Genomic DNA, 144,179 nt, shown 5'->3' with positions numbered 1-144,179 from the left:
CTTTGCTAATGGCACCCCACTCCAGCACTCTTGCCTGGAAAATCCCATGGACAGAGGAGCCTGGTGGGCTGCAGTCCACAGGGTCGCTAAGAGTCAGACACGACTGAGCGACTTCACTTTCACTTTTCACTTTCATGCATTGGAGAAGGAAATGGCAACCCACTCCAGTGTTCTTGCCTGGAGAATCCCAGGGACGCGGGAGCCTGGTGGGCTGCCGTCTATGGGGTCGCACAGAGTCAGACACAACTGAAGTGACTTAGCAGCAGCAGCAGCACACCAGGCTTCCCTGTTCCTTCACTATCTCCTAGAGTTTGGTCAAACTCATGTCCATTGAGTCAGTGATGTCATCCAACAATCTCATTCTCTGTTGCCCCGTTCTCCTCTTGCCCTCAATCTTTCTCAGCATGAGGATCTTTTCCAAAGAGTTGGCTCTTTGCATCCAAGTGGCCAAAGTATTGGAGCTTCAGACTCAGTCCTTCCAATGAATATTCAGGGTTGATTTCCTTTAGGATTGACTGGTTTGATCTTCTTGCTATCCAAGGGACTCTCAACAGTCTATTCCAGCACCACAATTCAAAAGCATCAATTCTTCAGTGCTCAGCCTTCTTTATGGTCCAACTCTCACATCCACACAGGACTATCGGAAAGACCATAGCTTTGACTATATGGACCTTTGTTGGCAAAGTGTTGTCTCTGCTTTTTAATATGCTATCTAGTGTGTTTGTCATAGTTTTCCTTCCAAGAAGCAGGTATCTTTTAATTTCATGTCTGCAGTCACTGTCTGCAGTGATTTTGGAGCCCGAGAAAAGAAAATCTGTCACCGCTTCCACTTTTCCCCCTTCTATCTGCCATGAAGCAACAGGACAGGGATCTGTAGGACTCTACTTTCCAATATATCCTGGCTCATCCTTTCTTTTCCAATGACTACTTTGAGACAATAGAATATCAGTGGTTTATCTCCCTAGTGCCTGAATGATGTCTCCTTTGAGATCAAGGACTATGATATATCAGAGTGCCTCTTACATTAATCAGCACTGTTTTGGCTCTGAGCCTTCCTTCAAGTCGCCTCCTCCCCATCAATAAAACAAAACAACCGACTAATACCACCACTAACACAGCAAAACCCCCTAACCATCCCGATCGGTAACTTGTCCTCAGGGTATTTTTCTTTGTTCCTAAACTAATGTATGCTGAAGTACCGATAGCTGCTAAGGCTTATTACTGACCCACTCCTTGTCACTGCTCCAAATATGTATTTGCATCTTAACAGGAATATTGGATTCAATTTGGCAGAAACACTCCCATTAAAGGAACAAACTTGTTTTCAGGGTCCAAAATCAGTCCTATGATGGGAAATATTTTTGTCCTTAAGGAAGGGCCATTTTGGTCCCTCCAGTTACGGAAAGGAGGCTGGGTCCTGTGAGGTCAGAGCTGTTGGAGGGCAGCCTGGCCAACCAGGACTTGCCCAGAGACAGCAGAATCTGTCCTATGAATCATCCTATTCATAATCAGACCTGCAATTTTAATACCCAGAACAAGATCTGCCACATTGCATTTGTCAGCCTCTCTGTATTTCACAAAGTTATTCTGTTGTTTCTGGGATCTTTTGTCTTTCTCCTTAAATCCTGGCCCAGCCTCAGATGCCCCTGGCTCTATATGGGCTGTACAACTTAATACTGGGATGTGGAACATTGGCATCCCCTGGGAACCCCTCAGATTTGTCTGCCCTGTGCCCCTCCACACACCAATCCTACGCCTATTACAGATTCTCCCCCTTCCCTAATCCCAGGACACCATGGCCTGACCTTAAAACAGGACCAGAGAAAGGGATCATAATTCCATTAAGTAAAACCAAATTTGAATTAATCGCAGGAGACCAGCTGAGTTGCCAGAGCTTCCAGTTCTTCATTACAAAGGAGCAACCGTCTATCCCAGTTGCTTGTGGATTCTTGAGTTTGGGTTCTAGGCCAGTACCCTCTGCCACTCTCCTTGTCCCACCCACTCCCCACAAGGCTGAGAATGTCCCTGTGGACAGGAGATGGCCAGATCCCTCCACTTGGAAGTCAGCTTGATTCTTTGAGGGGAAGGTTTAGAAGAATCAGACCCAACTAGGGGACAACCTTAAGTGATCAGATGCTCTGAGTTTTGTTGGCCTATATTGGTGTTAATACACAAACATAGGCAAACTATGAAGGTGTTTGCACTGACATATAAAATATGGTGGCCAAGAGAAGTAATAAAGCAAATAAACAAATATAAGGAAGGTTAAAAGCTAAAAGTGTCTTGTAAGTTTGGAATTCTAAACTAGCCCAGAGATCCAAGGGAAAACCAATACCACTCCGTCCACTGTCCTTTCTTACTTCCACAGCCTGGATGGTGAGTCCAGGAGCTAAAGAAATGGGAAAGAGCCAGCACTCTTCCAATTGCTGATTCATCCTGCTTGGAGCTGCGAGGTCCATGCCTAAACACGCTGATTATAACTGTGGTCACTTCAGGCCTCTCCTGTCCACTCATCTTGTCCTCTGCATTTCCTGCTGACAATTTGATGGACAACGCAGTAAAATCCATGGTGAGCCCTCTGGAGAGGAGCAGCACCACAGAAATTTGTTGGGTTACAATGTAGAGATCAGTGATTAGCCTTACTAATGATTAGTGGCAAGGAAACTTATGGGGTCCATACAAAAAGAGATATGACTGGAAAGAAGGAGAAAGAGGGAAGACTAGGGCTGAGGCTGAAGGAAATCTATCAGCCAACTGCAGTCCAAGGTAATCTCTGCAGCCGTGTCTGTGGTTGAGTGGACTCTTGCACCTGGGTGGGTCCATGCAGACCTTGCCCAGCAATAAAACTGGAACAGCCAAACCCCACTTATTTTATATGAAAGAAGCTTTATCATCATCTCTAGGCTTCTAAAACCTCACCACTTTCCCCTAGTTTATTATCCCAGAACCAGTCTTGAGATAATACAGACTATGGAAAAGATTCTTCTTTCAGTTCTCTGACTCACATACTAGCCAGCAACAGTCATGACCGCGAGCACTGAAAGAGCAGAGTGACTCTGGGTTAGCTTTGCTTCATGCAAAAATAAAATATAGAAATCTGGATTTTTTTCCCTGAAATGATTAATTTGGGAGGTGACTATGTATCGATGTTATATTTTATTGAAGTATAGTTGACTTACAATGTTATGTTAATTTCTTCTGTACAGCAAAGTTATACATATATATGTTATTTTTCATATTCTTTTCCATTATGATTTATCACAAGATATTGAATATAGTTCCCTGTGTGGTTCTATTTTTTTTTTAAAGATCATCTTTGGTATAAAATAGTATAATCATTTTATAAAAGACTTGGGAAAAACAACCAAAGAAAGGAAATACTCCTACATGACTCCATCCTCTTAATGCATCTATCACATGCTGGTATTTAGAGATTTTCTTTCCCATCTTTTCTCCTATACATATTTTCCCCTTCTAAGCATTAGAGGATTGTTTTATATTAAATCTGAAAAGAAAAGTAATTGAAGTACATGATAAAAGTGTGAAATAAAAGGTAACAGTCTCTCTCCTCTAGCTTTATCCCCAGTGACCACTGTCAACTCTTATACATCTTTTCAGGAAATAGCTTTTGATATAGGGTGCATGGCTGGGTTGGCATGTGTTGTGAGAGATTGGGCAAGTGGTAGATTTGATGCTGTTTGGGGTATGGATGCCTAAAATATGAGCAGCACCTCCTTAGTGTTAGAACAGCAAGTGCAAAATTTGGGAGCTGCCAGGGATGGTGTATCTGGATATGTTACTAAAATAAATGACAAAAGAGCTGTAGAGAGAGCCCTGGTGCTATTAGAAATTCTGGATCTAGCTCATTCTGAGGTTGATCCATGACCCTAGCCATTCTATAATTTAATTGTTTGACCTTTCTTAAAGTTCACGATCAATGAATTTCCTGTCTGCTGAAATGTATTTGAATTGGGTAGATGTCTTATGTAAAAAAAAATTAGCACATTCATCCTAAGCATGTTTTTCTCTGTACAATCTTCCTGTCTGTAATTTTCTTCCATTTTCATTGAGATATAACTGACATACAGCACTGTATAAGGTGCACAACACAATAATTTGCCTTACATAATCATGAAATGATGATCAAAGCAGGTTTAATAAATACCCATCATCTCATATAAATACAAGATTAAAGAAACAGGAAAAATATGTTTTCCTTGTGATGAGAACTCTTAGGATTTACTCTGTTAACAATTTTCATATATAACATTATAATTAACATTAACAGCAGTGTTAATTATATTTAATATCATATTGTACATTACATTCCTGGTCCTTATTTATTTTATAACTACTACTGTGGGCAAGAATCCCTTAGAAGAAATGGAGTAACCATTGTAGTCAACAAAAGAGTCCAAAATGCAGTACTTGGATGCAATCTCAAAAACTACAGAATGATCTCTATTGGTTTCCAGGGCAAACCATTCAATATCACAGTAATCCAAGTCTATGCCCCAACCAGTAATGCTGAAGAAGCTGAAGTTGAATGGTTCTATGAAGACCTACAAGACCTTCTAGAACTAACACACCAAAAAGATGTCCTTTTCATTATAAGGGACTGGAATGGAAAAGTAGGAAGTCAAGAAATACCTGGAGGAACAGACAAATTTGACCTTGGAGTACGGAATGAAGCAGGGCAAGGCTAACAGAGTTTTGCCAAAAGAACGCACTGGTCATAGCAAACACCCTCTTCCAACAACACAAGAGAAGACTCTACACATGGACATCACCAGATGGTCAACACCAAAATCAGACTGATTATATTCTTTGCAGCCAAAGATGAAGAAGCACTATACAGCCAGCAAAAACAAGACCAGGAGCTGACTGTGGCTCAGATTGTAAACTCCTTATTGCCAAACTCAGACTTAAAGAAAGTAGGGAAAACCACTAGACCATTTACGTATGACTTAAATCCCTTATGATTATACAGTGGAAGTGATAAATAGATTCAAGGGATTAGATCTGATAGACAGAGTGCCTGATGAACTATGGATGGAGGTTCATGACATTGTACAGGAGACAGGGATCAAGACCATCCCCAAGAAAAAGAAATGCAAAAAGGCAAAATAGTTGTCTGAGGAGGCCTTACAAATAGCTGTGAAAAGAAGAGAAGTGAAAGGCAAAGGAGAAAAGGAAAGTTATACCCATTTGAATGTAGAGTTCCAAAGAATAGCAAGGAGAGGTAAGAAAGTGCAAAGAAATAGAGGAAAACAATAGAATAGGAAAGACTAGAGATCTCTTCAAGAAAATTAGAGATACCAAGGGAACATTTCATGCAAAGATGGGCTCAATAAAGGACAAAAAAATGGTATAGAACTAACAGATGCAGAAGATATTAAGAAGAGGTGGCAAGAATACACAGAAGAACTGTACAAAAAAGTTCATGACCCAGATAACCACAGTGGTGTGATCACTGACCTAGAGCCAGACATCCTGAAATGTGAAGTCAAGTGGGCCTTAGGAAGCATCACTACGAACAAAGCCAGTGGAGGTGATGGAATTCCAGTTGAGCTATTTCAAATCCTGAAAGATGATGCTGTGAAAGTGCTGCACTCAATATGCCAGCAAATTTGAAAAACTCAGCAGCGGCCATAGGACTGGAAAAGGTGAATTTTCATTCCAATCCCAAAGAAAGGCAATGCCAAAGAATGTTCAAACTACCACACAATTTCGCTCATCTCACAATGGCAACCCACTCCAGTGTTCTTGCCTGGAGAATCCCAGGGATGGGGGAGCCTGGTGGGCTGCCGTCTATGGGGTCGCACAGAGTCGGACACGACTGAAGTGATTTAGCAGCAGCAGCAGCAGCACATCGTAGTAAAGGAATGCTGAAAAGTCTCCAAGCCAGGCTTCAACAGTACGTGAACCGTGAACTTCCAGATGTTCAAGCTGGATTTAGAAAAGACAGAGAAACCAAAGATCAAATTGTCAGCCTCCATTGGATCATGGAAAAAGCAAGAGAGTTCCAGAAAAACATCTACTTCTGCTTTATTGACTATGCCAAAGCCTTTGACTGTGTGGCTCACAACAAACTGGAAAATTCTTCAAGAGATGGGAATACCAGACCAGCTGACCTGCCTCTTGAGAAATCTGTATGCAGGTCAGGAAGCAATAGTTAGAACTGGACATGGAACAACAGACTGGTACCGAACTTGAAAAGGAGTATGCCAAGGCTGTATATTGTCACCCTGCTTATTTAACTTTTATGCAGACTACATCATGCAAAATGCCAGGCTGGATGAAGCACAAGCTGGTATCAAGATTGCCGGGAAAAATATCAGTAACCTCAGGTATGCAGATGACATCACCCCGTGGCAGAAAGCGAAGACGAACTAAAGAGGCTCTTGATGAAAGTGAAAGAGGAGAGTGAAAAATTTGGCTTAAAACTCAACATTCAGAAAACTAAGATCATGGCATCTGGTCCCATCACTTCATGGCAAATAGATGGGGAGACAGTGACAGACTTTATTTTGGGGGGCTTCAAAACACTGCAGATGGTGACTGCAGCCATGAAATTAAAATACACTTCCTCCTCGGAAGAAAAGTTATAACCAACCTAGACAGCATATTAAAAAGCAGAAACATTACTTTGCCAACAAAGTTCCATCTAGTTAAAGCTATGGTTTTTCCAGTAGTCATGTATGGGTGTGAGAGTTGGTCTATAAAGAAAGCTGAGCGCCGAAGAATTGATGCTTTTGAACTGTGGTGCTGGAGAAGATTCTTGAGAGTCCCTTGGACAGCAAGGAGATCCAACTAGTCCATCCTAAAGGAAATCAGTCCTTAATATTCATTGGAAGGACTGATGCTGAAGCTGAAACTCCAATACTTTGGCCCCCTAAAGTGAAGAACTGACTCATTGGGAAAAACCCTGATGCTGGGAAAGATCGAAGGTGGGAGGAGAAGGGGATGACAGAGGATGAGATGGTTGGATGGCATCACCAACTTGATGGACATGAGTTTGAGTAAACTCCTGGAGTTGGGTATGGTTAGGGAGGCTTGGCGTGCTGCAGTCCGTGGGGTTGCAAAGACTTGGACACAACTGTACAGCGAGCTGACTGTACCTTTTGACTGCCTTCATCCAGTTCCCCCCTCCCCTTCCACTCCCCACCTCTGTTAACTACAAATCTGATCTCTTTTCTATGAGTTTTTCTTTGAAGTAAAATTGACCTGTAACACTATGTTAGTTCCTATTACATAACATGGGGCTTCCCTGGTGGCTCAGAAGTTAAAGCGTCTGCCTGCAAGGCGGGAGACCCGGGTTCAATCTCTGGGTCAGGAAGATCCCCTGGAGAAGGAAATGGCAACCCACTCCAGTGTTCTTGCCTGGAGAACCCCATGGACGGAGGAGCCTGGTAAGTTACAGTCCACGGGGTCACAAAGAGTTGGACACAACTGAGTGATTTCACTTTCTTTTACATAACATAGTGATTCCATATTTCTATACATTTCAACAAGATCACTATGATAAGTCTAGTTACAATATGTCACCATACAAAGATATTACATAGTTAATGACTATATTCCACACACAGTATTTTCATACCCAATTATTTTTACAAAATAAATAAATATTTCCTACTCATTTATTTTGCACCTGTAGTTTGTACCTCTTAATCTCTCTCATCTATTTATTTTCTACCACCGCTTCCCTCCCCTCTGGCAACCACTTTTTCTTTTAATTTATTAATTTTATTTTTGGTTGCACTAGGTCTTCATTGCTGTGCGAGCTTTTTCTCTAGTTGCAGTGCGTGGGGTCTACTCTTCTTTGCATTGCATGGGCTTCTCATCGCAATGGCTTCTCTTGTTGCACAGCACAGGCTCTAGGATGTGTAGGCTCAGCAGCTGTGGTGCAGGAGCTTAGTTGCTCTGCAACATGTGGGACTCATGTCCCCTGCATTGGCAGGTGGGTTCTTAACCACTGGGCCACCAGGGAAGTCCAGCAACCACATTTTGTTCTCTGTATCTATAACCTCGTTTCTGTTTTATTATGTTTGTTTTGTTTATTAGATTCCACACAAGAGTGAACTCATACAGGGTTTGTCTTTCTCTGACTTATTTGAGTTAATTTAAGATCCTCTAAGTCAATCCATGTTTTTGTAAAGGGCATGATTTAATTCATTTTTATGGCTGAATAATATTCCAATGTGTATATGAATATATTAATATATATGTGTATACACACACACACAATCTTCTTTATCCTTTCATGGGCACTTAAGTTGCTTTCATACTTGATTATTGTAAATAGTGCTTCAACAGACATAGAAGTGCATATATCTTTTCATAACTAGTGTTTTCATTTTCTTTGAATAAATACCCAGAAGTGCAATTGCTGGATTTATTGCACTAAATGGTAATTCTATTTTTGATTTTTTGAGGAATAGCCATAATGTTTTCTGTCATGGTTGCACCAATTTACATTCCCACCAACAGTGCACAAGGGTTCTTTTTTCTCCACATCATCACTGTGTTATTTGCTGTCTTTTGATACCAGTGATTCTGACAGGTATAAAGTGATACCTCATTGTGGTTTTGATTTGCATTAATCATTCTCTGTTTAGTAATGTTAAGCATCTTTTCATGTACCTGTTGGCTATCTGTAGGTCTTCTTTGAAAAAATGTCTATTTAGATCTGCTCATTTTTTTAATCAGATGGTTTAATTTTTTGATGTGGATTTGTATGAGTTCTTTGTCAGTTTTGGATATTAACCCCTTATTGGGTATGTTGTTTGCAAATATCTTCTCCTATTCAGTAGCTGGCCTTTTAATTTGTTGATAGTTTCCTTCACTGTGAAAAAACTTTTTAGTTTGTTGTATTCTGTTTATTTATTTTTGCTTCTGTTTCCCTTGCCTGAGTAGAGACATATGAAAAAATATTAAATTGTGTCCACAATTTTTAAGGATAAACAATAACAGCAAGCAACAAAAAGAAAAAAGAGGTAAATTAGATACTATTAAAATTAATAACTTTTGTGTTTCAAAGGACATCATCAAGAAAGTGAAAAGATAATCCACAGAATGAGAGAGACATTTTTTGCAAATCACATATGTGATAAGGGATTTGTATCTAGGATTAACTTAAAACTCTCACAAATAATAATAAAAAAGACAAACCACTCAATTTAAAATGAGCAGAAGATTTGAATAGACATTTTTCCAAAAGAGGCATACAAATGGCCAATAAGCACATGAAAGGATGCTCAACAGGGCAATGCAAATCAAAACCACAAGACACCAGTTCACGCTCACTAGGATGGCTGTATCAAAAAGACAATAATGAGAAGCCTGGTATACTGCTGGTGGGAAAAGTGGTACAAGTTGCTTGGGAAAACCATATGGCAGTTCCCCAAAAGTTTGAACATGGAGTTACATATGACCCAGCAATTCCATTCCTCAGTATATACCCAAGAAAAATGAGAACATGTCCACACACTTGCACATGCACACAAGCAGCACAGTTCATAATAGCTAAAAGACAGAAACAACTCAAATGTCCATCAGCTGATGAACGAATAAACAAAATATGGTATATCAATACAGTGAAGTAGTACAAACTACTGCTTATAGGAATAAAAAGAAACAAAGTACCGAAACACTACAAACTGGATGAACCCTGACTACACTGAGTGAAAGAAGCCAGAAAAGAAGGGTCACATACGGTGCTTCTGTTTGCATGAAGAGTCTAGACTAGGCGAACCCGTGGAGAGAGTGGATTTGCCCAAGGGTGGGAGATTGAAGGGAAATGGGGAATGCCTGCTAGTGAGAGTAATGAACATGTTCTAAAACTGCGCTGATGGTTGTGAAACTCTGTGAATATACTAAAAACCATTAACTTGGACACTTTAAATGGTTGAATTATATGATGTAAGAATTATAATAAAACCATTATTTAAAAAAAATAGCCTACTGAATGGACGTGTCAATGGGATTACTTACATTGTTGTCAGGTACAAACTGTTCCTCTATAATTTATACTACTCTGTGTTTCATATCACTTAACAAATGTTTACTGAGCATCAGATGTGTCGGGAATATAAAAATGCAGAACATCTCATGCTCCAGCCAAGGAGGCAGCACTCATCCACAGAAGGTAAGTAATTGGGCAAAACAGAACATAATAAATGCTACTGGGTTCAGAGGCTTCCCCAGTGGCTCAGTGGTAAAGAATCTGCCTGCAATGCAGGAGCCACAAGAGACACAAATTCGATCCCTGAGTCAGGAAGATCTCCTGGAGGTGGGCATGGCAACCCGCACCAGTGTTCTTGCCTGGAGAATCCCATGGACAGAGAAGCATGGACAGGCTGCAGTCCACAGGGTCACAAAGGGTCAGACACGACTGAAGCCCCTTAGCACACATGCACACACTGGGTTCAGAGGCAGGCTTTCTGTCACAGGCTTTGCACTCAAAGAAAGGCTTCACTAAAGATGGAAAACACTGTATCTTGAAGGATAAATGGCAAGAAACAAAATATTTCAGTTACCATTTGTCAAGCACTTCCTCTGATGCAGTTCAGTTCAGTTCAGTCGCTCAGTCGTGTCCGACTCTTTGCGACCCCATGAATCGCAGCACGCCAGGCCTCCCTGTCCATCACCAACTCCCGGAGTTCACTCAGACTCACGTCCATCGAGTCAGTGATGCCATCCAGCCATCTCATCCTCCGTTGTCCCCTTCTCCTCCTACCCCCAATCCCTCCCAGCATCAGAGTCTTTTCCAATGAGTCAACTCTTCGCATGAGGTGGCCAAAGTACTGGAGTTTCAGCTTTAGCATCATTCCTTCCAAAGAAATCCCAGGGCTGATCTCCTTCAGAATGGACTGGTTGGATCTCCTTGCAGTCCATGAGACTCTCAAGAGTCTTCTCCAACACCACAGTTCAAAAGCATCAATTCTTCGGTCCTCAGCCTTCTTCACAGTCCAACTCTCACATCCATACATGACCACAGGAAAAACTACAGCCTTGACTAGATGAACCTTTGTTGGCAAAGTAATGTCTCTGCTTTTGAATATGCTGTCTAGGTTGGTCATAACTTTCCTTCCAAGGAGTAAGCGTCTTTTAATTTCATGGCTGCAATCACCATCTACACTGTTCTAAATACAATACATGGAGAGTGAAATTTTTAGATGGCAGAGGAAGGAGTTAGGCGGATCCTCTCCCCAGCAAAACAACAACTTAACTGGTAAAAACTGTAAAACAAAGCACACACTATCATTAAAAATCACTCAAAATTGCTCCAAGAGCATAGAGCAAACAGAAGAATATACACTAAATCCCTTCATTTGAACCTTTAAGTTGCGAACTTTCAAAGGTGTGAATGTGCATTCAGGCGTTGAGTGAGATTGCAGCTTGCCCTCCCTCTCCTGTTGCTGACGATCCTTCAGCTCTACCATCTCCCACCTCCCCTCCCTCCTTCAGTCAGCAGCTCTTCTTGCCTGTTCACTTGATGCCAGCCCCTGTATGCCAGCTGTTGTACTGTACTACTGTACTTTTCAAGGAACTGTATGTTTGATTAAAAATGTTTTCTTTATTTTTGTGTTTGTTTTTTTTTATGTATTATTTGTATGAAAAGTATTATAAACCTATGACAGTACAGTACTCTATAGCCAATTGTGTTAGTGGGTACCTAGGCTAACTTTTTTGGACTTATGAACATGCTCTTGGACTGGAACTTTTTCGTATGTAGGGGACTTACTGTACAAGAAACCCACATTTTAGGAAGAATGATGAGAGTCTACAGCATTTGAGCCATGACCCATTATTCTCTTAGCCTTCCTTTTCCAGCTTTTTGTTATAGAAACTCTCCCAGAGAGCTCTCCTTTTAACAAGAAAATTCATCCCAGCTCCCAGTCTGTGGCTAATTTCACCCTGTGAGAAGTAGACTGTCAGAATTTCCATCCCCTAGTTCTCTGTTATAGGCATGGCAGGCTGAGAATACTGGGGCCCCCAGTCTTACGCCCCTCTCCCAATCCCATCGTAGAGTGGGGGTTCTACACCAGAAGGAGCAGGCAGAGAAGATCAGTAGCTTCCACCCCCACCCCCACCCACTGGAAAAGCAGGATGTTGCTTCAGGAAAAAAGGGGCCCCACCCCCAGCTCTGATGCTGTGGGTTCTGCCAAGGAGGAAGGCAACCCTTGAGGACAAAGAGCTTCAGAAGTCTGCTTAAGACGGTGTTGGAACAGAGCCTGGAGAATTCTGCCTAATGGTGTTGTGGAAAACAACAGAGTCTTGACGTAGAACAATTAAGAGGAGCTGGTAGCTCCATGATATAAGCAAAATAGCATTGTGGCTAGAAATTTAATAGAGAACCAGGGAAAGAGAAAGAAGCCAAGGGGCGCCCTCATGGAAGCCTGTTTAACTCTAGGGATCAGACAGGCTGAGCACACATGCCTGGCTGTTCCCACTCAGGGGCACTCGGGACAGGGCATGGAGCAGACTTGAAAACTTCCCCAAGACACACACTGGCTGTTAACACAGGGCTCCTTATGACACAAGGGGCGCAAATACAACTTCTGACCAGACACTGACAGAACAATAAGCTGCTCTGACCAGGGACAGCGCCTGGGAAAGTAGTCTTAAAAATAAAATCAGGGCTTTCCTGGTGGTCCAGTGGTTAAGAATCTCCCCGCCCATGCAGAGGACACGGGTTCAATCCCTGGTCTGGGAAGATCCCACATGCCTCTGGGATGGCTAAGCCTGTGCGCCACAACCCCTGAGGCTCCGAGCCTAGAGCCGGTGCTCCATAACAAGAGAAGCCACCTCAATGAGTAGCCTGTGCACCGCAATGAAGAGCAGTCCCAGTTCACCACAACTAGAGAAAGCCCTCGAGCAGCAACGAACACCCAGTGCAGCCACAAATGTGTAAATAATTTTTTTAAGAAAAGTCAAATCACACTCACACCTGGCAGTCGGGATGACTGTGGGCATGCCCAAGGCTGCACCATATCAGGAGTGATCAGAGTGATATATCTAAGCTATATCTGGACAAACATGGGGCAAAAAAGTAAACTCCCTTAATGTGACAGTAGCCTCCAAGCCAAACACACATCCAATGATAAAGGGTAAACATATAACTGGCTAAGGAGCTTCAAGTGCAACCTGCGGCCAGTAAGTAGCTGAGGCCAATCCAGGGTGACCTCAGTTAGCCAGGCTAAAAGATAAAAACAAGGGGAAACTGAGCAGGAACATCAGAGGCTGCACATCAGAGGGGTAGTAAACTTTGCAACATTAAACAATGCATCAGTCAAGCCATTAAACAAGCAAATGATGATGAAGCAAACAACAAGAGCTACAACTCTCTGGGATGGGAAATCAGCATCCATTGTTCCTACAATCTATTATCCAAAATGTCCACTTTTCAATAAAAAATTATGAGACATACAAAGAAACAGAAAAGTGTGACCCATCTACAGGCGAAAAAATCAGAAAGTGGAAACTGCCCTGAAGGACCTGGATGGTGCACTTAGCAGATGAGGACTCCAAAGCATTATTTGTTGTTTCTGTTCAGTCACTTGTTGTGTCTGACTCTCTGCGACCCCATGGACTTTAGCACACCAGGCTTCAATGTCCTTTATCATCTCCTGGAGCTTGCTCAAACTAATGTCCATTGAGTAAGTGATGCCACCCAATCATCTCATCTTCTGTTGTTCCCTTCTCCTCCTGCCTTCAATCTTTCCCAGCACTGGGGTCTTTTCTAATGAGCAGGCTCTTCACATTACATGGCCAAAGTATTGGAGCTTCAGCTTCAGCATCAATCCTTCTAATGAATATGCAGGATTGGTTTCCTTGAAGATTGACTGGTTTGATCTCCTTGCAGTCCAAGGGACTCTCAAGTCTTCTCTAACATCTCACTTCAAAAGCATCAATTTTTCAGCATTCAGCCTTCTTTATTGTCCAGCTCTCACATCCATACATGACTGCTAGAAAAACCATGTGCTGTACTCTGCTTAGTCACTCAGTCATGTCCGACTCTTTGCGACCCCATGGACTCTAACCTGCCAGGCTCCTCTGTCCATGGGGAACCTCCAGGCAAGAATACTTGAGTGGGTTGCCATGTCCTCCTCCAGGGGATCTTCCAACCCAGGGATCAAACCCAGGTCTCCTGCATTGCAGGCAGATTCTTTACTGTCTGAGCCACCAGGGAAACCACAGCTTTGACTATACGGATCTTGGTTGGCAAAGTAATGTCTCTGCCTTTTAAAATGCTATCTAGGTTTGTCACAGCCTTTTTTTCAGGGAGCAAGCCTCTTTTAATTTTATGGCTTCAGTGACCATCTGCAGTGATTTTGGAGCCCAAGAAAATAAAGGCTGTCACTGTTTCCATAGTTTTCCCATCTACATGCCGTGAAGTGATAGGACCAGATGCCATGATCTTAGTTTTTTGAATGTTGGCGTTTTAAGCCAACTTTTTCACTCTCTTCGTTCACTTTCATGAAGAGGCTCTTTAATTCCTCTTTACTTTCTGCCATAAGGATGGGTGTCATCTGCCTATCTGAGGTTATTGATATTTCTCCCAGCAATCTTGGTTTCAGCTGTGTTTATCCAACTCACATTTCACATGATATACTCTGCATTTAAGTTAAATAAGCAGGATGGCAATATACAGCCTTGACGTACTCCTTTCCCAAATTGGAACCAGTCCATTGTTCCATGCCCAGTTCTAACTGTGGCTTCCTGACCTGCATACAGATTTCTCAGGAGACAGGTCAGGTGGTCTGGTATTCCCACCTCTTTAAGAATTTCCACAGTTTGTTGTGAGCCACACAAAGGTTTTAGCATAGTCAATGAGGCAGAAGTAGATGAAATTCTCTTGCTTTTTCCATAATCCAACAGATATTGGCAATTTGATCTCTGGTCCTCTGCCTTTTCTAAATCCAATTTGAGCATTTGGAAATTCTTGGTTAACATAATGTTGAAGCCTGGCTTGGAGAATTTTGAGCATTACTTTGCTAGCATGTGCTGCTGCTGCTAAGTCGCTTCAGTCATGTCCGTCTCTGTGCGACCCCATAGACAGCAGCCCACCAGGCTCCTCTGTCCACAGGATTCTGCAGACAAGAATACTGGAGTGGGTTGCCATTTCCTTCTCCTGCAAGCATGTGAAATGAATGCAATTGTGAGGTAGTTTGAACATTCTTTGGCATTGCCCTTCTTTGGGATTGGAATGAAAACTGATTTTTCTAGTCCTGTGGCCACTGCTGAGTTTTCCAAATTTGCTGACATACTGAGTGCAGCACTTTAATAGCATCATCTTTTAGGATTTAACATAGCTCAGCTGGAATTCCATCACCTCCACTAGTCTAGTTCGTAGTGATGCTTCCTAAGGCCATTATAAATATGTTCAAAGAACTAAAGCAAACCATACCTAAAGATTTAGAGGATTTATGATGACAACGTCTCATTAAACAGAGAATATCAGTAAAAGGATAAAAACTACAAGATTCAAACTGAAATTCTGGAGTCAAAAAGTACAGTAACCAAAATGAAAAATTAACTAGAGGGGCTCAACAGTAGATTTGATCTGTCAGAAGTAAGAATCAGTGAAGTCGAAGATAGATCAATAGAGATTATGCAATCATAAGAACAAAGAGAAACAAGGATGAATAACAGTGAACAGAGCCTTGGAGAAGTGTGGGACACCATTAAGCATACCAGCATATGCGTAATTGTAGTACCAGGAAGAGGGGAGAAAGAGATAGAAAAGAATATTCAAAGAAATATTGGAAAACTCCAAACTTTATGCAAAGCGCTAGTTGACATATCCAAGGCATGACCCGATTTCCCTTTATAGCTCATAACCAAATGCAAGAGGAAAGACATAAACTGAAACAGAAACCATTTCTTACATATGACACCAAAGCACAAGCAATGAAAGAAAAAAAGTAGATAACTTGTAATCATCAAAATTTCAAGCTTTTTTTAATTAAAAACTTTTTGTGCTTTAAAGAACACCATGAAGAAAGTGGAAAGATAATCTACAGGATGGGAGAAAATATTTGTAGATCATGTGTTTGATATGAGACTTGTATCTAGAATATTCTACAACTCAATAATAAAAAGAGGAATAACTCAATGGGCAAAGGATCTGAATAGACATTTCACCCCAGAAGATACAGAAATGGCCAACAAGCACTAGTCATTAATAGTCATCAGAGGGTGAATTTTATGGTATTGAGTTATATATTGTTTTAAAAAGCAGTGACATAAAATTATTTATATAGGATTGTATTGCTGAGGCTGGAACATGTAAAAGTGTAACATATTTGACAATAACAGCATGAAGGAAGCAGGTGGGAGCAGAGCTGTATTGGAGTGAGGAAATGACCCCGGATAGAAACTCAAATCCATAGGAAGAAATAAAGAGAAACAAGAAGAGCGAAACAGAAGGTTAATATAACAGCTCTGTAGTATATACTTGCTCTCCTTCTCTAAGCCCCTTTAGGTAATAATTATAGCAATGTATTCCTGGGTTTATAATATACATAGATGTAATATATAAGACAATAAAAGCACAAAAAAGAGAGAGAGTGTGGATGCAGTTATTTAGGAATGAAGTCTTTATTTCACTGGAACTATTTAAAATATAAACCTCTAGGTCTGCTGAGCCAGAATTTCAGAGGATGGCCAGGGCTTTCTCGGTCTGTATTGCGCCTTTGAGTGGACTCAAAGGCTCCCCTTCCTCTCATCAAACGTAACTTCACGCCAGCGCCGCTAGCTTAGGCGGCAGAACATGAACTGGCTCGACCACCCACTCCCGCTGCTACACTGAATGATCTGCACAACCACATGAGAGAGGTGACCCCAGGCCACCCCAGGCCCACGTCTGTAATTTTAAAATTGTTCCTCTAATAATTCTAATGTACAACCAGGGCGAGAACTGCTGGGTTAGGGAAGCATTCAAAAAGAATCTGAGGTATCAGGGAACAGATAAAATGTGAGCTGTGATTGTTGGGAAGGATTGGAGGGGGGACTCAGGGTTTTAATACCAAAGACTGAGAGAATGGTAACAGAAGTAGAGTGGTTGGAAGGAAACACCTGATTTGGAGGGGATTTGTTAATTGTGCTGAATTTGAAGTCGTGGCAAAACACGAGGGATGTTCGACTGACAATTAGAAGAAAGATGGTCCCAGAATTGGAAAACTGTCTATTTAGGGATCACTATATAGCGTAACAGTAATGAAAATAGTTTTTATAAAGAGCCTGTTATTACGTTGTTAGTCACTCGGTTGCGTCCAACTCTTTGCAACCCCATGTACTGTATGTAGCCTGCCAGACTCCTCTGTCCATGGGATTTTTCAGGCAAGAATACTGGAGTGGGTAGCCATTCCCTTTTCCAGGGGATCTTCCCGAACCAGGGATCAAACCTGGGTCTCCTGCATTGCAGGCAGATTCTTTACTTTCTGAGCTACCAGGGAAGCCCATAAAGAGCATACACAGTGCTTTTCCTGTGCTGGTCAGTGTATACAAATATCAGTAGCAGTGGGCATAAAGGTGATGACAGACAGCCACTGTCCCCATGAGGTGTTATTTACTCCTCAGGTGTTTGGCCAGCAGTCTGGGAGGGGTTAGATGAGAGCAGGGAGCAGGAAGTGAGGGGGGACTGGGAGCCTGGTCTTGTTACTGTAAATTAAATGTAAATTACATGTAAATTATAGACCGCAAAGCCTGTAAGCAGTGCTGACAAGCAGCAGGTAGTTAAGAAGTGGCTGCCACCTGAGGTCTCAGGGCATGACCCTAGCATGTTAAAACAGGTAAGTCTGGGTGTGAGGGAATTTGGACCCTATGGACTGGCCCTGTTTGATAAGGTGACTCTATTCCTGTGTGTGTGTGTGTGTGTGTGTGTGAGAGAGAGAGAGAGTCACTCAGTTGTATTCAACTCTTTGTGAGCCTGTGCACTCTAGCCCGCCAAACTCCTCTGTCCATGGAATTCTCCAGGCAAAAATACTGGAATGGGTAGCCACTCCCTTTTCCAGGGAATCTTTCCCACCCAGGGATTAAACCCGGGTCTCCTGCATCGCAGGCAGATTCTTTACTGTCTGAACCACCAGGGAAGCCCAACTCAGTACTTAGAAACTTGTGTCAATGATACCTGTTTCTATGGTCATAGGCACACAATTACAGTCATCCACCCAGAGCTCTGTGCTCTGGACAGGCCCCAGCCAAATTCCAGGCTTGCCCAGACTGGTGAACAGGTGTAGGTGGTTAGCCAGCTTGCCTTTCTGGGCCTTACCTTCAGGACCACCATTCCTGTAAGGCCACCGCCTTCAGCATCCAAGCTGGTTTATAGCATCATTATGTTCAGCCCCTCCTGGAAATTTTCACACAGGTCAAATTCAGACCAGTGGAAAAGACCCTGATGCTGGGAAAGATTGAGGCCAGGAAGAGAATGGGGCAACAGAGGATGAGATGGTTGGATGGCATCATCGACTCAAGGGACATGAATTTGAGCAAACTCTGGGAGATAGTGAAGGACAGGGAAGCCTGGCGTGCTGAAGTCCATGGGGTCGCAAAGAGTCGGACACAACTGAGCGACTAAGCAACAACAAGAAATCCAGGGCTGGGAAGGTCCCCTGGAGAAGGAAATGGCAACCCACTCCAGTATTCTTACCTGGAGAATCCCATGGACAGAAGAGTCTGGTGAGCTACAGTCAATGGGGTCGCAAAGAGTCAGACACGATCTAGTGATTGAGCAAATCCAGAGCCAGGAAACAGTTTCCATGAAACACAGGCTCACTAATCTTTTCATTGGCTGCAGTGGTCATCAGCCAGTGCCTGCTAGGGTCTTTTTTATTCTAAATGATCCTGTGAAGAATCTGTACAGGGTCTTTCTGGCCGCACAAGGGGCACAGGCCACTTCAGAGCTTCTCAGTAAGGCAGGAAAACAGAAATCACCGATTATCTTTGGGGCCTGGAGGGTCAAAAATTAGGCAGCTGCAGCAGGATGCCACGAAACTGCGTGGTCTTCGGTGTAGTTGGGAAGGTGAGGGGAAAAACACTGTGGACTTGCCCAGCACTGGGGGAGGATGGCAATGGTGCTTATGGGCTCCCAGCTGTGGGCTCCACTGGTTGTGCAAGCTGGAATTCACCTCTGGAAGGAAAAACTTTCTTTGCAATGCTGAGTTAGCCAAGCTGACCGAATGCCATGTGCCCGGGAGCTCTTTCTTCTTGACTGACCGGTAATCTCAGAGTTTGCAAGTTAGCTACTGAGTAACCAGTAGAGAGCCAGTTGATGTGACCCTAAGGTTTTTCATGGAATCAGCAATGTAAAGAGCTGCAGCCAGACTGTGAATCCAAGGTCAAAATCCTGAGCTAGACTGTAGAGCTACAGGGCAGAGAGAAACATTCAAGGAATGTGATGCAGGAGGCAGGTGAATGGAGCAGGAGAGAAGTGAATTTGTGTGGGATTTAAACCCGGCTTTGGACTGTCTTGGTGCAGTGGGAACAGAGCCATTAAAGACCTGATTAGACTGAATGTGCTTTTTGTGCCTTTAGAGCAACTCTGAGCACGAAGCAGACTGTGAGCTGCTTACCAGCTGTCTGTGAGCTGTCACTCCATTGCTCCTCATCTCCTGCTTGCTACCCAGGAATTATGTTAATAATTATACAACCTTTGCAAAATCTTCTGAATGGGCTTCCTTCTCCTTCTCACTCCTGTGGGCCGAGTTTGTGTGTCTCTTGCTCAGTGCTTAAAGTACACCTCTTTTTGCATGTATCTCTCTTCTGAGGGAATTTCCCAGGTGGCTTGGTGGTAAAGAATCTGCCTGCCAATGCAGGAGATGTAGGTTCGATCCCTGGGTGGGGAAGATCCCCTGGAGAAGGAAATGGTAACCTACTCCAATATTCTTGCCTGGAGAATTCCATGGACAGAGGAGCCTGGCAGGTTACAGTCCATGGGGTTGCAAAGAGTTGGACATGACTAAACAACAAAAACAACAACACTTTTTTGAGAGTATTTGCATAGGCCTTTCTCCTCCCAAGGCTGCGGCTTACTGAAGGTAAAGCCATTAGAAGTACTTGACTTGGCATTAGGTGCACAGAAAATAACAGATAAAATTCTTGAATGAAGGACTCAACCCATGACTGAAGGCATACAAGCATTCACCTGATCCTCCTCCCCTGTTTCAGTCTCATCTCTCATGGCATTTTTCCATTCCTCCCGAGCTTGAGCAAACAGGTTGAACTTCTTTCTACTTGAAGTTCCCAGTCAAGAATGCACCCTCCGTGGCAACATCATTGTATTTACCCTGTGGCCGTCCCCTTAGCCTGGAATCCTTTCCTTCTTTGCTTTTGGACATGTGACTTCAACTTTACCTCTCCCTCTCCCAGACTGGACATTCCTTGAAGACAGGACTTATTCATACTCCCAGCAGAGCCTGACCTGGGGCTTTGCACTCAAGAAAGGCTCAGGTGGCTTTTGCTCAGGGAAGGAACGAGTTACTCTGGCTTTGACTGAAGTGACCTTCTGGCCTCCATCAGACAGTTTCTTATTCCCTCTTGGTTGACTGTCATTTATTGAAGAGGATTTTCTTAGGAGAGAGGAGATGAGTAACTAACTGGGCAATGTGAAAATTCAGTGTTAAACAGGAGTTTGAGCAGGAGTAATTTGAGAATTGTTGGATTGATCAAGAATGACTGGTTACTTCCTATTTCACTGTGACCATTTAATGAATAGCATGAGGCCACCTTGGACTTAATGACAGAAGAATCCTTGGCTCTACCTTATTCCATGAGGGCCAAATGGGTGGGAAGAGGAAGGCAGTGAGGAGAGACAACTCCACTCTTTAACACACCCACTCTCTGCCCCAGCCTTGGGACAAGGCCTGTTGTCACAAAACCATAAAGTGTTTAAGGTTCGGCTTCATATTAATATATGCCTCTTGTCTCTTTTTGCCACCATCTAACTTTTTCCCAGTTTGTAGACTAAATGTTTCTGCTCTGTTCCTATTCTTCCAGGGTGGAGGAAAGGGAATCTGATCAATAACCAGGATTGGAAAATTCAAGTGCTAGCAGAGGCCAAGGGAAACAAGACAAAGCAACTGGGCAAGGACAGTGACTACGGCCTGATCGAAGGGGTGGCTGCTTCCCTGCTCAGGGACGTGATCCAGGGCTGCCTGATTTTGTGTTTTGCATAGTCACCTTGGTTATGAGCCTTGGCATCATCAGGAAAGATTTTCCACGACTAGAGAAAGGGCAAAAGAGATTATCTGGCATCCTTTCAGTGGACCACAGGGTGTGGTCTCTTGTGGACTCTTCAGGGATCATTTGACTGTCCTAGGAGTTTGTACCTTCGATGGATCTTGGGATGGGGAGACAATCCTGTAGTATCCAGGGGGGCCTAGGATAATCCCCAGGGTCTTTAAAAGTGAAAGAGGGAGGGCTTCCCTGGTGGTACAGTGGTTAAGAATCTGCCTTGCAATGCAGAGGACACAAGTTTGATCCCTGGTCCAGGTAGATACCACATGCCATGGAACAATTAACCTCACGCGCCAGTTACTGACACTTGCTTACCCTACAGTTGATGCTCTGCAGCAAGAGAAACCACTGCAATGAGAAGCCTGAGCACTGCAACTAGAGAGTGGCCCCTGCTCGCCACAAACAGAGAAAGCCCATGTGCAGCAACAAAGACCCAGCACAACCAATAAATAAATAAATAGTGAAAGAGGGAGACAGGAGAGTCAGAGAAGATGTGACAATGTAGTCTGAGAACTTGGAGTGCTGCAGGATGAAAAAGACTCAACCCACCATTACTGCCTTGAAGATAAAGGAAGGGGACCAGGAGCCAAAGGGTGGGGATGGCCTCTAGAAGGTGAAGAAAGCAAAGAAACGGACTCCCCACTAGAATCTTCCAAAAGAGCACAGCTTTGCTGATACCTTTTAACCAAGTGAAAACCATTTTGGACTTCTTCCCTCCAACTGTAAGATACTCCAACTAAACTGTAAGATAATCAATTTGTGTTGTTTTAAGCTACCAAGTTTTTGGTAATTTGTTATAGCAACAGGAGAAAACTAATACCAGGTTTGGCTTTTGTTGTTGTTTGCGTTTGTTTTCATAACATTTACCGACTCTATGAACTGTAGAGGTAGAAGTTAAATTGTAGAAAATTGAGAGAAATACAAATACTTCCTGTCCACAGTTATGCAAATGATTCTGTTCATAGAACTGTAAAAAACACAGTGTCTAGAGTATTAAATTCTCATTTGAATTTTAACATCCTATTGGTTTTTTCATTAATCATAAGTTCAATAAAACCTTTGATGTGTTAATTTTGTATTTGCATAAGCTTATGTTAATTTTTAAACAATCTATTGTTGTTGTTGTTTAATTGATAAGCCATACCAGACTCTTTTGTGACCCCAAGGACTATAGCCTGCCAGGTCCCTCTGTCCATGAGATTTCCCAGCAAGAATACTGGAGCGGGTTGCCATTTCCTTCTCCAGGAGTCTTCCCATCCCAGGGACTGAACCCACGTTTCCTGCATTGGTATGTGGGTTGTTTACCACTGAGTTGCAAGAAAAGCCCAAACAATCTCTACGCCAGTATAATTTATATATTTACATTATGTTTGTATGCTGTACCCGGTGGCTTTGAATTTAAGCTCCAGTAATACTTTTGAATCCACTGTGATATCCCTCAGTAGTTTGATTTCTATTTTTCAAGCAGGCCAATTATCACCAATTTCAAAAAGGCATGTGTTAGCAAGGCCTGCAGTTGGGAATCTCAATGGAAAGGTGTTACTTTTACCAAGATTTTGGCCAGGATGAGGTAATTCATTTAGACTTGAGAAAGTGTCAACTAGTGTATTTTCTCATAGCTAAGGCTATGAGGAGTATTTTCTACTGAGGCAAGAGACCTGTATTTTGATACTTCTCTTTGAAAGATATGCTAATATTTTCCATACCATCTACTGTTGAATGTATTTATCAACAGGACTGGAAAGATCAAAGGCACTATGTGGGGAGTTCCCTGGTGGTCCAGTGGCTAAGACTCCATGCTCCCAATGCAGGGGGCCCAGGTTCGATCTCTAATCAGGAACTAGGACCCACATGCTGCAAATAAGAATTCTCATGCCACAGCTTAAAAAAGAGGGAAAAAAAATCCCAAATGCTGCAACAAAAATCGAAGATCTCTGCTGCCACAATTAAGACCCAGTGCAGCCAAATAAATGAATATTAAAACAAATTTTAAAAAGCACTACATGCATGGGAACTCCCTGGTGGTCAGGACTCTGCCCTAAGATCCTAAAAGCCACAGAGCATAGCCAAAAACAAAAAAAGCACTACATGCAGAAAGTGAAAGCATTAAGTCACTCAGTCGTGTCCGACTCTTTGCGACCCCATGGGCTGTAGCCCGCCAGGCTCCTCTGTCCATGGAATTCTCCAGGCAAGAATACTGGAGGGGGTTACCATTCCCTTCTTCAAGGGATCCTCCTGACCCAGGGTTCAAACCCAGGTCTCTCACATTGCAGGTAGATTCTTTAACATCTGAGCCACTAGGGAAGCCCCAAGAATATTGGAGTGGGTGTAACTGGTTAACTGTGCAAAGCGAGGTGGTTGGTGGACTGGAGGGCTGAGTGATGGGGTGTGAGGAATGGAGGCCATCTCCATATAGCCTGCCGCAAGTTCACAGGAGACATAGCAACTGCTGTCACTGCTGTGGCAGGCAGAGGCCGGCCCCATTGCTGGAGGTAAGAGGCTCACAGATGTTATGTGACTGGCTCAGGGTCTTACAGAATGAATAGCTCTCTGCTGAACTCAGGTCTTCAGCAGCCTAAAGCCCAGCTTTGGGGTCACATTCCATATTTCAGGCTGGGCCTGTGCGGTACAGAACATGTGGTGTACTGTTCTCAGTAGGAGCAGTACCACTCCAAGGAGTTTCGTGTTGTCACCATGATTGAGTGACTCTACTGCCATTTAGTGGAGAAGGAAATGGCAACCCACTCCAGTGTTCTTGCCTGGAGAATCCCAGGGACGGGGGAGCCTGGTGGGCTGCCGTCTATGGGGTTGCACAGAGTCGGACACGACTGAAGCGACTTAGCAGCAGCAGCAGCAACAACTGCCATTTAGAGGGAATGGCTAGGCCTGCTACGTTATCCTGCAATGAATGTGACAGTCCTGCAGAATGAAGATGTGTCCTGCATCTTGTCCAACTTCTGAATGAATCAATATTCATCCGGCTGTCCATAATTATCTGAGTCTAACACCTAACTCTCTTTTGCACTGAAGCAAAAAAGATTTTTTACATGGTTTAAAAATACAGTGAATTTCTCAGGAATACGACAACTATGTGAGTTAAGGGTTGATTGTACTTTGTTTTGTTCAGAATTTTGTCTCAAGTTGTTCACCCATATGGAAAATCATGTCAGGGACAGCAACACGTGAATTAGAGTTGTCACTACAGCCACTTGTGTTTATCCCTATTTGTGGCTGTTCGAATTTATAGCTAATCTTTAAGCATCTATTATTTCATTACATGTTCTAGTATAGTTTTACTCAAGCATTTCATTTGCAATTATACTATGATTAGATTGTTATTTTTATTTGTAATTATATTAATAGCAATTATTTACTATAAACCATTATTCATTTATTTCTCCTTTATACCACGGGAGTAGCATACTGATTATCATTTGAAATTATACATAGATTTAATTTCATCATGGTAAAGAGGGGCAGTAATACAAAGTATTTGTTAAAACAGGTGGGGAGATTAAACTATTGTAGTAGAATGAGCACTTGACCAGGAAACAGCAAAACCTTGGTCAAGGATCTTGATCCTACCACTTATTTTGAGCAATTCACAGTCTCCCAGAAACTGCTTCCTCTTCTGTAAAACAAGCACAACATTCTCTTCTGTAAAACGAGCACAACCTTCTACTCTTCAGAGAGCTTGTACTAACCAAATGACATCATGTAAATACCACACAAAGGTAAGGACCATCTTTCAGTGTAGCCCATGGACAGTACATGCTTTGGGGGGATGAAATACTATTGAACAGTGCTCTTCTCAGTCAGTACAAGGACATTTTGGCTTTAAATTGTTTGCCTAAAAGCATTGAATAGGCCACTTGACCAAAGAAGATAGCCAAATCAAATGGCTGATAAGCTCGTGAAAAGGTGCTCAACTTCGTTAGTCATCAGGGAAATGTAAATTAAATTATAAGGCAATACCATCACCCCCCTACTAGGATGACTAACATGAAAAGCAACATACCAACGTTGCCGAGAACACGAAGCAACAGAAGCTCTCAAACATTGCTGGTGGGAATGTAAATTAGCACCTACAACACTTTGAAAATCTGTTTGGCAGTGTCAATGAAAGCAATCCCATGACCAGGCAATTCCACTTTTAGTTATAAAGCCAACAGAAATGTGGACTTTTATTTCCCAAAAGTTATGTGGAAGCTATGTAGAAGAATGTTCACAGAAGCATTCTTTTTTTTTTTTTTTAATTACAGTATAGTTTATTTATAATGTTGTGTTAATTTCTGGTAAATGGCAAAGTGATTCAGTTATACATACATACTTATAAGTTTATATGTGTGTGTGTGTGTTAAGTCCCCTCAGTCATGTCTAACTCTTTGTGACCACATGGACGGTACCCTACCAGGCTCCTCTCTCCATGGGATTTCCCAGGCAAGAATACTGGAGTGGGTTGCCATTTTCCTACATATATATATATATATATATATATATATATTTCCCACTCCCTATATATAGGGCTTCCCAGGTGGCTCAGAGGTAAAGAATCTGCCTACCAATACAGAAGCCACAGGAGACGCAGGTTTGATCCCTGGGTTGGAAAGATCCCCTGGAGGAGGAAATGGCAGACCCACAGGCTACAGTCTATGGGTCAAAAAGAGTCGGACATAACTGAGCCACTTAGCACACATACACTTATGATTTGTGCATTTTTCTATATCCATTTTAATTTGACTAATTTTAAAGAGTGCTGAAATTAAAAAATAGTTGTGTACTTAGGCTTGTGCTGCTTTGGTCATATGATTTGTTTTATCTCCTTGTGGAGAAAAGTCCTGGCATGTTTAAGGCTCCGTTTGTGACCACACAGCAGGAAAAAGTTAATGGGCTCTTCAGTTCAGTTCAGTTCAGTTCAGTCGCTCAGTGGGCTCTTAGAGGGGCCAAAGTCCGATACAAGGTCCGGCAATTCAAGAATAAGGGGAGGTCAGGTTCACCCTTACGCAAAATACAAGAAGAGCGTTTACATAGGTTGTTAGTTTTCAGTTTTCCCTTCTCATTCTGGAATTAGGTGGGCAGATGATGTGAAAGGAAGTGAGAATGGACCACACGAGATGTTTGTGAAAACACCTTGTATACTGCAAAGCATTAGGAAAATAAATTATTAATAGAGGGCAAGGAGAATTTGCCTGCAATTCAGGAGACCCAGGTTCAATCCCTGGGTCAGGAAGATCCCCTGGAGGAGGGCGTGGCAACCCACTCCAGTATTCTTGCCTGGAGAATCCCATGGACAGAGGAAGCTGGCAGGGCAGACACACATGTCCATGGGGTCACAAATAGACACGACTGAGCAAATAATACTAGAGTTAGTGGGAGGACTGGTTTGGGGAGGCAGAAAGGAATTGTAAAGTAGAAAGAGACAATGAGGAAAAACGGTGATATCTTTATTTTCTTCCTTCTCTTACCTGCTCCCTCTGACCCAGGAGAACTTTGGGCCTTCTCGGGCGGTATCGCCCCTGGCATTTGTTCTCCTCAACAGGCGGAGTCCCGTTCTCCGCCGCAAGAGGGCGGTGTTGCTACACTGAGCTGGGGTCTCAACTGGAGAATGGAGAGGATTTTTGCTCTGAGCTCTGGCGAAATGGCCTGGATTTAACCTGGTTTTGAGGCACCCAAATGGGCAAATCCTGCTTTGGCCCGCCCTGCCCCAAGCGAGCTATCAGGAAGCTGAGGAGTTGGAGGGCAAAGAAGCATTTTTTTCACGTTGTAATTACTCTCTGGTGTATTCAAACGTAGGGCACAGGGCTGGGAAGTTCAGGAGTGCTTTTTCCTGCATTTTAGTGGAGGACAGTCTTTGCAACAACTCCTTGCAGAGTCCAAGTCTCTATGGACCAGCTTCATGGGGACTTTCAAAAGAAGAATATTGTTACGACAGGTTTTTTTGAAAAGACTTCCCATCAACATTTTCCCTAACTGTTGAGCAATCTTCCCCTCCCCTTTCCCTCTTTTCTCCCTTCCCCATGATCTAGCTCTGTGACTTCTCCCCTCCAATTCCATATAAATCACACAAAGTAGAGCCAGAAGGAACCTAAAAGATCATTTATTCATTTGTGTCTCAAATTATGCACAAGGATCACTAGCATAACCATCATCAGTTAGGTGCTTGTTTAAAATGTAGACAGGACCCTACCCCAGATTTATTGAGTTAGATCCACTGGTTGGGCCAGATACCTGAATTTTTTTTAAACAGGCACACACACAGAGTCCCCTGCACTACACGAAGATAATGGTAGACACTGAATGCTGAGTTCTTGTTTAGTTCAGCCTCCTCAATTTATGGTGAAAGAAACAAAACAGAAGGAAATGGCAACCCACTCCAGTGTTCTTGCCTGGAGAATCCCAGAGACGGAGGAGCCTGGTGGGAGGCCATCTATGGGGTCGCACAGAGTCGGACACGACTGAAGCGACTTAACAGCAGCAGCAAACAAAACAGACGAACTTCAGTTGACTTGCCCAAGATTACCCAGCTGGTTTGCATCATCCTTGTAATTTAAGACCCTGAACCCTGAGCTCACACTAGTAGCCTTCATTTTTCTGAGAGCCCTAGAGTTTTGAAGTGCTGTGGGAGTTCTACAAATGTTTGATTGTAAAGTGACCTGATTAAAAGTAAAAAAAAAAAAAACCTGTTATCATTTGCAACTTCTTTTAGTGAGAACTGGGGGCTTCCCTGGTAGCTCAGACAATACAGAATCTGCCTGCAATTCCCGAGACCCTGGGTCAGAAAGATCTCCTGGAGAAAGGAATGGCAACCCACTCCAGTATTCTTGCCTGGAGAACCCCATGGACAGAGGAGCCTGGAGGGCTACAGTCCATGGGGTCGCAAACAGTCGGGCACGACTGAGCCAACTAGCACTAACTAACTAAGAGTGTGAATCAGGGTGTTTGTGTGTGTGTGTGTTTAAATACCACATCAGCAATTGTCATCCTTTATCCCCATTTAATCACCACAAAGTCCCACTGTTACTGACTGGCTTAAATAAAATAAACTTTTTTTTTCCTGTTTTATATATATTTGGATTCTGTGTAAAACTTCATTTGACAAAACAATTCTGCTGCTTATATGAAATTTAGTGGGCACTGATTAAGCTCTGTGAACACAATGTTAAGCACTGTAAAAATAAATGAAGTGAAGAAGTGAAGTGAAGTCGCTCAGTCGTGTCCGACTCTTTGTGACCCCATGGACTGTAGCCCACCAGGCTCCTCTGTCCATGGGATTCTCCAGGCAAGAACACTGGAGTGGGTTGCCATTTTCTTTTCCAGGGGATCTTCCCGACCATCACCCAAATGAGAAGCAGAAGCTATTTACTCAGAGCTTTGCTATAGCCAGGGCGTCAACCACCATCAGGTGCATTTGGCAGAGTCAAAGGCAGGCAGGGGAGTGGAAAAAATGTGTAGTCAGAATGGGGAAGGCTTCAGGGAAACCCTGAGAGGAGGTTGTTGGCTTAGGAAGGCTGGAGGTGGGCTAACAATGGGGTATCTTATGTGATTGGTTTGGAGAGCAAATGTGGCTTTCTCTGATTGGTCCTGAGTTGAAGCCAGGGCAAATACGAGAGACGTTTGCAGTCATGACTTGACCAAATCCTGACTGTTCTGGGTCAGTTCTTGCAGAGGCTGTGGTTTGGCTTCCTGGAGTGATTGCTGTGGGTCAAATACATGATCTGCCCATTGTCTGCCTGTATTTTCCATCCCTGCAATATTTGCAGTGTTTCATTTAAGCCCCATCACAATCCCATGAGATTGTTAATATTCTTACTTCAGCTTTATGAATGAGAAGTGGAGTTGCAAAGAAGTTGGGTAACATGCCCAAAGTCAAGCAGCTAAGAAGAGGTAAGTCTGGGTCTTGAACCTATGCAGACTGACTGCAGAGCCCTGGGTTTTTCATTAATATGCCATATTCTGTCTCCGCTCTACAGAAAAAGCAATTGTAGAAATTGACAAGCTGTTTAAAATTCTTATGGAAATACAAAAGACCTAGAATAGCCAAAATGACTTTGAAAGAGAATAGAGTTGGAGGACTACTGAATTTTAAGACTTCTTATAAAATTATATGTAGATGTGTTGTGTATATGTGGAACTGATTTTTGAAAAATATCCAAAGACACAATTTAATGGAGAAATGATGTTGTTTCAATGAATGAGACTGGACAATAAATTTTCATCTATACCTCATACCAAAAATTAAGTCAAAATACATCATAGACCTAAATGTAAAATCTAAAACTACAAAGCTACTAGTAGAAAACATAGGAGAAAATCTTTGTGACCTTTCATTAGACAAGTATTTTGTAAATAAGACACTAAAAACACAATCAATAAAATTTTGATAAATTGGATTTCATCAAAATTTAAAACTTCTGTTCTTGAAAAGACACTGTGAGAAAAATGAAAAGATAAGCTGCAGACTGGGAGAAAATATTTCCAAAACACATATCTGATGAAGGATTAATGTCTGAAATATAAAGAGCTTTGAAAATTCAATAATAAGAATAGACAACTCAATTTTTTTCAGTGGGCAAAAAATTTTGAACAGATATTTTCAAGAAGATATAAAGATGGCAAATAAGCACATGAAAAGATGCTAAACATCATTAGTCATTAAAGAAATGCAAATTGAAATCAGAAAGAGAAAAAATACAAAGAGATATTGCTATATACTTATTAGAATGCCCAATTAAAAAGGCTGATCATACCAAGAGTTGACAAGGCTGTGGAGGAACCGGAACTCTCATAAATTGTTAATGGGAGTACAAAATGGTACAATCACTTTAGAAAACAGTTTGGTCGTCTCTTAAAAAGTTAGGCACACCTACCATACGATCTAGCCATTTCACTCCTATCCATTAACCTAGGGGGAAAGAAAGTATGTGTCCACACAAAGCGTGTGAATGTACATAGCACTTTTATTTTTAAGAGCGAAAAATTGTAAACAACTCAGAAGTCCATCAACAGGTAAACTGATTAGAAAACCTCAGTATATTCATATAATGGAATACTAATCATCAATAAAAAGTAAAAAAAAAATTGGTAACAGCTTGAGAGAGAGGTAATTCACATACCTTAAAATTCACCCATTTAATGTATAAAAGTCAAAAGTTTTTTGACTCTGTTCACAGAGTTGTGTCACCATCACCATGATCAACTTGAGAACATTTTATCACCCCACAAAGAAAAGCTGTACACCTTCAATTTCCCCTTAACTTTTGCCTGCAAGTCCAGGCAATCACTAAACTACTTTCTCTCTATATATCTTTGCCAATTCAGAACATTTCGTTAAGAGATGGAATCATGTAATATTGTTTTTGTGTGTATGTGTCTTTCTTCCCCTTGGCATAATGTGTCCACGTTCAACCATGTTGTAGCATGTACCAGTACTTTATTCCTTTTATGGTGGAACAATATTTCATCATATGAATATATCACATTTGATTAATCCATTCATCATATGGTGGACATTTGGGTTGTTTCCATATACTGGCTATTATGAATAATAGGCTTCCCTAGTGGCTCAGTTGGTAAAGAATCTGCCTGCAATGGGAGACCTGGGTTCGATCAACAGGTTGGGAAGATCCCTTGGAGAAGGGAATGGCAAACCACTCCAATACTCTTGCCTGGAGAATTCCATGGACAGGAGAGCAGGGCAGGATATAGTCCACGGGATCACAAAGTGTCAAACACAACTGTGTGACTTTCACTTTCATTATGAATAATGCTGCCATGAACATTTGTGTAAAAGACATATGCATATATTTCATTTTGGCGGGGGGTATAAATGTAGAAGTGGAATTGTTGGGTCAAATCCTAAGTCCCTGTTTAACTTTTTGAGGAACCACCAGACTGTTTTCCAAAGTAGTTTCCAAAGACCATTTTAGATTCACTCAGTTGTGTCCAACTCTTTGTGACCCCATGGACTAATAGTCCATGGAATTCTCCAGGCCAGAATACTGGAGTGGGTAGCTGTTCCCTTCTCCAGAGGATCTTCCCAACCCAGGGATCGAACCCAGGTCTCCCACATTGCAGGCAGATTCTTTACCAGCTGAGCCACCAGGGAAGCATTTTACGTTCCCACCAGCAATGTATATGAGTTACAATTTCTCTGCATACTCACTTATACTTCCTATTATCTGACTTTAACTATAGCCATCCTAGTGAGTGAGAAGTGGTATCTCATTGTGGTTTTGATTTGCATTTCCCTGATTACTAATGATGTTAAGCATCTTCTATATACATTTGTGTATTTTCTTGGGAGAAATGTCTATTTAGATCCTTTGCTCATTTAAAAAATTGGATTGTCTTTTATTATTGAGTTTTAAGAGTTCTTTACATAGTGTAGATATAGTCCCTTATCAGAGGAATAAATGATTAACATACACAACAATTCAGATGAGTTTCAAGATAATTGCATCAAGTGAAAAGGGAAAGAAACTAGACCAAACAGTAAATACTGTAGACTATGTAAAATTCTAGAAAATGTGAAATAATCTATAGTTACAGAAATCAGGGAGAGTCTAGGGTGAGGTACAGAAAGGGAGGGTTTACAAATTTGGTACAACGAAACTTGGGGATGATGTTTATTTTTGTTATCTTCACTGTGGTGATGGTTTCATGAGTATATATGTAAATCAAAACTTATCAAATTATATGCTTTAAATATGTACAATTTACTGGGCTTCCCTGGTGGCTCAGACGGTAAAGAATCTGCATGCAATACAGGAGACCTGGGTTCATTCCCTGGGTTGGGAAGATCTCTCTGGAGAAGGGGACAGCTACCCACTCCAGTGTTCTGGCCTGGAGAATTCCATGGACTGCATAGTCCATGGGGTCGCCAAGAGTCTGACACAACTAAGCGATTTTCAGTAACTTTTCAAAGCTATTTTAAAAGAATCCAAGGGACTATACAGTTCTCTGTTGCTTCATTTTGTCATGTCACTGTTTCTTCACCCTGAAAGCTCCCTCCCAACTGGACTCCACACCCCTTCCCCATTTATCTTGCTCTTCTACCCTCACTGTGTTCTCCAACATCTCCTGTCCCACTTGACTCTATCACAGGACACACCTTGTCTCCTGCCACGTTTATTGGTGCTTCTCTCCCTACTTCTTCCCAGGTCCTAGGACAGTGCACACTTGAGGCGCTTGCAGAATTCAGCCCAGTGTTTCAGTTCTGTTTAATGCGATAGTTAAAAGCACACACTCTGAGACAGACAGCTTGGGTTCCAATCCTGGTTTTCCTATCGGGACCTTGTGCGCACTAAGTTGCTTAGGTTGTGTTCAACTCTGCGACCCTATGGACTGCAGCCCGCCAGGCTCCTTTGCCAGTGAGATTCTCCAGGCAAGAATACTGTAGTGTGTTGCCGTGTCCTCCTCCAGGGGATCTTCCAGACCCAGGAGAGTCTCCTGCAACTCCTCTATTGCAAGTGGATTCTTTACCACTGAGCCACGGGGGAAGCCCTTTATGTCTTCAGTTCAGTTCAGTCACTCAGTCCTGTCCGACTCTTTGTGACCCCATGAACCACAGCACGCCAGGCCTCCCTGTCCATCACCAACTCCCAGAGTTCACCCAAACCCAGATCCATTGAGTCAGTGATGCCATCCAACCATCTCATCCTCTGTCATCCCCTTCTCCTCCTGTCCTCAATCTTTCCCAACATCAGGGTCTTTTCAAATGAGTCAGCTCTTCGCATCAGGTGGCCAAAGTATTGGAGCTTCAGCTTCAACATCAGTCCTTCCAATGAACACCCAGGACTGATCTCCTGTAGAATGGTCTGGTTGGATCTCCTTGCAGTCCAAGGGACTCTCAAGAGTCTTCTCCAACACCATAGTTCAAAAGCATCAATTCTTTGGTGCTCAGCTTTCTTTATAGTCCAACTCTCACATCAATACATGACCACTGGAAAAACCATAGCCTTGACTAGACTGACATTTGTTGGCAAAGTAATGTCTCTGCTTTTTAATATGCTCTCTAGGTTGGTCATAACTTTACTTCAAGAAGTAAGCGTCTTTTAATTTCATGGTTGCAGTCACCATATGCAGTGATTTTGGAGCCCCCCAAAATAAAGTCAGCCACTGTTTCCAATGTTTCTCCATCCATTTGCCATGAAGTGATGGGACCAGATGCCATGATCTTTGTTTTCTGAATGTTGAACTTTAAGCCAACTTTTTCACTCTCCACTTTCACTTTCATCAAGAGGCTTTATAGTTCCTCTTCACTTTCTGCCATAAGGGTGGTGTCATCTGCATATCTGAGGTTATTGAGATTTCTCCCCGCAATCTTGATTCCAGCTTGTACTTCCTCTAGCCCAGCGTTTCTCATGATGTACTCTGCATATAAGTTAAATAAGCAGGGTGACAATATACAGCCTTTATGTACTCCTTTTCCTATTTGGAACCAGACTGTTCTTCCATGTCCAGTTCTAACTGTTGCTTCCTGACCTGCATACAGATTTCTCAAGAGGCAGGTCAGGTGGTCTGGTATTTCCATCTCTTTCAGAATTTTCCACAGTTCATTGTGATCCACACAGTCAAAGGCTTTGGCATAGTCAATAAAGCAGAAATAGATGTTTTTCTGGAACTCTCTTACTTTTTTGATGATCCAGCAGATGTTGGAAATTTGATCTCTAGTTCCTCTGCCTTTTCTAAAACCAGCTTGAACATCTGGAAGTTCACGGTTCATGTATTGCTGAAGCCTAGCTTAGAGAATTTTGAGCATTACTTTACTAGCATGTGAGATGAGTGCAATTACGTGGTAGTTTGAGCAATCTTTGGAATTGCCTTTCTTTGGGATTGGAATGAAAACTGACCTTTTCCAGTCCTGTGGCCACTGCTGAGTTTTCCAAATTTGCTGGCATATTGAGTGCAGCACTTTCACAGCATCATCTTTCAGGATTTGAAATAGCTCAACTGGAATTCCATCACCTCCACTAACTTTGTTTGTAGTGATGCTTCCTAAGGCCCACTTGACTTCACATTCCAGGATGTCTGGCTCTAGGTGAGTGGTCACACCATCGTGATTATCTGGGTCATGAAGATATTTTTTGTACAGTTCTTCTGTGTATTCTTGCCACCTCTTCTTAGTTTCCTCCGATATAAAAGGGGCATAAAATGAGTGCTCACCTTGTAGGGTTGGTGTGATGATTAAATGAGGTAACGTATGTAAGATTCTTAGATAAGTTCTCGGCACATGGTAAACACAGGTAGGGCTTCCCTGGTGGCTCAGTGGTAAAGAATCTGCCTACAATGCAGGAGACCCAGGTTTGATCCCTGGGTTGGGAAGATCCCCTGGGAGGGCATGACAACCCTCTCTAGTATCCTTGCTTGGAGAATTCCAAGGACAGAGGAGCCTGGCGGGCTATTGTCCACGGGGTCACAAAGAGTCGGACACAATTGATGTGACTGAGCACTCACGCATGCAAGCATAGGCAATTTTTTGCCATTATTTATTCTTGGAATGAGATTTGCCAAACTTGGAGGTTTGCCAAAAATTGTTTAGGCTGCTATTTCTGGGAGAGAAAAAACTTTCAGGCTGTTTGGGAAATAGCTTCATCACTGTTTTCTCTTTGTGATAGAGTCTATTGCTGCTGGCCCTTCTCTCGTTAAAAATTCTGATTGGTGATTTTTGTTTGTTGTGTTTTTCCCTCCGTGGTAAACATTGAGGGCATGGTGAACCTGTTACTAAAAGGAGGTGAAACGGTAGCACAGGAACAAGATTATCACACTGAACTGAAAATGAACTGAAATATGCTCTGAGCCTTTGAACATTTGTTGTTATATGAACCCGGGTCAGGAAATAGTATGGGCTTTCCTGGTGGCTCAGTGGTAAAGAATCTGCCTGCGATGCAGGAGACCCAGCTTTGATCCCTGGGTCGGGAAGATGCCCTGGATAAGGGCATGGCAACCCACTCCAGTATTCTCGCCTGGAGAATTCCAGGGACAGAGGAGCCTGGCAGGCTACAGTCCATGGGATCGGACACAACTGAAATGACTAAGCAGCAGCAGCAGCAGCAGCAGCAGGGAATGGTACACTCCAAAAACTGTTTTTCCAGCCATCTTTTTTGGTCAGAAATTTGTTAACTCACTCCATCATAGTCCATCAGCCCTGTGAAAACAAGGTAGAACTCTATATCCATCAGAGCACGCTACCCCAGCTCACCTCTCTGCTTTCCCTTTGCTTGTTGCCCCAGCCTCGAAAGAGTTCTCTTTCCCTAGTAAAGCTTAATCCATCACCAGTGCTGAGTGGTATTTTAGAATGCACTCTAAATCCTGGAACACAGCAGGTGATGACCCGGAAGAGCTCCCATGGCATGACAGAAACACACTGAGAGTCCTGCGGTCTGTTCCTTTGTCTCACTTACTGTTTACTGTTGGCCTGGAGACCAGGATGATTCTCTGAGCAGAGAGGTCCCTACAGGATAATTAAAAGGTAATAAAAACATTTTCAGAAATTAAACCTAGGACGTGTACTTAGCTCTAGCTAAACCTCGACACTAATTGGCTTCCTTTGACCAAATTCTGAGGTCTTCTTCTAAAACTTTTAAACATTTCTAAATTATTTTTATTGTGGTAAAAAAAAAATGTATGACATAAAATCCTAACCATTTTTAAGGGTACAGAACAGTACCATTAACTATATTTACATCATTGTGCAACCAATCTCCAGAAATTTTTCATCTTGCAAAACTGAAACTCTGTATTCATTAAGCAACTCCCCATTCTTCCCAGCTCCTGGCAACCATCATTTTACTTTCTGTTTTTATGAATTTGACTATCCTAGTTACTCCCATAAGTGGAATCACACTGTATTTATCTTTTGTGACTGGCTTAATTTACTTAGCTCAGTGTCCTCAAAATTCATCCATGTTGTAGCATGTGTCAGAATTCCTCTTTAAGGCTGGATAATATTCCACTGTATGTGTATACCACATTTGTTTACCCATTTATCTGTTAATGGACATTTGGATTGCTTCCATCCCTTGGCTGTTAAGAATAGAACATGGGTATACAAATAAGTTTTTAGGTTCCTGTTTTCAGTTTTTTTTTGGGGGGGGGGCAAAAAATGAAATTGTTGGCTCATATGGTAAAGTCTTCCATTCTTATTGTGAAAAAAAAATCACATGCAAAAGAATGAAGTTCTCATAGGACATACAAAAATTAGCTCAAAATGGATGTGTTGGGCTGCATCCCACTGGCCTGCAAGGCCTGTACTTGCCCAACTTCAAGATCAGAAAAAAGATCCAGGAATCGGTGACAGAGACATCAGGAGTTTAATGGATGAGGGAGCTCAAGTGACACCCCACCACAAGCAGCAGATAGCAGGCAGGAAAAGGGAGTAGTCTTCACTACCACAGGAAGAGGGAGTTTTCCAGTTGTGGGGGAATTGATATCAGTTTGGCTCATCAATTGCCAAGGAAACTATCATAGTGGAGATAGTTCTGATCTAAAGATTAGGACGATCACTAGCTGGGGCCAAGGGGAGTTCAGTTCAGTTCAATTACTCAGTGGTGTCCAACTTTTTCTGACCCCATGGACTGCAGCGTGCCAGGCCTCCCTGTCCATCACCAACTCCCAGAGCTTACTCAAACTCATGTCCATAGAGTCGGTGGTGCCAATCAATCATCTCATCCTCTGTCATCCCCTTCTTCTCCTGTCTTCAATCTTTCTAAGCATCAGGGCCTTTTCCAGTGAGTCAGTTCTTCACATTAGATGGCCAAACTCCGGGTATTGGAGTTTCAGCTTCAGCATCAGTCCCTCCAGTGAATATTCAGGACTGATTTCCTTTAGGATGGACTGGCTGGATCTCCTTGCAGTCCAAGGGACTCTCAAGAGTCTTCTCCAACACCACAGTTCAAAAGCATCAATTCTTCGGGGCTCAGCTTTCTTTATAGTCCAGCTCTCACGTCTATACATGACTATGGGAAAAACCATAGCTTTGACTTGACAGTCCTTTGTTGGCAAAGTAATGTCTCTGCTTTTTAATATGCTGTCTAGGTTGGTCATAGCTTTTCTTCTAAGGAGCAAGTGTCTTTTAATTTCATGGCTGCAGTCACCATCTGCAGTGATTTTGGAGCCCTCCAAAATAAAGTCTGTCAGTGTTTCCATTGTTTCTCCATCCATTTGCCATGAAGGGATGGAACCGGATGCCATGATCATAGTTTTCTGAATGTTGAGTTTTAAGCCAACTTTTTTGCTCTCCTCTTTCACTTTCATCAAAAGGCTCTTTAGTTATTCTTCTCTTTCTGCCATAAGGGTGATGTCATCTGCATATCTGAGGTTTTTTATATTTCTCCCAGCAATCTTGATTCCAGCTTATGCTTCATCCAGCCCAGCATTTCTCATGGTGTACTCTGCATATAAGTTAAATAAGCAGGGTGACAATATAAGTATTTACTGATTAGGCTCTGTGATTAAGAGGGAAAGTCACTCAGTTGAGTAAGGTGTAGGTGAGGCGGGGACTGGTCAAGCATGGGATGAACAGGGAGCAAGAGAACAATCATTGGGGCTGGCCAACTTATATAGTTCAGTTCAGTCGCTCAGCCATGTTCGACTCTTTTCGACCCCATGGATTGCAGGATGCTAGGGTTCCCTGTCCATCACCAACTCCCAGTCTTGCTCAAACTCATGTCCATTGAGTTGGGGATACAATCTAACCATCTCATCCTCTGTTGTCCCCTTCTCCTCTTGCCTTCAATCTTTCCCAGCATCAGCGCCTTTTCTAATGAGTCAGTTCTTCACATCAGGTGGCCAAAGTATTGGAGCTTCAGCTTCTGCATCAGTCCCTCCAATGAATATTCAGGACTGATTTCCTTTATAAGATGTAAAATATAAAACTATTAAATTCCTAGAAGAAAACATGGGGTAAATCTTTATGACCTTGGATTTGGCAAAAGATTCCCAGAAATGACACCAAAAAACATAAAGAGCAAAAGCAACAAGTAGACAAATTGGACTTTGATAAAAATTTAAAAGTTTTGCGCTTCAAAGGACACTGGCTTAGTCCATTCAAACTGCTATAACAAACTATCACAAACTGAACAGCTTATTAAAAAAAACCAGAAATCCTCACTGTTTTGCAGGCTGAAAGTCTGAGATCAGGGTGCCAGCATGGTTGGGAGAGAGCCCTTCTATGGGTCGCAGACTTCCTATTGGGATCTCACATGGCAGAAGGGACTAGGGAGCTGGGGGGGGGGGGCTCTGTTTTATAAGAGCATAATGCCATTCACGAGGGCTGCAGTCTCCTGACCTGAGCATTTTCCAATGGCCCCACATTCTAATACCATCACATTGAACATTATGATTTCAACATATGAGTTTTGAGCGGTGCAAATATTCAGCATGCACTATCAAGAAAGTGAAAGATGATCTACAGAGTGGAAGAAAATATTTGCAAATCATATGGGATAAGAGACTTGTATCCATGTATATGGACGGCTGAGTCCCTTTGCTGTTCACCTGAAACTATCACAGCATTTTTAACAGGCTATACCCCAACACAAAATAAAAAGATTTTTAAAAAAGACAGACTTGTATCCAGTATATATAAAGAACTGTTATAACTCAGTAATAAAAAAGATAACCCTAAAAATAAAAAAAGAAGAAAGAAAGAAAGAAAAAGATAACCCAATTTAAAATGAGCAAAGGCTCTGAATGGGAATGAAGTATTATTGACCCATGCTATAGTACAGATAAATCTTGAAAACCTCAGGCCAAGTGAAAGAAACCAGTCAAAAAAGGCTACATAAATACATAATTCCATTCACATGAAATCTGCGCAATAGGGAAATCTCCATATAGATAACATAGGTTAGTGGTTGCTGAGGGCTGGGGTGGGGAGAAGAGGGCTTGGGGAGAGGAATGATAGCTAAAGGGGATGAGGATTCTTTTGAGGTGATGAAAATTGTTCTAAAATTGGTGACAGTTGTACGTATCGTATCTGTGAATCTATTAAAAATCATTGAATTGGAACTTTTAAGTGGGGGAATTGTACCATATATGAATTATATCTCCATAAAGCTATTTATGAAGAAATGCAAAAAAGCAAAGAAATGCAAAAAAGCAAAATGGCTGTCTGGGGAGGCCTTACAAATAGCTGTGAAAAGAAGAGAAGCGAAATGCAAAGGAGAAAAGGAAAGATATAAGCATCTGAATGTAGAGTTCCAAAGAATAGCAAAAGAGATAAGAAAGCCTTCCTCAGCGATCAATGCAAAGAAAGAGGAAAACAACAAAATGGGAAAGACTAGAGATCTCTTCAAGAAAATTAGAGATACTAAGGGAACATTTCATGCAAAGATGGGCTCGATAAAGGACAGAAATGGTATGGACCTAACAGAAGCAGAAGATATTAAGAAGAGGTGGCAACAATACACAGAAGAACTGTACAAAAAAGTTCATGACCCAGATAATCACAATGATGTGATCACTGACCTAGAACCAGACATCCTGGAATGTGAAGTCAAGTGGGCCTTAGGAAGCATCACTACAAACAAAGTTAGTGGAGGTGATGGAATTCCAGTTGAGCTATTTCAAATCCTGAAAGATGATGCTGTGAAAGTGCTACACTCAATATGCCAGCAAATTTGGAAAACTCAGCAGTGGCCACAGGACTGGAAAAGGTCAGTTTTCATTCCAATCCCAAAGAAAGGCAATGCCAAAGAAGGCTCAAACTACGGCACAATAGTAAAGTAATGCTCAAAATTCTCCAAGCCAGGCTTCAGCAATATGTGAACCGTGAACTTCCAGATGTTCAAGCTGGTTTTAGAAAAGGCAGAGGAACTAGAGATCAAATTTCCAACATCTGCTGGATCATCGAAAAAGTAAGAGAGTTCCAGAAAAACATCTATTTCTGCTTTATTGACTATGCCAAAGCCTTTGACTGTGTGGATCACAACAAACTGTGGAAAATTCTGAAAGAGATGGGAATACCAGACCACCTGACCTGCCTCTTGAGAAATCTGTATACAGGTCAGGAAGCAACAGTAAGAACTGGACATGGAACAACAGACTGGTTCCAAATAGGAAAAGGAGTACATCAAGGCTGTATACTGTCACCCTGCTTGTTTAACTTATACGCAGAGTACATCATGAGAAACTCTGGACTGGAAGAAGCACAAGCTGGAATCAAGATTGCCAGGAGAAATATCAGTAACCTCAGATATGCAGATGACACCACCCTTATGGCAGAAAGTGAAGAGGAACTAAAAAGCCTCTTGAGGAAAGTGAAAGAGGAGAGGGAAAAAGTTGGCTTAAAGCTCAACATTCAGAAAACAAAGATCATGGCATCTGGTCCCATCACTTAATGGGAAATAGATGGGGAAACAGTGGAAACAGTGTCAGACTTTATTGTTTTGGGCTCCAAAATCACTGCAGATGGTGACTGCAGCCATGAAATTAAAAGACGCTTACTCCTTGGAAGGAAAGTTATGACCAACCTAGATAGCATATTCTAAAGCAGAGACATTGCTTTGCCAACAAATGTCCATCTAGTCAAGGCTATGGTTTTTCCTGTGGTCATGTATGGATGTGAGAGTTGGACTGTGAAGAAGGCTGAGCGCCAAAGAATTGATGGTTTTGAACTGTGGTGTTGGAGAAGACTCTTGAGAGTCCCTTGGACTGCAAGGAGCTCCAACCAGTCCATTCTAAAGGAGATCAGCCCTGGGATTTCTTTGGAAGGAATGATGCTAAAGCTGAAACTCCAGTACTTTGGCCACCTCATGTGAAGAGTTGACTCATTGGAAAAGACTCTGATGCTGGGAGGGATTGGGGGCAGGAGGAGAAGGGGATGACAGAGGATGAGATGGCTGGATGGCATCACTGACTCGATGGAGGTTGAGTCTGAGTGAACTCCGGGAGTTGGTGATGGACAGGGAGGCCTGGCGTGCTGCGATTCATGGGGTTGCAAAGAGTCAGACACGACTGAGCGACTGAACTGAACTGAACTGAAAGCTATTTGAGAAAAAGAAGAGGAGGAGTTTATTAGAAAGATACAGACTTGGGACTTCCCTGGCAGTCCAGTGGTTAAGGCTTCATGCATCCACTGCAGGGGGCACAGGTTTGATCCCTGGTGGGGGAACTAAGATCTCACATGCCTAGCAGCTCAGCCAAAAATAATGAGTCAATCAATCCAGAGACTTGAGCCACGTGCCAGACCAATTAAATTAGCAGATCTGGGGATAGCACCCAAGTCCCAGGAACCAGGATTTTTAAAAAAAGTACAGACTCATGTAACCCATGTACCATTAGGGTGGGGCTGAGCCTGTTGAGCCCTCAAAGTTTGAGAAAAAGAAGTGGGGGAATTGATCAGATATAGACTTGGGAATTACTTGGGAATTCCCTGGCCATCCAGTGGTTAAGGCTCTGTGCTTCAGCTTGGCCAAAAAAAAAAATCGATCAATGCTGAAACTGGCCCAGAGGAAGGGTCCTCACAAAATTCCTAATTTGAAGCATTAACACCACCTGGAAACCCTTGGAAAAGCAGACCCTTGGACCACTGAGGAGACCGACTGTATCACAAACTCTAGGGGTGGGGCCCAAAAAAACAGTGTTTTAAGGGGATGCTGATGCAGGCTCAAGTTTGAGAACTACTTGGGCACCATGGGGAAGCCAGGAAGTTTCCTCCTCACCTCTGCATGTGTTTCTTTTGGGGCACGTGTTTCCTTTGTTGCTACAGATTTTCTGTTTCGCACATTCTCCCTGACACCTAACAGTAGTCTTCACTGTAGCAAAGTGTTGTTAGTGTTCAGTCACTAAATTGTGTTCTACTCTTTGTGACCCCATGGACTACAGCATGCCAGGCTCCTCTGTCCTTCATGTCTTCCAGAGTTTGCTCAAATCCAAGTCCATTGAATCGGGGATGCTAACTAATCATCTCATCCTCTGTTGCCCTCTTCTCCTTTTGCCTTCAATCTTTCCCGGGATCAGGGTCTTTTCCAAGGAGTCGGCTCTTCGAATCAGGTGGCCAAAGTATTGGAGCTTCAGCTTCAGCATAAGTTCTTCCAATGACTATTCAGGGTTGATTTTCTTTAGGGTTGACTGGTTTAATCTCCTTGCAGTTCTAGGGACTCTCAAGAGTCTTCCAGCACCACAATTCAAACACATCAATTCTCTGGCACTCAGCCTTCTTTCTGGTCCAACTTTCCCATCCATACATGACTATTGGAAAACCATAGCTTTGACTATTCAGACCTTTGCTGGCAAAGTGATGTCTTTTCTTTTTAATATGCTATCTAGTTTTGTATAACTTTTCTTCTAAGGAGCAAGCATCTTTTAATATCACGGCTGCAATCACTGTCCACAGTGATTTTGGAGACCAAGACAATAAAATCTGTAGGAAATGGCCACCAGTTCCCAAATTTAAATCTCTTTAGAAGCACTAGCCAAACTGAGACTAGCATCCAGTTCCAACTGAAAATTCTGGGGGAGGAAGTCAGGTGGCCCAGCTTATATCAGCAAGCTCCTCAAGGTTGTTCCTAGTATAACCCTGGAATGGGGTTGGGAAGGGCCAGTTCCCAGAAAAGAGGAGAGAGAAGCAGACAAAACAATGAAGATCTCTCATGGGAGCCAAGAGAAGGAAATCTGTGGTGATTAACCACTGAGGGTTTGCCTGGGACTTTCCTAGATTTAGCACTGAGAGCCTAATGTCTTGGGAAACCCCTGGGTCCTGAGCAAACTAGAACAATTGGTCACGTGAGAATTGAAGAGTGGGGTGGGAAGGGAGGGCCTTTCACTCTGGAGAAGTACAAAAGGAAAAGAAGGAGCTGGTGAGATTCTCAAGTGGGGGCATTTGGAGATGTTGGTGTGTTTTTGCTTGTCACCACGACTGGAACTGGGGTGTGCTAGTGATACTTCGCGAGGCTTGAATCACACTTGCACGAGGGAAAATGGTCCTGCCCCAAATGCCAGTAGCTCTCCTGCTGAGAAACTCGCCAGTGACTAAATGAACACACGGCCAACAAACTAGGTGCATATTAGAACCACCTAATCCCTGGTGGCTCAGGCGGTAAAGCGTCTGCCTGCAGTGCAGGAGACCGGGGTTCGATCCCTGGGTTGGGAAGATCCCCTGGAGAAGGAAATGGCAACCCACTCCAGTACTCTTGTCTGGAAAGTTCCACAGACTGAGGAGCCTGGTAGGCTACAGTCCATGGGATCACAAAGAGTCTGACATGCCTGAGTGACTTCACTTTCACTTTCAATCCCGGACCTAGCCCCAGGGCTTCTGATTTAAGTCGTCTAGGGAGGTACCCCGGAGAAGGCAATGGCACCCCACTCCAATACTCTTGCCTGGAAAATCCCATGGATGGAGGAGCCTGGTAGGCTGCTGTCCCTGGGGTCGTGAAGAATCGGACACTACTGAGCGACTTCACTTTCACTTTTATGCATTGGAGAAGGAAATGGCAGCCCACTCCAGTGTTCTTGCCTGGAGAATCCCAGGGACGGGGGAGCCTGGTGGGCTGCTGTCTATGGGGTCTCAGAGTTGGACATGACTGAAGCAACTTAGCAGCAGCAGGGAGATACCCAGGCATTGGAGCTGTTTAAAATACCCCCAGGTGATTTTAACGTGCAACTGGGTTGATAGGCGCCATTGAAAATCAAGTGACATCAGAGAGAGATGAGTTTTGGAAGGTGAAGTATTGGGGCGCTGGGGGAGGAGGGAAGTTGGGATGTCTGAGGTTGTAGAGAGATCTAGAAGCCTGGGGGACAATATTGAGGACATTGGATTTGTTCATGGAAATAGGCCCTGGAGTCTGGTTGCAGCAGCATAAAACCAGAGCAGGTATGTGATCAGTGCCTGCTAAGCAGAGTGGCAGGGAGGGTAAGAGTCATAAAGCGGATCTAAATATCTAATTTCTTCCAGAAGCAAGAGCCAGCTGGTAAGCATTTTGGCCCCAGAAAGTGTGTCAGTGTTTATTGGTGCTTGGCTGGTGAAGTAGCCAAGTCTTTGGCTTGTTGATTGCCTGGAGAGATCATTAATACACCATTCCTCCTATATTTGAAAAGACTTGGTTTGGGGGTAAGAACTTGTGATTTCTAAGTGTCTCAATAAGACCATAAGTGACAGTTTGACTCCATATCTTTGTAAAATGCTAATTGCTTTACAGCTGCTTCGTGTGGGTGCTAAGTTATGTCCAACTTTCTGGGAGCCCATGGACTGTAGCCCACCAGGCTCCTCTGCCCATGGAATTTTCCATGGCAAAAATACTGGAGTGGGTTGCCATTCCCGTCTCCAAGGGATCTTCTTGACCCAGATATCCAAACCAGGTATCCTGCATTGTAGGTGGATTCTTTATTGTCTGAGCCACCAAGGAAGCACTTAGGGTTGTTTACAATGAGCCAAGGCACGTTCATGTGATCTTGTGCCTCCTTGTAAGTTGGATGGGTAAGAATCATGTTCCTTTTGGCAGGGGAATCCAGCTTAGGAAAGTAGTTATTGATACGCAGAGTCACATAGGACTTCCCTGTAGCTCAAATGATAAAGAAGCTGCTTGCAATGCGGGAGACCTGGGTTCAATCCCTGGGTCAGAAAGATCCTCTGAAAAAGGGAATGGCAACCCACTCCAGTATTCTTGCTTGGAGAATCCCATAAAGAAGCCTGGTGGACTACAGTTTGTGGGGTGGCAAAGAGTCGGACACAACTGAGCGACTAACACTTAGAGTCACAAAGCTAGAAGAAGGTGCTGCTGGGACTGGTACCTGGGGTCTAAAGTTTAGGATCGCCCTCCTTCCACCATGCCATATAAGGAAGAGTTATTTTTTTTTTCTCCCTGTAGCCAGCTGGTGTGTGTGCGTGTGGATGCTCAGGCTTTAGGTTGTGTCTGACTCTTCGAGACCCCATGGACAACGGCCCGCCAGACTCCTCTGTCTGTGGCATTTTCCAGGAGCCTTCTGCATTTGTGAGGGGAGTGTCATCTTCCATCAGCCTGACTGGGTGACAGTTTGACTCACATCATATGAGCACCAGTGTATTGCTTAATATACTGAAGTAAAGCTGGATTAAAAGTCAATAAACTGTGGATATTATATAACATAAAAAATTAATCTTGTTGTGATAAGGCTACTTTTCCCCTCCTCTATGTCTGGCTTCCAAAGAAAAGAGTTAACCAGGGAAGGAAGACTTTGTGAGGGGTTAAGGAGAAGGAGGGTGCTGCTCAGGTGGCACTAGTGGTAAAGAATCTGCCAGCCAATGCAGGAGATGCGCAGAAGAGACGTGGGTTTGGTCCTTGGGTTGGGAAGATCTCCTGGAGCAGGAAATGGCAACCCACTCCAGTATTCCTGCCTGGAGAATTCCACGGGCAGTGGAGTCTGGTAGGCTATAGTCCATGAGGCCACAAAGAGTCGGACATGACAGGGCACAAGAAGGAACGAGGGGCAGGTGGGCGGACACTTACTGAACTGTGTATGTTTTTTCTCTACCATTGCCCTTGGGTTCTCTGTACAGTATTTTTTTTTTTTTCCCTGAAGAGAGTATCACTTTGTGAATGTTCAGAAAAATTCCAACCTGTGTAGTGTTTTGCCACCCTATTCAGAACATCACTCTTTGAACAAGGCTCCTTTCGACTGTGGACAGTTAATTCATGTTCTTCCTGCTCCATAGAAATTTACAATCTCTATTCCCCATCCTCCTCTCCCAATTCCTCTCACCAGTTTGAATTTGCTTTGCAAGGGAAATTGGCAGCAAAGCTGCCCATGACTGAGGAAATTCTGAGCTGGAGAGCCACACAAAGGCAAATGCTGTCCTCAGCACGTGAGCCCCGGATGTGGGTTTAATGGAAGGAAAGAGGTTTAATACTGGGTTTATGACTGTCTTGGGTTCTGCAGCTGGAGGAATATGATACAGGATATGTGCCCTATGGGTTGAAGTTGGGCCAGAAGAGGTCTGTGCTGTGCGGCCTTTGGGCCAACAGCCACCAAGATTCTGTTGACAGTGGCTCCTGATGGTTATGACTTCAAGTTTACAGTGTCACTGTTTGGGAAAAAAAACCAACCATGTTGATTTTGAGAAAATATATTTGTTAAAAGTGTAAATAATCATGATAAAGAAAAATTCAAGTCATAGAAACATTATTAATGCATTTAGCAAATATTTATTGTGTTCCTGCCATATGCTGAAAGCACTGGGGATACGACGTTACTGAGAGCTTCTGTGTTAACAGAGGGAAAAGCCAAAAAATAATAAAAATATGGAATGTGTCACGTGGTGATAAATGCTGTGAAGAAATAAACACAAAAAAGAAAGTAGAAAGTAGAAACCACTCAAAAGTCCATCACTGCAACTAACCTGTGTTAACATTCAGTTGAAAATTCTTCCAGATACCTCTCTGCTGCTGCTGCTGCTAAGTTGCTTCAGTCGTGTCCGACTCTGTGCGACCCCATAGACAGCAGTCCACCAGGCTTCCCCGTCCCTGGGATTCTCCAGGAAAGAACACGGGAGTGGGTTGCCATTTCCTTCTCCAGTGCATGAAAATGAAAAGTGAAAGTGAAGTCGTTCAGTCGTGTCCGACTCTTCACGACCCCATGGACTGCAGCCCACCAGGCTCCTCCGTCCATGAGATTCTCCACGCAAGAGGACTGGAGTGGGATGCCATTGCCTTCTCCAGATACCTTTCTACCTATATAGAAACTTAGGTATGATTTCCTGTCAATGAGTATTTTTACATGCTGAGTCATAACCTGTTTCTTTTTTAATAATATTTTGATATCTTTTCATGTCAATAAATAAAACGGACATAATTTTTCCAGTTATGACATTTGTTTTAATTTGCAAAATTTCAGAGAAGTAGAGACAATGGTATAGTGACCACAATTACCTACTCCCTGTGTTTAATAATTGTTAATATATTTGATTAATCTATTTTTGGGGGGAGGACTTATGCTAAATTACAGTCTTTGTGAACATCTTACTTGTCCTGTTTCTACCCCAGTGGGGTGAAGGGCAAGTCAATTCTGACACCATCTGTAGTATCAGACTCCACAGGCTGAAAGGCTCAGTCTGCCTCACTACCCTCACTTTGGATGTCAGCCTTACTTCAGGAGTCCCCAGGCCACCTGCACTACTGAGCAACTGGTTACAAATTCAAGGGTGCCCACTACCCCCATAGGTTTGAAATTGTTCTTGAAAAAAATCACAGAACTCAGTTAAGTGCTACACTTATAACTGAAGTTTTACTTAAAAGGCTATACATAGGGCAAGTTGTGGGAAGAAGACACACCTGTTCTGTCTTGGTGGAGTCAGGATATGTCACCCTTCTGGCATACAAACGTGTTCCTCAACCAGAAATCTCTACTGAACTTTGATGTCCACTGTTTTGATCAGGGTTTCATTACCATTATATTGATATCAGTGTTACTGATTGCACTTAATCTAGCCTAATCTTAATCTTGCAACCCTCTAATCACCTGATTAGTCTTTCAAGTAACCAAACCTTGTCATTTCATTGTTGAACTGTTCTTTATATATTCTGGATAATGACTAATCCCTTGAAGAGATCTCTAGTCTTTCCCATTCTTTTGTTTCCTCTATTTCTTTGCATTGTTCACTTAAGAAGGCTTTCTTATCTCTCCTTGCTATTCTCTGGAACTCTGCATTCAATTGGGTATCTCTTTCCCTTTCTCCTTTGCCTTTCCCTTCATTTCTTTTCTCAGCTATCTGTAAGGCCTCTCAGACAACTATTTGCTTTCTCACATTTCTTTTTCTTGGGGAGGGTTTTGATCACTGCCTCCAGTACAATGTTACGAACCTTTGTCCAAGTTCTTCAGGCACTCTGTCAGATCTAATCCCTTGAATCTATTTGTCACTTCTACTGTATAATTCTAAGGGATTTTGATTTAGGTCATCCCTGATTGTCTAGTGGTTTTCCCTACTTTCTTCAATTTAAGTCTGAATTTTGCAGTAAGGAGCTAATGATCTGAACCACAGTCAGCTCCTGGTCTTGTTTTTGCTAACTGTAGAAAGTTTCTCCATCTTTGGCTGCAAAGAATATAACCCATATGATTTTGGTATTGATCATTTGCTGATGTCCATGTGTAGAGTCATCTCTTATGTTGTTGGAAGAGGGTGTTTGCTATGACCAGTGCGTTCTCTTGGTAAAACTGTTAGCTTTTGCTCTGCTTCATTTTGTACTCCAAGGCCAAAATTGCCTATTACTCCAGGTATCTCTTAACTTCCTCCTTTTGCATTCCAATCCCCTATGATGAAAACGACATCTCTTTTTATCTGTTTGTTTGTTCTGCTGCTGCTGCTGCTAAGTCGATTCAGTCGTGTCCAACTCTGTGCGACCCCATAGACAGCAGCCCACCAGGCTCTGCCATCCCTGGGATTCTCCAGGCAAGAACAATGGAGTGGGTTGCCATTTCCTTCTCCATTGCGTGAAAGTGAAAAGTGAAAGTGAAGTCACTCAGCCGAGACCGACTCGTGGCGACCCCATGGACTGTAGCCCACCAGGCTCCTCCATCCATGGGATTTTCTAGGCAAAAGTACTGGAGTGGCATGCCATTGCCTTCTCCTTGTTTGTTCTAGAAGATCTTATAGGTCTTCACAGAACCATTGGACTTCAGTTTCATTGGCATTAGATGTTGGGGCATAGACTTGGATTGCTGTGATGTTAAGTGATTTGCCTTAGAAACAAACCAAGATCATTCCATTGTTTTTGAGACTGCACCCAAGTACTTCATTTTGGACTCTTTTGTTGACTCTGAGGGCTACTCCATTTCTTCTAAGGGATTCTTGTCCAAAGTAGTAGATACAATGGCCATCTGAATTAAATTCACTCATTACCATCCATTTTAGTTCTCTGATTCCTAAGATGTTGATATTCAATCTTGCCATCTCCTGCTTCACCACATCCAATTTACCTTGATTCATGGACCTAACATTCCATTTACTGTGCAGTATTGTTCTTTACCGCATTCTTTACTTTCACCACCAGACACATTAACAACTGAGCACTGCGTCCACTCTGGCCCAGCTTCTTCATTATTTCTGGAGTTATTTCTCATCTCTTCCCCAGAAGCATATTGAACACCTATTGACCTGGGGGTCATATCTTTTTGCCTTTTCGTATTGTTCATGGGGATCTCAAGGCAAGAATACTGAAATGGTTTGCCATTCCCTTCTGTAGTGAACCATGTTTTGTCAGAAGAGGTTAAGAAGAGGTGGCCAGAATACACAGAAGAATTATACCAAAAAGGTCTTAATGACTTGGATAACCATGGTGGTGTGGTCAGTCACCTAGAGCCAGACATCCTGGAGTGGGAAGTCAAGTGGGCCTTAAGAAGCATCACTACAAACAAAGCTAGTGGAGGTGATGGAATTCCAGTTGAACTATTTCATTCTAAAAGATGATGCTGTGAAAGTGCTGCACTCAATATGCCAGCAAATTTGGAAAATTGAGCAATGGCCACAGGACTGGAAAAAGTCAGTTTTTTTTTTTTAAAGGCTTAAAATGTATTTTAATAAGTTCATGTTGCATTATTCATTTCTCAGAAAAACTTCAAAGGTATTAGGGACAAATCAAACATGGTACACCAATAAAAAATGCACAGCATAACTCCCTAAGACAGGCAAAGCTAAGAGCTACCGTCTGACATTCAGCATACAGCAACCCTGTTCTCAAGATTGTACTAGGCCTATCCAGAAAGTTGTGAATGGTAACATCACAGACACAAAAGGGCCATTTCTGGGTTGTCCTTACCCAAGAAAAAGATGAAGGCAAGTTTAACACAAGATTTTTAAAAGATACACTAAATGAAAATCTCTAAGAGAAAACGTCTTCCTTGGGACATGAAAGGGTAATATATGGGATATAACAGAACTGTATGTGTGTTGTCTGTGACCTCTGTGGACATGTGCCTGAATTCCCACCTGGGAGTGATTGGAACAGTGGGGCCAAGGCCACTGGGGGATGTTTGGTTTTTGTGGTATATGTGGCAGGATCTCTGGGGTGAGACAGTGCACTAAGTCGTGTCCGACTCTTGCGACCCCATGGACTGTAGCCTGCCAGGCTCCTCTGTCTATGGGATTCTCCAGGCAAGAATACTGGAGTGGGTTGCCATCTCCTTCTCCAAAAAAGTCAGTTTTATTCCAATCCCAAAGAAAGAAAATGACAAAGAATGTTCAAACTACTGTACAACTGAGCTCATTTCACATGCTAGCAAGATTATGCTAAAAATCCTTCAAGCTAAGCTTCAACAGTACAAGAACTAAGAACTTCCAGATGTACAAGCTGGATTTAGAAAAGGCAGAGGAACCAGGACAATATAAAACCTTGTGCGCACCAGGACCCAGGGACCCCACAAAAGACTGAGCCAGACCTGCCTTTGAGTGTTTGAGTGTCTCCTGAGAAGTCACAGGTCAGCAGTGGCCTGCCGTGGGGACAGGGGCTCTGGCTGCAGCAGATCTGGGAGGCGCAGTGTGGGAGCCCCACTATAGAGCTATCGGGCAGACAACCCACAAAGTGGAGAACAATTATACCAAAGAAGTTCTGGCACTGTGCAAAAGGTTAAGGGCCCACAACAGATTTCCCAACTTGGGGATCCGGCAAAGGGAATGAGAACCCCCAGGGACTTGGACCTTGAAGGCCAGTGGGATTTGATTACAGAACAGGACTAGGGAAACAGACTCTCAGTTCAGTCACTCAGTCGTGTCCAACTCTTTGCAACCCCATGGATTGCAGCGTGCCAGGCCTCCCTGTCCATCACCAACTCCCAGAGCTTACTCAAACTCATGTCCATAGAGTCGGTGATGCCATCCAACCATCTCATCCTCTGTCGTCCCCTTCTCCTCCTGCCCTCAATCTTTCCCAGCATCAGGGTCTTTTCCAATGAGTCAGTTCTTCACATCAGGTGGCCAAAGTATTGGAGTTTCAGCTTCAGCATCAGTCCTTCCAATGAATATTCAGGACTCATTTCTTTTAGGATGGACTGGTTGGATCTCCTTGCAGTCCAAGGGACTCTCAAGAGTCTTCTCCAACACCATAGTTCAAAAGCATCGTTCTTCAGTGCTCAGCTTTCTTTATAGTCCAACTCTTGCATCCATACATGACTACTGGAAAAACCATAGTTTTGACTTTTAGAAAGACCTTTGTTGGAAAAGTAATGTCTCTGTTTTTTAATATGCTGTCTAGGTTTGTCATAGCTTTTCTTCCAAGGAGCGATTGTCTTTTCATTTCACGGCTGCAGTCACCATCTGCAGTGATTTTGGAACCAAAAAAAAAAAAGTTTCTGTTTCCATTTTTTCCCCATCTATTTGCCATGAAGTGATGGGACTAGATGCCATGATCTTAGTGTTTTGAATGTTGAGTCTTAAGTCAGCTTTTTCACTCTCCTCTTTCACTTTCATCAAGAGGCTCTTTAGTTCTTCTTTGCTTTCTGCCATAAGGGTGGTATCATTTGTGTATCTGAGGTTATTGATATTTCTCCCGGCAATCTTGATTCCAGCTTGTGCTTCATCCAACCAAGCATTCCGCATGATATACTCTGCATATAAGTTAAATAAGCAGGGTGACAATATACAACCTTGACATACTCCTTTCCCAATTTGGAACCAGTCTATTGTTCTATGTCCAGTTCTAACTGTTGCTTCTTGACCTGCATACAGATTTCTCAGGAGGCAGGTAAGGTAATCTGGTATTCCCATCTCTTTAAGAATTTTCCACAGTTTGCTGTGATCTACACAGTCAAAGGCTTTGATGTAATCAATAAGGCAGAAATAGATGTTTTTCTGAAATTCTCTTGCTTTTTCTATGATCCAAAGGATGTTGGAAATTTGATCTCTGCCTTTTCTAAATCCAGCTTGAGCATCTGGCAGTTCACAGTTCACATACTGTTGAAGCCTAGCTTGGAGAATATTGAACACTACTTTGCTAGGGTGTGAGATGAGTACATTTGTATGGCAGTTTGAACATTCTTTGGCATTGTTCTTCTTTGGGATTGGAATAAAACTGACCTTTTCCAGTCCTATGGCCACTGCTGAGTTTTCCAAATTTGCTGGCATATTGAGTGCAGCACTTTCACAGCATCATCTTTTAGAATGAAATAATTCAACTGGAATTCCATCACCTCCACTAGCTTTGTTTGTAGTGATGCTTCTTAAGGCCCACTTGACTTCACATTCCAGGATGTCTGGCTCTAGGTGAGTGATCACACCACTGTGGTTATTTGGGTCATTAAGATCTTTTTTGTATACCTCTTCTCTGTATTCTTGCCACTTCTTCTTAATATCTTCTACATCTGTTAGGTCCATACCATTTCTGTCCTTTATTGTGTCCATCTTTGCATGAAATGTCCCCTTGGTATCTCTAATTTTCTTGAAGAGATCTCAAGTTTTTCCTGTTCTATTATTTTCCTCTATTTCTTTGCACTGATCACTGAGGAAGGCTTTCTTATCTCTTCTTGCTATTCTTTGGAACTCTGCACTCAGATGGGTATATCCTTCCTTTTCTCCTTTGCCTTTCACTTCTCTTTCTCAGCTATTTGTAAGGCCTCCTCAGGCAACCATTTTGCCTTTTTCTATTTCTTTTTCTTGGGGATGGTCTTGATCCCTTCCTCCTGTACAATGTCATGAACCTCTGTCCATAGTTCTTCAGGCACTCTGTCTATTAGATCTGATCCCTTGAATCTATTTTTCACTTCCACTGTATAATCCTAAGGGATTTTAATTTAGGTCATACTTGAATGGTCTAGTGGTTTTCCCTACTTTCTTCAATTTAAGTCTGAATTTGGCAATAAGAAGTTCATGATCTGAGCCACAGTCAGCTCCCAGTCTTGTTTTTGCTGACTGTATACAGCTTCTCCATCTTTGGCTGCAAAGAATATAATCAATATGATTTCTGCATTGATCATCTGGTGATATCCATGTGTAAAGTCTCCTCTTGTGTTGTTGGAAGAGGGTATTTGCTATGACCAGTGCTCTTGGCAAAACTCTGTTAGCCTTTGACCTCCTTGTTTTTAAGGAAGTCAGCATTACCTCATCATAGTTTGGCCTTAAGCCAAGCTACAGGGAGGGAACACAGCCCCACCCATCAACAGAAAATTGGATTAAAGATTTAATGATCAGGCCCCACCTATCAGAGTAAGACCCAGATTCCCTCAGAGCCAGTCCCACCCATCAGGAAGCTCCCACAAGGCTCTTTTCCTTATCCATCACAGGGCAAACAGAATGGAAACCACAATTACAGAAAACTAAACAAACTGATTTGGAAAAGGCAATGGCACCCCACTCCAGCACTCTTGCCTGAAAAATCCCATGGATGGAGGAACCTGGTGGGCTGCAGTCCATGGGGTCGCCAAGAGTTGGACACAACTAAGCGACTTCCCTTTCACTTTTCACTTTCATGCATTGGAGAAGGAAATGGCAACCCACTCCCGTGTTCTTGCCTGGAGAATCCCAGGGACGGGGGAGCCTGGTGGGCTGCCGTCTATGGGGTCGCACAGAGTCGGACACGACTGAAGTGACTTAGCAGCAGCAGCAGCAGCAAACAAACTGATTACTTGTATCACAGCCTTGTCTAACTCAATGAAACTATGAGCCATGCTATGTAGGGCCAAGACAGACCAGTCATGGTGGAGAGGTCTGACAAAATGTGGTCCACTGGAGAAGGGAATGGCAACCCACTGCAGTGTTCTTGCTTTGAGAACCCCATGAACAGTATGAAAAGGCAAAAAATAGGATACTGAAAGAGGAACTCCCCAGGTCAGTAGGTGCCCAGTATGCTACTGGAGATCAGTGGAGAAATAGCTCCAGAAAGAATAAAGAGGCTAAGGCAAAGCAAAAACAACGCCCAGTTGTGGATGTGACTGGTGATGGAAGTAAAGTCTGATGATGTAAAGAACAATATTGCATAGAAAATGGAATGTTAGCTTTATGAATCAAGGTAAATTGGAAATGGTCAAACAGAAGATGGCAAGAGTGAACATCATCAACATTTTAGGAATCAGTGAACTAAAATGGACTGGAACGGGCAAATATAATTCAGATGATCATTATATCTACTACTGTGGGTAAGAATCCTTTAGAAGAAATGGAGTAGCCCTCAAAGTCAACAAAAAGAGTCCGAAATGCAGTACTTGGGTGCAATCTCAGAAATGACAGAATGATCTCTGTTACCAAGGCAAACCATTCACTATCACAGAAATCCAAGTCTCTGCCCCCAACCACTAATGCCAAAGAAGCTGAATGGTTCTATGAAGACCTACAAGATCTTCTATAACTAACACCAAAAAAAGATGTCCTTTTCATTTTAGGGGACTGGAATGCAAAAGTAGGAAGTCAAGAGATACCTGGAGTAACAGGAAATTTGTCTTTGGGGTACAAAATGAAGCAGGGCAAAGGCTAACAGAGTTTTGCCAAGGGAATGTACTGGTCATAGCAAACATACTCTTCCAACAACACAAGAGAAGACTCTACACATGGACATCACCAGATGGTCAATACTGAAATCAGATTGATTATGTTCTTTGCAGCCAAAGATGGAGAAGCTCTATACAGTCAGCAAAAACAAGACCAGGAGCTGATTGTGGCTCAGATCATGAACTCCTTATTGCAAAATTCAAACTTAAATTGAAGAAAGTAGGGAAAACCACTAGTCTGTTCAGGTATGACCTAAATCAAATCCTTTACCATTATACAATGGAAGTGACAAATATATTCAAGGGATTAGATCTAATAGATAGAGTGCCTAAAGAAGCATGAGCAGAGGTTCATAACACTGTACAGCAGGCAGTGGTCAAAACCATCCCAAAGAAGAAGAAATGCAAAAATGCAAAATGGTTGCCTGAGGAGGCCTTACAAATAGCTGAGAAAGAGAAGTGAAAGGCAAAGGAGAAAAGGAAAGATATACCCATCTGAGTGCAGAGTTCCAAAGAATAGCAAGAAGAGATAAGAAAGCCTTCCTCAGTGATCAGTGCAAAGAAATAGAGGAAAATAATAGAACAGGAAAAACTTGAGATCTCTTCAAGAAAATTAGAGATACCAAGGGGACATTTCATGCAAAGATGGACACAATAAAGGACAGAAATGGTATGGACCTAACAGATGTAGAAGATATTAAGAAGAAGTGGCAAGAATACAGAGAAGAGGTATACAAAAAAGATCTTAATGACCCAAATAACCACAGTGGTGTGATCACTCACCTAGAGCCAGACATCCTGGAATGTGAAGTCAAGTGGGCCTTAAGAAGCATCACTACAAACAAAGCTAGTGGAGGTGATGGAATTCCAGTTGAATTATTTCATTCTAAAAGATGATGCTGTGAAAGTGCTGCACTCAATATGCCAGCAAATTTGGAAAACTCAGCAGTGGCCATAGGACTGGAAAAGGTCAGTTTTATTCCAATCCCAAAGAAGAACAATGCCAAAGAATGTTCAAACTGCCACACAATTGCACTCATCTCACACGCTAGTAAAATAATCCTCAAAATTCTCTAAGCCAGGCTTCAGTGATACATGAACCGTGAACTTCCAGATGTTCAAGCTGGTTTTAGAGAAGGCAGAGGACCCAGAGATCAAATTGCCAACATCCATTGGATCACTGGAAAAGCAAGAGAGTTCCAGAAAAACATCTACTTCAGCTTCACGGACTACACTAAAGCCTTCCCCTGTATACCTAACCACCTTACCTGCCTCCTGAGAAATCTGTATGCAGGTCAAGAAGCAACAGTTAGAATTGGACATGGAACAATGCAGTGGTTCCAAATTGAGAAAGGAGTACATCAAGCTGTATATTGTCACCGTGCTTATTAAACTTATAGGCAGAGTACAACATGTGAAATGCTGGATTGGATGAAGCACATGCTGGAATCAAGATTGCCAGGAGAAATATCAATAACCTCAGATATGCAGATGACACTACCTTTATGGCAGAAAGCGAAGAGAAACTAAAGAGCCTCTTGATGAAAGTGAAAGAACAGAGTGGAGTATTTTCTCTCATTTTGCAGGTGATTATTTCACCCTCTTAATAGTGTTCTTTGAGACACAAGTTTTTAGATTTGATGAAGTCCAATTTATCTATTTTTCCTTTTGTTAACTGTGCTTTGGTGCCATATCTAAGGAACCATTGTTTAGTCAAAGATCATGAAGACATACGCCTGTTTTCTTCTGGCTTAAAACTCAACATTCAAAAAACTAAGATCATGGCATCTGGTTCCATCACTTCATGGCAAATACATGGGAAAATAATGGAAAGTGGTGAGAGACTTTATTTTCTTGGGCTCCAAAATCACTGCAGATGGTGACTGCAGCCATGAAATGAAAAGACTCTTGCTCCTTGGAAAAAAAAGCTATGACAAACCTAGTCAGCATATTAAAAAGCAGAGACATTACTTTACTATTAAAGGTCCATATAATCAAAGCTATTTTATTTCCAGTAGTCATGTATGGATGTGAGAGTTGGACCACAAACAAAGCTGAGTGCTGAAGAATTGATGCTTTTGAATTGTGGTGTTGGAGAAAACTCTTGAGAGTCCCTTGGACTGCCAGGAGATCCAACCAGTCCATCCTAAAGGAAATCAGTCCTGAGTATTCATTGGAAGCACTGACGCTGAAGCTGAAACTCCAATACTTTGGCCACCTGATGTGAAGAACCGACTCATTTGAAAAGACCCTGATGCTGGGAAAGATTGAGGGCAGGAGGAGAAGGGGATGACAGAGCATGAGATGGTTGGATAGCATCACTGATGCAATGGACATGAGTTTGAGTAAGCTCTGGGAGTTGGTGATGGACAGGGAGGCCTGGCACGCTGCAGTCCATGGGGTTTCAAAGAGTTGGACACAACTGAGCAACTGAACTGAACTTAGAGGAACCAGAGATCAAATTGCCAACATTCACTGGATCAAAGAAAAAGCAAGAGAATTTTAGAAAAATATCTATTTCTGCTTCATAGACTGTGCTAAGGACTTTGACTCTGTGGACCACAACAAACTATGGAAAATCCTTAAAGAAATGGGAATACCAGACCAAGTTACCTGCCTCCTGAGAAACCTGTATTCAGGACAAGAAGTAACAGAACCAGACATGGAACAACAGACTGGTTCAAAATTGGAAAAGGAATAGGTCAAGGCTGTATTTTGTCACCCTGCTAATTTGACATCTATGCGGAGTGTATCATGTGAATTGCCACCCTTTATGAATCACAAGCTGGAATCAAGATTGCTGGGAGAAATATCAACAACCTCAGGTATGCAGATGATACTACTCTAATGGCAGAAAGTGAAGAGGAACTGAAGAGACCTTTGATGAAGGTGAAAATAGTGAGAAAGCTTATTTAAAACTTAACATTCAAAAAACTAGGTTCATATCATCTGGTCCCATTACTTCATGGCAAATAGATGGGGGAAAAGTGGTAACAGTGGCAGATATTATTTTCTTGGGCTCCAGAATCACTCCAGATTGTGATCACAGCCATGAAATGAAAAGATGCTCACTCTTTGGAAGGAAAGCTATGACAAACCTAGACAGCGTATTAAAAAGCAGAGATATCACTTTGCCAACAAAAGTCCGTCTAGTCAAAGGTATGGTTTTTCCAGTGGTCATGTATGGATGTGAGAGTTGGATCATAAAGAAGGCTGAGCACCTAAGAATTGATGCTTTTGAACTGTGATGTGAGAGAAGACTCTTGAGCGTCCCTTGGACAGCAAGGAGATCAAACTGGTCAATCCTAAAGGAAATCAGTCCTGAATATTCATTGGAAGGACTGATGCTGAAGCTGAAGCTTCAATACTTTGGCCACCTGATGCAAACAACCAACTCTTTGGAAAAGACCCTGATGCTGGGAAAGATTGAGGGCAAGAGGAGAATGGGGTTACAGAGGATGAGATGGTTGGATGGCATCACCGACTCAATGGACATGAGTTTGAGCAAACTCCCGGAGATAGTGAAGGACAGGGAAGCCAGGCATGCTGCAGTCCATGGGATCAGAAAGAATTGGACAGGACTTAGGGACTGAACAACAACTCATCCCTTATCAGATATTTGATTTGCAAGTATTTTCTCTGATTTTGTGGGTTGTCATTTTATTCTTTTAATATTGTTCTTTGAGACACACAAAATTTTGGTTTTGATGAAGTAGAGTTTATCTATTTTTCCTTTTGTTAATTGGGCTTTTGGTGCCACATCTAACAAACCACTGTCTAATCCAAGTTCATGAAGATATACTCCTGTTTTCTTCTAACAGTTTCATAATTTTAGCTCTTACATTTATTTTTTATTTTTTTTTTAAATATGGTGCAAGGTAGGTCAAACATCATTCTTTTACTTGTGGATATTAATATACCTTTTAAACTGTAATGAGTAACTTGTATTTCTTTGCATTTAGACTATAAACTCCATGAGGGCAGATACCAAGATGATCTTACTAAATTTTTAATGAATAGATGAATTAGGTAACCAAAATATCAAGTTTCTTTCCTTTATATAGAGTACCGTACCTGTTTTCATTGCAACCCTAGTAGTTATAATCCCTTGACAATAACAATTCAGAAACAAACTAATACACAGGATGTTAGAGATGGTATTCTTTAACAGGTTCTGGAGCCAAATTGATTTGGATCAAATCCTGATTTTCATTCAAGAAATTTGTAACATTTGGCAGATTACATAACCTAGTTCTTATTCTTTAAAATGGAGATTTAGTTTCTATTTACTGTTAAAAGGATTAAATAAGACCTTATAACTACAGTGCTTCACACATTTTAAGAATTTATCAAATCTTACTCAATGAAACTAGGCCATGCCATGTGTGACCACCCAAGAGGGGCAGGTCATGGTGGAGAGGTCTGACAGAATGTGGTTCACTGGAGAAGGGAATGGCAAACCACTTCAGTATTCTTGCCTTGAGAACCCCATGAACAGTATGAAAAGGCAAAATGATAGGATACTGAAAGAGGAACTCCCTAGGTCGGTAGGTGCCCAATATACTACTGGAGATCAGTGGAGAAATAACTTCAGAAAGAATGAAGGGATGTAGCCAAAGCAAAACAACTCCCAGTTGTGGATGTGACTGGTGATAGAAGCAAGGTCCGATGCTGTAAAGAGCAATATTGCATAGGAACCTGGAATGTCAGGTCCATGAATCAAGGTAAATTGGAAGTGGTCAAACAGGAGATGGCAAGAGTGAATGTCGACATTCTAGGAATCAGTGAACTAAAATGGACTGGAATGGGTGAATTTAACTCAGATGACCATTATATCTACTACTGTGGGCAGGAATCCCTCAGAAGAAATGGAGTAGCCATCATGGTCAACAAAAGAGTCTGTAATGCAGTACTTGGATGCAATCTCAAAAACGACAGAATGATCCCTATTTGTTTCCAAGGCAAACCATTCAATATCACGGTAATCCAAGCCTATGCCCCAACCAGTAATGCTGAAGAAGCTGAAGTTGAACAGTTCTATGAAGACCTACAAGACCTGCTAGAACTAATACCCCAAAAAGATGTCCTCATTATTATAGGGGACTGGAATGTAAAAGTAGGAAGTCAAGAAACACTTAGAGTAACAGGCAAATTTGGCCTTGGAGTACAGAATGAAGCAGGGCAAAGGCTAACAGAGTTTTGCCAAAAGAATGCACGGGTCATAGCAAACACCCTCTTCCAACAACACAAGAGAAGACTCTATACATGGACATCATGAGATGTTCAACACAGAAATCAGACTGAATATATTCTTTGCAGCCAAAGATGGAGAAGCTCTATACAGTCAGCAAAAACAAGACCTGGAGCTGACTGTGGCTCACATCATGAACTCCTTATTGCCAAATTCAGACTTAAATTGAAGAAAGTGGGGAAGACCACTAGACCATTCAAGTATGACCTAAATCAAATCCCTTATGACTACACAGTGGAAGTGAGAAATAGATTTAAGGGACTAGATCTGATAGACAGAGTGCCTGATGAACTATGGACGAAGGTTCGTGACATTGTACAGGAGACAGGGATCAAGACCATCCCCATGGAAAAGAAATGCAAAAAAGCAAAATGGCTGTCTGGGGAGGCCTTACAAATAGCTGTGAAAAGAAGAGAAGCAAAAAGCAAAGGACAAATGGAAAGATATAAGCATCTGAATGCAGAGTTCCAAAGAATAGCAAGGAGAGATAAGAAAGCCTTCCCCAGTGATCAGTCAAAGAACTAGAGGAAAACAACAGAATGGGAAAGACTAGAGATCTCTTCAAGAAAATTAGAGATCCCAAGGGAACATTTCACGCAAAGATGGGCTCAATAAAGGACAGAAATGGTATGGACCTAACAGATGCAGAAGATATTAAGAAGAGGTGGCAAGAATACACAGAAGAACTGTACAAAAAAGATCTTCACAACCAAGATAATCACGATGGTGTGATCACTCACTTAGAGCCAGACATCCTGGCTCTAGGAATGTGAAGTCAAGTGGGCCTTAGAAGGCATCACTAAGAACAAAGCTAGTGGAGGTGATGGAATTCCAGTTGAGCTATTTCAAATCCTGAAAGATGATGCTGTGAAAGTGCTGCACTCAATATGCCAGCACATTTGGAAAACTCAGCAGTGGCCACAGGACTGGAAAAGGTCAGTTTTCATTCCAATCCCAAAGAAAGGCAATGCCAAAGATTGCTCAAACTACCACACAATTGCACTCATCTCACTTGCTAGTAAAGTAATGCTCAAAATTCTCCAGGCCAGGCTTTAGCAATACGTGAACCGTGAACTTCCAGATGTTCAAGCTGGTTTTAGAAAAGGCAGAGGAACCAGAGATCAAATTGCCAACATCCGCTGGATCATCAAAAAAGCAAGAGAGTTCCAGAAAAACATCTATTTCTGCTTTATTGACTATGTCAAAGCCTTTGACTGTGTGGATCACAATAAACTGTGGAAAATTCTGAAAGAGATGGGCATACCAGACCACCTGATCTGTCTCTTGAGAAATTTGTATGCAGGTCAGGAAGCAACAGTTAGAACTGGACATGGAACAACAGACTGGTTCCAAATAGGAAAAGGAGTACGCCAAGCCTGTATATTGTCACCCTGCTTATTTAACTTATATGCAGAGTACATCATGAGAAGCGCCGGGCTGGAAGAAGCACAAGCTGGAATCAAGATTGCCGGGAGAAATATCAATAACCTCAGATATGCAGATGACACCACCCTTATGGCAGAAAGTGAAGAGGAACTAAAAAGCCTCTTGAGGAAAGTGAAAGAGGAGAGTGAAAAAGTTGGCTTAAAGCTCAACGTTCAGAAAACGAAGATCATGGCATCTGGTCCCATCACTTCATGGAAAATAGATGGGGAAACAGTGTCAGACTTTATTTTTTGTGGCTCCAAAATCACTGCAGATGGTGATTGTAGCCATGAAATTAAAAGAGGCCTACTCCTTGGAAGGAAAGTTATAACCAACCTAGATAGCATATTCAAAAGCAGAGACATTACTTTGCCAACAAATGTCCATCTAGTCAAGGCTATGATTTTTGAAGTAGTCATGTATGGATGTGAGAGGTGGACTGTGAAGAAAGCTGAGCGCCAAAGAACTGATGCTTTTGAACTGTGGTATTGGAGAAGACTCTTGAGAGTCCCTTGGACTGCAAGGAGATCTAGCCAGTCCATTCTAAAGGAGATCAGTCCTGGGTGTTCATTGGAAGGACTGATGCTAAAGCTGAAACTCCAATACTTTGGACACTTCATGCGAAGAGTTGACTCACTGGAAAAGACTCTGATGCTGGGAGGGATTGGGGGCAGGAGGAGAAGGGGACGACAGAGGAGGAGAAGGGGACGACAGAGGATGAGATGGCTGGATTTGAGTGAACTCCGGGAGTTGGTGATGGACAGGGAGGCCTGGCGTGCTGCGATTCATGGGGTAGCAAAGTCGGACGACTGAGCGACTGAGGTGAACTGAACTGAACAGTTATTTATTATTGCAAAGGAGACATAGCAATGTTTCGAAATTTTCTCCCTAGTACGGATTCCAAGATTTGTATATTCTTTTGTGTATTCAGAATTGTTGTAGAATTGATGTTTGATTCAGTATGAAAGGCATACACAAAAACACAATTCAGTGTGTTTGTGCAAATACTCTGGAGTCAGTGTCCTGAGCAATGGAATTACACCCTTTTGGGTGTAAGAATTTCGTGGATAGAGGGTTCTAGGTATTTTCTATTTTTTTTCAACATGGCACATTTCCCAGGTTTGTACGCTAGTTATTTGATTGTATGTCTGTCACCTCCATTAGAGTCAGTATACAAATTCTGTCTTAAGTCATCCATGGCTTTCCAGTACAGTCAGTGTCAGGCCACAGTTGAATTGACTCGACTTGTCCACGGGGGTCCTAAAGGATTCTCTGGGAAGGGCTGAAAAAGTCGGAAGGGGGAAGAAAGGGGGAAAGCTGTACAGGTGTGCGCGCCACGAGGATCGCAGAGCTCCAGTCCCAAGCAAGAAATGCAGAGATCCACTTCTTACCGGCTCCTGTCCCTGTAGGGTCACTTCCGGCGGGGGGGGGGCGGGGCGGGGAGAAAAGAGGAGGCGTGCCGGCACGGAGGCCGTTTACAACGCACCAGACGGAAGTGTGCCAAAGATTTTGGTGCTGCTGCTTCCGGTCCGGGTAAAGCTGTTGAGGTAAGCTTCGTGGTCTCTGTCTTGCCGGGACAGCCTTCGGAGGGCAAGTCAGCAGGTCAGGAAGCTAGCACCGGCGTCTGGATTCAGAAGTGTGGAGTCTTGTGGGAAGATCGGAAAAACGACCAGGAACTTGAATACAATCTAACCTGTGTTTCCGAGGGGGTAACTTCCACGAGGAACCCATCTGCCCTGGTAACGGCCAAAGAGGAGATGGCGCCAGTCAGGGAGCGGCCGTGGCCGACACAGTGAGGAAGCGCGAGGGCGGAGCAATCGGAGGAGCCTCGGGAGAAGAGCCAGAACCGTCGCTGCCGCCACCACCGCTACCACCATGGAAGGAGCAAAGCCGACACTGCAGCTCGTGTACCAGGCAGTGCAGGCGCTGTACCACGACCCAGATCCCAGCGGAAAGGAACGCGCCTCGTTTTGGCTTGGGGAGCTGCAGCGTTCGGTGAGGGGCCGGGAGAGGCCGTTCTGCGCCGCGGGGCAAGGGCGGGATAGGACCTAGGCTCGAGCTGGAGTCCAGCGGTTGGCCTTGTGAGGTCTTCCTTGGGGAGGAGCTGCTCCCGCGGGGTGGGGCTGCGAACCTACATCGCCGCCGCTTTTCGGAAACTAGTTGCACTGGTCGGTCGCGAAGTGGCCCTTTCCCCTCCCCGTAGAATGTGATTTGTAAGTCCTATGCTTCTTGCTTGTGGCTTCGATCTGTTCCTCTTAAGTTTTACACTTGCTGCTACTTGCTTCTTAGGCCTTGCTTTTCTGTTTTGTCTTTCTTCAACCAAATCCAATCCCGGTCTTTCTCCATCTTCTAAGGATGCTTTATCCGTCTCTCTTCGATGTCTAGGTGTTACGTCCGGTAATTCCTTTCCAGTCGTAGCTTACACCTTAACTGTTCTTTGCTGCTCTTCACTCTAGTTTGAGTATTGTATTCTCGTAGCTTCTCACGTTTCTGGATCCTTATCCACGTGAGTTTTTCTTGTGTTTTGGAGCGCAACATAAAAAAAATCAATTTTGGTTTTAGAAAATCTTTGCAGTTCTTTAATCTTATCTTTCTCCTGAGTTTTACCTTCTTTGTAAGATATAGATATCAAAGCTGCCTTGATTATTACAGATAATCGTGTCAGCATCCAATGAGGGGATTAATTTATTGCAACCTATTATATGCATTGTATTTTGCGCATTTGAATCACGTGCATTATGCTTCCTCCCCTAATTTTCCCACTTACCTTTGCTTTGCTTTAATTCTGTGTGGGTATGTATACTTGGTGATCTTGTTGACTTTACCTTTCTTATTTTTGCATTTCATATGCCTAAGCATATTTTTAAATTTGCCCCCTCCCTTCCCATTTCTTTTTTAAAACTCAAAACTAGTACTTAAAGATGCTCTGCCCTTTTGAGGGCTCCTTGGCTGTAAGTGCATAATAAGTATTTTAAAATTGGCTACCTTGACTTTGAATATTACACTTAAAAAAAAAAAAAAATCGGAAACTCAAGTCCTGGATGACCCCATGAGAGGAGAAAGGAATATAACTCATTGTAGGCTACATAAGAAAATCATTCTTATATGGTCTTAGATGTTGTTGTTATTTAGTTGTTAAGTTGAATCTGACTCTTGCGACCTCAAGGACTGTGGCCTGCCAGGCTCCTCTGTCCATGAGATTTCCCAGGCAAGAAGAATACTGGAGTGAGTTTCTATTTTTCTTCTCCAGAGAATCTTCTAGACTCAGGGATTGGGCCTGCTTCTGTATTGGCAGGCAGATAGATTCTTTACTACTGAAGAAGCCATCAGGGGTCTTAGTGTTTAGTTAGTTTTTGTGATCTGGGAAATAACCTCAGATACGCAGATGACACCACCCTTATGGCAGAAAGCGAAGAAGAACTAAAGAGCCTCTTGATGAAAGTGAAAGAGGAGAGTGAAAAAGTTGGCTTAAAGCTCAACATTCAGAAAACTAAGATCATGGCATTTGGTCCCATCACTTCATGGGAAATAGATGGGGAAACAGTGGAAACAGTGGCTGACTTTATTTTTTTGGGCTCCAAAATCACTGCAGATGGTGATTGCAGCCATGAAATTAAAAGACACTTTCTCCTTGGAAGGAAAGTTATGACCAACCTAGATAGCATATTCAAAAGCAGAGACATTATTTTGTCAGCAAAGGTCCGTCAAGTCAAGGCTCTGGTTTTTCCAGTGGTCATGTATAGATGTGATAGTTGGACTATAAAGAAAACTGAGCACCGAAGAATTGATGCTTCTGAACTGTGGTGTTGGAGAAGACTCTTGAGAGTCCCTTGGACTGCAAGGAGATCCAGCCAGTCCATCCTAAAGGAGATCAGTCCTGGGTGTTCATTGGAAGGACTGATGTTGAAGCTGAAACTCCAATACTTTGGCCACCTGATGCAAAGAGCTGACTCATTTGAAAAGACCCTGATACTGGGAAAGATTGAGTCCGGGAGGAGAAGGGGACGACAGAGGATGAGGTGTTTGGATGGCATCACCGACTCAATGGACTTGAGTTTGGGTAAACTCCAGGAGTTGGTGATGCACAGGGAGGCCTGGCGTGCTGCAGTTCATGGGGTAGCAAAGAGTTGGACATGACTGAGCGACTGAACTGAACTGGACTGAACTGTGATCTGGGAAGCCACATGTCCCTGATCTTAAAGTTTTCAAGGTAAAAGTAGGAGAAATGCTTCACCACACCAAAAGCCAGCTCTTCTTTACCAAACCTGCTTATTGTATTTTAAATCAGTGTTTGAGTGCTTACCATGTACCAGCTACTAGGTGTTGGTATATGGAAATGAACCAGACAAAAAAAATTTTGCTGCCGTGGAATATTTGTAATGTTTAAGTTAATACCTGCAAAGAGCTTAACAAATTTCTTGAAACCTATAACTCGAAATATGTTAGTAATTGCTACTTAAATATTAGCTATTTACTTTCCACTAGTTCAATATTCAGAAAACTAAAATCATGGCATCTGGTCCCATCACTTCATGGCAAATAGATGGGGAAACAGTGACAGACTTAATTTTTTTGGGCTCCAAAATCACTGCAGATGGTGACTGCAGCCAAGAAATTAAAAGACGCTTACTCCTTGGAATGGAGAAAGCAATGGCACCCCCCTCCAGTACTCTTGCCTGGAAAATCCCATGGACGGAGGAGCCTGGTAGGCTGCAGTCCATAGGGTCGCTAGGAGTTGGACACGACTGAGCGACTTCACTTTCACTTTTCACTTTCATGCATTGGAGAAGGAAATGGCAACCCACTCCAGTGTTCTTTCCTGGAGAATCCCAGGGACGGGGGAGCCTGGTGGGCTGCCGTCTATGGGGTCGCACAGAGTCGGACACGACTGAATCGACTTAGCAGCAGCAGCAGTAACTCCTTGGAAGGAAAGTTATGACCAACCTGCTGCTGCTAAGTCACTTCAGTTGTGTCCAACTCTGTGTGACCCCATAGACGCTAGCCCACCGGGCTCCCCCGTCCCTGGGATTCTCCAGGCAAGAACACTGCACTGGGTTGCCATTTCCTTCTCCAACGCACGGAAGTGAAAAGTCAAAGTGAAGTCGCTCAGTTGTGTCCAACTCTTCTCGACCCCATGGACTGCAGCCTACCAGGCTCCTCCGTCCATGGGATTTTCCAGGCAAGAGTACTGGAGTGGGGTGCCATTGCCTTCTCCGTGACCAACCTAGACAGCATATTAAAAAGCAGAGACATTACTTTGTCAACACAGGCCATCTAGTCAAGGCTATGGTTTTTCCAGTGGTCATGTATGGATGTGAGAGTTGGACTATAAAGAAAGCTGAGCATTGAAGAATTGATGCTTTTGAATTGTGGTGTTGGAGAAGACTCTTGAGAATCCCTTGGACTGCAAGGAGATCCAGCCAGTCCATCCTAAAGGAAATCAGTCCTGGGTGTTCATTTTGAAGCTGAAACTCCAATACTTTGGCCACCTGATGTGAAGAGCTGACTCATTTGAAAAGACCCTGATGTTGGGAAAGATTGAGGGTGGGAGGAGAAGGGGACGACAGGGGAAGAGATGGTTAGATTGCATCACCGACTCAATGGACGTGAGTTTGGGTAGACTCCGGGAGTTGGTGATGGACAGGGAGGCCTGGCGTGCCGCAGTCAGTGGAGTCGGACACGACTGAGGACTGAACTGAACTGAGTCTCTATAACAGCCCTGCGTCTTCACCATCATCATCATCATCATCACTGTTTACAGTCAGTCAGGTCCCAACAGAAACAGATGCACACGTGAAATAGGCTAATTTGAGAAGGGTTTGTTTTATAAAGGTACTATTTATAAAGATACGGATATAATGTGCCATTAAACATAATATGGAAACCTGTAGCCAAACTGTTAATAGCCCTAAGCCATAAGAAATAAGATAGGGAGTGGTTACTTCTTGAGCTCTCAAGAGGAATATGGAGTTGACTGCCTTGAGAGGAATGGTAGTTTTCATTTGAAGGGCCCTAGCCATCTTGAAGGAGAAGGCAATGGCACCCCACTCCAGTACTCTTGCCTGGAAAATCCCATGGACGGAGGAGCCTGGTAGGCTGCAGTCCGTGGGGTTGTGAAGAGTCGGACACAACTGAGCGACTTCACTTTGACTTTTCACTTTTGTGCGTTGGAGAAGGAAATGGCAACCCAGTGCAGTGTTCTTGCCTGGAGAATCCCAGGGACGGGGGAGCCTGGTGGGCTGCTGTCTATGGGGTCGCACAGAGTCGGACACGACTGAAGTGACTTAGCAGCAGCAGCCGTCTTGAGGTGATTTTGCAGGGAGGAAGTTGGAGGAATAAATATCTACACTTTATTCTCCTAACTTCCTCTTGGGATTCCCCATTGGGCAAACCCAACCCTTAACTAGGGAACTCAGGAACCTGTTGATCTGTTCCATAGAGGTCAAGCACACTGGGGCAGAAAACATGGTAGTGAAGAGCGGAAAAGTGGACCTGGAAAATAGCACAGTCACACGTCATCATTTTACAATTCAGCTAACTCAGCTAACACATTGGCTTCTTAATTCCCTTCTTTTTCTCAGTTACCTGGTCACACAGTCACATCTTGGATCTTGTCATTGCTAAAAAAAAAATCACCAAGCCCCCAAATCACTGACTCACACATTGAGCTCTGATCACATAACCTACTGAAATTCTTCTATTTTGCTGACTCAAGAATCTCAAATAATGTGATATAGTACCTTTTGGTTTTTTGAAGTCTTACATAATTTTAATTTTTACAAAAATTAAGGTTATTAACTATTAGCTTAATAACAAGGTATTATTGTTAAAATAAGTTTTAAACCAGACTTCGAAAACTTTCTGAAAGTTATAAAATGGAAATAGTTTTACAAGATTTAGGATAAAAAGAGAGCAGTCTTATATAGACTTTCTCTTATGAAAGATGAAGATTTAGGCTCCTTTCACTTCTTCATACCCCATTACTCTAACATAGGTACCACATTACCTATTGTGAATCATGAAACATATGTATCATGATAATTTCTTTTTGTGCAATTTTGGTGAAAATTTTTTTCTTTTTTTTTAACGTTTGCATTATTTTCTGTGTATCTACAGTAATCCATCCCAAATTCTGTTAGTAGGTGTAAATATCCTCTTAGTATGTTCACACTGGTAATCTGTTTCCATTTTTGTTGGAAGAAAACCTTCCCTGAGAGCCCTCTATCTTCCTGCTCCAATCTGATCTGGTTGCTCTCCAGGTCTGTTGCATAACTATTGTCCTGGGATCTCACCATCCTAAGGGAATTCCGTTCTCTTGTATTGGATGCACTGAATCGTGGATCCCATGATCTTTTTTTGGATTACTCCCTGATTTGACAGATAATATAAAAGGGACCTTCATCTCTTCTTTCTCATTGACTTCGTTGGTCTTTTTTCTTGGATCACTTTTTTTACTCGGAGAGTTCTCTGGTGTTCTCCTGGGTGGGGGTGGGGAGTTATAAACTAGCCTGCTGGTGGCATATGGGAGAATCAGCTAGAGGATGGATCTCACCACTAAGTATATAGACTTTATTTAATCTATTTTCAGTATGATACTCCCATCCATAGGTGAGCCTGTTGTCCAAAAGTCCAGAGTTCTACTGTAGTCTCTCCAAACTAAACCTTGAGTCTTTGTGATGGTGAGAGGATAGTTATAGTATCCTGGTCCCTCAAGAGTCAGGGAGAAAATCTAGGAAACTAAACTGCTGGCAAAGGTTTTTGAACCCATTTCTTTGTTTTCTGTTCCATTTGTTCTGTTTTCTGTTTCTTTCTTCAGATGTACCTCAGTACTTGCAGTTCTTGAGCTTTTCTGGGATTTTGCAAATCAGGGAGTTTGCCCCCTTTATTGTTGTTGTTGTTCAGTCACTCAGTCATGTCTAGCTCTTTGTGACCCCCTTGGACTGCAGCATGCCAGGACTCCCTGTCCTTCACTGTCTCCTGAAGTTTACTCAAACCCATGTCCATTGACTCAGTGATGCCATCCAACCATCTCATTCTCTGTCATTCTCCCCCTTCCCTCAATCTTTCCCAGCATCAGGGTCTTTTCCAATGAGTCTGCTCTTAACATCAGGTGGCCACAGTATTGGAGCTTCAGCATCAATCCTTCCAATTAATATTTAGGGTTGATTTCCTACAGTTTGCCCCCTTGGCTTCCACCATGCTTATCCCTTCTTCCCTCCCTGCCCGCAGGCAAATTTCCACTTTCTCAGACCTGCTCAGAGGGTTAACCCTCACCCATTAGCTTTCTGGGACTTCCCCAGTGATGCAGTGGTAGAGAATCCACCTGCCATTTCAGGAGATGCAGGAGACGGAGGTTCAATCCCTGTGTCAGGAAGATCCCCTGGAGTAGGACATGGCAACACACTCCAGTATTCTTGCCTGGAAAATTCCATGGACAGAGGAGCCTGGTGGGCTACAGTCCACGGGGTCCCAAAGATAACTGAGCATGTGTGTGCATGCGTGCGTGTGTGTGTGTGTGTGTGTGTGTGTGTGTGCGCTTTCTAGTTTTCACAGTTTTGTTAATATTGTTTATGTTTGCATTCTTTGTTCTTATGGGTTCCCTCACCTTTGGAGGGGGAAAAACTTTTTACTCTAACTTTGGAAGGAACCCTCAGGCAAACTGATGTTTCAGTCAGTTTGATTGAGTTAAGAAGTCTTACTTAGTTCTTGAATTTTATCAAAACCTTATTCCATTGACTGGCCCTTTTCTTTGTTAGGTCTTGTATTTTTCAAGCACTGTCATTCTCTTCTTTCTTCAATTTACCACCATCCCTTTACGTCTGATTTGAAGAACTTGAGCATGTGTATCCAGTTGCTTCTGTCAGATCACAGTGCTCTGCATCTTATTTTCTGAATTCTCAGGAACCTTGATCTTTTGATTATCCTATGTCTTACTTGTATCCTCGAACTCCCTCTTTACTGGGTCTTTTCACATCAACACTCACACAAGCTGTAGTATCTCAAAGAAACCAGATGGGTTTTTTGGAGGGGAAGGAGCGGGGAAATGCTACCTTTGTCTGATTTTATGATTGATTTTTTTCTTACCTTTGTGCTTACCTATTACTTTTTCCCAGTCCTATCTTCAAATGAAGAAATTAACCCATCTTTTCAAAACCTAGCTTAAATTCTGTCTAAAGTGTTAACTGATTCTCTTCTGCTGAAATTCATTTCCGCCCCTGCCCCAACACCTAAAGCACTTTAATTGCATTTATCATGTTTTTACCTTTTTGAAAACTTGTTTTGTCTGCCCTAATAGACTGTATATAATATATATATAGATTATATATATATTATAATCTATATCTATATTATATATTTAGTTTATATAATCTGATATGCATAGTTGAAGGAATAAACCAAGATTATTAAATGATCAAGATGCCTGACACACACAGGTTCTTAAAAATGTTCTTGAACGCATAGCTGCTTGTAGCATCTCCAAAGGGGCAGTTGGATGACTCAGATTTGTCTTTTTCTATGAATTTCATTTATTTTTGCTGCGTTTCTCTAACATATCCGTGGGTGACTGAAAATAAACAATATTACTCAGCCTTCTGTTTTCAGTCTTTCAAATCTTCTAAAAGAACAATCTTTATGAGATAAGTTTTTATTACCCTCATTTTATACTTTGAACGACTTGAGTACAGAAAAGGAGAACTTTTTGCCACAACTATCCTGTCTTGAAGTGATCACTAAGTGACATTTTAAGTAAAAAGTGTTTTAGTGTAGTAAGAAATCATGCTAGTATAGTATCATAAGGTTTTAATTTTCAGTTTGAAATTGATAAAGAATTCCTTTGCGGTTCAGTGGTTAGGACTGTGTGCTTTCACTTCACAGGGTCCCAGGGTTCAATCTCTGGTTGGGGAATTGAGATCCCCATAAGCCACATGGTGGGCCCCCGCCCCACACACCAAAAAAAAAATAATCTACTTTAGTTAAAAACAGAAGATGTGGTAACTAAAATTATACCAAATAAAGTAGCATCCAAACTGTATAGTCCCTAAGAAAATAACAAGAAAAATTAAATTGGTAAGGAATAGAATCTACCTGGTTTGTTTCAAAACCGCTTTGAATAATAGACGTTTTGAAAAACTATTGTCTTTACTTCCCTCAACCCCATACTTTACTAAACTTAGAGCCATTTAGTATAGTTTTAATGTACCCTAGGGACAGTAGATTTGGTATAAAGGTGTAATTTGGATATGGTTCTGCCCATGCCACACATTAACATCTTTTCTTTCTCTGAGATTTGTATAAAGTAGCCATTTTTAGAAGAATCTACTGTCATTACTTGTAACTTTTTTTCACCACAATTCTTGGAAACAACTGAGAGCCATGTTTTTGTTTTATGTGATAGGCAGATATCACTGATTATCTTTAGAGTGTTTTTAAAGAAAGAAAATTATTGTGAGACATTTTAAAGGAAGCCTGTTTAGCAATGGACTATTTTGAATACCTACTTTCCTTTGTTTACCTCTAAGTAACCAAAATGAGTAGGTGTAGTATTAGAAGGAAAGACCATCTCTTTATAGGGCTAATAAACTGTGCTACTCATTTGTCCTAAATTTTTAACTTAGATTAGAAGAAGGAAACTACCTTTATGGAGACAGTCTGTGGATTAGAGGTTATCTCAGAAGTTTCCTAGTTCACTCTCTAGACTGAAAAGGGATCGATGAAAAGAATCCAAAGACATAAATCAACTGGAATCGAATCATGCTCTGATACACTAAGTTGGCATTGGTTTATCACATAGCCTTGAGAATTTTCTTCTAAATATATCTGGAAGGTCATGGGTCATGGAGTATCAGTTTCAAACTTCTTTCCTAGTAATTTTCCTCTTTGGAGTTTCTTGATTCTTTTTAGTTCTAAAACCTAGAATCTTTGATTTTTCCCCTAGCAATGCAGTCATTGATTTAATTCACCTGAAAATCTAGAAGTCTTTTAATGCTTCTGCTCTCATCTTCCAGTCAAGTGACTATGAAACCTGTTTTCTAAAGGCAAATTTCCAGAAAATAGAAAATGTTCCTGTATTACTTCTGTGGGGTCAGTTCAGTGAATATAGGAATACTGAATGCTTTGCATTGCTGGAAAATGGGAGTATATAAGTGGTAAAAACCAAAGACCTTTCTACTGAATATAATAGTGTACCAGTCTGGTTATGTTGTCTAATATGATTACCATTACCCATATGGCTAATGTGGCTATTTAAATTTGAGCTAATTAAGATCAATGCCTTATTTGCATTGCCACATTCCAGGTCTTAGACAGTGCAAATATAGTCATTTCACGTCCTTGTTGTATTGGAGCTTATGAATGAAGATTTGTGATGGTATTTCTTTGGCCATTGTAGTCTATTATCTGGTGACATTCATCTGTATTTTGGTTAGTTTATTTCTCATCTTCCCAGGCTTTCGACCAGTCGATGGTTTGAAACAGAATATAAAATTACCAGGGCACTGCTACATTTTCTAAAAAATATTTATTTATTTGGCTGCACTGGATCTTAGTTGCAGCACACAGGATCTAGGATCTTTGATCTTCGTTGCAGCATGTGGGATCTAGTTCCCTGACCAGGGATTGAACCCAGGCCCTCTGTATTGGGAGCACAGAGTCTTAGCCACTGGACCACCAGAGATGTCCCACTGCTACATTTTCTAACTTAACATTTTAACTATTTTTAGGTATATAGTTCAGTGGTATTAGGTGCATTCATGTTGTTGTGCAACCATCACCACAATATGATCAATATAGTTTTATTTCAGTTCATTTCAGTTGCTCAGTCGTGTCTGACTCTGTGATCCCATGGACTGCAGCACACCAGGCTTCCCTGTCCATCGCCAACTATCTCATTCTCTGTCTTTACTAAAATTTTAAATATAATCATATAAAAATAAACATTTCAAAACGTGCAAAATATTAGAAAGTTAATCAGTGCTACAAACCTAGACAGCATATTAAAAAGTGGAGACATCATTTTGCCAACAAAGGTCCATATAGTCAAAGCTATGATTTTTCCAGTGGTCATGTACGGATATGAGAGTTGGATTATAAAGAAGGCTGAGCACTGAAAAATTGATGCTTTTGAATTATGGTGCTGGAGACTCTTGAGAGTCACTTGGACAACAAGGAGATCAAGCCAGTCAATCCTAAAGGAAATCAGTCCTGAATATTCTTTGGAAGGACTGATGCTGAAGCTCCAATACTTTGCCCACCTAATGTGAAGAGCCGACTCACTGGAAAAGACTCTGATGCTGGGAAAGATTGAAGGCAAAAGTAGAAGGGGTGGCAGAGGATGAGATGTTTGGGTATCACCGACTTGATGGATATGAGTTTGAACAAACTGGGAGATAGTGAAGGACAGGGAAGCCTTGGGTTCTGTAGTCCATGGGATTGCAAAGAGTGGACATGACTTAGTGACTGAACAACAATCAGTGCTATCTCTAGAATTTTTCATCTTTCTAAACTAAAACTCTGTAACTGTTGAAGAATAATTCTCCATTCCCTCCTCTCTTCAACTCCTGGTAACCACCATTCTGCTTTTTTTCCACTATAAATTTGACTACTCCAAGTACCTTATGAATAGAATAATACAGTACAAACATCACCACCATCCATCTCCAGAACTTTTCTCATATTATAAAACTGAAAAATTTGTACACATTAAATATGATTAACTAACTCCCCATTTCTCCCCATAGTCCCTGGCAGCCACCATTCTGCCGTTTGTCTCCATTGGCTTGACTACTCGAGGTACCTCATATAAGTAGAATCCTACAGTATTTGTCCTTTTGTGACTGGCATGTATCACTTAATGCCTTCAGGGTTCATCCATGTTGTAGATGGATTTCATCCCTTTTTAAGGCTGAATAAGAATGTATGTATATACCGTATATTGTTTATCCATTCATCTGTTGGTACACACTTGGGTAGCTTCCACGTTTTGGCTATTATGAATAATGCTGTTATGAGCACAGGTGTAGAGATATCTTTTGGAATCTCTTCTATTAATTCTTTTGAGTATATCACCAGAAGGGGAGTTGCTGGATCATATTGTAATTCTGTGTTTTTTGTTTTTTATTTGAGGAACCAATGTGCTATTTTCTAGATGTTATAGAATTTTAGACTCTTCCCCACTCCCCGTTTCTTTGACTGCACTGTGTGGCATACAGGATCTTAGTTCCCCAACCAGATACCCATGCCTCCTACAGTGGAAGCTCGGAGTCTTAACTGCTGGACCACTAGAGAAGTCTCATAAGCTCTGTTGAACTTAAAAACAGATGGAATTCTTAGAAGGTTGAGCTTGCTCAGATTGTCTCTCCTGTATTGCCCTACCATGTACCCTGGTACTGAAATATTACCAGAGAGTGTTTTAAACTGGTGAAGTTCTAGAGAGAAGTTTATTTCTCTTTATTGGAAGTTCACAGTACTGCTAATGGGAATAATTTTGTTGTGTTTGGCGTGCAGAAACCCTTGAAAGTATCAATTTAATTTTTTCCTCTTTCTGGTTAGACTTCTCAAAATGAAAATATTATGAAATTTGTATTTTTTTTCTTTTGGTAAGAAATTTCTGTTAACAGAGTTTATATGTTTTTTACTTTTTTTTTTCCCCCAAGCCCAAAGCACTCTTCTTTTCAGTTTTTCTCTGTATTAATTGTTACATGTATTTTCTGTCTCAGCCATTATTAATACCCTTTATACATGACCCTAAAGCAGAAGAATATACTTAGAACTAGTCCTAAAAAGGTATATATTTTTACATAAGCATTCAGAGTTTTCTGACACTATAATGCATTTTTTATTAAACCTTAAGCTAGCATCTCATATTTCTACATGGTTAAAAAACTTGAATCTTCAGCAGGGTATTAGTGTAGCTTAGTATGTCTAATAGTACTCTCATTCTTCAGGTTTATATGAGTTGTTATAAAAAAAACTTGTTCAGATAGGCAGGAATGGAGACCAGTGATTAAAGGAAATCCATTTCCCATATTTTCAGCTTTTAGGAAGCCCTCGTATGGGCTACTCATTTGCTTGAAATGGTTTCAAGCTTGGCATTTTCTACTTTTAAAGCAGGGCTGCCCAGTGTAATTATTAAGGTCCACAGTGAATTGATTTTCAAGAAATGTATGCTTCAGTCACTCCTAACCCAAGTTGATCTTACAGATCCAGACATATGTTTTTTCAGGGCCAGTCTTGAGGGTTAATAAGTCACATGTATAGGTGACTTAGGGTTTTTAATTTGGATAGGAATTCTTTATAGTTGTTGGGAAAAAATATTGGCAAAATTTCTCAGTATCATAATATATGTGACCAACAGCTACAGATTTGAGCCAAAGTTTATTTGACAAAGTTTATTTTATAACTCAGGACTGTTTGAAACGCTTGTCCCAGAAACACTTGGATTTAATCAGAAACTGAGGAGACCACAGTGTGCAGTGGGTGTAGTCATTTGGTCTTCCTGATTCCTCTCACTGAGATCAAGATAGAGTGATATATACGGGCACTGCAGTCTTCCAAAATTGTCTTGAACAGTGTTTGAGTGTTTCTTTTGGAATTTGAGTAGCTTTTGATGTTTTAAATAATTATTTTTAGCCAGGAATCTCTTCCCTCCCATAAGGGAAATAATGTCTCTCTTTTAATTATCTGTTCGGTTATTATGGGGATGGCTGTGGAAATGTAAATTGACTGAACTTATCTCTATAAATGAGCTTTTTTGCTTCTAGAAAAGTAGTTGTTTATGCAAACATGGGTATTTTATGGTTCTGGGAGCTCACTAAGGGCTTTATGATTATTTTTCACTTAGGCTCTGTGTTTGGAGTTGGGAATTGTTTACTCATTACTGCTGTGGTGAAGGTATTAGCTAAGTTTCATTTCATCATAGTTTCTGTATTTCAGGCCATCTTGCAAAACAAATTATTTTGAAAGATAACAGTTTTAGGTAGTGATGGTTATCTTTTGAGAGCTATAAAATATAAGCTTATAGCTTATATTTTTTTAATATCCATTCATATCATTTTCTCTCCTCACTGTCTAAGAAAACCATTAGAAAGTAACTTGTGACAGACCTAGCAGTTTGTCTTAAATTTGTAAAAGTTTCATAATGGATTAGATACAAAACCTTAAGATAGTTGACTGACTTAAAAAATACTTTCTCTTTTTCAGGTTAATAAAACTAGTTTGTTCCTTACCTGTCTCATGAAAATGATTTTTTCTTGATTTGGGAAATTCTGATTTTCTAGCTCTATACTATATTGTTATAGGTCATATGTCTAAAATGTTACATTGTCTGGTTGACAGTGTTTTTTAAGGGTTCTTTTTACTGTACTCTTACCTAGTCTTCCTCTCCTTCCAGGATACTATAAACATTTAATAAATGTATTATTCGTTAATTGAAATGCTTTTAAAAAGTACAGCAACCTGACACATTTATGCTTACTTTTCAAATCCCATTGAAATATTTGTTTTTTTTCCCATTGAAATATCTTTATTTCCAGAATGTAATTTTCTATTTGCTAGAACTTTTCTGTTTTCAGGGAAGTATTCTGAGTAAGTCTACTTAATTTGAGGAGTTTTTGTATAGGATTAACTACCAGCTCTAATCTGCTTCTGATTTTTGGCAGCTAATGAATCCTTAGGCCCCTATCTGGGTGTGGACTTGCATTGTTAAGGGTCTGCTCATTGATTTCTGTCGATTCAGCAGTTTCTGTTGATAACAGCAGAACTGTTATTGTAGAAATGAGTTGGAGCAGTCGTGACTATTAAAGAAAAAAAGAGCAAGTACTTTTAGGATCTGCTGAGTGGTATAATGAAAGACTTGGAGCATGTTAGTCAAAGGATTGCTGGGCAATCGCCTGTTTCATATTCATCACATAGTCATGGAAATGTCTTTTGAAAAGACTCATATAAAGGGCTGTTCTGCTACTGCTTTGTGAAATGGAAGATTGGAATTAGTTGCTTAAATGGAAAATGTTCTCTTGTTGCAGCCTCTTTGAAATGTGCTGCTAGTGGGAGCTGCAGCTTCCTCCTGCTGACTCTGAGCCCCAGGCTTCGGTTGAGATGGTCCTTTCAGAAATGTGGAGCTTAGTTCAAGCCTGGATTTCAGTGGGTAGCACCTGGCATCTGTGGCTAGAAAGTCCTATGAAGTGTAAGTGCTTTATTCTCTCCTTGTAAAGAATCCCTTTTCCTTTCTTCTTTCTGCAGCTTAGCAGAGGGGAAAAGCAGTGAACAGTGTACTATAGGCTCTACGGTGTCAGGATTTGGTTGCATTTTCTTAATGATTCAGTGATTAAAACAAGATTGCTTGTTGTTTGGATGCCAACAATTTTTAAACCCTCCTGGAATTCAAAATAAAGGGACAAATTATGACCTCTTAATATATAGTCCTGGCAGTATCATCCTGGGTAATTTTTCACTGACAGTTTACTTAGAAGATTGTGATATTCAAGTTTCCCAGGTTTCTTTAGAGGTCACTCTTGTCTTTTATTCTTGTTCCAAAGAACAAATATTTGAAAAGAGAGGCACCATTGACCAGTGGATGGGGCAGCATCAAGATAAACAAGGATGCTTGAAATGACTTGACACATTTACACATGGAGCAGTATGGGAGTTTTCTAGGAATTGTCCTAGGAAATACATATAGCTGCCATCTGAGTTTAGTTAAAAAACAAAAAACTATGATAACATAATGAGCATTAGAAGATGCAGATTTTATATTTGGTTTAGTTGCCTCAGATTACCTGCTTCTCTCTCTCTCTCTCCTTTTTTTTTTCTGTTTCAGAAATACTGGTAATATTTCAAAGTAAGGTCATTCTAGAAAAGATTCCCATTTAGGGAAGACTTTTAAAGTTTTCCTCCCCTGAGATTTTTCTGAGATTCTTAAATCTTCAGATTTTGGCTAGGAACATATTGAGCTTCATTTCATTGCTAAAGCAAAATATATATTGGAAACAAAACCAAGGCTCCATACAAGAAAGGCAAGCAGAGTTCGGCAAATGAGGACTCTGAATGAAAAACATCTCATCCTTTCAGGGCCCTTGTTTTCTTTATCTGTAAAGAACTGGTTTGCTTGTTTTCTCTTGCTCTTTCACTTTCTAAACATTGTGGATTCTGCTCTTAACAATTTACTCCCAATCCAGTAAGTATCCCAGCTACCTAGCAAAAGAGTAGGCTTTGTGTTACGCAAGTCAAAGAGGTGTTGTAGGTTTATGAGATGATAGCATCTTGTCATTTTGCTTCGTATTTAGTAATTTAATATGTGCGTGTGTGCTTTGCGTCCAGTAATTTACGACCCTGTGGACTATAGCCCGCCAGGCTCTTCTGACCATGGGATTTTTCAGGCAAGAATACTCTAGGGGATCTTCCTGACCCAGGGGTTGAAACTTGGCATCTTCTGCATTGGCAGGGATTCTTTACCCCTGAGCCACGTGGGAAGCCCCTGATTTAATATAGATTTATTTATATTGCTCTATGGCTAGGGAAGTTTTGAAAAATGCAGAAATAATTAAGGTTGTTCTTTGCAAAGAGTCGGACACGACTGAGCAACTTCACTTTCACTTTCACTTTTTCCTTTTGAAGAGCTTATAATCTATTAGAAAAGATGAACAAAGGCCCAAATAATTACAATATAAAGCACTACAATTGAACTGTTGCAGTCAAGGGTACCTCAGTAGTAAGGAAAAAGGATTTCTCCTCCAGTATTTTTCTTTATCTCTGGCTTTCATGAGTTTGAATATGATGTGTTTAGCATTTGTTTGGGAGAGTTGGGGACAGGGTCATCATTCCCTGTTGCCCTCATCTGGGGTACATGGTCTTCAGCACCTCCAGTGTCCAGTGTTCTCCTTGGTGGGGCTTTCTCAGTGATTGTCATCCCCTGTGGCATTCACGCTCTGTCTTGCATCTGGTGGGTCTTGTGCAGGATAAATTTTTTTACCCTTCCTTCAGTGGTAGGAGACCTCTGTGGTGGTATTCTTATTACAGTATGATGGGCTTAGACCTTGTGCCCTGCCCTGTAGGGTGGAGGGTTTCTTCTGTTACCCTTAGTATAATAGCAGTGGGTCTTACTTAACATGTGCCTTGTGGGGTGGGGGGAGGGGTAGGGTGTGTGACATGGTTTGCTGCCCCTCCCACACCAAATAAGACTTTTATTCAGTAGAGAAGGGTCTAGTCAGAGCTTTTTGTATCCTTTCTGCAGTTGTGGCTACTCCTGTCCTCTAGGATTGTGCCACCAAAGAGGTTTTCTCTGGTTTCCTGCTCTATCCCGGTTCTTTCTCCTGAATATTTGGTGGAGTTGCGTGGATAAGAGCCTGTCAGATCAGATCAGTCGCTCAGTCGTGTCCGACTCTTTGCGACCCCATGAATCGCAGCACGCCAGGCCTCCCTGTCCATCTCCAACTCCCGGAGTTCACTGAGACTCAAATCCATCGAGTCAGTGATGCCATCCAGCCATCTCATCCTCTGTCGTCTCCTTCTCCTCTTGCCTCCAGTCCCTCCCAGCATCAGAGTCTTTTCCAGTGAGTCAACTCTTCCCATGAGGTGGCCAAAGTACTGGAGTTTCAGCTTTAGCATCATTTCTTCCAAAGAAATCCCAGGGCTGATCTCCTTCAGAATGCAAGGTTGGATCTCCTTGCAGTCCAGGGGACTCTCAAGAGTCTTCTCCAACACCACAGTTCAAAAGCATCAATTCTTCGGCGCTCAGCCTTCTTCACAGTCCAACTCTCACATCCATACATGACCATAGGAAAAACCATAGCCTTGACTAGACGAACCTTTGTTGGCAAAGTAATGTCTCTGCTTTTGAATATGCTATCTAGGTTGGTCATAACTTTCCTTCCAAGGAGTAAAGAGCCTGTGGGTGGTGTGAATTCCCCCTGAGTCTCAGGGATTTTATAGTTCATACTAGCCCACCCTCAGTCTTTATCAGTTGTTAATAATTTTAACTGAACTTTGATTACCTGGTTGTCTGGTGGTCCTCATCTCTTCTTTGTCCTGCCACAGTTGAGCCAACACTTGTCTTCTGTCTCCTTGGAGAGGTGACTTTAATTTTTAGTTTACTTGCTTGTCCTGGGACCTGAGCTTCCTGATCATTTAAGAAAAGTTACTATGGTGTTTGATTTTATTTATTGTTACCTGGAAAGCAGTGTTCTTTTCAATTTTCTACATCTTAGGTGGATGTGGAATTCCACTCAGGCATATAGATTCATTTATTTTAAACCCCACGAGATATTGTTGCTTTATATAATCAGTGTTCACAGATATTTACTCACACACTTAGCCTTTCCATTATTATTCTTCATTCCTTCTTAATTTCCATGTTTCCATCTAGAATTATTTTCTTTCTGCTTGAAGAACACCCTTTAGTTTTAGTATTTTTTTCTTTGTTCTATTAGTAATGAACTCTTTCCTATTCTTCTTCCTTTTTTTTTTCTTTTGGTCTCAAAGTGTCTAAATTTTTTGCATTTTGGAGGGATTTTTTTGCTGGGTATAAGTAACCAACTGACAATTATTTTCTTGATACTTGATTCCCATTTTTTATGTTGGCAAGTCAGCTCTTGGTCTAATTAACTGTTTCTTTAAAGGTAATACATATCTTTTTCTCTGGCCTCTAAGATTTTCCTTTTTGTCTTTAGCAGTTTTTTAGCAGTGTTATTTGATGTGCTTAGGTCTGGTTTTTCTGTCCTTAGGGTTTACAGAGCTTCTTAAAACTGTGGCTTGGCGTCTTTTATCAGTTTGGAAATTCCTCAGCCATTATCTTTAAATATCGGCACACCCCCCCCCCTTTTTTTTTTTTCATTTTTCTCCAGAGGTTTCAGTTGTATGTTAGATTTTTTCACTTATATCCCATATGTCACTTACATTCTTCCCCTTCTCTACTTTCTATCCTTTTTTGAATTTGTACTTCAGGTACAATTATTTTTCTATTGACCTATTTTCTAGCATAGTATTCATGCTATGCTAGCATGAATTTCACATTTCATAGCATAGATTCATGGGGTTGCAAAGAGACACGACTGAGCGACTGAACTGAACTAGCATAGTAATCCTTTTCTGTTGTCCAGTTTGCTGTTTAACCCTTTCATTTGGGTACTAATTTCAGTTAACATATTTTTCAATTCTACTATTTCCCTTTGATTCTTTTTTTTTTATAGATTCCATTTCTTAATGGAAATTCCAAATATCTAATTTCTTGAATATGTTAACCAGCTACTTAATGTTTCCCATTTATTTTGAAAATTCATAACTTGAAAGAATTGTATTGTGAACACTGATTCATAATAAGCTCTCTCCTCAAACTGCCTGTTCCCATTTGCTTTTTCTCTGTTTCTTTTTCTCCCTTTTGGAATCTTTCAGAAGTAAATTGCAGATTTTATAATGCTGTATCCCTAAATACTTTTGCATATTGTTTGTAAGAACAAAGACATTCTGCTAAACTAAAATCATTGTCACATTAAAGAAATTGAACATTGATCTACAATTATGTTATCAAATACATAGTTCATATTCATTTTTCCCAGTTGTTTGACAGATTCCTTGCTTTTTAAACATTTTATTTTCCCTAATACAGGATCCACTCAAGGATAATGCATTGTTTTTAGTTGTTACATCACTTTAATTTCCTGTTGTTTTTTTTAAATGATAGTGATATTAAAAAACAAATTCAGGCCCATTTTATCTTTGTTCTTAATATGACCCACTCACTATTTTGTCTCATTGTTTTCTCGTGATAGTGTTTAACTTAAGCCGTTTTTGGAAGAATTCTGTATGAATGAAAAATTGTTGTTTTCAGCAGTGAAAGTGAATCACATTGACTCACTTAAAATCTGTTTGTCCCATTACTGGTGATACTAAATTTTATCATTTTGATCGAGACATCACAGTTATTTTAGTTCTCATTTGATAATTGCATTATCTAGATAAGTTATTTTCTATTGTCTGTTTCTACCCCCAACCCCCTCTTTTGCTTTTATTTGATAAATACTGGATATATTGTTCATGAAAAGTTGAGATAATCAGTGATGTTTTTCTCCTGAAGTAATTTCTTTTGTTTCTGACAGTGTTTTATCATAGGACAAGATTCCTTTAGTCTAAAAAGCCCTTAGATTTTGATAGGGATTGCACTGAATCTTCCCTGTAGCTCAGATGGTAAAGAATCTTGCCTACAGTGCAGGAAACCTGGGTTCGATCCCTGGGTCAGGAAGATCCTCTGGAGAAGGGAATGGCAATCCAGTCCAGTATTCCTGCATGGACAGAGGAGCCTGGCGGGCTAAAGTTCGTGGGGTTGCAAAGAGTCAGACACGACTGAGTGACTAACACTGCTACTGCTGCATTGAATCTGTAGGGAACGTTGGCCAATTTCAACAACTGTAGAAGTCTGATTTTTAAACTTAGAATGTCTTCATTTATTAGTGTCTTCTTTAATTTCTTTCACAAGTATTTTGTAGTTTTCAGTGTAACAACTTGCTTTATTTCTGAATATTTTGTTCTTTTTGGAAGCTCTTGTATATGTGGTTGTTTTCTTAATTTCCTCTGCACCGCTTATTTATTGTCAGTATTTAAAACAACTGATTTGGGGGTGTTGACTTTGTATATTGCAACTTTGCTGAATTTCTTTATTATTTTTAATAGGTTTGTGGGGAATCTTGAGTATTATCTACATAAAAGATCATGTCATATGTTAGCAATGATCATTTTACCTCTTGTTGTCCAACTGGAATGCCTTTTGTTTCTTTTTCTTGCCTAATAGCTCCGACTAAGAACTTCCAGTACTGTGCTGAATAGAAGTGGGTATCTTCTTTTTGTCCCTGAGTATTTTAAAGTTTTTTTAAGAGTTTTGAAAAGTTTTCAGTCTTTGAACACCGAAATGATGTTCATTGTGGGTTTTTCATATGTAGTCTTTATGTTGTGACAGTTTCCTTCTTTAATATACTGTTGATTTCGGTTTTCTACTATTTAAGTTTTTTCTTTTTTCCATCAGTATTCCTAAGGGGTATTGTTGATTTGTAAGGGTTTTTTTTTTTTTTTTTCCTTGTAGTATCTTTGTCTGGCTTTGGTATAGGGGTAATGGTGGCCTCATAGAATTGGGAAATGTTTCCTCACTTTTTCAGTTTTTGGAGTGAATTTGAGAAGGATTGGTGTTAATTCTTCTTTAAATATTTGATAGAATTCACCAATAAAGTCATCTGGGCTTTTCTTTGTTGGAAAGTTTAGATTACTGATTCAGTCTGTTCACTAATTATAGTAATATAGTCTATACAGATTTTCTGTTTCTTCTTGATTCATTCTTGGTACATTGTATATTTCTAGGAGTTTGTCCATTTCATCTGGATTATCCAGCTTGTTAGTGTACAGTTCATAGTATTTCTTATAATCTTTTTTATTCCTGTAAAATTAGTAGTAATGTCTTTACCTTCATTTCATTTCTTTTTTCTTAGTTAAAATCTAGCTAAAGGTCTTCCCAGGTGGCTCAGACAGTAAAAAATTCACCTGTAATGCAGAAGACCGGGGTTCGATCCCTTGGTTGGAATGATCCCCTGAAGAAGGGAATGGCTACCCACTCCAGTATTCTTGCCTGGAGCCTGGCAGGCTACAGTCCATGGGGTTGCAAAGAGTTAGACATGACTGAGTGACTAACACTTTCAAAGGTTTGTCAGTTTTGTTAATCTTTTTCAAGAATCAAATCATGGTTTTTCTATGTTCTATTTGTCTTTATTCTAATCTTTATTATTTCCTTTCCTATTCTAGCTTTGGGCTTAGTTTTTTCTTTTTCCTTTTTTTCTAGTTCCTTAAGATATAAAATTAGGTTGTTGATTTGAGATATATTATTTTCATTTAAGTATATATGTATAGCTATGAATTTCCCTTTTAGCATGTTTTTACTCCATCTTGGATGTAAGTTTTGGTATGTTGTATTTCCATTTTCATTTGTCAAGATGTCTTCTTAATTTCCCTTCTTTGACTCATTGGTAGTTCAATAATTGATATTTAGTTTTTTCATATTTGTGAATTTTCCAGTTTTCCTTTTGTTAATTTCCAGTTTCATTTCATCTTGCTTTATTTATTAATTTGGTTGTGTGGCATCTTAGTCGCCACATGCGGGCTCTTTGTTGCATCGTACACATCCTTCTTTGTGGCGTGAGGGCTCAGTAGTTGCAGCTTGCTGGCTCTAGAGCGCAAACTCAGTAGTTGTGGTGCACAGGCTTAGTTGCCTGGCAGCATGTGGAACCCCAGACTAGGGATCAAACCTGTATCCCCTGCATTGGCAAATGAATTCTTAAACACTGGACCATCAAGGAAGTTCCCTTTTTACATTTATTAAGACTAATTTTGTGGCCTAACATTTGGTTTATCCTGGAGAAATTTTAGCCTTTTTGAGGTACATTTCCTATTTACTGTACTGGCCCCAACTGGAAATCTGGACTATTTACCAGTCCTCTTCCTTGGTGAGCTCTGAATTCCACTTTTTATCTCCCCATTCTTGTGAGATTCCCCAAAACTCTTCAGCTTCTTAAGCTTCTTAAGCTTCTTGTCTTCCATTTCAAATACGTATATAAATGCCTTGAGAGGAGAGGTAGAGCCAAATATTAGGCTGAACTCTCCTCTTTCTTGTCTCTGGAATCAGTAGCTCATGTTCTAGATGTTTTGGTAGTTCTGATGTCTTCAAACTAGTTCTTTTGATATTTAATTCATTTTTTTCTATTTGTTTTTGGCTGGAAAATTGGTGTAAAGCCAGCTAGTATGGTAAAACCAGTGTTGAGATACTTGATTAGTGCTATGAACGTTACAGCTTTAGGTTGTTTAGGGAGCATGTAGTGCATGAAACTAACTCCTATATATTAAAAAGCTTCACTATGCTTTCCAAAAAAAAAAAAAATGTAATTTAAATTTTTACAAAAAGGATTTTATGATAACATCTGCATCTTCATTTTTTAAATGTATACCTTGGGAATACCTTATATTAGGGCTGCAAATTCATATTTATTCTTAAAGACAGTTCCAAAGGACATGTTAAATAATATTCAAACATCATCAATGGTGCTTGAAAAATAAGTCTTTGCATCCGTACACCCAAGTTAACAGTTCTGCAGAGGGACATAGCTGTTCTGTTTTGTTTTGTCTTTTGGTTCTGCCCTTCATTTTTGAGATCTCTATTTTTAAGGATATAAGGGTATTTGTCAGAAATACAGATAAGATTTATAGAGAAATACAGATAAATATTAATAAGAAAGATACGATTGATGTTTTCGCTAGTTTCTGCCATTCAGATTAAAGCACAACATGACACTGCACCATCAATGCACTTGTCCACAAGGGTTCTAACCTGGTGGGTTGACAGATTTCACTAGAGAGAAAGACTTCATACTAGTTTAATCTAATAAGCAGTACTGAGTTTTGTTCTGTTTCTTAAAGACAGATATAGGAAAACCACACAAAGCAAATGTATAACTTGTTGAATTACGGTAGATGTTTTGAGTGACTTAATCTTCTTTCTCTCCCTGTTCTGTACAGGACTCTGGGTCATTTGACCTCTTGAGTTTCCCTACAGTCTTGATTTTGTTTATTGCGTAGTTAGGATGCAGTTCTACTTTCCTGTGTATTTCCTGCAGATTGCCACCTGGATCCTGAGGCTTAATGAGGTGCAGGTTTGTTCCTTTGTCCTTGTGGTGATCTGCTCTTTCAACAGGAAGCACATAATATCTGATTGTCTGTCTTCATGATCTACTACTGTGAAACAAATTATCCTGAACTCCCAAGACTTTGTGACTTAAACCAGAAACCATTTCATTGTATCTCATACCTTTGTAGGTCATGAGCGTGAGGAAATTCAAGCAGGGCTCTGTGAATGATTCTTCTCCATGAGGCTTCATTTGGTGGATGGACTCTTCTGCACTCTGAGATGACTTCAGTTACATGCTTGACACTCTGGTGGCAATGGCTGGAAGACTTGACTTAGTTGGGCTTCATTTGCTTTCCATGTAGTCTTAGGCCTCTTTCCATTGTCGCTCTAGCAGAGCAGTAGTCTGAGTTTTCTTAATAGTAAATGTTAAAGAATTTAAGGGCTTCCCTTGTGGCTCAGGTGGTAAAGAATCTGAGTGCAGTGCAGACCTGGATTCAGTCCCTGGGTTGGTGAAGATCCCCTGGAGAAGGGAAAGGCTACCCACCCCAGTATTCTGGCCTGGAGAATTCCATGGACCATATAGTCCATGGGGTTGCAAAGAGTCAGACATGACTGGGTGACTTTCACTTCAAAGAATTTAAAACCACCACAGTAACCAGTGAATATTTTGGGGAGATAGTTTGTTGTATTGTATCACTTATCCATGAATCTTGCTTGTAGCAGTTATTTCTGAGGTGTTCTAACAGTGGTGATTTTCTATTCCCCTCCTTTCCTTTTATTAACTAGCATTCTTCTGTTAAAAAAAAAAAGATGTATAATATCCTGCAAATAACCTCCCTCATTTATTTAGTTGTTACTCATATCAGTATGTACTCATGGATTTTGTTTTATTTTTGAGTTATCCAATAGTATCATAATTTGTTACTCCCAGGTTTTGTAGTTTAGGCCATTGAGAGCTTTTTCGGTTAGCACCTATGTCCTTTAGTTTTTAAAATATTTTTCTGGCCTACTTTCCTTGTAGTGATGCTATTCTGTTCATTGTCGTCCCCGCCCCACCCTCACCCCCCATTGCTATATATATGGCATTTGAACTCAGCGGTTTCTTTTTTGTGAAATTAGGGTTTTTTTGTTTGTTTTTTTTTTACCTTTTAGAAGGAGGCATAGCTAAGGGAGTATTTCCAACTTCATAGAGCTTCCTTTTCTGTTGTTTTCAGATAGTATTTACAGATATGTTGGTTTGATTTCTAAGATTTCCTAGCTTTGTTCCTTTCTTTTTTCCCTTTTGTCTCTGTTGTACTTGTTCTGTATGATATTCTTTTCACAGCAGTTTCTCCTCATTTGGGGCCTTGCCCTGACTTCAGTTTCAAGAATTGATAGAGGCTAGATGGTTCCATCTAGCCTCTTATGTAGGCCTGTTTTACTCACTTGCTTTTGGATTGGGCAAAACCTTTCTGTTTTCAGCTGCAGTCTTCAGATGGTTTTTCTGTTTTCTAGTGACTGCCTGTTGACACTTTTGATGTTCTCTCCTCTTAGATCCATTAGATACCTTGTTGTTTCTCTCTACTTCTGTTTTTACTAAGGTTGAAACAGGTCTTACAGATGTCACTGGCATGTCCCCATCCACTTATGTTTTGGGGTTCTTGGAGATAACTAGATAATACCTAGTTTTGTTGTAAATGTCTATAGTGTTTTGGTTTTGGTCTTTAATTGCTCTTGTTTTCATTAAGGCACTTATGGTTATTCTAAGGCTTGCTATTGGCTATTTTTTTAAATATCAATTTGAGCAAGATATATTTTGATGGCATGTTAAATCATAGGTATGCTTAGGTTATTGGTTAGATAATGAATGGCTAAAAACTATGTGGCTTAGAAGATATTTTATGACATGGTAGGGATAAAAAGTACAAAAAATTAATAAATACATTTTATCAAGAAGGAAGTTAATGTTTCATGCTTGGTTTTCATCAACTTATTACTTGATTAAAGCTAAGTTTTATGTCATTAAACATTGTGAGTTTTAGAGTCTCTTTTCAGTTTACTTTGGAAACTTATATAGGCCATTTCTTTGACTTTCCAATTATCTTTGGAAAGATCTTGAAGAATTGTTGTGTATTGCTTGTGAAGTGCTGTCTTCATAAGAAATTAAGTAGATAAATCTATGTGATCTCTCTCTGTAGTTGGCTCTGTTATTGAATTGAGATTGAAAAAAATTTTCAGTCTGTTATTACCAGCCCATTTTAGCCTGTTCCCATGAAGAGGCTGGAGAAGGCAATGGCACCCCACTCCCCTACTCTTGCCTGGAAAATCCCATGGGCGGAGGACCCTGGTAGGCTGCAGTCCATGAGGTCGCTAAGAGTCGGACGTGACTGAGCGACTTCATTTTCACTTTCACGCATTGGAGAAGGAAATGGCAACCCGCTCCAGTGTTCTTGCCTGGAGAATCCCAGGGACGGTGGAGCCTGATAGGCTGCCGTCTATGGGATCGCACAGAGTCGGACACGACTGAAGTGATTTAGCAGCATGAAGAGGCAGTTTGGTGTAGTTTATCAGTTGTTAATTAGTTGCCTACTTTATACTGAATGAGTTTGTTCCCAGAGTATCTTTCAAAATAAAACTTTTTTAAGTCTTACAAGTTTTTATAACTTGTAAAAAAGAGACCAAATTTACAGAGACCAAATTCTGTGCTTTCATTCTATTTATTATTTCCATAGATGCTCCTGTGAAAATGATTTTAGTAGCATATATAGCACTTTGGCAGATATAAAAACATAAGAAAAGTAAGTATGTGAGATAGTTTTTCTGCTGTTTCAGTCAGCAACTAAATATTGAAATGTGAGTGAGTGAAGTTGCTCAGTCGTGTCCGACTCTTTGCAACCCCATGGACTGTAGCCTACAAGGCTCCTCTGTCCATGGAATTTTCCAGGCAAGAGTGGGTTGCCATTTCCCTATTTAAATATGAAATACCAATGTATTCTCCTATTTATGGATATATTAAGATAGCTTCCAAATACAATTCTCAGAGTGAACAAAAGCTTACTTACTTTAAATGGATAAGAGAAGAAATATCCAACTTATGGTTAGCATTGGGAGCTATACAAAGACATTTTAGTTTTATTAGAAACTTTGAGACATTTTTCTTTATACTCTCCCCCTCTACACAATTAATAATTCTAATCAGCAAGGCTTAGATCTCTTTATTCAATTGATAACTTTCATGCCTTCCTAGAATCAGAAGATTTTAGGTAGTACTTTTGTTGAGCTCAGCCTATAAAAATATGCAGTAGTTTAAAGTTTTGACTGAATTGGTTGGTAATTTATCTTTCAGATTTTTTCTTTCATTATACTTTAGTCTAAATAAGTTTGTATGTGTATTGAGGTTGCATGGCATTAAGGTTGTTTAGAAAAGTAGTTTTTATGACTCTTTTTTTGGTCCCTTTTAGGTTCATGCATGGGAGATTTCAGACCAGTTGTTACAGATCCGGCAAGATGTAGAATCATGCTATTTTGCTGCACAGACCATGAAAATGAAGATTCAGACCTCATTTTATGAGCTCCCCACAGACTCTCATGCCTCTTTACGGGACTCATTACTAACTCATATCCAGAACTTGAAAGACTTGTCACCTGTTATTGTAACGCAGGTAAATCCTATGCTTCTCATTAGGAAAATTTGTAAGGCTATTTGGATTTATCAGGTTAATTTTGATTAGCAATGCTAGGCCATGAGAAGTGATGTTAACTTTTTAAAGACTCATTACTGTATTCTTAGAAGTGAATAGAATGTGAAAAATTTAACGTGAAAAATTTAAATCTTTGTATTTATCTTAGAATTCATTTGATATCAGACTAACTTAAATAACAAAATTGAGGGAGGTGTTTAGGTTTTCACAGTCACGTTATGTGTGTGTGCGCGCATACACACACACGCTCTTATTACTTTGTAGATGATAAAGTACTGTCCTGGGTCAGAGGTCTACATAGTTGCCTTTTTAAAAATCCTTTCTGGACTGATTAGCTATTAAAAAGTCTCATGAATGAAATGGTAAACTAGAGCATCTGGCCTTTCCACCTTAGATAGGGAAATACATTACAAAGGAAAAGTGGACGACACTTCAGTGAATACATACTCACATGTGTTCTCTGCCTGGCATAGAAATACTCTTGAAGAGAAAGGAGGCTTTTGCATAAGACTTCAAGATAAGAAATTAAAGGAGAAGGGATATGGCACTCTATTACTGAGTGAGTCAAAGGGCTGACTGTCAGTAGCTTTGGGTTTTTGACAAAGTATATTTTATAAGTCCATGAAGTTCTATGGTATTGCCAAATAAAAGTAAGTATTGATATAGTCTGAGGAAAATCTGCAGTCTGTTCTTTCTGACTTCTTTTTGTTATGTTTTAATTTGGTTTTTCATTTTTAAAGGTTAAATTTTAAATCCCAGCAATTTGTAGTTAGCCCAGAAGAATTTACATGATACATAGCTGTATGAGAAGAAGAGTGGTATCGCAGTCTAAGTTGTCATATTGTTTGGAAGAAATTTAGTTTCTTTGCTTTCCAGTTAATATTATTGGTAACTGTATTTCTGTTCACCTGTCTATTCATTTATTTAATCTCTCTTTTTACTCAGCTGGCCTTAGCAATAGCAGACCTTGCCCTACAAATGCCTTCCTGGAAGGGATGTGTACAGACATTGGTAGAAAAGTAAGTAGCTTGTTTTGACTATATGCTGGCGTTTGGAATTACCATTAACCTACATAGAGAAATTTGTTAGCAAAAGCTGGACATTTGGATTATTTCCCCCAACTTTCCAGTATTCTTGCCAGGATAATCCCCTGGACAAAGGAACTGGTGGGCTATAGTCCCTGGGGTTGCAAAAAGTCAGACATGACTGAAGGGACTGAGCATGCCCAAACTTTTGGCATAGATTTATTTATTATTAACCTTTGTTACAGTATAAGAAAATGATTTAAAATTTAAATACTCCAGAAGTATGTCATGTGGAATGTTAAAGACTCATATAGTTTACACACACACACACACACCCACACACCCACCCACCCACCCACACCCACCCACACTCTTCTTGAATTAACTACAACAAAAAACCTTTGTTGTCTTGTGGATCACTCCCACTAACTGTCATATCAATGGTCTTTATAAAGATACAGTCAGAATGTTTATTCTTACTAATTGGGATTCATTTCATGTCTATAAAAAGGACAGTATTATTTTTAGATATATGGAGCTTGCTGCTTTGAATAAAGCATTTCCTCATGATCTTGGCAAGATAATCTTGATATTTGCTTGCATTTTGGCATTTGGTTAGGAAATTATTTTTAAACAAAATGGATGTCCTTTTTACTACCAACTATAGTGTGTCATTCGGAGAAGGCAGTGGCACCCCACTCCAGTACTGTTGCCTGGAAAATCCCATGGACGGAGGAGCCTGGTAGGCTGCAGTCCATGGGGTTGCTAAGAGTTGGACATGACTGAACGACTTCACTTTAACTTTTCTCTTTCATGCATTGGAGAAGGAAATGGCAACCCACTCCAGTGTTCTTGCTTGGAGAATCCCAGGGACGAAGGAGCCTAGTGGGCTGCTGTCTATGGAGTCGCACAGAGTCGGACATGACTGAAGCGACTTAGCAGCAGCAGCAGCAGTATAGTGTGTCATTAAAACCTTTATGTAGATAGTTTATTTTTTGTTTTAAGAAACTTTTTATTGATAATATTATGCGTGCTCCTTGAAAAAATTCTAGCACTATGGAAGCTTTCAAAGTAAAAAGCAAATATTTTTGTCTCTTCCTATTCATATATTTTATAAGTAACCACTATTAGTGACTGACTGTATAGCCCTCTAGACTTCCCTTTAAGCATTTTAAAATAAAGAGATGTATATGTGTATTAATATGCATAAACATGTATTTTCTTCAGCTATATGTATTAATATGTTTCATATACTTTTTTCACTTAATTGTGGACATCTTATGTTATGACATAGATACTCATTATAATGTCTATATATTCTCCATTGTATGATATCTGTAACCTTTTTTATCCTAATATGAGGGACCTTTACATTTTCCCAGTATTTTTGCTATTATTAAAAAAAAATACTTGTGCATATACATCTCCATGTGTGTGTGAGATTTTTCTGAAGGATAAATTTCTGAAAGTGGAATTGCTGGGTCATAAATTATTATGCAAGTTGAAAGTTTGATTTCTAGATGTCCTTCCAGAAGAGTGTGTCGGGTTTTTCTCCCCTTTAACTATAGTGAGAATTCTACTTTGTTGTCATGGGTTATTCTGATGGCTGTTTTTATCTTATGTGATTGTGTATTTTTGGGCTCTAAATAACTTATAGCTCTCCTCTTTTCTTACCTAGATATAGCAATGATGTAACTTCTCTGCCTTTTCTGCTGGAGATCCTTACAGTGTTACCTGAAGAAGTACATAGTCGTTCCTTACGAATTGGAGCTAATCGGCGTACAGAAATTATAGAAGATTTGGCCTTCTATTCTAGTACAGTAGTATCTCTATTGGTATGTTTGAAATACTGAGTTATTGCCTATGTGCAAAAAGCTTTGGTGGTTATTTTGTAATTCAGTAGCACTATTGTAAAATAGCTTTCTTAGCAAAATTTGGCAATGATAATACTATGGCTTTTATATAACACTTTACAGTTAAGAAGTACTTCAGAAACTATACTTTTTGAGCTTCTAAGTAATGCTGTCAGGGTGGTATTGTCTCCATTTTATGAATGAGAAACAGGTTTTAGAATTACACAACTGCTAATTCAGAATTTGAACTCAGGTCTTCTGATTACATATCCCTTGTTCTCCTCCTTCCTGCTACCAGCTGTAGGCTCTTGAGTAAGGACTGTGCTCCAGGAACTGCATATAAATTTACTTAAGGAAAGATCCTCTCTAAGGGATAAATTGAGAGTTTTTGATAGGGTGGTGGTACAGGACTTTACTTCACCTTTGAATAATGTCATAATTATAGAATATACTGTTCTTTAATAAAAAATAGTTAAATGTGCTTGCATCCTTTTTGATTAGGTGGAAATTTTAATGTCCTCAACCAGGGTAGGTAAAGTTACGGTCCATGGGCTGTTTGTAGATGAAGTTTTACTGGGACACAGTCATGCCCGTTCAGTTACATGTTGTCTGTGGCCATAATTTTGGGCTAACAGCAGAATTGAGTAGTTTTTGCAGAGACCATATGGTCTGCAAAGCCTAAAATATTTACTATCTGACCCTTCTGTGGAAAAATTTTGCTGATTCCTGAACTAATAAATGGTATTAAATTGATTATTTAGCCCATATACCATTTTTAGGTTTTGCGTCCAGGTCAATTTCTCGACAGTGTGGTTATAGTAGATTATTTTTCAGGAATGTATTTCAGTACTTCAGCATCATAGAACTTTTCATTTGAAAAACAAAGTTTTGTTTAAAATTGTGTTCATTAGAAGTTCATTGGAAAATTACTTTTTTAAGTTAAATGTGTTTTCAATTAACCATTTATTTTAAAGAAATCGTGTAATAGAAAGTTAGAAAATATAGATAATCAAGTTACATTCAAACCATCTATCACGCTGTTAATCCTTTAGTATGTATCCTCTGTGAACATGTATACAGATTTTGAAAATCCAAATGAGAATATGCTTCACCCACCCTTCTGGAGCCTGCTTTTCCAGTCCTCCAGCTTCATCTTTCCATTTCAGTAAATTTTTGTATCATCTAATAAATACCTAGACCATATTCACATTTCCTGAGTTGGTCCTAACATATATTTGTAGCATTTTTTCATATCAATAACTAGTCTAGAACCATGCCTTGTATCAAGTTGTTATGATCACAGTCCCCCTTCTTCATTTTTTCAAAATGACACTGATTTGTTGAGACTGGACTAGTTGTTTTATAAAGCATCTTCTTACTTCCTGGATTGTCTTTGTGTCATTTAGTTTGTTTTTCTGTTCTCTATAATTCCTCTAATCGGAAGTTACATCTAAAGCAGCCCCACTCAGTAGGAATTCCTCAAGAGAATTAAGCCTTAAATGCCCTAAGGCGTCTACAGTTTCTCCTATATACCATTCACAGGATGATTGAGAAAATAGACACTCACATCATTTTCTGCAGGACTTAATTCTTTCCCAGGAACCTGGTAAGAAAGACTGAAAGACTTTGATAGGTTAGTTTTAAAAGGTTAAATATTTTTAGCTAGAAAACAACTTAGATATTTCCTGCTGCAATTTATCAGAAGATATACGTTTTGGTTGACCTTCTAAAAGCATCACTTTGGTTAGTGATGCTGTGCTAGGATTGACTAGATTAGAATGATGACAGTTTGATTCTTCCATTTGTAAAGTTTGTTTCTCCCCTTACAATATAATGCAGTTTGTATGAATGTTAAATTCTAAGTTTATAATCCTTACCTTAATAATTCCATCGTGGTTTGCAAAATAAAGTTTTGCTAATTCTTTCTTTCTACATGTATATTAACATTCTTCTAAGTTCCCACTAGAAAGGCAGGATGAATCTTTAATTTTTGATTATTCTGTTTTCTCTATAAGGATTTTGTTTTTAAGATTACTTAAATGTTACTTTTTCCCCTTGACTTTCTCTTTATGGTGTATTATGGGCCCATGAGTTTCATTGATTCAGGGTCTTTGCTTAAGTTATCCTTTTGATGCTTTAAATGTTACGACTTTGGCCACTGGAGCACATCTTTATTTCCTCACAGAAAAAGGTAACTAGTAATCATCTAGTTACTGCTTTGCCCCAGATCTAGAACCCTTGGTTCCTTTTAGTATCAGTTTGGGTCCAGTCAGGAGAGAGAAACCACCTACTAATTTAATGGGACTATTCAATATAAAGAATGTTTAACTATAACAGGTATCTGTAGTAACAAGGGATTGTCTAATAAGAGGTAAAGAGAGCTCTAAAGAGTATACAAATAAAACAGATACAAGGAGCAGTCATTAAGGTCAAGGCTAAGATAGAGTTTCTAAGGAAGGAAGAGTTCACCCCTCTCCCAGGACTGAGATTCAAACCCTGTTGGTGATGGTTTGGTCATGGTAAAGAAGTCACCGTGGTGCTGCATGCCACTGAAAATCTCTCCTCTCAAACTTGCTAAAAATCTGCTTTCTAGGAAGGCCAAGAAAGTTGTTAGGGAAGGTATCTCACCAGAGGCACTCTGCAACAGAATCAGCGGGGTGTGGGAATGCCAGAGGAGGCTACTGGCCACTGTGTAATGTAGGCACCGGAGAAGCTAAGTGCACTGAATCTGTTGCTAAAGAAGAAGGTACATTCCTTAGGGGCCAGGAGCAGTTTGCTGAAAAACTGTTGGTAAGGATGAGAGTTGGTGCTGGAGAAAGTGCTGGCCAATATACTGCAAGAGCTGGACACTAGAGAAACTATCAGTCTGGGGCTGAAGAAGCTGCATGTTCTTTAGAAGGCTGCTTAGTGAGCACACTAGAATCAGGAAGCAAAATCCTTTTCCTTCTGCACTTTCTCTCTAGTGACCTTCTGACAAAAAGTTAGTACCAGCTGGCACGGGACAAAAATATTTTAAGGGCCCAGATCCATTTTCACAGAGTAGTTCTAAAAGGGTGAATTTGGAGCTGAGAGGCAATAGGTCTGCAGCTGGCCACAGTCTTGCCTTTTAACTTAGCTCCCATAGGTGCTCTTTTATACATATTTAAACACCAGTGCAGTGGTGTAACAAGCAGATAGAAAATACGGAACTACTACAGTCCTCACTTATATTGATTACAAGGCTGTAATTGGTATATATGGCTTTTTTCTTCCACAACTCATTTCATGTTTTCTCTGCTGCTATAGGTTGAATATTTGTGTGTGCCCCTGCCTCGAAATTCATATGTTGAAAACGAATCTCCAAGGTGATGGTATTGGAGATGTGGCCTTTCGGAGGTGATTAGGTCATGACAGTGGAGCCCTCATGAATGGGATTAGTGCCCATATAAAAGAGACCCCAGACAGCTCCCTTCCCGTTTATGCCATGTGAAGACACAGTAAAAAGACAATTGTTTATGAAACAAGGAGCAGGTCCTCAGCAGAGACTGGTACCTTGATCTTGGACTTCCAGTCTCCAGAACTGTAAGAAAGTTTCTATTGTTTATAAGCCACCTGTTCTGTATTATTCTGTTAATAGCAGCCTGAATGGACTAAGACACCTGCCCTGACCAGAAACTTAGCTGCTTAGGATTCTTTACTCTGTGAATTTACCCAAGACTTCATTCCCAAAAAGTCTGAGCCCTCAATCATCCTGCCTTGTGGATTGTTGTTTCTATAGTTTTCCATTAACCTTTTGGGCATGGAAGTAACAAAGAGACTCCCTAGAAAATCCTCTGGGTTCCAGACCTAGAACTCCTTGCTTTGATTATATAGAAGCAATACAGTGTTTCACTGGTAATTGTGATTCGTCACTCTAGTCTGTAAAGTAACTCCTTTTCCTGTTGGTTCAGTGGCATAAGAAGCTCCCATTGTCCAGGTGGTATTTTTATGTTCCAATTCACTGGAATTATTTTTGAGTTTCCTATTGGAAACATACTTTCTTTGGGACCCAGATCTCCAAACTAATAGAGCTCAGAGTTGCCCATTACTGTACTTCCTTTACTCTGATATGAGTTTCTTGATTTGCTATGATACCATCATGGTTAGATGTGGTATTCTTTGAGTCTATGAATGATAATGTTGACAGAAGCATTATAAGCAGGGAAGACGGTTCTATATCCAGAATTTGTGCCTATTCCTATGAGAACAAATCTCTGCTTCCTCCATGATAGAAGCCAATATAATCAGTGAACCTGGTCTCCGTGGCAATTGGTGCCACTGGGGACTCAGTGTTCGTCTCTGCTGTTGACAGACACTCATCAGTATTGTTTACCTGTTAAGCCTTGGTAAAGTGGAAATCCATGTTAATATATGTTTAGCCTCCATCCCTACTACTCTGGCCACTTTGTTTGTGAGCCTATTGAGCAAGCACTGGATGGCTAGGGAAAGAGGCTGACATTGTTAGAGTTTGTCATTTTGTCTATCTATCATTGGGATATAGTGATGCTCTGGTGGGTATTCACATCAGGCAGAAATCTGTGCCCATTTATATGTCATTCATATACCTCTTTCTCAGACTTGCTTGTCACCAATCTTCCAGTCTTGTTTCTGCCAAATCCCTGATCATCTATCCAAATGATTGACAAGGGTCCATGAATAAGTGGCGATCCAAATTTCTGGTCATCTCACTGCAGACATGGTGGACAACTATACAGACTGCTTGAAGTTATGGCCACTAGGAGGGTTTTCCTTCAGCATTGGCCTTCACTGTGGCCCCGGAGTGGGCCTGTAATCCTATAGCTGTCTGCCTTCAGGTGGTACCAGCATATGCAGATCAATCTGTAATCCAGGCTTGAATGTTTTCTTCAGTTATCCAGTTGTAAGGAACATCCCAGGAGGCCACAAGCATGGACTGAAGGGGATGAATCAATGTAAGAATAAGTGGTGTCAGAGAATCTGAGCCATCTATACTCATGTAACATTTTTGTAGCTTCCAAATCTTCCTATACTCAACCTCTTTATATCATTTTCATCTGATGACAAGTCTCTTGTTATGCATGCCCAATCTTAAGGCTAGGTAGTTCAGTCAGTACTTAGTTCATGGTGGGAAGGTCAGGTCACATAATCACCTGATGTCCTATGGATAGGCCTGCCCAGGTCTTATAGTAAGCCAGAAGCTGATTTTCAAAAGACAGATAGTTACCTGTAGAAGAGTGCATAGATTTGTTCCAAAATTCTAGATATTTGTACTATGATGTTCCTATTGGTACTTCCCAGAGACTCCATACACTCACTAAATGAATACTCTCAAGAAAGTATACTTGTGTCAATGTTTGGCTCAATCTAGTGTTATAGTCCAGCCTTCCTCAGTCTAACACCTTTCTGCGTGTTTCCTAGGTTTCTTTAGACACATTTAAGTGAAGTTTCACAGTTGTATTGGTGTATAAGTTGTTTCCTCCTGTTCCCCTAGAACATTCTGAGATTTGACCCTAGTTTATGAGTATTATTGGGGATGTTTGTGGAAGGTGTTGAAGAGATTGGGCATCTTCTTTCAAGGCCTCTGTCTCAGATGGGGTTATTACAGGGCTTTGAAGCTGAGAAAGGCTTGTCTCAGACACTGGAAGGCAGAGGCTACTTCTATTGGTAAGGGAGACTCAGAGTGACTTGGATTACCAGTTTCATTAGGGTCCAACTGGATGTCCCCATTCCAAACTTCAGAAGTCTGCTGTTTACCAGTCAATTTCAGAACTTTGACATGAGAAACTTGGTAGGACTGTAAATTCAACTGTTGTTTGTAATTCAGCAAGCCACACAATTAAATTTTGTATATGAGTTTGAGCAATATTATAAGAGCTTCATTTAGAGCTGTCATGGAATGCTAGTCATGTTGCTAGTTCTCAGACTGTGACTTGAGCTGGGTTAACAGACCAAAGCTTGTAATTTTGTAAGCACTCAAATGACTAAAAAACATTCAGCAGCCGTGATAGTCCTTATAGTTATTATTACTGCCATGATGATCAAGTGCATTTAGCTACTTGGACTTGATTTAGCACTTCATCGTAATTGATGACAGGTGATATCATCATGGTATCTGAAAAATATTGATATACCTTGTGGGACTTAATAAGGTCTATAAGTCTCTCGTGTCTTTTGTCTTGTTTTAGGACTTAGAGGACTAAATTAGTCCACAATTACCAAGAAAAATATGTACTTGGCTGTGATAGAAGATACTAAAGACTTCTTAGAACTTTTTTCATTTAGTTCCCCCATTTTCTCTTTAATGTTTTTATTCTATCTTTTTATTTTGTCAGTATTACACTTTGTGGTCCATTCAAATGGACTTATTCCTAAATATTGTATTCAACTTTTAAATTTTTTAAAAATATTATTCTTCTTGCTCTTGAACTGAGCCTGGACTCTTAATATTTTTCTCCCTTCATTTATTCTCCATTTTGTTAATTCAAGATCAATTATTATTTGTTCTTTTTCAGTCACTAAGTCCTGTCTGACTCTTTGCAAACCCATGGACTAGAGCACACCAGGCTCCTCTGTCCTCCCCTCTTTCCTGGAGTTTGCTCAAGTTCATGTCCATTGAGTCAGTGATGCTGTCTAACCTATCTCATCCTCTGCTGCCCCTTTCTCTTTTAGCCTCAACCTTTCCCAGCATCAGGGTCTTTTCCAGTGAGTCAGCTCTTCACATCAGTTGGCCAAAGTATTGGAGCTTCAGCTTCAGTTCTTCCAGTGAATATTCAGGGTTGATTTCCTTTAGGATTGGCTGGTTTGATCTTCTCGCAGTCCAAGGGACACTTGAGAGTCTTTTCCAGCACAATTCGAAAGCATCAATTCTTTGACACTCAGCCTTCTTTATGATCCAACTTTCACATCCATACATGACTACCGGAAAAACCATAGCTTTGACTGTATATGAACCGTTGTTGGCAAAGTGATGTCTCTCTTTTTTTAATACACTATCTAGGTTTGTCATAGCTTTCCTTCCAAGGAGCAAGCGTCTTTTAATTTCCTGGTAGTAGTCACCATCTGCAGTGATTCTGGAGCCCAAGAAAATAAAATCTGTCACTGCTTCCACTTTATCCCCTTAGGTTTGCCATGAAGTGATGGGACCAGATGCCATGATCTTAGTGTTTTGAATGTTGAATTTCAAGGCAGCTTTTTCACTCTCCTGTTTCACCCTCATTAAGAGGCCCTTTAGTTCCTCTTCACTTTCTGCCATTAGAGTGGTATCATCTGCATATCTGGGGTTGTTGATATTTCTCCTGGCAATCTTGATTCCAGCTTGTGACTCATCCAGCCCAGCATTTCAAATGATGTACTCTGCATATAAGTTAAATAAACAGTGTGACAATAAATAGCCTTGTCATACTCCTTTCCCAATTTTGAACCAGTCAGTTGTTCAATGTCCAGTTCTAACTGTTGCTTCTTGACCCACATACAGGTTTCTCAGGAGACAGGTAATGTAGTGGAACTCCCATCTCTTTCAGTTTTCCACAGTTCATTGTGATCCATAGAGTCAAAGGCTTTAGCACAGTCTGTAAAGCAGAAATAGATGTTTTTCCCTTGCTTTCTCAATGATCCAGTGGATGTTGGCAGTTTGATTTACCTTTTCTAAACCCAGCTTGTACATCTGGAAGTTCTTGGTTCCTGTACTGCCGAAGCCTGTCTTGAAAGATTTTGACATAACCTTGCTAGCATGTGAAATGAGCACAATTGTACAATAGTTTGAATATTCTTTGGCATTGCCTTTCTTTGGGATTGGGATGAAACCTGACTTTCTCTAGTTCTGTGGCCACTGCTGAGTTTTCCAAATTTGCTGACATTCTGATACAACACTTTTTTAACAGGATCATCTTTAAGATATTTAATAGCTCAGCTTGAATTCAATCACCTCCACTAGGTTTGTTTGTTGTAATCCTTCCCAAGGCCCACGTGAGTTTATATTCCAGGATATCCGGCTCTAGGTGAGTGACCACACTATCATGGTTATCTGGGTCATTAAGTCCTTTTTTGTATAGTTCTTCTGTGTATTCTTGCCATGAATACACATGAAATGTTCCCTTGATATCTCTAATTATCTTGAAGAAATCTCTAGTCTTTCCCATTCTGTTGTTTTCTTCTATTTCTTTGCATTGTTCATTTAAGAAGGCCTTCTTGTCTCCCCTTGCTATTCTCGAACTCTGCATTCAATTGGGTATATCTTTCCCTTTCTCCCTTGCCTTGGGCTTCTCTTCTTCCTCAGCTATTTGTAGAGCCTCCTCTGACAACTGCTTTGCCTTCTTGCATTTCTTTTTCTTTGGGGTGGTTTTGGCCACTGCCTCCTGTACAATGTTATGAACCTCCATCCATAGTTCTTCAAGCACTCTGTCTACCGAATCTAATCCCTTGAATCTATTCATCACCTCCACTGTATAATATAAGGGGATTTGATTTAGGTCATACCTGAATGGCCTAGTGGTTTTCTCTACTTACTTCAGTTTAAGCCTGAATTTTTCAATACGGAGCTCATGATCTCAACCACAGTCAGCTTTTTAGGTATTGTTTTTACTGACTGTATAGAATGTCTCCATCTTTGACTGCAAAGAACATAATCAATCTGATTTCAGTATTGACCATCTGGTAATGTCCATGTGTAGAGTCATCTCTTGGGTTGTTGGAAAAGGGTGTTCTATAACCAGCATATTCTCTTGATAAAACTGTTAGCCTTTGTTCTGTTTCATTTTGTACTCCAAGGAGAAACTTGCCTGTTACTCTGTATATCTCTTGACTTCTTCCTTTTGCGTTGCAATCCCCTGTGACGAAAAGGACATCTTTGTCTGTGTGTGTTTGTGTGCTAGGAGATGTTGTAGGTGTTTAACGAACTGGTTAACTTCTTCAGCATTAATGGTTGGGGCATAGATTTGGATTACTGTGATGTTGAATGATTTGCCTTGGAAACAAACTGAGATCGTACTGTTGTTTTTAAGATTGCACCCAGGTACTGCATTTTGGACTCTTTGTTGACTATGAGGGTTACTCTGTTTCTTCTAACAGATTCTTGTCCACAGTAATAGATATGCTGGTCATCTGAATTAAATTCTCTCATTTGAGTCCCTTTTAGTTCACTGATTTCTAAGATGTCGATATTCAATCTTGCCATCTGCTGCTTGTCAGTGTCCAGTTTACCTTGATTCATGGACCTAACATTCCAGGTTCCTGTGCAATATTGTTCTTTATAGCATTGAACTTTACTTTCCTCACCAGACACATCTACAACTGGGTGTTTGCTTTGGCCCAGCCAGTTCAGTCTTCCTGGAGCTATTAGTAGTTGTCCGTCCATCTTGAGTGGTGCTGTACGGCATGGCTTACAGTTTCATTGATTTACGAAAACCCCTTTGCCACGACAAGGCTGTGAAACATGAAGGGGCTGAGATGATGAGTGCTAAAGACAATTCTCTTGTTAAGATTATATTAATACAGAAGTGGAATCTAAGAAATATAGTTGTTTCTGAAACATATGTATCTTTGAACCAGTCTCTGCCTCTGTGTAGCTCAGCTTCTCAGGTTAGAAAGTGGAGATAATAAAGATAATAATAGTATATACATACTTGTACAATTTTAGTGGAGGTTAAATGATTTAAGAGCAACAAGACAGTGTCTGGCAAGTAAAAAACACTTTTAACTGTTACTGCCATCCTTCTCAGTATCATATCTATAAAGTGATTGTAAAAATATTTCATTTTTTAACAATGTTTTAAATGTAAAAATTGGTATTATTTTTATAATTATTTTTTTCTTTTCAGATGACTTGTGTAGAAAAAGCAGGAACAGATGAGAAAATGCTTATGAAGGTCTTTCGCTGTTTGGGAAGTTGGTTTAACTTAGGAGTTTTGGACAGTAACTTCATGGCTAACAATAAGTTACTAGCACTCCTTTTTGAGGTTTTGGTAAGTAATGGCTTCATTTATGAAATGGCTTTTGTTTATTTCTGGCACATAGTCACTTAAACAGTAACTGCCCTTATGGGATATAAGAGTGTTTTCGGATTTTTGCAGTGTGAGTAGGAAGTGTATGGTAAGAAAGCAGCACTGTCCCTTCCTTGTTGCCAAATACCACATTAAGATATTATTTTTAGTGCTCAGAATATAATGTAGTTAGGTTTAAGAGAAAAGCAGTTTTATATGTAAATCATTGATTTACATATTAAAAGTCAAGTAACAAAAGTACCGTTGGCATCTTTTTCGTTATTTTTCAAGTATGAAGTTCTGTGTTTCTAATAATGACCATTGGGTGGTTGAGACAATTACAGATCAGAATATTATCTTCGTAGTTGAGATAGTTAAACATTAGGGTATGTATAAGATGAATTTTGGGTTTTTGAGATTAAAAGTCGTGTCTTTTTATATACTGGTACATTTCTTTCTTAAACTTTAAAAGTAATAATGGCTAGTAGTACATTCCTCTGTCTTGGTTGATGGGAGTGCTTAGAATAAGACTACTTTTTAGAACAAGAAGCAGCAGTATCTCAAGCACAAATGTTAAACTGGTCTTTGGAGGTGGGTGTGACTTTGTCTCTTTCTCCCTGATGGTTTTCCTTCCATGAACACATATTAGGGTGGAAACTCTGTATTTCCATACTGGGTCTATGCTGGTAAACTATTTAGAAGATGCTAGCATGATATTAATTGATATCACTGGATTTAAGAAAGAAAAGGAAAATGGATTCTTCAAGGAGACGTTTTAGATATTATATATAATGTTTTTAGTGTATTTTTGCTGTCATTCTTGCATCAGAAGCTAAAATTCAGAAAAATTAAGATGCTAGTAATTGTTTTGCTAATCATTATCTTTGTTTCCATGTCTGTTGATGCCATACCTTAATGATAATAATTCTGATTTTCATCTCACCAGGTTGTGTGAAAGAGTAGTCAGTATTAAAAAATTTAGGTCCCACTTTTTTTTTTTTGAGTATATAAATATGACAACATATGAATGGAGGACAGTCTAAAATACACTTCAAACTTCAGTGATGACTCTTGGGAACTGAGATTGGGGTAAAGAACAAACCAATGTGCCAGATATATTGCTATTGTTTTCTCTATTGATCCAGTGTCATGACCAGTCCTCTGTTACTTAAGAATGTTTCTGGAGTCAGAGTCAAATATATTCTCATTCTTATATTCTTTCAGTGGTTTGCAGTCATGCCACATAAAACTAAATAGTTTGCTTTGTGCTAGGGCCTCCCTGGTGGTTCAGTTGTAAAGAATCTGCTTGCCGTGCAGGAGACGTCAGTTTGATCCCTGGGTCGGGAAGGTTCCCTGGAGAAGGAAATGGCAACTCAGTGCAGTATTCCTACCTGAGAAATCCCATGGACAGAGGACCCTGGCAGGCTATAGTCCATGGGGGTCACCAAAAGGGTTGGACATGACTTAGCAACTAAACAAATGGTTAGGCCAGGACCTTATATAGCTTTTTTTCTTATAGTTCTTTTAAAAAAATTTTTAAAAATAATAATTGATATATACAAAAGAGTAAATTTGAACATTTATTTAACTTTTGAAACATTGTAGTACAATGAATATTTTTGAGTTCACCACCACTCAAAGAATAACCTAATGAGTAATTTGTGTCTTTGTGCTTTTCCAACCCTGCTTTTATAGCTTTTTACCCCCTTGGAGATTCTAAATGTCCTTGTGTTTTATTATTCACAAATGACCAGTATGCCTTACTAAATTTATCCAATCTCTGGACTATTTAATAGAACCCCTAGAGGCCTCCCTCCTTGAACTTTCTAATATGCTCTAGTTTGTATCAGTTGCGTCCATTTGTCATCCTGGGACTTTTCTTTACTCTGCTATGGATTGGATTAACCTTTTTTTTTTTGAGCCCATCTCAGATACTTTCCTCAGAAGGATATGTGGGAAATAAATACTGAGTTTTTGCATGCATTCTTGAGAAATGTTTTTATTTCATTCTTAATGATTTAGCTTAGATATAGAATTCCAAATTCAATATTCTTTTTCTTCAAAATTTCCAAGGCCTTGTTTTCCTATATACTGGCAGGTATCATTACTAATGAGATGAGTAACTTGATTTTTGCTCCTTTCTAAGTTACCTTCTCTTTTCCCCAGAAGCTTTCAGAACCTCTGTTTAACCTTAGTATTCTGAAATATCAGAGTAATGTGTTAGGTTTGAGTCGTTGATACTTACTTGTTGAACCTTTTCACTTTAAATAGTACTTGAATATCAGAAAAAAGATGGAGAAGATTTCCATGGAAAATAGGGCAGGGAACACAAGACATTCCAGGAGGGACTAGTGAATGGGAGAAAACGTGAATTTTAGAAGTCATGTGACCATCCATGATTGAAGTACCAAAAGACAGATTTGCTTGGCAAATAGTCAGAAATAGGAAGATTGATGGATGTTTTCTTGTTGAAGGCCATGAATATTAGGCTGTTATATGTATATAAAGTACATGTTCAGAAACAGGCTTTAATTGCTATCCTATTGGATTACAGCTTAATTATCTTACTTCCCTATTCCTGCTACCTCCCAGCAACAGGATAAGACCTCATCGAACCTACACGAAGCTGCTTCAGACTGTGTGTGCTCAGCTCTCTATGCCATTGAGAATGTGGAAACCAACTTGGCATTAGCCATGCAACTTTTTCAAGGAGTCCTGACATTGGAGACAGCCTATCATATGGCTGTGGCACGTGAAGATTTAGATAAGTGAGTAGTTATTAAGGGCAGGAGACCATACAGCCTGGGATTCTTTTAAGTCACCTTCTTTTCATTCATATTTTGCCACTGAAGCCCTGTCTCTAGCTTCAGTTATTCTTTAGAGTTTACAGCTAAAATACATACCAAATCTTAACTGTACCTTCAAGTTTTAACATCCAAAAATTTTCTCCAAATTATGGAAGGAAATGAGAATGAGATTGAAGAGACTTAAAGAGTCTTCTTCATCTCCAAATCTCTCAGACATGCTGCCACTTAAGTTTGCTAGATTAAAAAAAATAAAAACCTCCATTCTTCATGACCCTGTGTAAATATATACATTGCATCCTCAAGATCCTCTGCTATTCACCTCTGAACCAGGAGTGGAAATCAAATGCTGAGGGAGATGTAGTGATCATGTAGAATATTAAGTTTTAGCACTTAAAGAGGATAAGGCTCTAAGAATTAGGGATGACCTTTGAAGTATCAAGTGTGATTGGGAATTTTCTTCAGATGTTTTAATAATTGAGAATTGAACTGACTTACTTACATTTGCTTATATGTTTAAAAGTATATGATTTAAGGAACGATGTTTGCTGAGGAGATTGTGCTACACCATAGCAAATAATCACTACATGTCTCTTAGGCCAAGGATTGTTTCTTTATTTGATTAACTGTGTCTGTGAGTATGTACACATAATATACAGATATCTGACTTGGTGTTCTTATTCCTTTTTCCTTTACAGAGTTCTGAATTACTGCCGTATTTTCACTGAACTTTGTGAAACTTTTCTTGAAAAAATTGTTTGTACGCCAGGCCAAGGCCTTGGGGACCTACGAACTCTGGAACTGCTTCTTATCTGTGCAGGGCACCCTCAATATGAGGTAGTGTTTACACTATGCTAATGCCATTATTTTTCAATTGTATGTTGCATATTGTCTACATTCTATTATCTCCTATACAGCTTTTTATTTGTGGGAAATTATAGTTTTATTTTTAATTAATGTCATGAAGAGTTTACTCTGCTGTGAATTAAAAAAAAAATTATATGTCAGCTTCTGCTTTGATTCTTTTCTGTTTTCCTACTTGGTTTTAGCTGGGCTGACTGGTACATAGCATGAAGGAATCTGTTAGAAACAAAGCTTATTACTTTTCCAATGAGGCCCCCTCTCTAGCTTTAGTTATTATTTAGAGCTTTATAGCTTAAGAAATATACCAAATATTAACTGTACCTCCAAGTTTTAAAATCCAAAAATTTTCTCCAAATTATGGATGGAAATGAGAATGGGATTCAAAGGACTTAAAGAGTCTTCTTCATCCCCAAATCTCTAAGACATGCTGCCACTTTTAAGTTTACTAGATTAAGAGAAAAAAAAAAACAAAAATACAACTCTATTTATTCAAAAGGCTTTATCTCCTCTTAATAGTATAAGAAGTGAGAAGAACTCCCAAGCTTGGTTAGCTCTATTTAAATAGCTTCATTTTGGATCTTTGATGGGAAAAGGATGGTAGGGCCCCTCTAAGGGAGGGGCCTAGTAGTTCTTGTGAGTCTCAGTGTTTTTTCTGTGATCACATAGAAGATAATATGTGTTTGCTTGACATACTTTCATGACAATATCTGGATTTTGTTGAAACTCAAAACAGTTTTGGGCAGAAGTATTGCTCTACTTAATAATAATCTCTCCTTTAAATAGTGCCACATATAAGATAAGCTGTGGTTTGTACAGATATTTGCAGGTTTATCTGCTGAGAGGTGTTTTAATTTCAAAAAAATAATTTCAGAATTTAGGGGAAAAGACTACATTTTAAAGAGATTTCTGTATATGTTTCTCTAAATTTAAAATTCAGTATACTGCTGGAGAAATTTTCTCAGGCCTAGACAGAGAATGTAAAGCCAGTCATCCTAAATGTTGAGTTTTGGGTCTAACATGGAAAGATAATTTGGGAAGATAATAATCTGCTAGAGAAAAGGTGGCTGCTAAACTGGTTCCACTCATACTAGTTTAAAGTGTTTCTTTCCTGTTAGCCCTAGTAATAATAAAACTGCTTTCTTTTCTGATCCAAATAAACCATGTTTTCTCTTTCTGTTGATAGGTAGTAGAAATTTCCTTTAATTTTTGGTACCGACTAGGGGAGCATTTGTACAAAACGAATGATGAGGTTATTCATGGCATCTTCAAAGCTTACATTCAAAGGCTGCTTCATGCCTTGGCTCGCCACTGCCAGTTGGAACCAGATCATGTAAGTTTTCTTCTCTATTTAATCATGTCTTGATTTCCTCTTCTTTTCAGTGCTGACTTGAAAAGGAACTGAAAAGATAGAGAATAAAGCTAATGGAATCTGCAGGTTTTCTGTCATTCTAGCTTACACTGAGGAAGTCAATACCAGTTTAATGAAGAGTGCTATGCCTATGTAGAAAGAAATCAGTCCTGCTGAGTCAGTAATTCTTCTGGGAATTCACCTTAAATAATTCTGCTGAAGAAAAAAATTGTTATGTACAAGGCATTATCTATAAATGTAAAATATGGTAAATCCATTTACAGGAGTATAGAAGAGGAAGTTCCTTGGTTAGGAAATTCCAGTGGTTAGGACTTGGTGCTTTCACTGCTGTGGGGCCCAAGTTCAATCCCTGGTCAGGGAGCTAAGATCCTGCAAGCTGTGCTGTGTGCCCTCCCCACAAAAGAGTATTATAGAAGAGTTACATAAATTATTATGTAGCAACTTGATGGATCATAATGCAGCAGTTAAAAGTAATTACTTGACTTCTCTGGCAGCCCAGTGGTTAAGACTTTGCACTTCCAATGCAGGGGGTGCGGGTTGGAGAGCCAGGATCTCCTGTGCCATGCAGCCAAAAAAGTAAATGAAAATAAATAAAACCAAAAGAAACTATAGAAAAAATTAAAATACGTGGTTGGATTAAAACTAAACACAAAAATGAAATATTTGTGTGAGGACATGGAAAATAACATGAGTCTCCCCTGAACACATAAGTGCAAATTTTTCTTTATATTACTTATGCTGATTTTATAATTTAAAATGTAGAAATAATCTATTTGCTTAGAAGAAAATATACAAGAAATATTATAAAATGGTTAATTGGAAAATGCTTCAACCACATTCTTTGCTTAGTTATTTCAAATTTTATAGTGTTTATTTCATCATTTTGGTTGGGTAGTTTAATATCTCTGTCCTTCAGCCTATAAATTGGAGTGGATTTTTTTTTTCCTATTAATATTAAACCTGGCCTGAAAACTGTCTGTGCTCTATATCTTAATGTTAATGTTGTCATCTGAGTTATGGTATTTTGTATTTCCACAGAACTTTAGTGATGATTTAGTTCAGTGGTTTTCACTACTTTTTTTTTTAAACTGAGGAATCCTGTCCTCAGGATTCCATAGTGCTTGGAAGCATGATAAGTAAAAAAAACAGAGTTACTCTGGTTTAAATGGCTGTGTTTGCTTGATCCCTTTCTTCTCTCTGCTAGTTCTGTGGTACCACTTCCCTTGTAGGTAATTCCATACGTTTGTAGGTGTGCCGTGCTTCATAATTCATTATCTCATCCGAGTCAACCATTATTTCCTCCTCATTCCTTGACTTTAATTTTTTTCATCTTAAAGCAAGAATGTTGAATTAGATTAGCAATTCTCAGTAATACTAAGGGCTTTTCCCAGAAACTCATGGTCCAAGATTCTTATACATACCCATAACATAATTAGTTATGTTAATCTCATAATTAATCTCATAATTAGTAAACCTTAGTGTATTCACAGGGGGATATTAGAGTAAGGAAAACTTCAGAAGCATGAAATGTGAATGATCTCTGTATTTTTTAATGAAAAAATTTAAATATACAGCAATGGTGAAATAATTTTACAATGAATATCTGTATACCTGCTGCCTAACTCCTACCATTAATATTTTATTACACCTGTGTTATGTATCTGTGCACCTATATAAAATTCTTTTTAAAGTCTAATATTCTGTTGTGTGTCTAGTTGTGGTAATGGTTGATTTTGGTAGATCTTGAATCATAAAGTTTCAGAGGCTTATTCAGTAATAAAAAGCTAGACTTTATCTACTATAGATAGACTTATATTCTAGAACACTTTCCACCTCCACCACTCCAGATTTTTCCAGCAACAGGCAGGATGTAGCTTGGACGTGCCAAAAAATGTTTCTCATAGTAAAGGTAGAGCATAGGTTGTATTGATTTGACATACCTTAATGTTTGGGATACTTTCTGTGGTAAAATATCTTTGTGATTTATGCAATTTATCTTTTTATTCATTGGGACTGAACTGCTTAATGGGTTTTTTATTCTTTTAAAAGTTAGTGAAAACCTTAGTGGGTTTAAAACAAATGTTATCTGATTTGAAATTTCAGGAGGGGGTTCCTGAGGAGACTGATGACTTTGGGGAGTTTCGGATGCGGGTGTCAGACCTGGTGAAGGACTTGATTTTCTTGATTGGATCTATGGAGTGTTTTGCTCAGGTAAGCCCATTTGAAGATTCTCATCAACTTTACCAGTCATTCTAATTGTGTTCACTTCTGTGTCTTCTCTAAGTGTTCCATCTTTTTCTTCAATCTTGATGGCTAAATAGGACAGTAGATATGCAGGTGCCTAGCACACTGCCTGGCATATAGTAGCTATGTTTATTTAGTATCTTACAAGCCAATTGCAGTGAATAGTTCAGTTGTTGTTTTACACTATATTCTTGCTAGTGAGAGCTATTCCACTTGTACCATTGAAATGGAAGATCACAGATAAACCTTAAAGCCCCCAAGATACTTAAAGGGAATTTGGACCCAGCCAGGAAAAACAGACAAGTTTTTCTGCTTTTAATAATTATATATCAACTCCTGGCCATCTTAGTTATTTGGCATTTCGTTTATTCACAGTTATGGTTAGATTCCTTTGCACTGTCATCCCAGAGATGACTGTAGTAGAGTAGAAGAATCATGTCCTATGGCTTTCCTAATAATCAGTGAGTAACATTTTAGGTCATAAGGTTACAGTCATCACCATTCCATGTCACTTAACATTAGCATAATATCAGGTGGTTTTCATATTGCTGGATCATGCTCTGAATCCTGAAATACTGATTTTGATGGTTTATCAGTCATACTGAACTGACCTAATTTGGAAAATGGGTAACCCATGCATTTGGTGTATTTTGGGGAATCATCTGATTTAGAAAGTGTTAAAATAATTGTAACTGTATTTCTTTATATTAAGCAAAGTGTGTTTCTTGACCTAATCACAAAGGGTTAGGGATTCTTAGAAAGCAGATTTAAGTGAGATCCCCACTAAATCACAGGCAGATGCTCTGTGCTCAGATTTCAACTCTTTTCTCACTGGCTCCGTGACTTTGAACAAATGACTTGTTCTCCAGACCTCAGTTTACAAATGTACATTAATTGTGAGTCTTGTCCAAGGTGTGTACTGTGGAACACCAGTCTCATGAGATGTTCTTTTCTGGAAAAAAATAGTTCTGTCAATTAAAACTGGAAAATGACCTAAATAGTATATTTAAAGGTTCTGTGAAGTCATATAAGAGAATTGTTTAATTTCATTTTACCTAGCAGTGTGTTATTTGATTACGGAAACCTAGACTAACAACCAGTCACATTCCACTGATGGCTACACCCTGGGAAGTTTTAGGACATCTCTGAGTATTCTGCTTGGTCTCTCCCCACCCACCCTTGCTTGGACATGGTATTGTGATGGGTGCTTCAGAACAGCTACTTTTTAGGAATTTAATCTGTACTGCTAGTGTTGATGCAGACAGGTAGTCAAAATAATAAATGTAAAGCCAATGCATATGCGGAGGTTTTACATCATTTTTAAGTGTGTTAATGTATTTATCAGTTACCAGAACCAAGAAAAGACACTCATGTAATTTGTTTTGTTTTTTCCATAATACTATTTTGTAGGGGCAGATGATAATTTGATGTACTCTTGGGAACCTAAATGGATTTGTTTCAGATATTAAACTAGTATTGATTTAGAGTTAGTGAAGATTTGAAAAATGAAAATACTATTCTCCCCTGGCTCTGAGAGATAATTAAATTTAGAAACAAGGGGCTGAATTTAACTAACAGGTTTTTTGTTTTGTTTTGGAACTCTATTCTGTTTTTCTTTTAATGGATCCATAATCCACCTCTTCTTCTCTAGTTATATTCTACTCTGAAAGAAGGCAACCCACCCTGGGAGGTGACAGAAGCGGTTCTCTTTATCATGGCTGCTATAGCAAAGAGTGTTGATCCGTGAGTGTCTATAAGTCTTTTGCTGGGAACTCTTAATATCAGAGGAAGGAAAATTGCGCCATTTTTCCTCATGTGGGATATGTTTGGAAACTCATAGAACTTCTTTCTTCTATAATGCTGTCTAGTCTTCTGACTTCTAAGAGACTAGTTCAGAGTAGCATGCATTGCTGATATCCATGTTTTAACCACATTTTCTATAGTTAAAATTCTTTTGTTCTTGATGCTAGGAAAAGAATGCTGATTTATTTTTCCAACCCAGGCTCCCTTGTGAAAGTTGGTATAATCAAAAATTTATTAGACTGTTAAATTGTTGGCACTTGCTTAGAAGCATTTGAATAGGCACTAATTTGGCTCTCACCTGCTTTTGTGATCTTGGGTAAGTTATGCTTACAAATATTTAACTATATTGTTCTCCTTTTTTCCTGTCTTGGAGAATCATTTTTAAGTTTCAGAGAGGCACATCAGAGTTATCGTATTTGTTAAAAGAATAACAAAATCTAAAGGGGAATTATTTTTGTTATTGCTGTTGGAAATTTTTAAATTATTAGAATTTGATTTCTCCTTGCTTAGCAAAGAAATCCTATTTATTATTTCAACATGAATCCTTAAAAACAGAATTTACTTTGTTCTGTGAGTTTATAAATTGATGCTGATATCTGTCAAATTTTCCTGTATTGTATGTAATCAGACACCTGCAGTTGAGCTCTCTGTACAGGGCTTTGGTTGGAGAGATGGTTAAGGCATGTATTCATAAAACGTACAGTGCTTCTTTCTTAACTGGCTTTCAGGGTCTAGTCAATGAAATCTTATATACTTAAGGAAATATTTAAGGAGATCAGAGTTGGTTTGTTTTTCTCTATTAAGAAGTTCTGAAAATCCCATGGACAGATGAGCCTGGTAGGCTACAATCCATGGGGTCGCAAAGAGTCAGACATGACTGCGCGACTTCACTTTCACTTTCATGCATTGGAGAAGGAAATGGCAACCCACTCCAGTGTTCTTGCCTGGAGAATCCCAGGGACGGGGGAGCCTGGTAGGCTGCCGTCTATGGGGTCGCACAGAGTCGAACACAACTGAAGCGACTTAGCAGCAGCAGCAGCAGGAGAAGGGCTCAGAGAAGGCAATGGCACCCCACTCCAGTACTCTTGCATGGAAAATCCCATGGACGGAGGAGCCTGGTGGGCTGCAGTCCATGGGGTCGCTAAGAGTCGGACATGACTGAGCGACTTCACTTTCTCTTTTCACTTTCATGCATTGGAGAAGGAAATGGCAACCCACTCCAGTGTTCTTGCCTGGAGAATCCCAGAGACGGGGGAGCCTGGTGGGCTGCCGTCTACGGGGTCGCACAGAGTCAGACATGACTGAAGCGACTTAGCAGCAGCAGCAGCAGTCCTGAATCACTTATCATACTGTTTGCTTTTAAACGCTTTTTGGTATCTTTTGGAACCTTCAGTAACAGTCTGAAGATATTATGCTAATGATCTAACTGATTTGTGATTGTGTATGAGAAAGGATGCATAGAGAGTCTCAACACTAGCTTAGTGCCTTCAGGAAACATAAGGCATAAATGAAAGATTTTATTTTGTTTTTTCTTTATCCACATTTCACGCCAACTGCATGATTACAGGTGTGGGTTTGTTTTTATTTTTGTTTTATAAAGGGCTTAATAGACTTAGTTTATCAGGAAGGAGCGTTCTTGTGCTAATCCAGGATTTATTTAAACATCTTTCATTTCTGGATTACATTCTGGTCATTTGCGGGACATCCTCCCCTCTGCTTAAAAGAACTTGAGCCTGTATCCTTGAGGGGTGAGAAAAAGAGAAGGAAAAGGAAAAAATAAACTCATGGAGCTGTGAAAAGTATTTGGATAACTTTAATTTTCCCTCATGTTTTAAGTCAGAGCACCTTTATCTATTCCTGCAGCTTTTGTTCTTGATTCTTTAGTCAGTGAGCTGGCCCACCCATGCTTACCTGATCTTAAGGTTTCCATTATCCAGCCATAAGAAATCTTTTGGAGAATAACAACTAATAGGAAGTGGTCTATAAGAATTATTTATTCATTTAGTTATTCAGTAATATTTATTTATTGAGTGCCCACTATGTGCCAGGCGCTGTTCTAGGTGCTGCAGATATAGGAATAAATAGTGAATTCACTAAAAGACATTGGTCCACAGTAAATGCCTACCTGTCCAGTTTGAAGAGCTTTATTTGATAGCAAGATGTGTCTTTAGACACTTCACTGGCATTTAGAAGATTAAGGAGCAGTGTGCTTCTCAACTGAAACAATGATAACTTCCATTTCTGTCTTTTACCCCTTTTTGAGGGTTAAAAATTTTTATACCAGATTTAAGCACTTTTATGCAAATGGTTACTTATTTAGAAAGAAACCCTTAGCAATGATTTGTGTCATTGCAGCCTGTTTATTGGCCATAACCTCACCTCTGAAATTGTTAACTCTGAGTACTTGCCTTCTAAACTCAGGGAGAACAATCCAACACTCGTGGAGGTCCTAGAAGGAGTTGTCCGTCTCCCGGAGACTGTGCATACAGCTGTGCGCTACACCAGCATTGAGTTGGTTGGAGAGATGAGCGAAGTGGTTGATCGAAATCCTCAGTTCCTTGGTATGTGTGAACGCTCCCCTCTGTAACTACTGCTTCTGATTTTTCTGATTTCTTTCTTCCTCTCTTACTTTTGCTTTTGTTCTCCTACTTTCTCTTTTATTGATAAGTAGACTGTTTCTAGACACCGAGAATAGATACATGAGTTACTGCTCAGTTCATACATTTTATAATCTGATCACAGTCTTTGGAGAAAGAACCTTTGAAAATTAGATCTCTAGATAGGGTGACAGTTTGCTACTAGTACTCTGCTTCAGCATAAATATTTCTGTCTTTGTTAGGTTTTGGTATAGGCTTGAGCTAATCAGACTCTCCTGTAGTTCTAACCTAGAAGCTGCCAGTAGACTAGAGCAAAGGGGAGGGCATTTCAGTGTTAAATACATACACTATTTAAAAACTAAGAAATATTATTGAAACTAAGTAAGTACAAACTAAGATGAAGAGTGTTGAGTTGTATAACCTCTGGCTGTCTTGAAAAAATACAGATGTAAAATAATTTTATAATTGAAAGTAAATTTAGAAAGACTTTCTTCTAATTCCCTCATTTTCAAGATAAGAAAAGTGGAGTCCAGAGAGACTAGAGAATTTATCTAGGTTAATATAAATAAAGTCCCACTGACACTCAAGACACATATTCTGAGAATTTTAAGAATCCTTAAATGTGTGAGTATGATTAAGTTTGATGTGCTGTGCTTCTCTCTCTTTTGACTGTGCTGGGTCTTTGTTGCTGCTCAGGCTTTCTCTAGTTGCGATGAGCGGTGGCTGTTCTTCAGTTGCGGGGCACGGGCTCCTCATTGCAGTGGCTTGTGTTGTGGAGCACAGGCTTCAGTAGTTGTAGCATGTGGGCTTATGCTTTGCAGCTTGTGGGATCTTCCCGGACTGAACCCTCTCCTGCACTGGCAGGCAGATTCTTTACCACTGAGCCACCAGGGAAGCCCTGTGCTTATCTTTATTACTACCTTTTGACTTGATTTTATTTTACACGTGATCTCTTTTTTTATTGCCTGAAACTCTTACTTAAAAAGAGCTGTGTTGGACTTCCTTGATGGTACAGTGGATAAGAATCCCCCTGTCAATGCAGGGGATATGGGTTCAATCCCTAGTCCAGGAAGATTCCACATGCCATGAAACAGCTAAGCCCATGTGCCACAACTACTGAAGCCCATGTGCCTAGAGCCGTACTCCGCAACAAGAGAAGCCGTAGCAATGAGAAGCCTGCCTGCCGCAACTAGAGAATACCCCCAGTCTCAGAAACTAGGGACAGCCGAAGCGCAGCAACAAAGACCTATCGTATCCAAAACTAAGAGAGAGCTGTGTGTTCCTGTTCTCTTGTATCTGTATACAGAGCATATGATAGGTAGGCTTACATTGTAGTTGAGCCACTTTCAAGTTCAACATACCTTTAAAATTTTTTTCAAAATACCTTATTTTCTAATTCTTAAATGTCTTCACTTATCTGCCACATCATTTGGCTTTCTTTTCTGAACAGTTTTTCCACAGAGAAACAAAGTGCATTTACCTGTTTGTTAACACTTATCATTCAGTATCACCTTGTGTATCGTTTAAATTTGTGCCTTAGTTAGAAGACACAGTGCTGCATATTCATACTTACTGTAGAATAGTCAAAATCACAAATATTCAATTTGTGAATTGAGAATATTTCAAAATATTCAATTTGAGAATCACTGAGGCCTATAGTATTGGACAGGGAAGCCTGGCATGCTGCAGTCTATGGGGTCACAAAGAGGTGGACAAGACTGAACGACTGAACTGAACTGAATAGTATTGGAGTTACTTGGACTAGGTTTTAGATTCTAGTTCTGATTCTCATGCTAAATAGGCTGTGTGTTGTGGGAAAGCAAGGGTTCCTGCTGGGTTGCTGCCTTATTTTTCTCATTAGGCTAAAAATGGAAATAACTTTTAAATGGGCTTTCAGAGAGTATTTTTTTATGGTATGAGATTACTCTATAGTTCACATAAAGTGCTCTTTAAACATGGATGATTTTTCTTAGGGTTTTTTCATAGAAAAACTTTTACAAAGCAAGGTAAAGGATAAGTAGGATTTGCTGTATACAAATTTGCCTTTATAATCAGTTTTCTTAGAACACTTACATTGGTAACAAGTAAGACATAATGAATTAATTCCTCTCAAAGTGCTAAGGATCTGTCGCTGTGGTTTTTATAATTATAAAGAAGTAAGTATAAAAGTGTCAGCTTTGGGTAACTTGTCATTGTCCTGATGTAGGTGATTTCTTTTTTATTTTTTACAAGTAATGATTAATCTGTGAGTATTGTGGTACTCTCTGAGTTTTATCTTCTTTCTTACTTTAACTGTATTCTTAATACTTGGATGGTTATATCCACCAGTGTTTCAAACTGAGTCAGTGGTTTTCAAACCGTGCTTTGTGAAGCCCTAGCAATAAGCAGCAGTTCATGTCCACAAGATAAGAAATGCAAGATAAATAGATAGGCCTCGGAGCTCTCTGACACTATCACTGAGATCAGCTCCATTTTTATATGTAAATACCTTGGGATTTAAACATATTTCATTTTTTAAAAATGGTTCTTTTGCTTTAAAGGAGAATATAAATCTCTGTTCTAACAACCTAGAAGTTTTCCTTAAGCTTCAAATATGTGATCTTTATGTATGACTTTTCTCCTTAGACCCTGTGTTGGGCTATTTGATGAAAGGCCTGTGTGAAAAGCCTCTGGCTTCTGCTGCAGCGAAAGCAATTCATAACATTTGCTCTGTTTGCCGAGACCACATGGCTCAGCACTTTAATGGACTCCTGGAGATTGCCCGTTCCCTTGATTCCTTCATGTTGTCTCCAGAAGCTGCTGTGGGCTTGCTAAAAGGTATTTACTTAAGATATTAAGAAAGAACAGTCTCTAAGCCACTTCTGGGGATTATCTTGTGTCAAGTTGTATCCCCCTTTTCAGTTGCAATTTACTCAATGATGAGGAAGGTCACTCTGGGAGGAGAGGATGTGTGATTATGTGTGCATGCATTGTTAGAATGTTTTAAGGCTGTATAACTAATTCAAAGTGCTTATAGAATTTATATCATGATCTTAGATTTTGAGTGGAGTTAACATATTGGAACTAAATCATAGTTCCTTTTTGAGTTGAAGGAAAGAATAAAAAGGGAGACCAAATAAGCATTGCTATACCAAAGAGATAGGTGGAAATTTAAAGGTAGTCTGCCTAGATCAGTCCTGTAACTCAAAGCCAAGGGTTCTGGTCACTTAATGGTCTTTAACCATTACTAATTAGTTTACACTGAATTGATTGAGAGGCAAACAGCCAGGGTAGTGATGAAACTCAAAATAATAGAAGAATTAGAGATATTAATACTTGGGGAAAAGACTTAGACGAATGGCTATTTTTTAATATTTGAAGGATTATTTTTAAAAGAGGGAGCAGGTTTATTTTATGAGTAATTATTATTGACAGTTTACTGGCTTTTAGAAAGAAAATGCTTTCTAACCATGCTTTCTGCAGACAGATTGGTGTGTCCTGTCAGGTAGTGAAGTTCTGACAGCTGGTGTATCAAATCAAAGATTGGGTGATAGCACCTGTGCAGAACCTTGTACATTTCTGTGAGTGGCAGACAGCCTTGTCCGGATTGGATGACTGTTCTTTCTCACTTCTGTGATCAGGTTCCCTACCAGCCAATGTAACTATGCATTTTTAAGACGGACTTTCTTTTTTAAGCATGGGTTTTTGTTGTTTCTCTTCAGAGGCGTAGATAATGAGGCATTAAATCAGGTCATGTATTTTCTTCACTACTAACTGTGGGTATTGCTGCCATCTTGTAATTTTCTAGTGAAATTTAACCTTGATGATAGCATGACAACTAACTTGTAATAAAATGTGGTGTCCCAGTTATATTGGTGGTATCTTCTAGATGGAGAAACCTTTTTAGTAACGTTCTTTTCTGTAGGGATAAATTAAAAGGAAAAATTGTGTTTGTTAGATTTTTACCCCTTCTAGTTTTAAGTAAAAAATCTAATTCATCCATGGTTACAGACTGTTAAGAAAAATCATTCAATATTTTATTCAAATTTGAAGGTTTGAATTGATTACTGTTCTTTTGAATAAAATTTTAGGAGATGAAAAAATAATAGTCAAAGGATATAGCATAATGTGTAATCCTTTGGATGTTGGGGAGATACTTCAGCATTTGGTAGGGATTGTGACACAAGGGAAGCTGGATAGGAAGGATCTGGGCCTTCTGTCCCCACTTTAACCTACCTCTATTTTCTTTTTTAATCTGTTTTATTGGAGTTCCAAGTTAAGATTTTATTTGGGGAAAAGGAGAAAGGGGAGATTTTTGCAACTATTTAAAAGTGAAATAAAGACAAACTTAACTATTACTGTTCTGTTTGAAGCGCTCATTTTTACAGATAAAGAAACTGATGGTCTGAGAGAATGTCTTACCCAGTTCATAGGGTCTGTTATGGTAGAACTAGAGTTAATCTCTAACTTCAACTCATTCTACTTCTTGGATGATAAGAATTGCCTATAGTACTTATCAAAAATAAAGGCTGTCCTTGACCTCTGGGAAATTTGAGAACCATTGTACTATGCTATATAAACTAGCTTTGTCATTGGCCTTGTGAAGATTTTTAAAGTCTTTGAAGGATTGGAAGTGGAGAGACATATTTTAACATCTTTAAACCAGTAGGCTACTGAGGAGAAATAATTTAATATTAACTTCAGTTGTGAATGTCAATGTGAAAGTCTTTATGATCTTCCTAAGCCCAACCATAAAATAACAAAATACTATAATTTTTTTAAAAGTGCTGATCTTTTTAAAAGAATAGAACCAGTTAGCCTTTGTAAGCCATATAATGTAAACCAATGAATTACTTCAGTGTGGCTTTTATTTTCTTCATTTGTGTCATCCTTTGTCTTTCAGGGACAGCACTTGTCCTAGCCAGATTACCTTTGGATAAAATTACTGAATGTCTTAGTGAACTATGTTCTGTTCAAGTTTTGGCATTGAAAAAGGTGAGTCTAATTAAGAGGTGAAACAAATATAGTGTGTTTATATGATAGAAAGAAAAGAGAAGATTCTTTTATTTGCAGGTGGTCTTTTAACTACCTAGAAAAGTCAAGAGAATGAACTGAGACGTTATTAAAATTAATAAATTTATCAAAGTAGCTACATATATGAAATAAGTATTCCCAAATCAATAGATTTTCACTGTATCAGAAATGCCATTTAAAAGATACAGTGGAGAAAACACCATTCAAGTTAACTTCCGAAACCATAACCTACCATGTTTCTTTGAAGACTGTTGCGAAAATGTCAGCTCTTCTCAAATTACATTTATGGTGCAATAGCAATGAGCATACCAATGGTAGTTTTAGGAGAACTTGATGAAATGACTCTAAAGCTCATCTCTAGTGATATACTGGTAGAAGTGTCTAAGAAATTTTAGGAAAGAAGAGGAAGCAATTTGCCTTACCTCTTAAAAATATATAATAATTTTGAAGCTTTATATTATAAAATTATTATATAAATATATATTATATAGTATAATACATATAATCTATACTATAATAAGAATGTCTATAATATCCTAATCATTATAAAAGTAAATGGGAAAAAAATAATACTGTTTTCCTTTTTTTTTTAATATAAATTTATTTAAATTGGAAGCTAATTATAATATCGTATTGGTTTTGCCATACATCAACATGAACCCGCCACAGGTGTACACGTGTTCCCCATCTTGAACCCCCCTCCCACCTCCCTCCCCATCCCATCCCTCTGGGTCATCCCAGTGCACCAGCCCAGAGCATCCTGTATCAGGCATCAAACCTGGACTGGCGATTCGTTTCACATGTGATAATATACATGTTTAAATGCCATTCTCCCAAATCATCCCACCCTCGCCCTCTCCCACAGAGTCCAAAAGACTGTTCTCTACACCTGTGTCTCTTTTGCACTGTTTTCCACTGTACAGTGATCTATAGTAAAAGTTAATATGCAGTCTTGGCCAGAATGCAGTAAGATGGAGGAAAATAGTTTGCTAATATGAATTTAAAAGTTTTTACCATTTTGAGTAACTTTCAGGAATCTGATTAAGGAAATAGAGATTGAGACAGAGGTTGATGTACAGAGGCATATTTTGCCATGTTTGCTGTAGGTTTGTATGTTTAATGACTGGGTATTAATATCTTTCTGTCTCTTCAGCTGTTGTCTCAGGAGCCCAGCAACGGCATATCCTCAGATCCCACTGTGTTCTTAGATCGCCTTGCAGTCATATTTAGGTAAGAAGGGAAATGCCAGGTTCCTGCCCTGGGTTAAAATCTCTAATGAGACTACTATATAGAAGTAAGAAAGTGTTTTTTTTCCTCAGCTTCTGAGTACCTCCTGTAAACTGCTTCTGTCAGAAGACTAATTTACTCCTATTACAAACTGCAAAGGCAAATTCTAAGAATTTATTTTTGGTAAACTTTTGTCAAAAGACTTTAAAATGTAATTAATTCTTTTGGTCTCTGAATCAGTGATGCTCGAACTTTGAAAAGTGAAAGTGTTGGTCCGACTCTTTTGTGACCCCACAGACTGTAGCCCACCAGGGTCCTCTGTCCATGAAATTCTCCAGGCAAGAATATTGGAGTGAGGAGCCATTCCCTTCTCCAGGGGATCTTCCCTACCCAGGGATGAAACCCGGATCTCCCATACTGCAGGCAGATTCTTTACCATCTGAGCCACCAGGGCAGGCCCTCTCAAACTTCAGCCTGCATCAGAGTCACCTGTGGTGCTTCAGTTCCCAAGGCAGCAGATTGCTGGGTCCCATTCCCAGAGTGTCTGATGGATTGGATCTTGATAGGACCCAAGAATTTGCATTTCTGATAAGTTCTCAGGTGCTATTGCATTGTAGTCCAAAGACCATACTTTCATAATCATTGCTATGTAATAGTGTATGGGGGCAGACAAATAATGAATTCTCTTCCGTGACCAGGTGAAATTAAACCTTTTTTGATGTTAAGAGAAGCCTAATAATTAAAAAAGCATTAGAGCAACAGTATTCAGAGAGTGATCTTTCTTAGTTGCATAATATAACTTATGTGTCCTATAGCTATATCTGGAATATCAATTAATACTTGTATAAAAACCTATGTGGAAGAAGTTGAAACTGAGGTGTTGTTTTAGCTTGTTCTTACCTACAAGTATCTTTTTCTGAGTTGGTATAATGCTTTTCTTGTATAATTAGGGGAGCCCCTGTTGCATACCATTCTGAGAGCGTATTAACAGTCTTATTTCACAATAAATGAAAGAAAATCTGCAAAAGTTGAAATGTCTTAATGTAAAGAAAAATTATATTTTTTTATATTGGGCTTCCCTGGTGGCTTAGCAGTGAAGAATCCACCAGCAGTGTAGGAGACTTGGATTCAGTCCCTGGATCGAGAAGGGAATGGCTCCTCTCTGCAGTATTCTTGCCTGGGCAATCCCATGGACAGAAGAGCCGAGAGGGAGGCAGTCCATGGGGTCGCAAGAGAGCTGGACACGACTGAGCAACTAAACAACTACGACAGCATATTTTTATTGTTGCTGTTGAGCTTTTTAAAATTAAAGACTTGTTTTCCTTTAAAGATGTTGGTAGTTAAAATCATAGTTTTTGTTTTTTCCTGCTGTCCTTCAAGTTAGTGGATTCTAGAACTAGATAGATAGGTGAATTCAGTGTATTGTGGTGGGCTCACATTGTGTATCATTGAATTTAGACTAGAACTGTGGGAAACATCTTTGGTAGACCAGTTTCAAAAGCTTTTACCTTCTGAGTGCTGGGAATGAAGCAGTACTTGAGTTTCCGTAGTGGATTCGGATAACTTGAATATATTTATTAATTTGGAAAAAACTACATATTCAAGTTTATGAAAGAAAAAAAAATAAAAAGGATAGTTGTAGTGCCCCATACCTGCAGCCCATGTACCCAGAGTTGACTATCTGGTTTTCTTTAATTGGTGAGAATGATACTAAGTAAACTAACAGGGATTAGGGCTCTGTGTCCTTGATGAAATTGCTCTTCTTTCACTAATTTGGATCATTGTCTTTCCCCAGACACACCAATCCCGTTGTGGAAAATGGACAGACTCATCCGTGCCAAAAAGTCATACAGGAAGTAAGTACTAATCGATGCCTGTGAAATAAAGCTTTCTTCCTTTTTCCTTATAAGACTCTAGGTAACTAAAGTGAGAAGGTTCTGTCTTCTAGGTTCGTAGGAAGATTCAGTTTGTTGATATGCATTCAGTATCAATGAAAAGATGAATGGAACTATCCAACTAAATATTTTTGATTTTAGATTTGGTAAGAAAACAGGCTGTAAGGAAACACAGTGAAAGGCCAAAGTAAGAAGAGATTAACTGTGTGAATCCTAGAGTTGTTGAGAGGCCTGGTCAGTACTGGCAGAATGTTTTTGACAAAGCTGATTAACCATCATAGCTTCCTCTTTGACAGTACTTCCTTTGTAAAAACTCAGAGTAACATGAGGATCAGAGGGCATGGTTTGAGAAGTGCTTTTCAGACTTAAGGGGAGAAACACCAGTTATCCTTGAGTGTTCATTGGTATCAGATATCTCTTCCTTTAACTTGTTCTACTTCTTCCCATCCTAAATCAGAAGTTCAGAGTTTAGGAAAATAGAGATCTTTGTCTTTTTAGTAAAATTAGTCATGCTTCTCTTCTGTTGTAAAGAATTACTGTGCTTCCCTTTAAGACATGGTTGTTTTTATTGATGGATAGTGTATTGAACCCCAGCACATAAACACACACCCACTGACCAGAATCAGGCCATGTGTGTTCCTGTAAAGAAAGATTTCCCCAAATTATTTAAAAGTCAAATCAGTTTTTACCAACTTGGGAGCATTTTTCTCAGCACTTAGTTGTTCATTATTTTCTTCCTGTGCTCTTTTCACTTTCGACTCAGATATGGCCAATTTTATCTGAGACTCTAAATAAGCACCGGGCTGATAATCGGATTGTAGAGCGTTGTTGCAGGTGCCTCCGTTTTGCTGTTCGCTGTGTAGGCAAAGGATCCGCAGCCCTGCTGCAGCCACTAGTCACGCAGGTGAGTTCCCTGAAAGATGGAAAATGTAAAGGATACAGAGTTTTGAAATAGGAGGCTTTAGAACAAAAGCTCTTGCTAATGAAATGAAACACTTCAATATTTCTTAAATACAAACTAAAAAATATTTGAAAGATAAGTAGTGCCTGTGGTGGGTGTGTTATTTTTATGGCAAATAGCCTGTAATCTGTTCTGTGTAGTGATAGTCTAAATAGCACCACATCTTAGTGTAAAATTCATACATGGGAATGATGTTAATGAATCAGCTCTTATGTATTAAGCATTTTATATTAATTTCCTTTCTGAAAATGTGGCAAGTCAAGCTTTGCTATTTCTGGCCTAAAGAGATTTTCTTTTTTCTTCACCATAGTTAGTTGTTCATATAAGTGTCTTATTTGTCAGGAAATAAATTTGACTCTTTCAATCAGCATGATTGGTATGTAATTATGGTGATGTGGCTCTTGTACATGGCTCTCTGAGATCATATCATCTAGAATATTCTTTTGAGATGCCTATGACTAGTGACTTAATTTACTAAGTAATTTATGCTGGGGCCCCAGCCTAACAGCAGGGCCAGAACTAGATTTAGGCAAGTGGGCTGCCATGACCTAGAATTGATGGAGGCAGGGCAAAGTGCCAATCTTGCATTTGCAGGACTCTGAGCAAGTACCTTCTCAAATTTTGCACTCATCTGTGAGGAAAGCTACTACAGGGCTTCAGGCTAGACCTCACCCACTCAACCAGAAGTGGCCTTCTCCAACTGGGCAGGGCATCTATTGGACCGACCCTGACAGTGAGTGCCCCTCAAGTTCTTAAGTTCTGCCTCACTCTTAAGGAAGCTCTTATCCTGAACCAGGGTCATCCTGTTGCTGTGTCAGTTGACACTTACATGATCACACTTCCTTAAATTATAGATTTGATTGAAGTTTGTAAAGGTAAATGTGTTAACAGAATTTTTTTAGTGATTTTTCTGCGTTTACTATACCCTGAGTACAACAGTATGTGTTACATTTAGACTGTGTTCAGTTCTGGTCAAGTGTCTTCTTCAGTGCAGTACATCATGGGTCTTACACAATGTGGTTTAATTCCCCTTTGCTATTGGAGGATATGCCCATGACTTCTGGGCTTCCCTGGTGGTTCAGATGGTAAGGAATCTACCTGCAGTGCTGGAGACCTGGGTTCAATCCCTGAGTTGGGAAGATCCCCTGGAGAAGGGAGTGGCTACCCACTCCAGTGTTCTTGCCTGGAGAGTCCTATGGGCTGAGGATCCTGGCGGGCTACAGTCCATGGGGTCACAGTCAAACAGGACGAGTGACTAACACTTTGAGTCATGACTTTTATATTGCTCTTATTCCAGTAGCATAGGGTAGCATCTTATATAGGAGGTATGTTCAAAAGTCTGTACATGTGACAAAAAACCTACAAATTTGAGGTCACTAAACTCCAGCCAGTGGGCTTGCCACTTGTTTTTGTAAATAAAGTTTTACTGATAGTCATGCGTAATCATTTAAGTATTGTTTATTGGCCATTTTTGTGCTTCACTGGCAAAGTTAAGTGATCAAAAGTTTATAAAGCCAGCAGAGCCTAAAACCCTTTGCTATCTGGCCCAGCCTGTAACTTATTCATTAAGTACAGCATACAATTTTGAGTATACAACACTAAACAGATTCATAGCTTCCATCTCGTATTCTTTTCTCGTGCCATATGCTGATAAGAGCCAGTTACTGGACCCTTCCACCCCACCAAGATCAAAGAACTGAATTTATGTAATAAGATCAAAACATGTGTGTTATGATGGCTTTTTTTTTTTTTTTTCTTTTTGCCTCACTTCTTGACTTGCAAGATCTTAGTTCCCCGACCAGGTATTGGACTCCAGGCCCCAACAATGAATGCACTGAGTCCTAACCACTGGATGACCAGGGAATTCCCATGTGATGGCATTTTGAATAGATGAATGTATGGTGGCCTAATTTTTGGAGGATAGAAGGGTAAAAATTCTAAATAAATAATTTAAATACTTATATTGTATTAAAATTTTTATTCTCTAGAGGTCTAGATAATCTTGATTAGAAACACTGTTCTTTACCCAAAAGATTAAATAAAAGAGTTTATAAACCAATTTAAACAATGCCTTCTGTCTCCTCTAAAATGAGGGGCATTTGATACTTTGTTCCTACTGTGATTTTTTTTTTTTTTTTAAAGAATCATCTTTAATGCATATAAGAGCAACCTGTTGGTTAGAAAGTTTAGGTATACTTTAAAAAAAAAAAAAAGAAAGTTTAGGTATACTTTATTAGGGCATTGCAAATATAACAGAAGCCTCAGATAATAACTTATGAATAGTTCCAGTCTGTAGTATTATACAACTCTCCTACAGCATTGTTTTGAAAAGGTGAAAGGTTGAAGGCTTGAAAGAACTCTAAATAGAGTACTTGAAAATTATTGAGCCCTATGGTTTAGAAAATGTTTCCAACAAGCTTTATTACGTTGTCTTAAAGAGAAGAGACCAATCTGTCTCAGAATTTCTTCCCTCAGACAGCTACCTAAGCTGACACTCTTTGAGAGATGAATAATTGAACTAATTGGTTTTTCCCTTGGCAGATGGTAAATGTTTACCAGGTACATCAGCATTCCTGTTTCCTGTACCTTGGTAGTATCCTTGTGGATGAATATGGCATGGAAGAGGGCTGTCGGCAGGGACTACTAGACATGCTCCAGGTATGTTCTCTTGGAGGGTCTGAAGGCCTAGCAGTGTGTTCTTCACCATGTCTTTAATTCTGTTGCTTTTAGTTTGCTTTTCAAGCATAATGATTTCCTAATATGGAGGTAGATCTTCCTAGTTATTCTGTGGACAGGCCTGCTTGGAAGAATGAGAGAGAGATTGACCACACAAATATGCTGGTCATTACAGTTATTGCTGTCTAATTTATGTTCTCCAGAGATAAGATTTTTTGGGAAGGTGGGCAAGTGGATTTAAAATAAAGGATCTCTTAGCTCAAGCATGATTGTATTTTTAATTTCTTGCCTGAACAGCCAGTGAACTAGTTTACTTAGCAGGGATGGTCTCACCTTAGGGTAAATAGCAGGCATTGGAAAAGGCTTCTCATATACTGCTTTTACCCTCTCCTAGTCAAAGAGGGGAAAATATATTAGGGAGTTAAATCATGGTGCTCCTTTTCCCAAGATGTCTTTCCCTTTAAAATTGCCATTTCATAATTATTATTATTAAAATGTCAGCTACTCTCTTAGTTGACCAGATCATATCTAGTATATAAGCACAGTTGTCACTTTCAGAAACTTCTAAAACTTTGAGATGACATCTATCCAATTTCATCAACAGAAGTCTGTACCCTAAACCCTTTCTGAAATGTAGACCTCATATGTGAAGACTGTTTATGTCAACTGAGAAGGATTTTTGTCTTCCCTTTCTTGATCTGAATCTCATCACAGTCTTTTTCTTATCTGTGCTTTACCTCTTTGTTCTCTGTGTATGTTGTGATATTTAGCAAGTCTGAATCCCATGGCATTTATTTACAAGCATTTGTTTTAAAATCATTTCTGTTTTAGGCACTGTGCATCCCCACCTTTCAGCTCTTAGAACAGCAGAATGGACTCCAGAATCACCCTGACACAGTGGATGACCTATTCAGGCTAGCCACAAGGTCAGTCCTTCTGAAAAGCAACCTTTTCTTTTATTGATCATCCTCATCATTGCTTGGTCTTGTCACCTAACACTTACCTGTTTCCTTCTCTGTAAAATGAGGTAAGAGAAGTAGGTAGAGTAATTATTCATAATCCAAAGTTAAATCGTGAACCAGACTATTCCCATAAATGAAGAAGAGTTGGATAAGTACAAGGGGAAATAACTGAGCTCCTTTCATAAAGGAGGGAACACACCCATGACAATAAAAATGAGTTTTGCAAGAACATTTGACTAGACAGTCTCTAGAATCCTGTGTGGTTTTAATGTTTTGTGCTACTATGATGTCATGCTTTACTTCAGCTTTTTCCTTGAGAAGCTTGGCATCCTTAAAATATAATCATATCTCAGAATACAATTTTTTTAGACTTTTAAGGTACTTTAAAAATTATCTGGTACTGTACTTCCCATTTCTGCTCCTAGCCTGCAGCCCTATTTGTTGCTTGTTTGTATTCATTCTTAGTCCCTAGCTCAGGAATTTGATCCAAATCAGTTGGTAATGAACACTTTTTTTGGTTAGTTTTTGGACAAGTTAGAAAACCCTTTTTATTTATTTATTAATTTTTTGAGTTGGTATGAGAAAAATTGGGTGGGCCGTCAACCTGTTTTCCTGGTGTGTTTCTTGAAAAATTAATCTCAAGAGATTCTCTTTGTACAAATGATTGCCTGGTAAAATAAATTTGGAATGTTATTTTACTTTTTCTTGGAGATTTTCTATGAACATTAGAGGATCTGAGAAAATTGGGAAGTATAGAGTTCCCATATACCTTTAGCTTCCCCCTTCCTTCCCTCACAGCCTACCTTGCTATCAACATCCCCCACCAGAGTGGCCCATTTATTAAAATTAATGAACTTCCATTGCCACATCATTTTTAAAGTACTTACGTTACATTAGGATTCTGTCTTGGTGGTTGTCTTCCAAGTGTCTTGTTTAGTCTCTAAGTCGTGTCTGACTCTTTGCGACCCCATGGACCATAGCCCACCAGGCTCCTCTGTCTGTGGGATTTTCCAGGCAAGAATACTGGAGTGGGTTGCCATTCCCTTCTCCAGGGGATCTTTCCAACCCAGGGATCAAATCTGTATCTCCTACATTGCAGGCCAATTCTTTACCATTGAGCCACCAGGGAAGCCAAGGTCTTTCTATGGGTTTGGACAAGTGTATGACATATACCTATCATTAGAGTAGCATAGAGCATAGTTTTAGTACTGTCAGTATCCCCTATGTTTTACCTATTCATGTTCCTACCCTCCACTCCGTCAATCCCTAACAACCACTGATCTTTTTACTATCTCCCTAGTTTTGCCTTTTACCCTGGCTACATTTGTACAGCCTAATTTTGTAATTTTTACCTTGCCTATCTTTCCATACCAGGTTTATTCAGCGTAGCCCTGTTACTTTGCTGAGGAGCCAAGTTGTCATCCCTATCTTACAGTGGGCCATTGCCTCTACTACCTTGGACCACCGGGATGCCAATTGTAGTGTCATGAGGTTCCTACGAGACCTCATCCATACAGGGGTAGCCAATGATGTAAGTACAAACAATGTATTAAATAGTTTTTCTACTTGTATCTCATTATCACCTCATATATCATTCCTTAGGGAAAAAGAAACATCTCATTTGATCTGTGTTGGTAGGTATATTCCATAGTGGATCATTCACTAACCAAAATATCAACTAGTAGGTTGAAGACAACCTATACTACGTGTTGTAAGCGGTGTAAACTAGTCTAAACTGTCTCTGCTTCCAAGCCATTTGGTGTCTAATTGAAGAGAGAAATAGAGTTGTAAAGAACTAAACAACAGCAGCAAGGCAATATTTGATTGTCAGATAAGTGATAAAAGTTGTGATTGCTGAGATCAGAGGAGGGAAAACTCTTTGGAAAGAAGTAGGTTGGGATAACTTTTTGGACTAGGAGAGACCACAGTGGAGCCATTTGGATGGATTGGAGGAAAATCTAAATGGGTATATAAATCATAATCAGAGAAAGGACTAAGTTTGTTAGTAGATACTTCAGAGACCTTTTTGGCTGGAGGTAAAGTGGTTCACAGAATTTTCAAACGTTGATTTGACTAGATGTAGAGTAGAATTGAAAGTAAGGAAGAACAGTGAAGAAGTAAGTATGTGATAGACTAATTGAAGAGTTTTGACAGTAAAAAAAAGAGAGGGAAAGAAGACAAATAGCTAGAAGTGAAAGGCACTTTTAAAGGTTTTTTTCAACATATTAGAAATACGTATATTCAAAGACTAAAAGGAATAAAATAAGTAAGATTTTTTTTTTTAATTTATTATTTTTGTGGCCACACAACAGCATGTGGGATCTTAGTTCCTTGACCAAGGATCAAACCCAAACCTCCAGCAATGGAAGTGCAGGATCTTAACCATGGATCCCCAGGGAAGTTCCTAAGTAAGATTTTTTTGATAGAGAAGATTAGATATTTGATAGAAGTCTTCTTTTTTCAGTTGCTTTTTTAAAAAGAAAATAGGAATACTTTATTTTTTACCAGAATAAAAGGTTAAAAGGATCACTACCCTTAATCTCTAACCATTGTTTCTCTTCTGTGTTCTATTCATGAAAAACCTTAGAGTTAAGGTTAATCTCAACTGAAGCCCTTACCTGTTTCTTGAAACTAAATTCTTAATATTTTCTTCCTTGTGACAAGACAGTGCACCTTGTGAGTCCAGCTATTATATATAGTTTCTTTTCTGAGAAAGGAAATTATTAAAGGGGAAAGAGTACTTGCTCTTCAGAAAGTTGAAATTAGCACTTCCCTGTTGTTCCTGTTTTCTTACAGCATGAAGAAGACTTTGAAGTACGGAAAGAACTAATTGGACAGGTGATGAACCAGCTTGGACAGCAGCTTGTAAGCCAGCTGCTTCACACGTGCTGCTTCTGCCTCCCCCCATATACCCTACCCGATGTGGCCGAAGTGCTCTGGGAGATCATGCAGGTTGACAGACCGGTAAGACTGTTTTCATAAGGAACCCACTTCCAGTCCTGGACAGTTTCTTGAGAGGCTGACTCTAACTTTGAAACTAGTCCTATTGTATGCTCTTGGAACATAATTTAGGCACATTGCTAAGTTTAATTGTTAAATAAAGGAGCCAATAGAAGGATTCTAGAGAATGCGTTTGTGTCACTGTAAGAATCTAATACAGTAGTATTTTTGTTTTTCAAAAAAGTACTCTTTGAGCCCTTGCGGCGTGACAAGTTTATTCCAAACATCATTGATAAGAGAAATAAAATTTCTGTACTCTTACTTTTTAATAAATATATTTGGTTTCCAGGTAACAAAAACCTTATTATATACATTTAACTTTACAAAAAATGTTGAATTTGTAAGCCTTTGTTATCTCTTATCTTTCTGATCATGACCTTTCTAACAGGCGTTAAGATGATATGTCTTTATAGTTTTAATTTGCATTCCCATTATGATTGGTGACACTGAGCATTTTGGTGTATCTGTTGGCTTTTCATGTATCTTCTTTCAAGAAACGTTTGTTGAGGTCCTTTGCCCGTTTTTTAACTGGGTTATTTGGTTTTTTGCTAGACTTCTGTGGGTTGGTTCTTTATGTATTTTAGATACTAACCTCTTACCAGGTATATGGCTCACAAATATATATTTTTTCCAATTCCTTAGGTTTTCTTTTTACTTTGTTGATGGTTTCTGTGCAGAAGCTTTCAAGTTTGATGTAGTTTCCTGTGTTTATTTTGCCGCTTGTGCTTTAGGTGTCGTTGCCAAAAAATCATTACCAAGACCTATGTCACAGTACTTTAGGCTTTTGTATTCTTCAAGGAGTTTCATGGTTTCAGGTCTGTGTTCAGTCTTTAACCTGTTTTGAGTTACTTTTTGTGAGTGGTGAAAAGTAAGAGTCTAGTTTCTTTGTTTTACATGAAAATATTCAACTATCCCAGCATTGTTTATTGAGAAAGCTATCTTTCCTACTTTGGATATTTTCATCTCCTTTGTCCTATATTAGTTGACAGTATACAATTTAGTTTCGTAGTGTTTTTTTTCGGGGGATACTGTGGTTAACTTATGGGTCATTTTGGATGCCAGAATGTTGTCAATTAAGAGTTTGTTCTTCCTGTTTGCCTCTGCTTGTTTCTGTCTAAGTGGTGTGTTGTCTTCCTTGGAGGCAACACTTCGAGCATTCTGTGGTACTTTAAACATTTATAGTGGAATATTACTTTTGGTCTAGTCTGTGGTGATCATGTGCTTAGTCACTCAGTCTGTGTCCGACTCTTTGCAACCCCATGGACTGTAGTCCACAGGCGCGTGTGTCCATGGGATTTTCCAGGCAAGAATACTGGAGTGGGTTGCCATTTCCTTCTCCAGGGGGTCTTCCTGACCTAAGAGCTCGAACCTACATCTCTTGTGTCTCCTGGACTGGCAGGCAGATTGTTTTCCACTGTGCTACCTAGGAAACCCCATTGTGATCATAAATTAACATAGTGGAAAAACACATAATGTAAAAAATTTAGGTATAAAAAAGTTCTTTTACAGCTAAAAACTGTGACCAAAGCATACATCCTACTTAAAGACATGAAGAAAAATTAGAGCCAAAAAAGAAAACAAAAAGAGCAACAAGATAGAATTTTCTTAACCCAAAGACTAGGCAGTTATCACAAAGGAACTGACTGGATGTGACTTCTACTGAGAGAAATGACCTTAAAATCCTTAAGATTCTGGATTCATATTTGTATATACACTTTTTTAAATGTTTACTTGTTTTACTTTTTGACCCTGCTCTTTCTAGTACCTGAACTTTTGCTTTGGGTTGCCCTTGATCTCTAAGCTCAAAAGATTTTTGGCAGCAGTCTGATTTTTAAAATATTGCATAAGTTTAATGATAGAAACAATAATAACTTCATCCAGAAGAGACTTTACTTCCAAGGTAGAGGGCTTCATCTGAACTGATGTGTGCTGCCCCCTTGAAGGGAGCCTGGGCATGCCTTTATAGACTGTTCTAACCTTCAGTAGGTTGGAAGGCCAAAAACAGTACTTCTGTTAACTCCTTTATTTACTTCCAAGTGGAGCACTAATGCTATGAAGGAAAACTTGTGGGTTTTTGTTATTACCTGTAGGGTCTCAATTGAGTAAGCCCTGCCTCCTTTTAAAATGCTTATCCTTCTTCTCTGTACAGACTTTTTGTCGGTGGTTAGAGAATTCTTTGAAAGGTTTGCCAAAGGAGACAACAGGGGGAGCCGTTACAGTGACACACAAACAACTTACAGATTTCCACAAACAAGTCACCAGGTGAGTGATCAACAGCAGCTGACGTATGTGGAAAGAATATCTTTGTTTCTTATATCATCTTAGTTACAAATGTACCCAGTAATATTTTTGTGTGTATACCTTTATAAATTAAAATTTTGTGTCGTCTTAACTCTTGAATTGCACAAATTGGTGTTGGAAACCAATCTGTGGGGAAATACCACCATGTGTGCCTGTTTTATTGTTCATATGTATCAAACATATCCTAATAGGTAAGTGGAAGCATTGTGTCTTCCAAGAGAACAACAGTGCCTTGAACAGCTCACTCAGTTCAGTTCAGTTCAGTTCAGTCGCTCAGTCGTGTCTGACTCTTTGTGACCCCATGAATCACAGCACGCCAGGCCTCCCTGTCCATCACCAACTCCCAGAGTTCACTCAAACTCACGTCCATCGAGTCAGTGATGCCATCCAGCCATCTCATCCTCTGTCATCCCCTTCTCCTCCTGCCCCCAATCCCTCCCAGCATCAGAGTCTTTTCCAATGAGTCAACTCTTCACATGAGGTGGCCAAAGTACTGGAGTTTCAGCTTTAGCATCATTCCTTCCAAAGAACACCCAGGGCTGATCTCCTTCAGAATGGACTGGTTGGATCTCCTTGCAGTCCAAGGGACTCTCAAGAGTCTTTTCCAACACCACAGTTCAAAAACATCAATTCTTTGGCACTCAGCTTTCTTCACAGTCCAACTCTCACATACATATATGACCACTGGAAAAACCATAGCCTTGACTAGACGGACCTTTGTTGGCAAAGTAATGTCTCTGCTTTTCAATATGCTATCTAGGTCCAATATGCTATCTAGTGAACAGCTCACTATCCTTCAGGAAATCTGTATCTTTTAAAGTCCTTCCCAGCCCTTATCCATATTCAGGGGTCAAGAATGCAGGTGTCTGACTAGGTGAACCAGTGGTTGTAAAATATTATGGAGTGATGTAGACTGATTGGGAAATTTTTGCCATGCCTAACTTAGAAGATAGGCAAATTCTAATTGAATGCAGGCCAAACGAAACCTCTCTCTGGGACACATTAGTCCCATGAGCCACTTGCTTACAACCTAGTTAAAATGTTAAGTATACATGTACGGGTTTGTTGGGTTGGTTTTTTTTTCTTACTGTAAACATAAACATTTTAAATATAGCTACGTAGTCTTCCTAATTACAGTTTTATAGCTGTAAGACATTGATTTCCTTACAGTGCCTCTATTAATTTTCATTTTTTTAGTATTATGAGTAATATTGAATATCTAGCCTTTAACTTCTTTTGACTCTTTTCCTTAAGAAATAATCACTGACTCAAACTTATGTGACTTTTATGGTTCTTGATAGTATTAACAACAGCTGCTTAAACTGGATTTTGTAACTGTGTGTTAACCTTGCTCTGATATTTTTCTGTCTAGTCTTTAGAATTTTGACTAAATTTTAGGCAATGGCTTATATTCATACAGTTGTGTAATGATTTTAGGTCCAAAAGTGAGTTATTGCAGTAATGTTTGTAATAGTGGAAAAGAAGAAGGAAAAAAATACATGTGATGATACAGAAAATATATATAAGATATAAAGGGAGAAAAAACTATCATATAACCCAATTTGCACTTAAGATTTTTTTGATTTAAAATTTTGATAAAATACAAACAAAATTTACTGTCTTGACTATTTTTTAAAACCATTTTTAAGTGTATTATTCAGTAGTATTACTACATTCACACTGTTGTGGAATTAACCCCAAATTTTTTTTATCTTGCAAAACTGAAAGTATATTTATTAAACAACTCCCCTTTCTCCCCCTTCCTCTAGCCCCTAATAATCATTGGTCTACTGTCTTAAGTTTCAGTTCGGTTCCGTCGCTCAGTCGTGTCTGACTCTTTACTCATAAAATGAAATCATATAGTTTTTGTCCTTTTGCGATTGACTTAGCATAATGTCCTTAAGGTTCATCCAGCATTGTAGCAGGAATCAGAATTTCCTTCCTTTTTAAAGGCTGAATAACATTCCCTTGTATGTATATGTTGTATCTTCATCCATTCATCCTTTGATGGACATTTGGTTGATTCTGCCTCTTGGCTATTGTGAATGATTCTGCTATAAACATGAGTGTATAAATATTACTTCAAGACCCCACTTTCAGTTCTTCTGGACGTATACCCAGAAGTGGAATTGCTGAATCATACGGCAATTCTGTGTTTAATTTTTTTTTTTTTTCGCATAACTGCCATACTGTTTTCCATAGCAGCTATACCATTTTGCATTCCCATCAATGGTGCACAGGTTCTAATTTCTCCATATCTGTTTTTATTTTTGTTGCATGTGCTTTTGGTGTTACATTCAAGAAATCATTACCAAATATAATGTCCTGAAGCTTTTCCCCAATATTTTCTTCTGAGAGTTTTGTAGTTTTGGGATTTACACTTAGGTCTTTGATTCATTTTGAGATAATTTCTGTATGTGATGTATGTTAAGGGCTGACTTCATTCTTTTGCAGTTTTCCCTGCACTGTCCATTTTTCATTGAATGGTCTTGGTACCCTTATTGAAAGTCATTTATATGTAAGGGATTTATTTCTGGACTCTCTATTCTATCCCAGTGGTTGTCTTTATTTCAGTCCCATACTGTTTTGATTATTATAGCTTTGTAATAAGTTTTGAAATTGGGAAATTGAGACCTCCAACTTTGTTTGTTTTTGTTTTCAAGAGGTTTTTGGCTATTTGGAGTCCCTTGAGATTTCATATGATTTCTTTTTTGGACTCTAATCCTAGGTTTATTCAACATAATCCTTTTACTCTACACAACAAAGTAGTACAAACACAACATTATCTAAAATACTACAAAGTTACAAAACTCAAAACAGAAAATTTATAGTACTGAGTCAACAATAAAGGCCAAAGAAGCAGTGTACACATTGCTGAGGTAAGCTGCCTCGCCACCATGAATACCAGCACAGCAGGGGGAACTGTGTTCATATGAATTTTAGGATAGGTTTTTCTGTTTCCACAAAAAAATGTCATTGGCATTTTTGACTGGGATTGCATCGTATCTGTTGATCACTTCATTATAGCATTGACTCCTTAACAATATTGGGTTTTCTAATCTGTGAACATAAGATGTCTTTCCATTTATTGGTGTCTTTAATTTCTTTCAGTCACATTTTATAATTTATTTTATTCTTTTTCATGCTGTTGTAAATGAACCAACTTGTACTTTTAAAAGCTGTTCTATTATATATACACACACACACACAGGCTACTTTATTACAAATAATCAGTAGTAAATTTATGGAAAGATGTACATAAGATTTTCCTAACCTGTGCTATTTGTTGTTTTTTTTTTTCATGAGCATAGTATATATATACTTTTACAATTAAAACCAGACCTAGGTTTTTAAAAGGAGATAAAACTAAATGTTAATCTTTTTTTGTGAGAATTGATTTCTTGTTACTCTCAAAAATAGTTTACTTTCTCATTCCCCAGAGTCTCCAATAATTTTGTTAATGTTAAAATCCCTAATCTTTGAGTATTACTTTTTGTAGTTTACAAAGTGGCCTAACTTCATGTCCCAGAAATAACTGACTTTGGGCCACAGATCAAGTGACATGCATGACTTAAAAATAGCATGTGACTGCCTTCATGACATATTTTGCCAAAGGAGGAGATCTCCTCTCTAGTAGAGAGTCATATACTAATTTGGATAACCTTAAAAAACTCTCTCTTTTTGTTTTTTTTTTAAAACTATGAATCTTCCCAGTAGAAGTAGTATTCTATCTACAAGGTGTCTCAGGGGAAAGAAGTATAACAGTTGTTTCTCTCTGCTTCTGTTTTTCTCTGTTTTATCCAGTGCTGTTCTTTAGAAGGATAGGATCGTATTGGCCCTAGATTAGGGCGAATGAGAGAATGGGGAGAACCTTCAAAGGAGGACTGGGCTTAAAGTCAAGGCTGTTGGTTTGAATCTTGCCACTTACTGTTACTTTGCAGGAAATTTTTTATCTGTAAAATAGGGTTAGTGATACCTAGCTTATAGGGTTATGGTGAAATACCAAGTAGAAATTTAAAGATGATCTGGCACGTAGTAGGTGATCAGTGAATGTTAGTTCTCTTCTTGGAAAAGAGCCTGCCAGAATGTCATTATGTACTTGCAAAACTAGCTAGAGCATGTCTCCCTCAGCTCTAAGGCAGCCACCCACACATGGAATAAGTCTCTACCAAGTTCACATTTCCTCATCCAGACTAATACATGATAGATAGAAATACAGCATAAGTCTGAAATAGAAGTCATGGACATTCCATAATGTAAGGAAAATCTTGAGGCTAGGAAAATGAACCCAAATAATGCATCGCTTTAAACAAAAATATCTGTGATCTTTGTCCTGTAATACAGGAAAATAAGATACATTATCAACCTGGGCTGCTTGATTTCTTACTGCTAAGCAAGTTTTACAGCTCCTCCTTTAGCAGGCTGTGACATATGGTGGGAAATGAACAGAAGTAAGAGGTAATATTGAGGTTCTAGAGAAAGGATTTGAAATTGCTCACCTCCTGTTAGTAATTCTCTTTCTCTAGTGCGTGTATTGCCCTTGAACCTTCTGTTCCACACATGACTCAGTCTCCCTTTTGGTTTTAAGGTCCTGTTACTCCTGCCTCAACATGCTGCTTTGTTTGCCATCCTAGCAGGGAGGGTAAACTGGTTCCGTTTCATTTCAGCAAGTCCAAGCCTGTTTCTCATATGTACTGGTAATTAATTCCCTGGCATGTTTAGCTGGCCAACTTGAAGAAAACTGGAGTTTTTCATTCTGAAATATCATTCTTGCTTTCCAGATACTACTAAGCATGTCCAGAAGAATTTTTGCTGTCATTTCCCATTTCTCTTGTCTTGGTACTTACTCTGTGAGTGTCACTTGCATGAGGATCTCAAGGTCAGAAGATAGGAATACAAAGCCCTGACACTAGAATAGGCCGGTATGGGGGTGTCTTCTTTCTGAATGAAGTCAGTAGTTAGAGCTTGATTACTTTCCATATGCACATCAGATGAAAAGAGCTACATTTCTCAGCACACTACTGGGATTATGGGGCTTGAGGAATAGTGACCGTGAAATTACTCAAAGGTACAATGAAAGTCTCCTGGGCATGTATCTGGAGAAAACTATAATTTGAAAAGATACATGCACCCCAGTGTTCATAGCAGCACTATTTACAGTAGCCAGGTCACGGAAGCAACCTCTAAATGTCTGTCAACGGATGAGTGGATGAAGATGTGGTGTATATACACAATGAAGTTCTACTCAGCCATTAAAAGGAATGAAATAAATGCCGTTTGCAGCAACATGGAAGGAGCTAGAGATTATCATACTGAGTAAAGAAAGTCAGAAAGAGAAAGACAAATAACATTATGTGGAATCTAAAATATGACACAAATGAACATATTTAAACAACAACAGACAGATATAGAAAACAAACTTATATTTACCAAAAGGGAAAGGGTTGAGGGAGGGATAAATTATACCACATTTTCAATCAACTCTATTTTGATTATTTAAAAATAAATAAATAAAGGATAAGGATTAGGATGGTGGGACTAGAAGTCAGAAAATTCTACAAAAATAATGGCAATTTTGAATTAATGACTATAAATAAATAAATAAGTGTAAATTAAAACAATCCCAAAATATTAAATGCCAGGAGGACTGAGGCAGAAAACAAAATAGTTCTAGTTTTTAAGGAAGTTTTTATTTTATTTATTTTAAATCCATTTCTTTGGACTTAATCACCAAGAACACTTAAGTTAAACATTGACTAAAACTCCTGACAGCAGAGCAGTTCTGACAGGATTCGGGGCAGAAGCTGAGCTGATTCGAGAGACTAACTATACCTCATTTCACCCTGTCTCAGCACAGTTCTCCTGTACTTGTATTTGGGTTTCAGTACTTTTTCTTGTGTCATGAAAGAGGCTAAGAATGGAGTTGTCATTTCTTTTCCATAGTTAACCAGGATCTCTGGCTGAAGAAGGGTAGAATTGAAGAACATGTAAGGCTTTAGGATCACAAAAGATTTTGAGTCTCTAACATTATCCTGAGTTTCTCTCTTTCCTGTTGTTTTAGTCCCTTATAATAACAGTAGCACACCACACAGTGACTTTTCTAGAGTTACATATCTTCCTCCTTCATGACTTTCAGAAGCATGCGTGATAGGGGTTCACTCACCAAGGCTGCCTACTTAGAGTCAGTGTTAATTTGGAAATAGAGAAATGTTATGCTTTTATTGAAACATGTTAAATTCACAGGGCAAATGGCAGAATTTCCATAAAACTAGAAGATCTTCTTTAATTTCCTTACATTTTTAGGATGGAGGGAGACTAGAGGAAAGTTTCTGTTTAATCAAGTCCTGAAATCTAAATCAAAGTTCTTAGTGATGTTTCAGACCCTATAATAAATAGCTGGGGAATCCAGATGTAGGCACTTAAGGTGATGGCTCTCATTACCTTCTTTTATGCTGGATCATGGTTAGTGATTCCCGCTCTGACATTTAACCATTACAGGAAGGAGAGAGCTTTCTTCTGACATTGACTCCTAGGCTATAGGCTGTGGTCCCTGATTTTTTCAGCGCCAAAGAGAGTGCCACATAGTGTGAGCATATTATTAATTGAATGTGCTTTGTTTTCCACAATTTTGGCTGAGCCTCATGTTCAGTTACCATATTATGAAGACTGGCAGAAAAGAATGCAGCTGGCATCAACAGGTTTTTTTGGTGACAGTCTTTAGACAAAGGAAGCCTTTTGAAAAAACAGGGTCAAATGAATATTGGGCTATTCATACCACCTAGGCATCTCTGTGCTTGCCTGAAGACCAAGACCAGCTTCCTCCTCCTCCCTTTGTTCATACCTTAACCCTTTCCTCTCTCCTCTCCCTTCTCCTCCCACAGCATGAAATCTTGAGCAGCCTGTTCAACTAGACTGATTGAGAGTTACTTGCTGAATTGGGCTTTAAAACAAAATCTGCTTTTGGAAAAGAATGAGGAAACCAGGGTACCTAAGTTAGCTCAGTTCATAGAGTTAAAATGATCCACCTTAGGTGAATATGCTTGCTTTTTTACTTTGAGGGTTCTGACTTTTCTTAGATTTATCAAGGACTTTAACCAAGTATTGTTATTGTTATTTGGCCACACAGCATATGGGATCTTAGTTCCCTGATCAGGGATCAAAACTTTGCACCCCTACAGTGGAAGTGCAAAGTCTTCCACTGTTCTACCAGGGAAGTCCCACAAACAAGTTTTATTGTTACAGCAGCCTATATTTGTCAAATGCTCTTTTGTTCCTATTCTGTTATCCTAAGCACTTTACATACAGGAATTGATTTAATCCTCAGAACATCGTGGGGTAGATAATGGATGAGGAAACTGAGGCAGATTGGTAACTTGCTCAAAGACACAATGAAACCAAGATTTAGACCTAAGCAATTTTTTCTCCAAAGCCCACTCTTTAAGGGCCACATAGCTTATAATTATTCCCATATACAGTAGTTAATATTTACCCCTGAGTTACAGAAAGATCAAAAGTTGGGTCAGGAGCAGAGCTGGGACAGTTCTCAGGGTCCCTCAAAGTTGTGGTTGCTTTTCAGTGTATATACTTTTCTTATCAGGCAGGGACCAACCTACCTTTCTTTTCTTTTCTAGTGCTGAGGAATGTAAACAAGTTTGCTGGGCCTTGCGAGACTTCACCAGGTTGTTTCGATAGCTCACACTCCTGTTCTGTGCCTGTCACCCAGGTGAGTGGTGGCTGTCAGGAGTACTTGAGGGTGGGCACAGGTTTTAATGCCCATCATGGGACTAGTACTATAGCTGGAGTTGTGGATGCCATTCACCCCCATAAGAAAGTTACTGTTGCAGAATATCTTTTTTAAAAAATTCCTCCCTTCCTCTTCTTACAGATATTTCCAGAATGGTAAGTATGTGTGGTGACAGATGAGAGTACTTTTCAACCTGGCTGTTTTGGTGAAAACAGTGCTGGCCTTAAAGCCATGATACATGGCACTGCCCTCCTAAAACTGATCTTTCAGATTTGAGGAGCAAAGAGGCTTGTTCTTACCAATTTTTGTAATTTTAACACTGAAATGCCAGGTTTTTGACCAACGCAGGAGGTATAGGAAAGGAGCTGGCCTCTTTGTCTAGCCCCTGATCATCATCAGTTTTCTCCATGGACTTTCTGATTCCAAAGTAAAGCAGAGAAGCTTAGCTGAGGGAGGGAAGGACCGAGTGGTGGGATCTGGGTGCCTGTTTCTTGACTGAGAGAAGAAAGGCAGCTCTCCTGTAAGCCCACTCTGTGATGTCTTAAGCCAAATTTATCCTTCTTGGAGGTAATTCTTGATGAATGTGCAGCCCTCTCATTGGTGGTTTTGGGATTAAATGCTTTATGGGTGAAGATGCTGTTCAGTGGTGCTTCCCATACCAGAAATTGTTCTAAACTTTGATTTTTTAATTAGTAATATCATTTGGAATCCTCAAGTTTTGCAGTGTCTGAATAGCTAATATTGGATGCACATAGGGTTATTTGTGCATAGCTGTGGGTATTCATAGCTAACATTTATGGAGCCCTGATTGCATGTCTGGTACTATCCTAAGTACTTTGTATCATGTACAAAGCATATTATATACTAACTGTAAGATAGTCCTCACACAGTCCTCTGGATTAGTTACTATTATTATTTCCATTTTACAAATGAGGAAATTTGTAAATGAAGTTTGAAGATGTTAAGTAATTTGCTTGATGCCACAGTCAGTAATTGATAGACCCACAGTTCACTTTTCTGGTGTCTGGAATCTTCACCTTTACCCACTCTACTTAAAGCTTTTACATAGTACCCTTTGCATAAAGTCTAGATCAATGGTTTTTAAACCTTTTTTTAGTAGGCAAAGCCTTCTTTCAAAATAAAATCTTGCATGAAACCCCAGTATTTATTTAAGCAGACTTAAATGGAGGTTTCCAGGTTTGGTTTTGGAGTGGGCAACCTGGATCTGCTGGCTACTCCTTACTCCTACATATTACCCCTGAGCACACTCAGAATTGGAAAACGGCAGACAGTATTTCATTAAACCAGTAGCTCCTTTAAAATCACAAGGTAAAAAATCCAACTATTACTTTTCCTTTGTTTTTAAACTGAAGTTCTTACATCAGAGGCCAGAGTGAGGTACTGGAGCAGGTATAGAAACTTCTGCCTTGTGGTTGACTTTATGACGTGCTTGCCATCTCCCGGACCACAGTTAATTGACTGTCTTCTTTCTTTTGTCAGGAATGTCTTTTTTAATTAGAAGACAGGAAGAAAACAAAAACCAGACTGTGTCCCACAATCAGAAACCTCCATTGTGGCAGAGGGGCCTTCACCCGCCACCAGGGCATCCCGCCAGACAGGGAGAGACTGCAGCCTTCCAAGGCCACCCTGCCGAGTTCCTGTTTGGGGATGTGAGGAAGAATCAGCTGTTTAGAGAAATGGCTGTGGCCTGTCCAGTGTGGTGGGGGGGGAGCTGGTTTCCTGGTGAACTTGTTTCTAAAAGGAAAAATAATTTTAAGGAAATAAAAAAGAAAAAAAAAAGGAAAACTAAACTGAAACTACAATTGAAACATTCTCCTGGTAGCAAATGACACGCACACTTACATACATGCACCCACACACACACATGCTAGCACGCATGTGTGCACACAGAGAAATACAAGTACAGAACTGTCTGAAACAAAAGCATTTACTTAGGGAAGATGGGAATTCAAATGAATTAAACAGCTGCAATTGGAAGGAAAGGGGCAGGATCATCTCTTAAGGTTTTCTTTTGTCCTTTCCTTCTCTCCTCCCCTCTCTTCTTTTCCTTTCCCCTTCCTCTTTTAATGAAAGTGAGTCAAAATTTCTCCTCGTGTCCCAACTCGTGTCTGGTCCCAACTGTTTATTCTCACCTTTAGAGTTGTTCACATAAGGAGAAGTAAGCAAGGCACCTGTTCTGCTTTTTATCATGGTCACATCAATGATATTAGGACCTGCCAGGGCGAAAATTCATGTATACCCCAATTCTGACCCTACTCAATCTCTTTAAGTCCACTTCCAATCTACCTTGGATTGTCATCTTTGGAGAGAAGAGCCAAAACTAGGGTGAGTGGGATACAAATACTTTTTTCTTCTAGTTTTTTTTTCCTTTTTTGTTAATTTTTTACCCATAGACTTGAGAGAGGAAAACAGAAGGTGGGAGAATGGAAAAAAGTGTTTACAGGGCTAACTATATTACTAAAAAACGTGGAAATCATTTGACTTCATGGGGGGTGAGGCAGGAGAGGAAAGCTGAAGCAAGCCCTAATGCTTTCAAGGAACTGTAGCCCTGCACAGGCACTGGACACAAGAACACGTTCTGTCTGGTGGTGTCGCCATCTCAAGAACAAGTCAACAGCAACAAAAGAAAGAGAAAGAAAAACAATAAATTTTTAAAATTTAATCAGTGTTTGTTTTTCCTTCCTTTCACTGCCTCATAAATCTGAGATGTACAGCTGGTGACTGCCTGAGTGAAGAGTCTTAGTTGTTCTCTAATAGATGTCTGGGTACGGAGGTTGAAAGCCAGGCCCCGCCCACTGCCCAGACTGTTCATATTTCAGGGGAGTGGCTCGCTCTGCGTCTTTCATTCTTCCAGCTTACCCTAAAACTCCTGCTACATTCTGTCCTCCTGTATGGCCTCAGTGGGTAGGAGAATGGGTCATTTGGCATGTTAAACAAAATGTAGTGTGTTCTTTTTGCAGTGGCCATCCAAGTAGATTGTTTCCTAACTACTGAATAGTCAGTCTTAAAAAAAAAGAGCCCTGTAATGAAGAGTCATTGACATAAAATAAGCTGCATGTGTTTAAGGTGTACAGTTGGTAAGCTTTGACATAGGGTACACGCATGAAACCATAAAGACAATGAACATAAGTTCTTTTCCCAAAAGTTTCTTCATGCCTCTTCCCATCCTCTGCCACACTCAAGTACCCACTGCTCTCCTGTCATTGTGGGTTAGTTTGCATTTTCCTGAGCTTTATGTAAATGAGATCATACAGTATGTTATAGTAATTGGGCTTAGAGCTAATAACCTTGACCACAAAGTTGCATCTAGCATTTGGAGTCCTTGAAACAAACCTCTCTGTATAATATCAGCTCTGAGTTTTATTCTCTAAAGAGGCAGTGTTATAAATGGAGAAAAAAACTTGAGTATGGAACAATATTTGGAATAAGATGATCAAATTCTGGGGATCAGCACCTTACCTTAGCCATCCTGCTCATTTTCTGGCTAAACAAAAGTTTGAAGCCTAATTCAGCCTTAGATCCTTACAATGACCCATTGACTTTGGTCTGTTTAAGGAATTTGGCTTTTATCACAGAAAGTCGTATCTGGGACTAAAAGATGTAGAAGACTTAATACGACTCCCCAGCCACCACAAAATAGCCTTTGAAATATATATCTTAGTATATATCAAGAACATCTCCACAGCTACAATATTGAAAACCAGAACTGTTACTAATGGTTCTCACTGTACTTTTCAGTGTCAGATTGTTTAGACTACTTAATACAAATAGTCTTGCTAACAAATTTTGTCATAGCAAGGATACCCACCTATATTTCAGTTTAAAAGGATCAGTTTACTGTCTGGGATCAGGTATCCTAATATAATACTGTCTTCCTGCTTGACATTGTCTAGTGGGAGTAGAATGAGTCTTACACCTGAATTAACCTGTCATAAAGTTCCCACGGAGCTGTTCCCTTATTTCCATGACTGACTTAGCCAAGAGATTTTAGTCATGATTGTGTGAAACACAATCACCCATTCGGCCTATTCCCAGCAAGATTTTACTAAGGAGAAGTAACTTGTAATTTTATGTACCTGTTCTATAAAGATCAATAACTTGAGAGTGTATTGTAAATAAGATAGGATCTTTTGGATGGCATCCACACCTCATGAAAAGTACGTGTCCACATTGTGTAGCCCTGGTACTAAGTCGCTTTACAAGGATGAAAGCCAAAAATC

At 39.9% G+C, this 144,179-nt stretch overlaps 1 protein-coding gene and 1 long non-coding RNA gene across 5 annotated transcripts; one reads left to right on the top strand and one right to left on the bottom strand.

Moving 5' to 3' along the window:
* Positions 1 to 30,182: 30,182 nt before the first annotated feature.
* LOC133246400 (uncharacterized) lies at positions 30,183 to 62,782 on the bottom strand. 2 transcript variants are annotated; one of them, XR_009736025.1, is made up of 2 exons: positions 62,692 to 62,782; positions 30,183 to 37,634 (listed from the first exon to the last, which is right to left on the bottom strand). It is a non-coding gene; the product is annotated as an uncharacterized LOC133246400 (long non-coding RNA). The 2 variants fall into 2 exon arrangements; XR_009736026.1 differs by having other exon boundaries at positions 30,183 to 38,093; positions 62,692 to 62,762.
* On the top strand, positions 62,783 to 142,621 carry TNPO3 (transportin 3). Of its 3 annotated transcripts, XM_061414668.1 has the most exons (24): positions 63,208 to 63,295; positions 77,320 to 77,480; positions 89,387 to 89,587; positions 90,572 to 90,645; positions 92,330 to 92,486; positions 102,317 to 102,460; positions 105,071 to 105,246; positions 105,981 to 106,119; positions 107,330 to 107,476; positions 109,619 to 109,726; positions 111,411 to 111,502; positions 113,984 to 114,123; positions 116,785 to 116,976; positions 119,042 to 119,133; positions 120,326 to 120,402; positions 122,195 to 122,255; positions 123,058 to 123,198; positions 125,797 to 125,913; positions 126,763 to 126,857; positions 128,268 to 128,424; positions 129,690 to 129,857; positions 132,043 to 132,155; positions 139,826 to 139,917; positions 141,439 to 142,621. In XM_061414668.1, the coding sequence occupies exons 3-23, from the start codon at positions 89,465 to 89,467 to the stop codon at positions 139,884 to 139,886; spliced, it is 2,574 nt and encodes an 857-aa protein (XP_061270652.1). In that variant the 5' UTR covers positions 63,208 to 63,295; positions 77,320 to 77,480; positions 89,387 to 89,464; the 3' UTR covers positions 139,887 to 139,917; positions 141,439 to 142,621. The 3 variants fall into 3 exon arrangements, with proteins under 3 accessions (XP_061270651.1, XP_061270652.1, XP_061270653.1); XM_061414667.1 differs by lacking the exon at positions 77,320 to 77,480 and having other exon boundaries at positions 62,783 to 63,295; XM_061414669.1 differs by lacking the exons at positions 63,208 to 63,295; positions 77,320 to 77,480; positions 89,387 to 89,587; positions 90,572 to 90,645; positions 92,330 to 92,486 and adding an exon at positions 95,867 to 96,065.
* The last annotated feature ends 1,558 nt before the right edge of the window (positions 142,622 to 144,179 follow it).

This window comes from Bos javanicus, chromosome 4 (genome assembly GCF_032452875.1).
Source record: "Bos javanicus breed banteng chromosome 4, ARS-OSU_banteng_1.0, whole genome shotgun sequence".
NCBI classification, from domain to species: Eukaryota; Metazoa; Chordata; class Mammalia; order Artiodactyla; family Bovidae; genus Bos; species Bos javanicus.
The sequence above is the reverse complement of the archived record's forward strand: the minus strand, read 5'-3'. Positions and strand labels throughout refer to the sequence as shown.

What these genes read in the sequence shown, in the direction of transcription:
- TNPO3 (XM_061414667.1), top strand. Translation starts at nt 63,176, where the DNA reads ATGGAAGGAGCAAAGCCGACACTGCAGCTCGTGTACCAGGCAGTGCAG. An exon ending in GTACAGACATTGGTAGAAAA is followed by an intron (nt 90,646 to 92,329) that starts GTAAGTAGCTTG and finishes TTTCTTACCTAG; the next exon opens with ATATAGCAATGATGTAACTT. An exon ending in AAGTTTTGGCATTGAAAAAG is followed by an intron (nt 119,134 to 120,325) that starts GTGAGTCTAATT and finishes CTGTCTCTTCAG; the next exon opens with CTGTTGTCTCAGGAGCCCAG.